Below are 143,464 nucleotides of genomic sequence, written 5' to 3' on the forward strand. Positions count from 1 at the left end.
TGTTTTATTGGTTGGTTTTTAAGGATTGCTTACTCCATCTATATGGCTGAGATTTTGTTACATCCAGCAATTTATGGAATTCAATGTTACGATACCCACTGCAGCTATAATTTTCTTCCACATGCGTATTTTCTTTGATTGTATAATGACTCTTCAGCTTTAAGAGAGAGGGTTTTATCAGGTAAGTCTAAGGTTGTGCAAGAAATGTTGGGAGTTGATAGGTTTTAGTCTTCCTTCCGGCACATCACTGAGGCACACTGAAGTATGTCTAGACCAAAGTCCGGTATACTTGCAGCAGTACCTAACTTCTGCAGCAAAGTCTCTGAGTATCATAAAGATGGTCAACTCCCTGCCTGTGTGGCTTGTGGGTTGTTCAAGGGTGCTTCCTGTGCTGAAGCTATGCCACATGACTGGTGGGGAGACTGTTGGTACCTGGCCTAGTGAAGCAGAACCAGGAGGGGCTGCTGAAGCTATTTGCTGGAACTTAGATTGACTGTCAACATACCCAGATGAATCCTGGATCTGACAGCTGGGATTCATAGAATACTGTTACCTCCTGCTTGTAAAATGCCCTGGATCACCTGCACCCTTCTGTTCTCTGGTGTGTACCTTGCGGCTTCGACCATAGGAATGTTTTGGTACTCAGCTTTTGCAGCTGGGTATGTTGGCCACTTGGTGCTAGTATTCTGTCACTGTTCATATAATTTCAAAGGCAGCTTCAACATGAAACATTGAAGGTTTTAAAGATTAAGAGCTAAAAATAAAGCATGGGAGAGACACCTTGATGCGATTGATACATATTCTGCTATTCTCATTCTTTTACTATCATGTCTCCTGTAGGATGTTGTCCTGTTAATTTGTAACTGCGTCACACGTTACAGAGAGGCAAACTTTTCCCAGGTTTGGCATCCAGAAAAATGTGAGGTCTTTAGCAAGACGGTTCATGAAATAATGAACAATGACAAGATTGTAATGGTCATCTTTTTATTTTGCATTTAAAATGATCCACACCTTTCCCAGGTACTGGGTTTTAGACTTTTTTCCTTTTGTGGTTGTGTATTTTGAATGCACACTCCAGTTCTGTTCCTGGTAAGTCATACTCATTTGAAACCTTTTGGTGCTTTTAACTGTGATAAAGCCTTTTTAGTTTGCTTTTGGGAAGTTTCCCAAATCGCTGCTACAGCTTTTGCTGGATACAATGCACATTTTCTTCTCTATCTAGGTAGCTAAGTAGTACTGCTGATTGTGTTTGTTGCAGAACTTGTCACTACCCCATTCTAGGTATCATTTTGTTTCAGTACTTTCTGCACGTATAGGATGAAAGTATAATAAAAAATAATGTTTGACTACTTTTCAACCATTTATAAAGCCAAGTAAAATTATGGAAAGGTTTTTTCCTCTCAGTAGAGTAGATTATATTCTAGTCTGTTAAAAGGCACGTCCTTTTCACTCCTTTGTGTCAGCTACCGGTGTTGGAAGGAGAGGAGATGAAGAGCTATCTCTGTCAGACTTAACTTCAGTGTTTGAGAACCAGCATTTGGAATATGGGTTCTGCCGTTGTAACGTGGAGCGGCCCTTGCAGAAATAGCCAAGTTTCCTCTGCACAGGGAAATCTGTTCCATGCAGACACTGTACCATCCCTAGCTTTGGTTTCTAGGTATTTATTTTGTAGTCTTCTGAACTGGCATGACTTGTTCCCTGTGCTAACTTTGATATTCTGCCTATGGATGCAGGAATTTTCCCCAGCTTTATCAAATATGTCTGGAATAAGACTGATACCTCAAAAGTATCTGGGCTTGACCTGAAAACAGCAGGTCATGCCCTATCACTACTTTTCTGAATCCCCAACTGGGAAATACTTTTAGTATTACCAATTGTAAGCTGAGGTGGTTGCACTAGAATGCACTTTGTAGTGGATCCCATAAAGTGAGTCAATTTTTTGAAAATGTAACTGCAGCACCAGTGAAGTTTTGAAGCCTTTATCTAAGCTCACTCTCTCAAGGTACTGCTCAATCATTTAGCGATTCTCAGCCGAACTAGTGAAATTTCCTCTTCAGATGAGCAGAACAGAGCAACCTCAAATGGCTGGACAGCAGACGGCCTGGCAAGGGGGCCGGCACCGCGCCCCTCCTTCCCGCCTCAGGGGGTGGCTGAGGGGGACGGGGGAACGCGGCCGCGCCCGGGGCCCGAGGGGACAGTGGCAGCAGCCTCGAACCAGCCCCGGGGGAGGTGGAGGGATGGGGGCGAGGAGCCCTGAACAGTCCCGGCCCGGCTTCCCCCGCTGAGGGCGGCAGGACACGGCAGAGCCCCCGGGCGGGCGACCGGCCGCGGGCTGAGGGGCGACCGCGCCTCCAGCCGCCGCCCCGGCCCGTCCGGCCCCGCGCGCCAGTAGGTGGCCGGGGCGGGGGGGATCACGTGACCCCGCCCCTTCCCGGTTACGGCAGAAGCAGAAGTGGGAGCCCCGGAGAGGCGCGGCGGGGCGCGGGGAGCTCGGGCACCGGCACCAGCAGCTGCCGGCACGGCGTCGCCGCGGGAGGTAGCTCCCCTCCGCCGCTGCGCAGGTGAGGGCGTCCCCGGGGGCGCGGGGTGGCCCGGCGGCGAGGGGCAGCCCCGGCCCAGCGGCTCGGCTCGGGCCCCAGCGGGCAGCAGGTGCCGCAGCACTGGGGTGGGGCATCCGTGTGTCCTGCGCGGTTTGGGCCTGGCGGGGAGCGTGGGCGTGAGGGAGGGTCTTGTGAGGGGAGGCGAGGGCTGTCGGCGTGAGCGGGTTCCGTGAGAGGGCTGGGCAGCAGGCGAGGGCTGCGGGGTGCGAGGGAGGGCTGTGGAGGGTGCCGGGCCCGGAGGGGGCCAGGGAGGCTGGGGGTTCCCTGCGGGGACCCTGCCATCCCGCACCTTGTGGCTGCCCGCTCGCCGCCGTAGGCCAGCCTGCCGAAGAAGAAGGAAGGAAACCTTCAGAGTGTTGGCGTGTGCCTGACAGCAGCCCCGCACGGCTCTGCCCAGGGGTGAGGGCCCCAGCCTGGGGCCAGGGCTTCGGTCCCCGCCAGGCTGCCGCAGGTGGGCAGCTGTCTTGCTGTGGTTCCCCTCCCCGGCGTTTTGCCAGACCGCAGGACTCTGAGGGCAGCAGCTGTGCCTCAAAGAGCGTTGGTTGTTATTAATTATTAGCGCTGTGGTACTGAACTGGTGTTGCTGGTGAATACCCATACTGGTGGTGCTGTGCTGAGGCAGTGCCTGCTGGGGTGAGGTGACGTCTTAAATGCACCCAAAGGCAGAGCTAGGGGCAGAGGGTGCAACAACCCTTTTCCAGGGCACAGAGCACATGGGAAAACTTAGAAATTGACAAGTCAGACTTTGGATTGCACTTCTTGGTTGACCTTGTGTGCCTGGAAAGCACCTGCTGTGTCATAGGGGTGAATTATAACAGTACGGATTCATCAGTGCTTATCTGAGATGTTCTTTGCTAACCCGTTCTTTTATAGTTTGCCTCTACTACAGTTTTTCCTCTCTGTTTTATCACAAAGAGAGTTAAGAGTTGTAGACTGATCTTCAGATAAGAAGGGTTTGTTTCTGAAACTCTCAAGCACTGTAATGAAGTAAAACTAAATATACAGGTTTTTGGGTAGCTTAAGTAGGGTTTTTTTTCCGTGTCCATGTTCACTTGGTTACTTGCAGTGAGTCTTTATGACTTTTTAGTCCAAATCAGTCAGGCTTTTCAAAAAACAACAGTATCAAAACTACTCTCACACAAACAGTAACAAATGGTCCCAATTCTGCATGTGGTACAGGACACCATCAAGGTTTTACTCCTGTAGTGCCTACAAACAAAGGGAAAGAGTCGTGTATTGGTGTCTGTCTAAACTAGAGCTTATGTTTCTGTGATTATTAGTTCACTTGTTGAATCGTGTAAGTGATGCTGGACCTTTGTACTTCAGGCTTCAATAACTCTTCAGTAGAAGAGCAGTCATGCTTCTATTGTGCATAAGGGTGTCTTGTAGCTCATACCCCGCTGGTTTAGATGTATCCAGATCATGGGGTGATGAGGGTCATTGCGGAGTTCTGCTGTGTGAACGGGTAGAAATATTGTTGATTCAAATAGTTGTGCAGTAATGGGTGTAAGAAGGCTGAGGGGCACCTGCGGGTGAGTGTAAGAAGAGTCAATATTTAAAAGGTTAGAACTAATATCAAGGGCTGCCATTAGTTCTTTTGGGAGGTCTAATGTGTTTTACTGTTAGGAAGCTCTCTGTGACGTTATACTTAAACTGGAGCCGGTAGCCGAAACAGTATAGAAGTGGTCAGTTAGATTGATCAAATATTATGATATTCCTTCCACCTTTTCTGAAGAAGTAGATATCCTCAGCTACAGTATTGTTTCATAGTAAGTTAAAAACTTGGCTTATGACTTATTATTTAAGTTAGACTAAAAACACCGTTCGCTCTGGTTTTGGAAGAAAGAGCTACTTTAAAAGGGGAAGTCCAGTATATTATATTCAGCGGAAACTGTTTAAGAAGCTACCTCTGAGAGGCAGTTCCTTTGTACTAAGGGACTAATCTCTCAAAAAACCTGCTGCATTGCCTTTTATTAAATAGCTATGTTTAGAAACTCCTTTTCTTGTTGTTCTAAGTCATGTTTCGTTTTATAGCTACACCTTGTACTGTAAAAGGCAGAGCAGCTGTATTTAGGTTATCGTCTCCTGAAAAACTATACTCATTTAAAAGTGGAGGTTTTTATTATTGCAGTGAAATGTTACTAAAATGGTTAAACCTTGTTCCAAATCATGGCATATTCATTTTATTACAATTCTTAATGAAAAGAGCAAAGTGAGAAGGCAGGGTTTGGTTTTTTTCTTCTTTTTTTTTTTTTTTTTTGGTCAGAAAACCAGCCACTGTACAAAGATTTTAATTTAATTTTTTATTTTCCCCTCCTTTCATTTCTGTTATTACAAGTCATTGTAGCAAGACGACTATGGCTGTCTTGTTAAATGCAAGCCTGTGATAATTTAAGTGATTATCTGATTAGTTCCAGGGAGTCAAAAGGGATTGGTTACATTCTGGCTAAAATCTGTCGTTGCTTACTACCCGTAGAAGTTGTCTGCTCCCTCCCAGTTGTAGGATTGGAGTATATATATTTTTTTCAGTATTATAAGGAAAGGGTACTCCATTTTCTTATCACAATAACAAGCTTGTAGATATTAAACACCAAATAACCTGTATAATGTTTTGCAAAACATGGAGTGAGACATGGTTCCTGCTGTAGAGCACTTCAGGTTCACTGGGCAATGCAGAAGAGGCCACCCTGCAGGTAAGAAGGGACTATTGTTTGCTTCTCTGTTAGCTTACAAAAAAAAAAGTGTTTATTGAAGTGGTAGAATTTAAAAAGGGATTGGAAAGATCGCACTGGACAGCTTCAAGGTCAGTCAGATTGCTCTGAAAGCAGCTAGTGATGTGATGTTGAAAGACAGTTTTGTGATATTAATGAGAGGGAGCAGAAAAGAGCGCTCTTTAGTGAAGAGCAGGTCAGGAGATAGTGACATGGGGTGAGGGGGAGGAGGGTTGGAAGAAGTTATGAAGGGGAAGCGAGAAGTGGTCGAATTAGCTATCAACACAGAAACTGAAACTGCCTGTGATGAAGAGTAGTGGACTGAGGAGAGAGGAAGAGAACCAGAGGAGATGCTGTGGCTGCTGATCGCGTGTGTACAGAATTCTTCAAACGTGTCCTACTCAGGGATGTGGTTAAGGGGGATGGTTGGGAACTGTGTTGGCAGCAGCTTCTGCTACTTGTGTGAAAATGATACGGTTCCTTCTTTGTGCATGGATGAAAGAGCAGGTTCTGGAGCATCATGTTTGTAAATAATCTCGCTGAGGAGTAATCAGGTTTGTGATTAGCTGTTTAGTGCAATGGTGTGTGGGAGACCAAGGCACAGAAACTTGCTAATATTTATGAGAGCTACTGCGTACACATCTCTCCTTTGGCTGTTTTGTGCCAAGATGTGTTCCAAGTGTATGCCCACAAATACCTGCCACCTGACATGTGAGTAAGGAAAAGCAGGCTTTGTAGGAGAAACACAGCCATGAAGTTTTAAAAGTGCATAAACTGAGGCTTTTTAGACATAGCCAACATTTGTTTCAGTATTTGTATTTACTCATATTTTCCCCTCATTTTCTCTACAGCTCTCAAAAAGACAGCTGGTTTAAATTCTCATATAGGTCTCATAGGTTTAAACTCTCACATAGTGCAAGAGTTTATGCAAGCTGATGTTATTATTTCTTGTGTTATCTTGTCGTTGGATTGCTAGACTTCATTTATCAGCACTTCTTCGCTCCTCCTGATGTAGTATCGAGAAGACAGCAACACTGTCTGCAGAGCCTGTGAGGCTTCTCAGATTTGAGGTGTCTTCAGGCAGCAAACTGACGCTTCTTCACTAATACAGGGCAAGAAGAAGAACAAACCTGCTGCAGTTCACCATGGAGACAGCATTTTGGGTATCTGAAGATAGCATTGGGAATATAAAAAAAAAAATTAATCCCAGGAGAGTAGAAAGATTTTGACTATGATTCGAATCTGTTACAAATATCTGTTTTCTCATGTTGGTATCTAGATTGTCAATACTTAGGACAAAATGGTTTTCCAGATATTTGTTACAGTAGTGGAAATTAAATTATCCTCAGTTTCAAGAATTAAAAGTTTGACTTCCAGCTCGCATAGAACTCATGAGGTTTTTTATGGAACATGATTCTACACATACCTTAAAACAAAGAAATTCTTGTAGGAATGGTGATTTCTGATAAGAGCTACTTCTGTCTTTATGTCAGTTAGAGAAAATCTCCATGAGCAAAGGTATCTCACTCTGTATAAAATAAATAAAAGCAGATCTGATGCTTGAAAGGAATTTGGTGGGGTCGAAGTGCATGTTTTTTGATGTCTTAGGAGACTCTTGAAGTCATCAAATAGAAATAAATATAGTCAGGGTTGGAACTTTGTTTGAGGAAGTCTTTCTTACTTTGGATCTACGCGTAACAGTTGCTATTTTCTGAGGAAAAAACAGTATTGCTATTAGAAGGCTCCAGAGGTGCATTCTTACTTCCTAGTGCTATGAGGTGCTGTTCTGGTAAAAGTGCATCTGGACAGAATATGTGGTGTGTTATGCTTATATTTTACATTTCACATTTCATGTACATATATAATTTGTGATATACTTACTACAGAAAACCTGCTAGATATTACAGAAGAGGATTCTATTCATAATTGCACTAGGTACCATTTTTGGCTATCTAATCAAGAGTTGCTTGTGTAACCATCCCAGGAAATAATCCTTCCTTGGCTGCCGGTTATATGGGCAAAAAAGTTGGAGGCTTGGTAAGGGAGATAAACTGCCAGGGTCAAAGCAATTTGTGTAGTATAATTGCCTTTAATAATCCCGAGACTTTAGAGATGCAAATCTGTATTTGTAGTGATGGGGGTGTACATGCAGTTGAAGGTGTGCATGCATAAAAGCGTACAGGGAGTTACTCTTTTTAATGTGATTTTTATGTATTTGGGCTGAACAGATGTTGGTTTACTTTATTTTGGTCTGGAACACTGGGTACTTCTCTGTTAGAAGACTGAGGAAGCAGTGGTATGGTGCAGCTGGAAGAGAGGCATTGGTCTTGCTGAGGTATTTAGATCACAATTCATTGCGTGCAGTAGCTGCTCCACCCAGCTCTGTGTTTTTAATAGGTTTAGCAGCAGCGCATCTACTGAAGTGTCACTGGAACTGACCTATGTGAAGACTGTACTTTCTTCCAGGATAAAACAGCAAGGATGCTGTTTATGTTAGCCATGTATCTGCCTTGTATTTGAATGGGCAGGAGTCTCTTTAGGTAGCTTTAACTTACACAAATGTGATTTTTTTAAAGAAATAAAAATGCTGATTTAAATATTGAATTTTCTCCCTTTTCTTTCTTTTTTTCTTTTCAGGACACTGAAAACCGTAAAAGTTTGATTTTTTTAAAAAAAGAAAATGCCCAGAAAGAGTATAGACTATGGAGTGCTGCCAGAGTATGAGAAAAGCCAGATCAAAAGGACCTTGGAGTTGGGAACTGTTATGACAGTATTCAGTCTGAAGAAGAGTAGTCCAGAGAGGAGGACTATTCAAGTCATAATGGAAACCAGGCAGGTAGCATGGAGCAAGACAGCTGACAAGATTGAAGGTTTCTGTGAGTATTTGCAAAGTGTACCTGAACTTAGAGTTGCTAATAAATTGATGTAATTGTCAAATATTAATTTAATGAGCATTTGTTAACATAATGAAGTTTTTGGCTGAAAAGAGTTTGGTAATTTACTGAGAATATTCTAAATTGTTTCAGTGTAGGTGAATCTTCTGTGGCTCATTATATAGGTATCTAACACTGCTTAAATATGATTAACATGTTTTTACCCAAAGCCCTGTTCTCAAAATTTTAATCTTTGAATATGATCGTTGGAGAGCTGGGAAGGCTGAGCAGGTGTATATGGTACTGTTTCAGTGCTACCCTATACACGGAGTGACTGTGACTGGCACGAGTTGCTCCAGTAGTGCAACAGACAGGAGCCATGCTCCTGGTGTTCTCCCGGGGTGTGAATGCACGCTAATGTGAGAGAAACCACGAAGGAGGAGAATGGAGTTTGTCTGAGTTGTGGATTTTTAGAAGGGTTTTTTGGTAAATACACAGTAAGTTACAAATGCATCAATCTGTAAGGTTGCAAAGACAGGCACTGAGAAATTGCATGGTTTTTGGATTGTGCAGCTTCCCTTCGTGCTTCTTACTTACAGGTATTAAATCTGTTTGCTACTGTTTCCATTGGTTCCTCTCTTATTCCTTGTGGAGACTGACTTACAACTGGAAATACAATGTAATGGAATGAAAGACTGTTTGTCTGGAGGATGTTTTTATCATTGGTGGTGAAAATGTGGTCATATGCAGTGTTCTGGGAAAAAGCAAACAAGTCTGGACACCTTAATTAACAGGTACTCTGGATCATAATCTTGCAGTGCCCCAGTTTCTCATTTGGAAAATGAGGGTAATTATCCCTTCCTATAATGATGTGTGTGAATGCAAGTACATTACTCGTTCTGATACGCTCAGATCCCAATGTAAGGTGTGCCAAAAAAAGTCCCCAGAGGAGATGAATAATTCAGATATGAGAGCATGGCTTGAATATGCTTAGAAATAAAGCCTGGGGTTACACACAGAGCAATAAGATTAAAACAAAGTAGAAAATGACCACTTAGTGGGTGAACAAGGCATTAGAGTCCTCTGGCAAAAACAATACGTGATCATGTAGTTGAAGACTTACTGTAGCCCTTTGCACAGAGGGGCCAAATTTGAGGCTGTACAGACTGTGCATTCCAGATTTTGGGGTGAACTTTTTCAGTGCTTGACTTGTAATCTTCTTTTATCAAAGCTTCCTGGGGGTGGCATTTGTTTGTGGTAACACATCCTGATAATTAAATAGTTTGCTCTATGCATAGATTTTAACACTTTTAAAAGAAGGTGAGCATTGTAATTTGACTCTCATACCTGGATAACCCAGCAGGGTAATGACTTGCTTCCAGTTACACAGTCATTACGAGAACAGGGAATATAGCTACAGATCTGTGATTTACCCGAAGGCCATCTGCCTCTCTTCCCAAAAAATTGTGGTACTGCAGCAGTTTTTTTAATTGAGCAATACTTAAGTGACCTTTATAATGATGAAGACTTTAGGTCTGAGAATGTCATGCTCTAAAGCACAAATATGCAAAATATTGTTTTGTTGTCTTAAAAAGGAACAAATCTGCCCAAAACCGACACGTATTTTGCAGGCATTGTTTCAGAAGATGATGTGAACAGTTGTTAGAATTTACCATGAACTGTATCTGATCTACTTGAAATGAAAGTCACTGCAGCTTTAACTTGCTGACAGTGTTTTTGCTGAAGAGGAAGGAAATATTTTATTTATTTATTTATTTATTTACATTTGCTATTGCTTCTTTTGACTGAGGCTTAGGCTTCCTTTTTGCTTGAAAAGTGGGAATATTATGGATTTGAAGCTTTCATATTTGATAATGAAATGGATGAGCTTCTTGAATACCGGTGATGGGAATTAAAATCTTTATTTCTCTGGAGCTATACTGAGGAGATGGTACCAACTTTGTGATAGGAGAAAAGTTGTTTTGGCTTGTGTATATAAATATATATATATGAATGTCTCCAAGTATTAACTGGTGAATTGCATTGACTTTGTGAAAAATAAGCCCCACTTTTTTTTTAGTGGCCAAGGACATAGAATTCTAATCTCAAGTATTGTATTGTTTAATATGCTTGTGCTGTACAAGGAATAATATTCATGATGAGATCTTAATGGTTGCTATTTGCATGTGCTACAGTCCAATAAGAATTAATATTAAGTATGGGTGGGAAAGTTAAGATGGCTTCCTGTTGTGTGTGTGCCTTTTAACTCAAGTTTGGCAACTGCTCTTTACAGAAGGCAGAAAACTGAATGTTTGCATCTGCTATGGGGTTTGTGTTTCTAAATCAGCTAGTGAGGAGAGTTCTTAAGCTTTGGGACATAAAAATAGGCTGCTAATAGATAGAGACCAACTTTTATACTTTATTTTGATACTCTTCCTTTGGAAATTAAGAAAAAAAGGTGTGTTTTTTTTTCTCTCTCTAACTGCCCTGTATAACGTTGGGAATTTTGGATGTCATAGTGCTGACTTTCTTCCTGGTGATCTGTAGATGTGTGAAGGACACTCAAATTCCTCTAAGCCAGAGTTGCTCATCATTATTACAAGGGCCCTTTTCAAGTTTGGATAATAGTGGAAGTGATTTAAGATAAGCCTCACAATAACAAAAAGGCAGCTACTCTTATTCTGGAATAAATTGACCTGTGAGAGGGAGATGTAGGATTAGCTATACTGATACAATGTTTAGACAACCCCATGGCCCCAAGCGTGGCAGCACTGTGTATTTCAAATTGCATTGCTCTTGAAAGGGTCCCTTTTGTTAAAAACCTGTCAGCATTTCTGTTTAGAATAGAGCAAAAGAGTTGCTGCAATTATGGCTGTTTCCTGCTCAGTGCAGATGTGTTTTTCTGGATGAGTAAGTAAAATGGAGATACCTTTCTTTAGAAAACTCTTTCTAGACCCAGACCTTTGGTGTGGTAACAAGTGAGGATATACAAAGGCTAGGAAATCTGTTTTAAACAGTCTCTGTCTTCATTGTGCGGCTCAGACCACACAATGTCTAAGTACTGGAGATTTTACATTGACCTTCTGAAAGACTTGAGTCACCATATACAAAAGGAATTTTCTAACAGAAATGAACTGGGGAGAAACCTCTGTCTTTTCCTCTAAATGAGAGAATACAGGTTGTTTGTGTCCTTTAGGGAAGGATATGCTATTTCAACAGTAGATGAAAAGGCCGAATTTTAAGCTGATACATATCAAGTAAGTCCCTTCACTTTAATAGAGCAAATGAGGTTTTTGATCACTTTTCTTTAGCTTGGGAGTTACTGCAGTGCTGAGGGTGGTGCTACACAATTTCTTAATTCTTCAAGCACAGGGTTTTATTTTAGCTTCTGGTAAGTTCTAGCTTTACAAATCAGAGAGGGAGCACTATGTACCAGGTCTTCTACTAGTACTAGTCCTTCCTGCCCACCTGCAAGAGAGGGGAAGGAACAACCCATCAGTGTCTGCTCATACCCTTCGTGAGTTGCCCTGATGGTGCAGGTAACCTGTGCATGAACAGTCTTTCTTTCCTGTAGAGCTGTGCAGCCAAGAGTTGTTCAAGTCAAGTGAGTTCTTGGATGGTATTTCAGTTTTCATGAGGTCAAGCTGGCTGTTGAGCTTGTCCAAGCTAGTTAGAGTTGCTGATGACAGTAGATTTTGCTGTTTGCAAGGAAACTCTGATCCTCTTGTACAATCTGTGTTTCTTGGGTTTACTGTGATTCTGGTGTTGAAAAATGTAATGCTTTGTGCACCCAAACAGATTACATTGAGTGACTGTGAGGTGTATTTCCTTTCTTTTTAGCCTGTAAAGTTAGGAGAAACTAGTAAATGAGCACTTTTCAATAAAAAGTTAAATAAAATTTGTCCATGTTTTCCATTTTGTGGGAGCTTCAAGTTTCTAGATCAAAAGGGAAAGATTAGCAATGGAAAGAGAGAGTCTGCCCATCCTGGAGTGTTTTTCAGGTTTAGTGGAGGCCGGGAAGGTTTTTTAGTGCTGCTGCTCTTTTAGTCACCTGCTAAGACTGCAGAGTACCTTATGCTTGCCTTTCCTACATCAGCTGGGTCCAACACAACCCATTGTCAAAATCAAAATGGATAGAAGGGAGCAATGCACCTTTGAGAAATGGTTTTATCATGGATGTTTGGCATGCAGGGTTTCATTAGTATAGTAAAATGAATGCCAGCAACACGTGCTTCCTTATGTGAGCCTGCAGAGAGCTATGCAGATAGCTGAGGGAAGCAGGTCTGAGCTAGATGTGACTGTGTTCACCCATGCTTGGGCTTCTTTTAGTCATCTTGCTATTCTTCTATACATAGAGACATTTTAGATGCCCTAATAGCTCTAAGATCATCTGAGGGAAATACTTGTAGGCACTGGCTAAAAAAATGTTGGAGCTTTTTCTTCTGCCCCTTACTTATTAATGGCATTTCTTTGTATTCTGCATTGTCCTCATATTAAACTGTCAAAGATAACCTGAAGTTTGCTAGGTGGGCTATGGGACTCCTCATGGGACTCAGAATCTCAGTGCTGTTGATCCAAAGTTACCTAGGTCATCAGTGCCAGAAGAATGGTTTCACTTCTGATACAGATGTTTTTCCCTTGAGGAGTTGTGTGGGTTTTGTTTGGTTGTTTTGTTTTCTTTATTTGTTTTTTTTCCCTCCCCTGTTGTGCTTTGTATGTTGCAATGTGGTATTAATACTTCATCAGGTCACCCATGCTTTGAAGCCACTGTGTGGGTTTTTTTTTTTCTCCCATTTATATTTCTTGGTGTGCACACTAACTCTGGTTTCAGTGGAGCCTCTGTCATTGATTTCAGTAGGAGAAATTTGCTCCGTTTCTTGGATGAGAAGTAAGTTTTGGTGAGCATTGCAATAGCCCTGCCCCACGGATAGACTGACCTGGTGAAAGGTTAGCGACTCTGATGCAGAATGCACGGGGTCTTGGGGAGTGAGGGTTATAAATAGGAATGGTATTTCTGACTGTGTGTGAAATACCTTTGAGGTGGTATTTTCACAGCCTAATATTAAGCAGATAACTTACAAGGCTAGTCTCACCTCTCTGCCCAGATAGTCAGTTGAGAGACTGAAAGGCTCCTCCAGAGCAAAGTTTAGTTCCTGCTCTGAATTACTCTCTGCTGGAGTCTCTTGCTCTGGCCATTGAATGTATAATAACACCAGCTTCCTAACTCTGAGGCAGCATGCTTTTTTTGTGCTTTGTTTCTTTCATCTGTACAGTTGGTTTAAGTATGGGAGTTCTGTTGCAAAGCATTGTAAATGTAAGAGTGTAATTTGAACTTTGAGAGGAATTTTGAGTGTAAAAGGCAGCACAGAAATAAAGGAGCACTTTTTGCAGGGCCATGGGTCTGAAACCCATGGCACTAGATCTGCAGCTGGTATCAGATACCATTGCCAGGAAAAATAAGCAAATCTCTTAGAAGTCTAGGGTGGACCACAGTCTTCCCCCACCACTTCTCCTTGCTGTAGCACAGCCTGATTTAGAAGCTGCCTGGTGCTAGGGAAGGCATTTGGCAACTTTTGTTGGGTGGCAGGGGAAAGCGTGTGTGGGGGGGAATGTGTTTTTCATTGAGTGATACCCTAGTGCAGGTGGGACCCAGTATGACTTGGCTATGGATCGTGTACCCATAGGTTTTATTGACCGTTGTACGTTCATGGGTTTGCAATTTAAGAACTACAGATCTTGGTGACTATAGTAGAGCTAAACTAACTTTTGCTTTACCAACGCAGGAGAGAAGGAAGCTTCAGTTTCCTTGTACGGAGGGAACTGATTTGCTTGTTTAATTTGTAATGGTCCCTTTTCTTGCAGAAACTAATTTATGCATACTAGTTACATGACTGTGAGCTGTGACTTACCAGCATGATTTGTTGCAGTGTGTTGCTCAGCGTGTCACTTCCTTATGGTTCTGCTGTGTATTTTTATTGTGCGTTTACCCTTTACAACTGTGCGTCGGTCTGCGTGGTGGCCCTTGGGTCACACACACCCTGTGTTGTTCCTCCCCACTTCAAACTGTCACGGGGGGCTGCACAGTGGGTGTGTGTTGTACATCCCCGTGGTATCTGGGGGTCACTTCTGCCTCCACACCAGCTACTCTGCTGTGCTGTTTCTTTGCTAGGATACCAAATGGCCCACAAACAAGTGTACTGTCATAGCTGAGACAGCGGTGGAGAGAAATACTGAAGAGCAGTGAAAGGCAGAGGGGAAGGAAGGGTTTGCCAAGAGTGAGAAGTGCTTGTCAGTGCTCTGCTGAGACGCGTCTGTGCGACTGGCACCTGGGATTTGCTGCCTGAGAGTACATTTCAGTACCACCAAACAAGGCCTCCCAAATTTCCTCGTGTTGTGATATACACATTTATATGCACATGAATAAATTCGGGCCCAAAGAGATTATGGTATTTAAGCTTGCAGAGCAAGTAGGTGGCAAGGTATAAATCTCCAGGAAGCTGATCCATAATGGATATTTCGTTCTTTATCAGATGCAAAATGCTTTAAGGACAATTATTAAGGGAAAGTTTGTGGTGACTAGAGTTTGATTAGTCACTGGAAAATCTGTGAGTTTCTGCATACTCTTCCATGAATCCTTGTGTTATGCGATGATTCACAGCCAGGAGAATTTATGCTTGGAGAAATCTGTGGTGCCTTCCTTGAATGTGCAAGTGTGTGTTGCTCTGTAATACAAGCATGCACATTTCAAGGAGGATTCTGTTGAGGACATAAGATGACTTATTTTTTTTTTGATTACCTAGGAATTTTCTTTTTCATGTGAAGAGGTGACCTGCTTTTGTAAAATGATTTAAACCATCTTTCAATCCCTTAATCTTTGGAAAAGAAAGATCACCTATCTTTTTTGATGTTCTTGCTTTATTGCAAAATACTCAAGAAAAAAAATCTAGTGACCATTGAGTTGTGCAAGCGCACAACAAGAGGTAGGTTTAAAGCATTGGAGGGCCATGTTTAGGAAAAGGTCATGTAATCTATCAGCTGTTAAAGTGCTCTTTCTGTATGTAGACCAAGAGGTTAGGGTATAGGTGAGGTTGAAAGAGAAAAGGGAATAGATGTGTTAGTATTAATTTATTCTGAAAACTTTCTGTTTCTCAGAGGGTGAAATACCTGTGTTTGGAATGGCAGAGATTGAGACCTCTTGTCCATGTAATTGCAAAATTATGAAGCAGAGGAATAAAGGCTACTTAAATTGAGGCTTTTGATGTTAATGATATGCCTCAGTACAACACATAGTAACCATTTTTTTCTTCAGTCCGGACATTTATTAATGCAGTAGGACTATCTTACACCTTTTTTCATTTTTAATAGGAAGGTATGACCAACAATGTGTAACATTTTATTTTATGATTAACATGAACTGCGAATTTCACGTTGTCTCTCTTCTCCTGTTTTTTTTGTCTAATATTTTTCCAGTTTGTAGAACAAAATGGCTATGACCCACTTTTAAAATACATTTGCCATCTCAAATTCATTTAGTGTTACTGATCTTTCATCTAACCTATGAAAAAGAATTAATGATTGTGAAGTTCACTTAAGATTTTCTTCCTGCTGAAAAGAGGAGATTTTACAGAATTTGTCCTCTAGAATATGATTTTTAAAAAACCTCATAAAACCAAGTTGAATTTTCCTGTTTCACACGTATATTAAGAAAGGGAGTGAATGGAGACAAAGAAGTAACTTAGTAAATTCATGTTATATGTAGAATTAGAACCTGTGGGAGCTGCTTTGTTTTTTCTCGATCTGCAAGATTGCACTGTGTGTTTTCAGATTGTGTTACATTGCCAAGCAGAAATCACTAGTTCCTGCAAAATGTTGCACCTGGATATGTAATGATCAAAGCTCACTGGAGAAGGAGTGCATCTGTAATGTAGTCATGTAGATAACAGGACCAGATCAGGCCACATACAATTTACAGGATGAGGTGAAATGCAGGGATGTATAATTTAATGTAATGCCAATCTTCTGTATGTTGCCAGGTGGTACTGCTCTAGCTAACAAGTTTGGTTTTGTTTTTTTTTTTTCAGTGTCTTCATTGTTGTATTTTGTGAATTTTATCCTGCAGCATGCTTTCCCTGAAATTAAATTTTGCTAATTTTGCTTTTAAAATCTTTGCTAAAATAACGTGACAAAGAGAGCAGATTTTGTTTCCGTGCATCCTTTTGGCCGTCAGATATATTGGGAAACTTAAAAAACTAACACCTAGGAGACTATTTGTACAAGTGGCTTACATTCTTAACTGTAGATGAAAGATTTTTTTTTTTTTCCCGCCCCATAGGTTAAAGAGCTAAGTCATTTAATTAGTAGAATTATTAATGCCAATGTGAACTTCCTCTGTGGTGGAAAACGTATTCCTTTCCCTTTAGAGAAGATGGTATAAACATTTACAGCATCTGTACCTTTCTGGGAGAAGTGATGAGTGTCCACATATTCTATTGAGGAGTGTGAAGTGAGTGCTGCTTTTGGCTTGAATGTTAGACTTGACCTTCCTAGTTTCTAGTGGTCACTCTTTTTTTTTTTTTTAATGCTATTAGAATTTCTTTCTGTCTGAATTTCCTTACTGTTTCAGACATAAAGTAATAAATAAACTTAGCTCACATTGAAAACCCCAAATCCATATTCTGTCATTTTCTTTGTTTTGTATTCTGAGTACTGTTAAAAACCAGTATGTCATTGCAAAAGTGAATCCACTTCTTGCTCTTTGTGGAGTATCTTTTGAAAGGAACATGAAAATTCACCTTTTTTCCGTTCTGAAATTGCTGTGTTTCAGTTGTTACCCAGGGGATCTTTGTGTAAGTCTTCAGCTGAGTATTTAGAGCTTGGATTCTGTGGTCAAATGAAAAAATGAAGGTGTGTAGCCTTTAGCTGTTTTCAGATAATTTCTTCCCTTTAGCAGCTCACTTCTGCAATGTTTAATGCTAACTTACAACGACCAGACATCCTGTCATCGCTAGCCAGTGAAATGGGGATGGAATGAACTTCATAGACCTGAGCATTCCTAATGTGATTGATCGAAGTGAATGTGAAGTGTAGGTACTCCAGTACACTTTCCCCAAAGTCAAAGTTTTACATGGCAACATTTTTGTTTTATTTTGTTGCATGGAGTAGAGTGTAAACTTTTATGGGCACATATGTAAATTTTACCCTACTCTTATATCATTTTGTGAAGGTGCCTTTTAATTTTTAATATGAAACCAATAGCCATTTGAGATGTATGGCCCCTTGAATTCAGAGCTCAAACTGTGAAGGGCTGTAATATGTTGTTGCTCTGCTGAGCAGTCCAGTGAGAAGCTATTAATTTAATGGTAACTTGTAGTTACTGTACGTGACAGCTCTGTGTGACCTGATTACTTAAAAACCTGTGGGTTTAAAAGGTGCACTTCTCTAAAGCTTATGTCAGTCACACAGCTAAATCCCCAGAGGAGCCCTTGGAAAGGTAGTCATGTGTGCTTTCTCAAGATGCACCACGCTGTTTCTCATGTTCCATCCTTGTAACTGTGTTTTCAGATGATTTTGTGACTTATCTGTAACGACTTCCTTGGGCCACTGAATGTCTCATTAAATTTCACAGTTTGTATAAGCTGAATTATTTTCCATGCCACATCTGTGCTGTCATGCTGCAGGAGATTTCTGCTTTCATGTGACTTTGTCCTCTGAGAGAAGCCTCACCTTGTTCCCTTTAGAGTTGCATCAGATCTGTGTTTCATTGCTGCTCTGAATAAAACAGGCTGTTAAGACACACCTTGTATAGTTAATCTTTAATTCTGCAAAGTGAGAACAAAGCAATCGTCCTCACTAACCACTGTGAAGTACATTTGCAAAAGGATACTAAAACCTTTCTTCATTCGCTGGGCACTCATTTGCACATAGCCTGTGTTGCAGGGGGCAGTTTCTGCCTTTCTGAAATGAAACCTTCTTTGGAATATTTTGTAATGCAAATTGTTGGGGGGAAAAAAAGGTGGATTCTAAAAACTGTTTCTTAAGTGCAGAATGTTGCTATACATACATACACGTGAAAATGCAAATATATTTGTATAGAGAATGCCCACCCTGTGTCTCGGTCCACAGCACTTGGGTGATAACAGTCCCCTCTCTGAAACTTTGCCAGTAGTTCCCTTTAGCTTTCTTGAGACTGATTGAAAATACTGAATAAATGCTGAAGTAAATATGCTCATGGCCTGATGTCTGACTCTATAAGCCTCCTTTGAATCTCTCTGTAGGGTTTTTCTTCTCCTCTGTTAAGTACGTAACTCTGAGCTCTGATCCAAGCATCGTTTGTGGCCACAAGCACCGAAAGACTCCCGCGTACTTTGAATCAGGAGCCTTATCTTACAAGACTCTCTAGTCCATAATGCCAGTCTCAGGTGAACTTTTACACTGTTTATCAAGACTTTTCTGTCAAGGATACCTTGCTACGTTGACAGCCTCTAAGGTTTTCTGACATATCCCATTTACAGACAATCTGCCTGACTTCCCAGCCTAAAATTACCTGACTTGACTGAGGCTGATCTATGCAAATGTGCCTTCCTACAGTGAACTTACATGGGCACTTCCAGCAAGCGTAAGGTGTTCTGCTGTTGGTGTTGGCTGGTTTTAAGCAGGGTCCGTTCCCTAACCCCGTTGTCTGGGTGCTGAACAGTTGCACTCCCAGCCAGAGGTGGGTGTTGCATGAGCACAAGGGCGGACAGAGGCAGAACTGCTCCCTCTGAACAGCAGTGCTGGCTCTCTGCTTCTGGAATGAGGAGCACAGCGTTGTTGTGTGCAACAATGTCATGTTTTTTGCAGTTCACCTGTTCACATTCTCTACCTGTGCTTACCTTATGTCTTGTCTTCTGCTCAGCTTGCACAGCACCTACTGTAGTGGAATCCAAGTTCTGTTTTACCATCTGCCTCTGTGAGTGTAACTGAAGAAAAGGTAACAGCAATTCATACCTGTGAATGTGTGACTAAATGTGATCGCTGCTGCCAGGTTATTTGAATGGAGATCAGTGGAGATGTGGAGGATCAAAAGTTTATTGTTAAGTTTATGGCAGTAAAGAGCTTTAGCAGGTGCTCTGGAAGGCACTGAGCAATTAATCTGTGCAGTCTTTGGAAAGCAGCTATGTAGTAGTGTAATGATCCATTGAATTAACTGATTTGCTGAACAACGCACAACAGCAGGAGCTGAAGTTCAGCAGCTTCAGGCTCTGAACTGCCACGAATACTGTGCCTCCAGATCAGAGCATGAAACAGGATGGTGATTGAAGGCGCCTTGGAGTCCGGTCTTGTTAAAGAGCCACTTGAGGGAGTTGTCAGAATCAATAGGTGACTGATGAGGCTGCCAAGGAGATCCTTTTAACCCATGGAAATAACCACATGAAAGAGTGGAAGAAATGTGAACTAGTATTGTAGGGTTTTTAGAGTGGCACTAGACTTCAAAACTGTTTGGCTGGGGACTGAACATGTTGGGAGTGTCCTCTTTGTCTTGCTGGGTGTGAGTCAACTTCTCTACAGGGCCTACATTGATTTATGTTTCCTTGGGAAATGCATTAACCTTCTTGCACTGTTTTATGGAAATCTGGCTTGCAAGCATATTGGATTTGATCTGACACTGCAAGCTGTGTATGTCCAGGTCTGGGGTTTTTTCAGGTGTATCAGGCCCCAGGAGTATCTGCCTGAAGCCAGGTCAGGATACGGCTCTGCAATTTGCCCGTGGGATTGAGAAGGAGGAAGGCTCCAGTACTTCAAGGCAGTAAGAAGATAGTGTCTGAGGTGCTGTGCTTGTAGTTCTGGTACAGGCATGAGGTTACATTTTAATTGTTCAGTGACAGATTGTGCTATAAAAAAATTCACAGTAACTGCATAACAGCTAAGTTGGTACAGTTGATTTACTAATCTGAGTCTGAAATGTGTTGCAGCTTTTCCTGGCCTGTTCCTTTCTCGATTCAGTTGGGATCAGCCGTTCTGGACTTAATGGGCATCGTGTGGAGGGTGCCAGGTGACTCCAGCCTACCTGGGGAGACAGCAGAGCTTAGCACGAGACCAGAATTTATGCTTGCTGTGCATGTCTCTCTTTTCCCACTCTGATTTTCTGCCTTGGCTTTTCTTTCAATAATATAGAATAATACATCCTAAACCACACTATAAAATGTCATTAAAATATATGCAGATAGTTTCTATTCATTTTCTGAAACTATAACATGTATCTTTCTGTAAAAATCTAAAGACTGTTTAATAAAACTTGTGCTTTGTTACATCTGTTTCGTATTATTTAAGTAAACATAATGATATCTTGCCAGAATTTTGTAGGATTTATATAATATGTTGCCTGAGAAGTACAGGAATGTAAAATTCAGAATTTGAGGGGGTTTTATATAAATATTCCCCCCTTCCCATTTTGTTCTCTTACTGAACCATTCCTCTGTTTACTGAATGTTTAGCAATTAGGGTATAGTAATCTCTTTTTCAAAGACCAGTTAGAGGAACAATAATGTGGTTACCGGTGTGTAACCTGTGCATACAAAATTCCTTGTGCCTATACGTATATACGTATACGTTCAGGCAGGAGAATGGGATGGTAGGATTGAAAGGTTGTAATGCAGGGAAAAGAGCGTAGTGAGTATATGTAACTGACAGGAGACATTGAGTAAGTTTGTGTGTTTGTTTCAGAGGTCAGTGTGAGGTAAGAGCCACTTGAAATGACAACAGCAATGCAGATTGTGAAATCTTTTATCGCTGCTTATAGCTTATACTTTGAGGGGATCTTCGTGGTGTAGTGTTTCATATGTGCGGATTTCTGGGAGTCTGAAATGAAAGGTATGCCTCACTTTGAAGTTAAAACTCTGTTTTTCATCAGGGATTTGTTGGGTGAAGGGAAAGCAGAAGGGGGGTGACTGGGGTTGCTCTTGCCCATGATTAGAATGAGCCAGCGTGGTGCATAATCCCACACCATTTATTTCAGCCATGCAACCTCCTTCCCTTTCCATTTGGGTACTTTCTATCACTGCATCCTGATTCTTTTCTGCTGATATTAATGTGAATTGGTGGGCTTAGATCGTCTTTCTCAGATGGTGGCGTTTTGGGATGGATATCTGGGTACACCACTAGGGATCTAAGTGAAACCCTGGATGGTGAGGGCATCAGAGTCATCATGAATTTATTTTAGAAGTTTGCATGTAAATTTAGGGGCCTTGGCCAATCAGATATGCAGATCTTAGGAGACGTTTCATGCTTTGAGAGGGTAGCTGGGACACGGAAAAGCTCTATCTTGAAGATAATTATGCTTGGAAAAGTAAGTTTAAGAAAGATGCTTGTGTGCTTTGATTAGTTTAAGTTAACTTTTGAGGTGCCGTTTTCCCAAGGTAAGTTTTGTAATGACTTGGAGAAAGGACTGAGATGCTTTGCAAAGAATAAGAAATTCCCAGGTGAATGAATGTTTCATTTTTAGGGTTTTATTGATGAGCTTCCTTGCTTGTCTCATTCCTTTCTGTGTTGGCATCATAGAAACCCAGCATTACACAGGCTGAAGCTTTAACCAGTGTTCAACTCCCCCTCCGCTGGCAGCAGAGTTGCTTATTCATAGTGTTCTTAACTGTCGTCCTTTACTGATGAGGTGCTCATTTAGAACAGGGGGTTCATATTGCAGCGTTCTTAAATGCATGGACAGAAACCCTCAGCTATTTTCCTTGGATCTTGCTAGGTCTGATAAACACATTTCAAGAGCAGCCATGAAATGTTTTTCTTCACTCTTCGTCCTGTAGCTCATAACTCAAGACTGTCCAGAGTAGGAAGAGCTGTTTATTTGTCTGGTCCACAGGCAGAACAAAACCACTTCCTCAGTTTTCTAATATGTATCTTATCTTGAGAGTGCACATATTTCTATTTCAGTGCTGTCTCACTACTGTTATGCAGGCCGTGTAGCAGGGGTTTGATAAAAAGGGAGCTGACTTGAGAAAGTATGTGCTTGTGCAGCGTTCCCGTTCTGTGCTCTAATACGTACCTGTGTTCTGTAGAAAGCGGCAAGTTGAAAGTGATACAACAGGTTATGTTAAATGACAGAGATCTCTTTGGAGTTGACCAGGAAGAAGCTCACAAACGTTTTAATTATTAGGCTGGATTTTCTCTTTATATTCCTACTTGAATATTTTTCTTACAAGTGCTAGTGACTCTACCAGCTGACTAGCTGACAAGGTTAGCTGACTATCTAAGATCTGATGCATAATTTTTTAGGTGGATAACTTAGAAGTTGTATCTTTTCTTTTTTGTCTCTGAACAGTTGTCATGGCAATTGGAAATTTCTTGCTTGGAGTAAATGCCATTTGTAAAGTAGTGTCTTCTGTAACCCAAAGGAGCTATGTGTATACACTTTGTCCATGGATAGTCAGTGATAGTGAAAGGATAAAAATATGACAAAGTTATTTTTCTTCTTTTGGTCCTTCTCTGCTGTTGTCTGTTAGTCAGTAATATATTTAGTTTTGGATTCGTGGATTGCAAGCTGGTGCAATTTGCATTTCTTGCCAAATACATGTAAATTTATATAGATAGATATTTTATGTATGTATGCATGCTTTGAGTTGTTCATGTTATTGTTTCAGGCTCTGCTGGAACGTAAGTGCAGTTGTACTGACTGAATGTTGTTTCCTTTCAGTGGATCTGATGGAAATAAAAGAAATTCGCCCAGGAAAGAATTCAAAGGACTTTGAGCGTTGCAAAGCAAAGCAAAGAGAAGAACACTGCTTTACTATTTTTTATGGTACCCAGTTTGTCCTCAACACCTTAAGCTTAGCAGGTACTTTTTTCTTCTTTGTTTCTTCTTTAAACCTACTGATCGAACAAGTCAAATACATTGATGGAACAGTAGCGCAAAGAATACTGCGGTTTTGACTTCTGCATTTCAGGAGTGCACCAGATCTTTAAAATCTGGAGATAAACGTTTTACTCAGCCCTTTGTGTCTGTGAACTGCTGCATTTGTAATGTTTTGCTTTCAAATAGTGTATTGTGTGAGTGTAGTTTCTGATTTGCTCAATCATTTCTAGCAAGGTAGACTTTTGCTCGTTAAATATCTCTAGTAAGGTTTTCAACACTGAAGAGCAGAGATCACATTGTCCTCTTTAAAGGCAGCAAAAGATTTGCTATTGTCTTCAGTGTGGCCAGAGTATTGCCCTGGCATTTTTAGTCTGGCCAAAATGATTCTGGAAAAAGTAGCCATAAAGAATTAGACTACAGCTGTATCACAGAAACTTTCTTATCACCTATGAGCAATTACAGACTAATTTGGAAAAATGGAGTTCCAGTTTGGCTATGTGTGTGCACATCACCTGGTAATACTAAACCTTTTCTAAAGAAGTACTAGGGGACCATAGATCAATTGGAGGGTGATAAATTGAAAAGAGATCTGTGTGAAACAAGGAAGTTGTATCCTTTATCCGTGGAAAGGTTTGGAGCACTTCTTATTTCAGGTGAGATTATCCAGGGTTGCAGAACCAAAGATTTTGAAATGAAAAGGGATATACATTCTTACAGAGCAGGCTGAATGCCATTTCTAACTAGTGTGGTTCACAAAGAGATTTCTCTTCTAAAAGTTTGTGATGGATCCTTGGTTTAGAATAATACAGACTATTTATTTGCAGTGGTAGTTCCCTCTGTCCTGTGCAGTAACACACTTGTCCATTTAAATAATTGAATTCACTGCAAAATCTTAATGGGAGAAAAGAGGAGTGCTTTGTAAGCATTTTAACGCTAACAGTAGCTTTCTTTTTTTTTAAAAAGCAATTAATTGCTTATAGATTGCAGTACTAGAAGACACTTTTCTTTTGCAGTCTGATGCACTGGAAATTAAAGACTGCTTGTGACTAATCCATTGTTACAGGCTTTAACTTTAAATAACTGTTACTGTTGTTGGATGAAGTCTGTGAAAATATTGAGTAAGTGGCTGTGCTTAAGGGCAGCTGTGCCAGGTACTTCAGATTGATTTCCTCTGACAACCCCCCTGTCCCACCTCCACAGCAGTTCTCAAAACCAGGTCTCTGCCAATACTTTGAAAACACTCAGTACCATGAGATATGTTGTTGCAATTCTGACCTGCAGAACAACATGATACAACTTTCAGTTAAGGGGGAAATCCTTTTCCTTGTTAAAGTGCTTTGTTGTGGTTTCTTAAAACAACATAAAATAATTGTTACTTAAAGGCAATGGTAGCTATCATAAAGGGCAGAATTGTCTTGGGAGAAGAATTGGTTTGGCAGTGGTAGTGGGTGTTCTTTCTGAAATTGTAACTAATTGAAAAACATTTCCATGTGGAGCTGGGGCTGGGCTCTAGCTTCATCCTTGAGGGGTGAAGTATTATTTGAAAGTATGTTTAAATAAAATGTAATCTTCTTCTTTTGAGAAGCTGTTTTGCTTTGAAGGCAGTTAAAAGAATTTGCATAGATTAGAGCTCCTGTGTGAAAATAATTTTTCAGAACTGGTTTAACTGAAGAATGCCTTCATGAAATTTCAGAACCAGCATGCTAAAGTAAATGGAGTTTGCCCAACTGAAGGCTGCAATGATAGCATCTCATCCAAGGCCCAAAAAATTAGTTTCAGCTTAACCTGTATTCCCCAGCGAAGGCTGTAGTCAGCACACAGTTCATCATCTTTCTTCTATTGGGTTGAAGCATTACCAAATGCAATCATGTTAAATGATGTGGAGGACTCTTCTGGTTTGGGAAACTGAAGGGCAAACTACATTTAAAACAAAACAAGACAGTGATAAACCAATTTGTAAGGTTGGGAGGAAGATGTACCTGGCTTCTAGTGTTAGGGGAGTTTAGACCTTTTTTTAAGTTAATTTGTATTAAAATATGTTCTATATAAGCTACACCGGTTTTGTCCATTGCTCCCTTCCTGTTCCTCTTGCCTAAGTCTAGTCTGGAACATTCTGTTTAGAGGCATGATTAGGACAGACAGGAGGTGGTTATGTCCATCAAAAGCCAGTGCTTTACAATTTTTTTGTAGGTTGCTTGGAATATAATGAACTAGCTTTATGCTATAACACAGAGTTCTGTTGTCTGTGCATTTCAAGTTGCTCTGGATCTAGGTCCCTGGGCTTTTGCCACTTTGGAGATCGAAGGTAAGAAAATGAGTTTTGATTGTGTTACTACAGGAGCTCAGCAGTAGTTTCATAGTCTTTCTGCTGAGATATTGGAACTTGCCAACCCTGATAAGCAGACTTCTAAAAGGAGGTATTTTTTGACAGAGCTTCCAGAATTAACCCTCTGACCCCCACATTTATGCTCTTTTTTATTAGGCAACATGAAGCTATGCAATGAGATTTAGCAAACAGAAAGGTTAATCAGTAGCTTTGTACACTAGGGTTTATCTAAACATTACAAGTTATATCTTGGTTTTGTGTTGATTTTGTTCTGACATTTCTCATAGCATATTGTTTTTTTCAGCTGACTCTAAAGATGATGCTGATAAATGGTTGTGTGGCTTGAATATCTTGTATCAAGAGGTCATGAGTGCACCCACACCCGCAATCACAGAGAGGTATGTGGATGTATTTTGACTTTGTGAGACTTCACGTTTCCTTGGAATTGAAAGTGGAAAATCTGAAAGAATTTTTAAGGTGCATCAAGTGGTGCCTGCCAGTTACCTTAAGAACAACTACTCTTCAGTTAATGTATGATACAGAAAGCTCATGTGGATATTCTCTGTGTCTATTTTGCTCTATACATGTTCTAGAATTGCACTCTGCTGTGTCCACCACTGTGGACTTGCAATTTACCTTGTTCTGTATACCAAAAAAACGAAGAAATATCTTCATGACATCACAAGAACATCTGGTGTAAGTGTGTGTTGACTTGTTGGAAAAATGTCTTATGTAATCATGGTAGGCTTGCTATAGTAGATGCCCATGTGTCCTGTGTTCCAGCAATTCCGAGGTGTGCTTTTGCGGTTTCTCCTCTTTGCATTGTATGGCAATGTCATCAGCTGACTCAGAGAGTCAGGCTGAAAATTAAGTTTTAAGGATTACTTTTTAGCAGCCAGCCGTATGATGGTGAAACTGCACCCTTAATGCTTTTGAGGATGTTGCACGTGAAACTACTCATGCTCAGAATGCCAGTTTTGTTGACAAGCTTTTAACACTGTCTCTGTACCCGATTGCTTTTCATCACTGCTGACATTTTTGTTTGTGGTCACTGCTGTTACCTGTTGTGAGGATGTACCCTGTCCTTGCTTGCCACCTGACCAAACTGTGGCTGTGACATTGATGTTGTCTTCACCTACTTGCTGTTCCAGCTGGGGAGAAAGTATTCTTATCTGTTGTATGGTGTATGGTATTGTGGCGACCTGTTGTACAAAGTGCTGCTGGGTTCCAGGCTATTTTGTGCAGCAGAGTGATTTCTGTGGAGACTGAGGATAAGCTTAATAATACATGCTGTGTTCATCCGTTCGATCAAAATTTTGTGTGTGTGTATATTTACTATTAATGCTGCTAATAGTGTTTTGCTGTGCACCTAAAACTGACATGCACTCTAATGAGGATTTTCTTTAGAATTCTCTAAGCCCCTCTCCCTCACACCTAATTTTTAACTTTTATGTGTCTAACAGATCTTTGAGCCAGCAGCCTCAGCTGGCATAAATCATTGACTTGATGGAGTTGCTCTAGTTTCAATTAGCTTAAGTTTTGGCTCGCTTTATCCACTTATATTTTTACAGCTTCTGTTTGCTTATTCTTTTCTGTCCTGCCCGCCCTTCCCCTTCCTGTGTTGTTTATGTGGCTTTAAAATGCAGTATTAGGCAGCAGAAAAGTATATAGTTACAAATATTGTTATAAAACTGGCTGAATCCTTAGATGCTGCACTGGAAATGGTTTTGCTTTATTAAGAGAGAAGTATCTTATGACTTTTAAATACTTCTGTTTAATTTCATCTATGGATTTTGATATTTCATTGGCTGTGTTTTCTTTATAATTCTTAGATGAAACCTTTTTTTTCTTCTTTTTTCCCCTCTTTCCCCAAGCTGGCTGAGAAAGCAGATCTATTCTGTTGATCAAACGAGAAGAAATAGGTAAGAACTCTCTCTTTGTTCTGTTTGTTTTTAGTGAACTTTTGTTGCAGATTCTAACACGGAATGAAAAGAAATAAATGCTTCTCTGTCAAAGATGTGAAGTATGAGACCCCTGAAAATAACACGTCCTCCTGCTTTAACGACTTGAGTTTTGCCTTTTGTTAAACACAGCATGTTCATAGCACTCACTCATGTTCGTGTATGTGGTATAATGAGGAAGCAAATGATGAAAAAAAAATAATTTTGCTTTTAGCCTAGAATTACCCTGCCAGAATGAGGAAAGGGAGTTGTCTTCTCCCAGTCTTACTGTAGAGATTCAGCTCAGCTGTGCAGGTATGTCAGGTTACTTGCTTTATAGAGTTTTTTGCCCTTTCATAGCCAAGTTGGAGCCCAGCAGCTTGGGCTGTATAACCTGCTGTGAGCTTTCCTATGCAGCTATGCCACCAGTTCTTCCTTCATTGCTGAAGTGTGTTTGCATTGGAGTGACTACACTCTAATATAGACAGTCTAGAACCAGTTTTAAAAGCTTGTTTGGGCATTTGTAACAATGAAGCTGCATAAGCAAAGTTCAACATGGACTGCTAAAGATCCACGGCAGATGTTTAAGTGATTAGCCTTCCCTTGTTCTGTCCTGATGGGGCCTGAACATGGCTAGTATGTGTGGTATCTAGTTTGAAACAAGTCATAGCAGCAGTGTCAGATCTATCCAGAGATAGGGTTGTCCCAGCAATAACATGAATTCTTTCCTGCAGGAGACAGAGCCTTGAGGAGAACAGAACAGTAAGAGGAAGAGGAGATAACAGATACCTGAGGATATTAGGGGAGAGGAGGAGGAGGACTACTGGTATATCAGGGTAGTACTGTGTGAAAGAGCTACTTAAACAGTGGGAAACAGAAGGTACTCTTGAGGACAGATATAGAAGGAAACCAAGTTAGTGGTTGGGAATAAGGGCAAAAATTTTTTTTTTTTTTGGCCTGGCTACCTGCGTTTGTCCCTTTGCCACATAATCGAATAGACCAAAGCTGAAGAATCACCTCTGACCTGGTGCTTCTCATGTGAAAGAACTCCCATGGGTTGTAGCTCCCAGTGTGCTGTGTAGCTTTGTATGTTTGAGTTTCAGTAGCTCATTTCAAGTCCGTGTGTGATGTGGGTTTGTAGCTTCTGCACAACAAAGGAGACTTTTTTTTTTTAATGAATTCAGCTGCATACCTCTCCTTAGAGTTGCCAGAAATCATGCGACACTGAGGAGAATGTTAACCCCTCCTCCCCCATGTCTGTTACTTTACCACGATTTTGCTCTTTGTCTGGAACATTCATTTTGTTCTGAGGTGTAATTCAGTGTAGAAAAATACATGCGTTTCCTCTCATTTAGGCCTTTTCCTAAAAGCAAAATAAAGCGTGGTGTTTCATTGTGTGAATGAGACTGTGTTATTGCAGGAAATAACACCGTTCTGCAGACAGCCTGTGGCATTGTGCAGCTGGCTTCAGTGTGAGCTGAGATGCCATCTCAAAATGGTGTTTCCTAAGCTGGCCAGAGCGGTGAAGGGGAAAGTACCATCCTTTACTGGATATTGGCTTACACCTCCTGATGTATTTTGAAAAGTTAGCCCTACAATGGGGATATGTTGTGGGGATCATGAAACAAAAGCAAATGTTAGGGTAGAGAAGCTGTGGCTGACAGTATATGTCTGCTGAAAAGGTATCGTTTGTTGCTTTAGGGTTGTTTCATCGCTACAAGGAATCACTGCAAGTCTGGTTGGGATCAAGGGGACTTGCACTGTGGAGAGGGCAGTTTTTTGTTCTCTTAATAGATGATTCATGCTTTTAGAAAAATTCAGGAAAGGAGTCTGGACTGAGTTTCATTGTGTTTAGTGTTGCAGTTCCTAGGGAGGTTAATTGTAAAGGTTAGGCTTCCAGGCAAGTCCTGTTTCACAGGTTGAGTTTTTCCCAGTGGTAATGAAGTCCCAGCTCTTTGTTTTGGCTTGCACTTGTCTGGCCAGAGGAAATTGCTTTTGCTTGGTGTTTAGGGTACAAACGGAGTGCTCGTTCTTGCTCCTAAAAGAAGTGTTTTTTTCCAGAGGTCTGGCGACAGGGCGGAAAGCCAGGAATTTCCTGAGTTCTAATCTGGCTTTGGCACGGATTTTGGATAAGTTCTTTCTTGCTTTGCCTCTTTCCCTCTCTATACAATGGAGATGAGAATATCTCACAGGGCAGCTGCTTGTATGGACGCTGCAGAATAGAAGTGTTACTTTGGTCTAGGTGCTAATTATTTTTGTTGCTTTCAAGTGACTCTGTTCTGACCCTGTGTTTGCAGAGAGTTAATGGCGTATGAATTGCACTGTAGGTCGTGACAGAGTACCTTAGCCTTGTTTTCTTGGGTACTGTTGGTATTGCATTAATGTTTTGTGGGCATTGGCAGTAGGACCCATGGGTGTTGTACCTGTGTTCTCTTGACTCTTCCACGCTTCCTTTTGCTGCCATGGGTTCCTCTTATCTTCCACTGTAGGACTTGTCCCTGTGCCCTTCACATGTCCTGCTGTAACGCTGTGTCTTTCTCATTGACACCTCACATCAGTGCCTACCCAGAGTACCCACCCAGAGTTTGAGGCTCTGTCCTAGAACATGGGACCTAGTTTCTGTTCTTTGCTACGCAAAGACAAGTTGAATAGCAGGTGGCTGAAATTGAGCTACAGCAGATGGCTGAGTTGGTGTACCAGCTTGGTGTTGCTGAATGGATGAAGTCTCACTCTTTCCTTTTCCTCTACCATCTCTACATGCTGCTAATCAGGCACTCCAGCCCCTTTTCTTATTCTGGCTATGATGCTGATCTGGACATGGGGTGAACTGGGTGAGCTCATGAAGCTAGTGGAAAACTTTTCTATCTCACACTTGGCCCCACATCATTTTCTGCTGGCCTAGGAAGTTGAATCAGGTTAGCAGAAGGTTTGATGAGCATCACAGCTGGCCTATGGAAGCATGTAACAACAGGAGAATGGAGTGGGGCACAAAGAGAGGAGTTGGGGTTGCTTCTTGTAACAGCAGTAAGCTGTTAGATTGGCTCACCTGTACCTATGGCACATTTAAAGCATTTGGACACCAAGCTCCTTGAGAAATCACACCTCTCTGCTCATACAGGAGTTATAGTAGCATTCACCTACCTTCTATTTCCGTTTTGATGATAAGCATAGTAAATATTGTGAGCTGCTCTGAGCTTGCAGTGAAGGATGCTGTGGCAGTGGCAGCTAGGAGATGGATAAAAGCTGAGGCTGATGAGAAGACTGGAAGATATGAAGGTAATTGAGGTTTTTGGAATAAGCTATTCACAGGTTTGTTTTGAAATAAGCTATTCACAAAGTCTTCCTTCAGCAAAAGTAGTTTGATGTATACATCATACATGATTTGATGTATGGCCAGAAAGTATGTGTGGCCAGAAAGTGTTGCAGCAATTAATAAATTTAGCTTTGTACATAGGTGTTGCTTAAATACATGGTGTATGTAAGCACTGTGTTGCTTAAAATCTGAAATACATATGTCTTATTTGAAAGGTCTTGCTGTTATCTAGTAAACTTTGTTTTTTGAAGTGTTGCTGGTGTATCGCTGGACATTCTGAAACTCTGTAAAAAGGGTCAGAGGTCTGTGTAAATGGATGTGGAAGGCAGTCCTCTCTGGGGAGACCTGGTTGTGAGAAGAGGACGAGGTCATATTCAGATGTTGCAGAAGGGGAGAGTCTTGCTGCTGTGAATCAATTTTACCATCCAAGTGAATAACAGCTGGAGAAAAAGGTTATAATCATAATGAAAAATGGAGTTTTTTATTTTCTGTTTCTGCTCATCTGTTTGGTATATCCTTTGTATAATATTTTCTATGTCTATATTCCAGTTTCAGTGGGACTGGAACAACAGAAGAAAGGCTGTAGTTCATCTGACCATGTGTAAACATTTACATTTGAGCTGATCATCTAGATCTGATTAATTGTTGATGGAGAGAAATGGGTGTCTCAGCAGCATGGTTCTTTTCATCCTAATATGGATGCCCAGATTAGTTGAAGTGCCTATTTCTCCCCACTAACTAGAAAAGGTATCTAGCTTGCTCACATGTAGGTGTTACGTTTATAGAAGTTTACAGTTATGTGAGAAGAGCCCTACCCAAAATGTTTCAATAGTCACGTTTTTGTGTTGATAGAAAATATATTAGTAGTTGACTAGATACAGCAGAACTGTGGGGTTTTTGCTATCTTTTTTCTTTCTTCTCTTTTTTCCAGTATCAGTCTTAGAGAGATGAAAACTGTCCTTCCCCAAGTAAACTTCAAAGTGAACAGCATGAAGTTCTTGAAGGATAAGTTTGCGGTAATTACCTGATAACTTATATCTGTTTGGTGTTGTTATTTCTTCTCAGGATACTGCCTATATTTTTGCTTCTTACTGTGTACAGTTAAATAAATTATATCGGTTAATTTCTCGGTTTGGCTTTGCCTTTATCTAAGGCTATGAGAAAATAGAGGCATAAGTGTTCCTTCTTTTCATTGTACGGTTGACCAAAGCCAACATTGGGTTTTGAGCTCTGGTGCTGATACTGTGCAAGTGCATTGGAAGCTGTTTTAAGATAAAATGAATATATAAGAAAAAGACTTTTTTTGCAATATGATCAAGTGATAACCTCTTCATCCAACTTGTGCTAATATTAATAACTTCTGAAGGTCTTTTCTATTCCTACAGGAATTTTAAATGTCCCCACCTTTTCCTGCTTTCCAACTCTCCATCCTTAAAGCATACGTTCTTGGGTCTGTTGCTCCAGCTAACAATGACTGAATGAGGCACTACTTCACTCCCAGTAACGTAGTGGAAATGGAGTCAGGGTACAAAATGCAAGGCCAAAGATGTGGGCTAGGAGCACTATGTCACAAACCAAGAATCTGTTTACTTTTTTGTATTCTTAAAAGAATAAATGAATTTTAAAAAAATCCCAAGTGGTTAAAACAAATGGAGTAGAACAGAACGTATGAGAGGGTGGCAGCTGGAGTAAGAGTAATCTGCTGTGCGAATACAGTTCAGGGAATTCTAAATTTACTGCATGCTACTTTCTATTGTAGGAAATAGGTGCTTACAAGGAAGAGCTTAGTTTTGAACAATTTCATTTGTTCTACAAGAAAATCATGTTTGAACAACAGAAATCGGTAAGCTTTTTCGTAAGTAGTCTTTGTACTGTTAAACTGCTTGATCAGAATAGAGTGAATGCTGATCTTTTTGTTTGTTACTAATTTTCTTTTTTTCCCCATTCTGGTAACAGAAAAAGGATATAGTGGTGTACTGGATGTGTAGCTAACAGTCACCATCAGCAATCGGCTTAAGATGATGGTTAAGTCATTCATGTTGCTTCTTGTGTGTTGGTAGTAGAGATATGCACAGATATAATGGGGTCTCTAGGAAGAACTTTTCTTGTGAGTTTGTTCAGGATGTGGAATGTGTTTTCATTAGGCTTGGTTGATCTCTGTACTGATAGGAGCAAGGTTTCTCCATACTTGTATTTATCTTTTATCGCCAAGAACATTCTGTAAATCATGGGATGTATCCTGAGCATCAAATAGCAGCTATTATTCTCATCGTCTCTCATGCTTGGAGATTACCAGTGGTGAGTCTATTACAAGAGGGGCATCAGACAGTCCTTGGGAGACATGAATGCAGTGGAATTACATTTTAACTAATTTATATGGGCAACTGCCTGACTACTGTTTCCATGTATTTATTGCATAGATTCATGAAGTTGGTGGAAACTTCATACATTTAGTGACTCTGAAAGTTAGGAACCCTTTAAAACTGTGTGAAAACACATAATTTGAAGTTACTTGCATAAACGGCTTTGTTGATGATGTGCTTATTGTTGATTGAACTTGCAGTTGCTAAAATAGAAACTTGAATACTGAAAGTCAGTGCTGTTTCATATGGCCATAGAGCTTTCTTGTGCTCTTTAAAAGTGATGCTGAAATTATTGTGAAGTAATAAAGAATCTCCATTTACTGACAGGGTTTTAATTTTGGCCATGGAAGTCTAGTTAATTAGCTTGAGCAGAAAGTCAAAGCGTAAAACACAGGGTAAGGAGGCGATCTGACTTCCTTAAACCCTTGTTATCGCCCCTTGTGGATCATTTCAGAGAAACTCCTCAGTTTGCTCAACAACTGCTTTGGGTCAGTTGATAAGTTTCCTGTGATCTGTAACTATGCTGTGCCAAGCTGGAAGCAATTTAGGTTTTATATTCACATGAATAAATGTGATGGATGATATGTAATTTCAGTTTTTCTGGGATAGCAAACAATAAAAGCTCCCCAGAAACCTGACTGATTGTGTGTATAAGGTGCCTTATCAATAGCAAGTGTTTTGCCTGAGAATTGCATGTGTTCATACTGAAAGGCCTGAAGTGCACTTGCCAGCCTTGGCAGTATGTTTTTTCTTATGTGTTTAATTCAAAATGTGTCTTGCCAACTTGTGTGCAGCTGCTCTAGAGCAGAAATGCATATATTTCCCCTTCCCAAACCAGTGGATGTTATTAGATGGAATTAGATAGAAAATTCCATATTCTTTTATTATTTATCTTTTCCTTCTTTTTATTTTCAAGATTCTTGATGAATTCAAAAAGGATTCCTCTGTGTTCATTCTTGGGTGAGACTCTTCATTTTTATTATTTTTCCATATTTCCATGTGATTGTAGTGCTGCAGGATTGTTTTTTAATTACATCACTGTTATTTTGTTCTGATGCTTTAGTAAGTGAGAAGAAATGATACACCTTTTTGCATTCACAAAGGTGAATTTATCCTGGAAATAAGTTGTGAATATAATTTGGTAAATGTTTTTTACCTTCTGACTACAAAAATGGTAGGGACTTGAACAAGCAAATTTGCCTATCCTCTGATTTTACTAAGAGCTGAACAGGACTATTGAAGGCTAATTTGATGGAGAAATTTTAACTTCAGTCTGGAGAGTGGTGTGGTGCACAGGCTTTACCTAGACTTAAGCAGAAGGCTGATAGCAGCAGTTTCTGGATCTTTCACTTGAGGGACTTGAAAATTTAGGAAAGAAGTGTACAGCATGAGAAGGGAGGTCACAGGCATTGCTTACATTTTGACTGTGGATTAAACTGGTTTATCTTGGTTTGACTATTACACTAACAGATTAAGGAAGTTACTTTAAAAGTTTGCTCTGAGTGTACTGTGTATTTCCTTAGTCCTTGGTTATGTCATATGAATTAAACTTTGTGAGACTGCTTAAAAGCACAAATTTGTCAAGGATGGGTAGGTTATAAATACCTTATTGGTACCAGATGATGCGACATTTGTGTCCTTCAAAAGAGAATGCAGTTGTACTTCTTTTTCTTGGTGCAGCTGCATCTTGCCTCCTTTTTCAGGAGGTTTTGATCTAGCACAGTAGATCACCTGAATAATACATGGAAGGAGTTATTTGTGGAAGGGTGGCTCTATGATAATTTAAAAGAATAGTGTCTGTTGCCTCAACTAAACTTAACACCCCTGTCAAGTGAATGCTGCTCACTTGCTACAAAACAATGAGCAGAGATTTGGTACTTTTCACAAACACTGCGAAAAAATACATCAGGAATCCAGGAGGCTTTATTTAAAGGCTGAAAAGTAGTTAGATAATACAGTATTACAAGCCTAATCTAAATTCCATGGAAATTATAAAAAGTTTCTTGGTGGTGGCAGCACTTCTATACTGTAAATCCAAGATACAAATCCATGTCATTTTCTGCCAGAACATCTGATGACACTTGCTCTGTTATTTCTTTAGCTTCACTTTCTCCTTCTTTTTTTTTTTTTAAGAAATACTGACCGTCCAGATGCTTCAGCAGTTCATCTTCATGACTTTCAGAGATTCCTGCTACATGAGCAGCAGGTAGGAAGGTTGCAGAAATTTTGAGTTCTTTTTCTTGAGATTGTCTCACAGAATTCTATGCTCATTAAAAAAAAGGTGATAGAATATGATTGATGTCAGCTGTGTTATTAGGCCTTGGAAAGATTTCTCCTTATTAGTTGCCATTGAAGTTCACAAGAACTATTATTTTTCATCTACGTGCACCAGAGGAAGAGAGGGAGGACAAAGTAAATAAGGTTTTAACAGGTCTCCATTTAGTCATGTAGATAAAGAGACAAGATTAGAAATAAACACTGGATGTATGTCAAAGATGATAGCCTAGCCTAGTTACAGCTGTCATCATAGGTACATCTGGGGTAATGCCTTGGCCATGGCCCCGTTTTAGTAGCTCTTACATAAAAAGCTGAGCTGACTGCCTGCATTTGAGTCAAAGGTAATTTTTTACTGAATGGAGCCAGTTTGATGTCCCATACCAGCAAGCAGATAAGGATGGGGGCAGGAGTTGGAACTGTGTCGTCATGGTCTTCTATAATGTTATTTAGCACAGACACCATGGGGAAAAAATTGTATGCTATTTGCTAGGCGCTGCTAAGCTCCAGGTTTGCAAATACAATTGAGACCTACACTTCTTGTAGAAGTGTGCTACTTTTTTTTCTCCCTATTTCACTGTGTTAAAAAGATGTTCAGGTTGCACTTAGAAATGAGAGAGATTATAGTTATGGCATATCATTCAAGGAGGCCAGCTTTTTTCTGTGTGTGTGCATGCACGTGCATATGTATGTAGTATGTATCTTGTGGACCTCCAATCTATGTAAAGGTACTTAGATGGAGATCTTTTTTCCCTCTTAGACGTCATAGAGGAAACTCTTTTAAGATTTGTGGGTGCAATAAAATATATTGGCAGTAAAGTAGCCAGATGAGAGAGAAGTAAATCACATCAGTAGGTCTCGGTGTTACTTATTTGATTTTATATAGCATAACACCACTTCTAAAGCTTTTTTTTCTACTGTATTATTATTATCTGAAGGAATCATGGGCACAAGATCTCAGTAAAGTCCGAGAACGAATGACGAAGTTTATTGATGACACTATGAGAGAAACTGCTGAACCCTTCCTCTTCGTTGATGAGGTAAGATAATGATACTTTCTGATAGTTCCTTGTGGACTTTTTTTCTTTTATTGCTAGCTCCTAGTTTGTTAATTGGATGGCAGATCCTCTAGGCTTCTCTTGCTACATTGCTGGGTTTCTTTTAGTCTTGTATGGTAAAAAGATTTAAATTCAGTCTCTCTCTTTGTATTATAGTTCCTTACTTACCTTTTTGCAAAAGAAAACAGTATTTGGGATGAGAAATATGATTCAATAGATGCGCAGGACATGAATAATCCTTTGTCCCACTACTGGATTTCTTCCTCTCATAACACGTAAGTTACCAAAAGTTCCATTGTCTATCCCTGTTCAAACAGACCTAGCACATGTTAGGAGAAAGTAATACTTCTGAATTATGCCAGAAATATACTGTGAGGATGCGTGAAGCCTTCCTAAAGCGTGATGTAAATGTGGCAAATACAGTTAGTGGGACTCCTTTTTCTCCTTAAGATCTTAGAGATCTTAAGAGAAGGGGAAAACCCTGAATCATGTTCCAAAAAACTGTGAATCCTGTTACAAAAATAAAAAGAAGTCTTGAGTTGAAACTGTTCCAGCCTCTCTGCTTTCAGAAATTAAAGTTATTGAAGGAGTTCCATTTTTTCCAAGCACCAACAGCCTCATTGAGCTAATGTCAGCATTAATTGTACCTGAGCATAAGAATGCTGTAAGGACCCCACTTGGACAAGTGGGAAAAATCCCGTACTGTCAGTGTGATCTGAAGGGCAGTGGATTTGTTGCCTTGGGAAAGGAGACAGTGATGAGCACTATTGATAGATACTCTGGCGGTTTACAGTGTCACAAAGTGGAAAAGATTTGGTCCTGAGCAGGAAAGGTATATGGAGACCTTAAATTAGCACATCTGATCAGGACTTGGCTATTCATGGTCTTTGCCTGGATGCCAAGGATTAGAGCAGACAGAGGTGCTTGAGGCAGAGGAAGAGTGCAGTTTGCTATCCAAACTCTTCTTTGTTATTTTGAGTTTGTTTTACGTACAGCACTTTGAAGGCCTGGGGACTGTATTTTTGTTGTTACTGTTTTTAGAATTTTATGCTTAGTTAACTTAGCTGCTGATTTCTGTAGCTTGTGTCTAAGGTATCCAGCCCTTTCCCTTGACAATCTGTGGTATGCAAGCTCCTTAGCCCAAGTACAAGCCTATGTGGTGATGAGTTTGAACTGTCTTCAGATGAAGGGGATTTGTTCATCTAGCATTGTAATGAAAAGAAAGAAGGTTTAAAGAGAGGGAGGAGAGATGAACAAATAAAATATTGCAGGGGATGAAATAAAGTGGATATGGATATAGCTTATAGGTATATTTTGAAGTATATGTGGCATTCCATACATTCTTCAAATGCTCCACATTCTTCCAACATGATTATGCCTCAGCATGATGAGGTTTAAGTATGTTTCAAAGCTCATGATTTGCTCTCCAGAAATGTGTCAGTTAGAGTTGGTTGATGTTTAGATTGAGCCTTTAACCTCCTGTAATTTGGTCCTTTCGAAAATCTGATTGCATCAGGTTCAACAGAGTCCAGTTCTTCCATAGCAAGTGAAAAAGAAAAAAGATAAAAAATCAACATACATTCTCCATGACAGGAAAAAAATGTCACCCAGTAAGTGGGAAACGGTTGAAATTACCTGTCTTTTACAATTTCCTTTTTATCCTTAGATATCTGACAGGAGACCAGCTTCGAAGTGAATCCTCCACAGAAGCTTACGCCAGGTGCCTTAGAATGGGATGTCGATGTATTGAGTGTGAGTAAAGAGTTTGTGGAGTGGTTTGTAATATGCTGTCCATATAAGTAGAGTTTCCCTTGTTTACCAAGGAAGAAAAAAGAACTGAAATCAAGAACTAGTTTGTTTTCTGAACAATATAGTCATATAAAAACAGCTGATTCCCTAAATTGTTTTTCTTATGCCTCACTATTGTCTCGTTCCCTTGGAATTTTGAGAATGTCTTTCTAAACCTCATCTCACTGTACACCAAAAATTCAGTCTTGGATCTACTATATGAAAGCATAGGATTTAAACTGGAATTACTTGTGTACTGTAGATAGAGAGTGAGTTTATTTGCCTTCATTGTAATACAGACAATCCTAAGGCACAGAGATTTTTACAATTTGGTGCCATTTGTCATCCTGTTTAACTTGCTTGTAAATCAGTTGATGTCTTTGTGCATTTTTTCTCCACTGTGTACCCGTCTTCATCCCTGTGCGTGTGTACCTCATTGAAAAGTTTGACTTTAATTTCATGTTATTTCACCAGTTACTTCATAAAACTAGTTGCTACTGCCTGTTCATCTTGGCTAATGCAAAATTGTCGGGGTTTAACCCCAGCCAGCAACTAAGCACCACACAGCCGCCAGCTTGCTCGCTCCCCCCTCAGCAGGATGAGAGGAAGAGAACTGGAAGGGTAAAAGTGAGAAAACTTGTGGGTTGAGATAAGAACACTTTAATAATTGAAATAAAAGAAAATAAAAATAATAAATTGTAGTGAAAAGGAAAATAACAAAGAGAAATAAAACCCAAGAAAGATAAGTGATGCAAATAAAAACAATTGCTCACCACCAACTGACTGATGCCCAGCCAGTCACCAAGCAGCGTCTCCCCGGCCAACCTTCCCCCTAGTTTATTGCTGAGTGTGACATCATATGGTATGTAATATCCCTTTAGTCACTTGGGGTCAGCTGTCCCGACTGTGTCTCCTCCCAACTTTTTGTGCACCCCCAACTGGTGGGATGGTATGAGGAGCAGAAAAAGCCTTGACTCTGTGTAACCACTGCTCAGCAATAACTAAAACATCCCTGTATTATCAACACTGTTTTCAGCACAAATCCAAAACATAGCCTCATACTAGCTCCTATGAAGAAAATTAACTCTATGCCAGCCAAAACCAGCACAAAAATGTATCTTGAATTAGAAGTTCAGGGTTAAAATCAACAAAATAGATGAGCTGTCAACTTGCCACTTGTTGGAGTGTATTTATCCCTGGAAAATTATTGTAAACTAGTAGACTGACAATACAGCTGCCTGAATTCCTTATTTCCAGATTCCCACATGATAAGACTTTGGCAAAATATTATATTGTATTTTATTTGTATTGCTCTTACTTAAGTGAGCTTGATTTCCTCTGTGAGAGATATAAATTCATCTAGTAGAATATTTTATTAGAACATTAAAGTCTATGACTCAATATGTGGAACACTGAATATTTGGATGTATTTTTTCTGTTGGAGTTATTTAAGTAACTGCTTGGCCTCTTCCTTTTTCCACTGCCTGTCTTTCCTAGTGGACTGCTGGGATGGTCCTGATGGGAAGCCCATCATTTACCACGGATGGACACGGACAACAAAGATCAAGTTTGATGACGTAGTACAGGCAATCAAAGATCATGCCTTTGTTGCATCTGAGTAAGCTTTATTTTCTTTAAGCCAGTATTCATATGCTTAGATCTTCCTGGACTTCTTTTCTCTGTAATCTAGAGCAAAAAGTAATAAGGGAATAATGACATTCTGGTAGTCTTCATTACTGCTGAATGTGGGTCTTTAATAGATTCAGTTTTGAGGAAAAGTCCCATTACATAAGTTTGCTGCTAAGGGAGATAGCGAGTACCCTGCAGTGGTTCGCATCTTCTTTTATTAAATTGAAGCGAGATACTTCAAATGCTGAATGCTATACCCTAAATTTAAAAAGAAAATAAATAAAATACAAGTGACAAGCAACATACCTATCAGGTGATGTTCGTGTTGTAGGGGTGGTCTTGACTGAGCAGATGGAGAATTCATAGCATGCCTCCTGAACTGATAACATGGGTTTAAATCTGCATCTCTGCTCTGCCCTTCTATAACTTGTGCTGAGATGTCCTTAACATGAAAAATATTGCTCCAAAACTGGGAAAGAGATACGGCTGTCAGTGTCCTATTTTTCCAGTTTACCATCTGGATATAGAGGAGAAGCGTTATTTTCTCATGTGGGACAGCGTCTGCACAGGCATATTGTGTTAATAACAACCATAATATATGATGCATTATGGTTTCAGACCATCAGTACTGTGAATGCAGCGTGATGCTTTCCCTACTTGCATTAGGGGATAGGCTACCCAGAAGGAATATTGAAGTATTTCCTGGATATGCAGGGACAAAATTAGAAAAGCCAGAGCTCATCTGGAGGTGAAATTGCTGAAGGATGTGAAGGACAGCAAGAAAGACATCTACAGGTACAATTGCAACAAAAGGAAGATGAAGAAAAATGTGAGCCTCAAGTACTCAATGCTTTCTCTGCCTCAGTTTTCAATATTGTGACTGGAGCACGTGATGTTCAAGGAAGCTCACAGAACTAAGTTTGTTTAGCTTCGAGAAGAGGTTGATGAGGGAGTCTGGTTGCTGTTTTCTGCTACCTAGTGGATGATTGTAGAGAAGATGGAACCAGACTCTTAGAGTGCATGTGAAGGAAAACAGACACAATTTTCAGGAGAGGAGAAACAAATTTTCCCATAATGGTGCTTTAGCACTGAAACGGCCTTAAGAGCTTGGAAGGAATCTTTGTTCTTGCAGATATTCAGATCTTGGCTGGACAAAGCTCTGAGCAAGCTGATCTAACCTAGGAACTGGGCCTTCCCAAATAAAGGGTTTGGACTAGGTGGTCTCCAGAGGTCCCTTCTGACCGTAACAATTCTATGATTGCACATCTGTTATTATCTGTTGTGTGTCTATCGCTATTCCTTTTGTCTTCTTGTTTACTTTAAATATTTTCTTTGATCTGGGAGGTGAGGGAGGATGCTGTTTCCCTTGCCTTGCCAGTTGTAGCACAAAGAAATTGTCTTCATTCACCTTTGTTTTCTCCATCAAAGATACCCAGTCATTCTGTCAATTGAAGAGCACTGTAGTGTGGAGCAGCAGCGACATATGGCCAAAGTGTTCAAGGAAGTATTTGGGGACCAGCTTTTAATGAAGCCTATTGAAGCCAGTGCAGATCAGCTACCATCACCAACCCAGCTGAAAGAAAAAATCATCATCAAGGTAGGCTTGCTGTGTGTGCTGGTAGATAAAATAGAAAAACAAGAGCAGGAGCCAGAAATACTACTTCTGGCTTCACAGCTTAGCTTTTTTTTTCTGTTAAGAGACAAGGAACCCCATGCTTGAAGTGTGTACTAGTAACATTTTACAATATTCTATGGAGTTCTGTAAAACTATGTATTAAAGTGCTTGCTATTGGTTTTCGTTGCCATAACTGTTGCTAGTTCAAGTGCCAGATCGAATGTCAGTTCTTTTCTAAAGGTCTTCCACCTCTTGAAATGTCACTCTAAATTTCAACAAGGTTTCGCTGCTGCAGATGCTCATCATAGACTTCTTACACAATGTGGCCTGTTTAAAAATAATAAAAGTATGTTCTTGAATAGAAATTTAGGTTAGTGTTATTAACTTTTTTTCCAAAGAATGCCTCTCATTCAAGTGAAAACCAAAGCACTTGCAAGCTGCACACTTAAGTTGTCAGGACTGCTTGCAAACTGCAAAAATTGAAACTCGGTCTGATTTAAATATGCAGTTTAGTGAGCCACTTGGAAACATGGAGGTGCTCCTATTAGAAGGCAGTCACTGTTAGAGTGTCTTACCTTCTGGACAATACAGATGCTTTACTTCGTACTGTTGTGCAACTACATGAGGCAGATAACTGAAAGAAGACTTCTCAGACTGAAACTTCAGTAGAACTTTTCGAAAGGCAAAATTAAGTGGAGAATCTGAGGGCTGCTCATGATCTCTTTAGTAAATTAATAATTACTTTTGTCCATACTTCAGTTTTCCAGCTTTTGTGACAGTACTGTATCCTATGTATTAAACTTCTGAACAGAAGAAATAAAGGTAGATAGATATAAGCATACAGCACTTGAAAGTAAGACTGGAAATAATAGCACTCTGCTATAAGGTGCAAAAGTTCTGTGCTTAGGTGTTTTGTTTCTTTTCCTCCCCAAACTGTCTGTTGTTACCTTGCAGAGCATAGAGGGGAGTTGCGTAGCCACATGAATAAATAACGTGACAGATCTGATTTAAAGGGACTACAGACTACTGTGAGTCTGCACAAGAGAACATCTGTATAATTCCATCCTGTCTAAAAGAGCATTAAAGAGTCTTTAAATAGATCAGCACCTGCCAGTGAGCTAGCTGTGTTATTTGGCTTCTGTTTGGAAAATGTTGTCAATAAACAGTAAGAGGCAACTCCTACTTTAGGGGCCTGTGGGATTTTTCAGATAAGCCTGTCAAATTGAAGTCTACCTACAGTAGGCTATGCAGAACTGAATGTGGTTGGGAACTACTAGATATGAGACAATGAATCTTGTCACTAACTGTCATTAAGTATTTGATGTTACGTTAGCCCCTTGAGCCACTGTTTTTCGTAAGCACTCTCAAGAAAGTAGAACTTTTCCCCTCTTTTCATAAAAGATTTCGCTTCTGCTCATTTTTCTTGTAGAAGAGTGAACTCCTTTTCACTTCAGTTCCTTAACTTTTTGTTTTATTTTGGTTTTTGTTCCTTATGTCCTGCTCTCTGCAGAGGGATTCTTGCTTTATCCTTATTTCTTGGTATGTGTCACTTCATGTTTTCTGTCTTCTAAGGAATGGTGAGCTCTTATCAACCTGGTTGTTTCTTCATTGCTTGAATGATACCTCTACTAAAATTTTAACCTTTATTATGAGATTTAAATTTTAAAGAAAGAAATTCCAGCCCTCTTGCATAAAGCCTTGTGGAACAGCTGTTGTTATGGTAATGACAGAAGAGGGCTGGGCAATGGAGGGAAATACTTCCAGTAATACTGAGTATGCTGAAATATTGTGACCCATTTTATATATGATTCAATATGAGTGTATGAATGTGGTGGTTTTTTTGGGTTGTTTTTTTTTTTTTAAGCACAAGAAACTGGGGCCAAAGGGAGACATTGATGTAAACTTGGAAGACAAGAAAGAAGAAAAAAAGCAACAAGGAGAACTTTACATGTGGGACACAATAGAACAGGTATCATTTATGTGACATTTGCTGCAGTTTGTTACTAGGTTGTGTAATACTGGAAATTTACATGGATTTTCTCAATATTTATGTAAATAACATTGTCAGCTGAACAGATGTGAATGAGGGGAAGAAGTATTTTGTTTATTGTTATACCTTGTTTGGAAATTCTGGTTAGTGAGTTTCACTCTGTCTTGTTAATGATTTTAATATCTCTCAACTTTTAGAAATGGACTCGGCACTACTGTGCTATTGCTGATGAAAAGCTTTCATTCAGCGATGATATAGAACAGAATGCTGATGAAGATTCATCAAAGGTAATGGTTATGTTTTCTTGTTTAAACGTTGTTTTTATTCTCTCAGATTATTTCAGTGTCTACAGATGCGTATTTTTTATGCTGATGTTGAAATTGTAGAGGATCTATGTCAGATAACAAGTATACCTGGAGATAAAAATTTTAAGCGTCTTTGCCAAGGTACTCCATTTAACCCTATTTTTAATAAAAGAATTTTTTCACTTGGCTAATTGAGGACTTGCAGAGAGGAGTACATAGACAATGAAATATAATTTTGGTACTTAAATGCTGATGTGTGCACTGACAATCAAAGTGTTTATATGCCTTTGGCTAAGTAATATTGCTATTCCCAAACTAGACAGTATGATGAACTAAAGTTTATTGTGTTAGTAATACAGCACACCTCTTACACAGTGTGGTGTTCATTTTGTATTTGCAAAGTATTTGTCACAGGTGAGCATGTATTACTTGGCTGTTGTGCATGGTAAAGCAGAAACACGAAGCTTGGTAAGGGTTGCAGTTATGTTCAGCGTGGTTTCTTGTTCTGACCTTTCGGGTTTCCATGCACGCTCTTTCATTGCCCACATGTATGTGCGCGGTTCAGAGATCTCTCTGCATATGCAGAACATTTTACCCATTCACCTAGATGTTAGTGTCAGTAAAATAATTAGTGTGTAAGGAAGACACAGATGAATCCTGGAAAAAAATATTAGAAACATTATGAATTAGCGGTAGGGTGTTTTTGCCTTGAAAATATAAATTGGTATTTGCATTGCTGCATTCTTTCCCTTTCTGTTGATTGCATATTTGAATAAGGCTGAAGTTGATCACTGCTCCAAAGAAATGGCTTGACTGGGGAAGAGAGTCTAGGGTTTCTATAAAGGTGATGGGCTTGTTTGTGGAAAGAGAGTTCAGGGCTAGGAAGAGCTGAAATTCTGAAATAATAGATTGTTACAATCTATTGTCAATAACAAGTACTTTGTTTCAATATCATAAAATTAGAAATGCACTATAAAAATTCTTATTTTCTGTTCTAGGAGGTGAAACGTACTGAACTGCACTTAAAAGAGAAATGGTTCCATGGGAAAATGAAAGGGGGGAGAACAACTGCTGAGAAACTGCTCCAGGAATATTGTGCTGAAATGGGTGGCAAGGATGGGACATTCCTAGTTAGGGAAAGTGAGGCTTTCCCTAATGATTACACCTTGTCATTCTGGTATGGTGATTGTCGTAAAAACTTTATGTGGGTTTTGTTTGGTTTATGGTATTGCACAAAAATGTGTGTATTTTTCAAGTATGCATTTATAGCTGAGAGGAAATAGGAATAAGGACTTGCTGTAACTACTAGAAAGTTATTGATGGGATTGTGAAAGACTACTTTCTAAATTAAACTTCAGTGTAGCATAGTGCATTTTGGCAGAGTAAGCTTTATCTGAAGTGTTACAGTTGTCAAGAGAGGACTGAATGGTTTGATTCCCTGCCCCCCCGCAACTTTTCTGGTGTTTTGGCAGGATATAGGGATTGTTATTTCCACAATGAGTGGGCTAAAATGTCATCTTCTAATTTTGGGATAAATTACTGGTTTCTACACTGAAAAGGTAGTCTCATTAGTTTACCTTTGTTAGCAGAGATGGAACTTTTCAATGAAAGGATCCTCTAGAGGGAAAATAAAGAATTTTCAGGGTGTGGTGTTTGGTGTTTTGTTTTTTTTTTTTTCTTCTGGTTGGGACATTATGAGGAAGAGTGTATCAGATGGATTTCTGACTGAGAGAGCTGTCAGAGCAAATTTTGCAGGGAGTGTGTGCCAGATTTTAAACCATTGTGGGCTGAAAATTATTATTTTCAGTCCTGTAATCTTATCTGTCAGGATTTTTGTTGCTGTTCTTATTTTGGTTGTTTTAAGAGCTGATACAGATTTCTTGCCTCTTTGCAAGCTCACCAAGTAGTTAACTAGGAACAGGTGAGGAAACGCTTCAAAAGAAGAAAGCCTGTTATAAAATCTTTCTTTTCCTTCTGCCCCCCTTCATTTCTTCAGGAGGTCGGGCAGAGTCCAGCACTGCCGTATCCGTTCTTCAAGTGATGGGGACACTGTAAAATACTACCTGACGGACAACCTCACTTTTGATAGCATCTATGATCTCATTCAACACTACAAGGAGGCCCACTTGCGATGTGCTGAATTTGAGCTGCGTCTGACTGATGCTGTACCTAATCCCAGCCCTCATGAGACTAAAGAGTACGTACAGGAGAAGGCAAGCACCAGGGTTGTTATGTTAGTGTCCTTGTTTTAGATGGCCTTGGATTCAGGAGCACACCTGAGTGTTGCTTGTCCACGGATGTCATAAGAATAGGCTTCCCTGAAAGAGGCTGAGTAAGATCACTGACTTTGTGAGAACCTGGTACAACAGAGAGCAGTCACTGGAAAAGCAATTTACTAGCAGCAACTAGGAAAACCAGTGAGAACTGTAATGCTGTGGAAGTATGCCAATTGCTTCTTTCTCTGCTCAGTGTTTTACAACACCCAGCGGGTTGGATTAGATATTTAGTAGTTGGCTGTGGTCTGACAGCTAAGTGGTCATGGTCTGTGCCATCTGGAAACTCTGTTATGGGAGCAGTGAGCCCAAACAGTTACGTTTTCCTAATCCTGCCCTCCATCTCACCTCTGTCAGAGCTGGTTAGGCTGACTTTGTGCCATGCTGATAGGAAGTAGTATAGCTTGGTGTTTATTTCCAGCTGGTATTTGCCTGATGTAGATCCTGGGCAGAGCTTGCCCTTGTTTCCTGGCAGAACACTGTAATCACTGCCCTTTGTTCTCTTTTCTTTACAGTGAGAAAAAGTAGATCTCCTTTGCATGTGAAATATTGATCTGTGACTAAACTTCTTTTTTCACCCTCCTGGCATCTGAGAGTCACTGACCACCCATAGATAACTTTGGAAGGCAGTGAGAGGGGAGGGTAGAGTTTAAGGGTTAGGCTTTCCTGTCTTTCTGTATAAGGTGGAGAAGTACTGCCAGTATAAATGGCCACAGCTTCACTGAAGGCACATCAGATCTGAGATAGGTCCATCCCTACAGTGCAAGATAAAATCAAGCTCTGAAAAGAATTCAAATGCCTGGTGTTCTTCTTTTGTCTGTGTTTGGGCTTTTCCTTAAATCTGCTATGTCAAAACTGAATAAACTACTGAAAACTGAATGGCAGACTAAAAGCAGGATCCATTGCCTTTGTTTCAGGAAGAAATGCAGATTTATGTTGTATCATTTCAGACAGACAAGGTGTTCTGATATATTCTTTATGCTTTCATGCAAAATAACCTGCTGTGTTACAATGTTTTGTAATAAGCTGCTGTCGTAGGTGGCAAGATGGAGAAAATCTAATGCATAATTTTTCTTGTAATGTTTGAAACTCTGTTGTTAATAAACGCTGCATGTTAGTCCTACTGAATGACATTTGACAAGCTTGGTAATCCTTTGTCCGTTTTTATTTTTAACTGTTATAGTTGGTACTATAGCAACTTGAGTCGGGGAGAGGCAGAAGACATGCTGATGCGAATTCCTCGAGATGGAGCCTTTCTGATTAGAAAGAGAGATGAGCCTGATTCGTTTGCCATGACTTTCAGGTAAGACTACATTACCTAGTAGCCCAACACTGTTCTGTTTTTTCTTATTCAAAAAATACTGTGTTCTTTTTAGAGTCATAAAATTCTTGCTTTCAAAGTTTGAGTAATTAGCATGGTTGACTTGTGCAGCAGGTCCATGTATGAGAATGTGTTCGAGAGTTAATTTGTAACTGGAATAAACCTTTATGCTTTAAAAAGAATATTTGGGCACCAGCTGTCCCTTTCTTCCCATACAGAACTGCACATGGCCCTTCTTCACTTGCTTGACACTCCTTACTACAGAATGTTATTTTTAAGTTTTCTTTGATGCTGGTTCAGCGGTGATTCTAAGTCCTTATTCCCTAGACATTCTGCCCTGTTATATAAATGACCAAAATGAAATGTCAAAATGAAATTGTTGTCTTTTCTTGCCAGGGAAGATATTTTTGAAACTGTGGTTCTTGCAACAGCACTAATAAAATGTATGGAATTGTGTTGTTCTCTGTTGTGCCTTCAAATCAAATTGCATTCTTTGAAAATGCGCCTTTCTGCAACATATAAAATTGCTTTGGAAAAACAAATACTTGTTTTCATCTTATTTACATGCCTTACTGTGTGAAGATGTCCAGAATTCCCCTATCCCCTGTGTACTTTGGTTTTAACCTTTCTGCTGTTACCAAGGTGAATATTGAAGTAACTTGAACTGCAGCATCTCAAAAAAAACCATTTCGCAGTGAGAAAAACAAGAAGTACCAAAACTTCAGCAGCTTGAAAAGGATCCAGGGGTCTTCTGTGGGTGGGATGGTTGTCAGTGGATGGTTTTACTGTTATCAGTGCAAGCACAAACCTTGTGCTCAAGCGCAAGAGATTTTTTTTTTCGTTGTTTCAAAATTTATTCCTGTAGTTATGCAAATGAGTATAGGGAAGAGACAGCTACTCATTTTGAGGGGAGTGTGTCTGTCGCTTAGGTACAGTGGCAGATCATCATCAGCAGATTCCAGAGGGAGTCTCAGTCTGATCAGAGACGTTTGTGTTAATATGAAGATGACACCTATCTGTAGAGGAAAAAAATAGGGAAATTTAATCTAAGCAAAAACTTGGATTTGTCCCAAGGCCCTGTACATCATAGAAAAGTGAGAATGTCTTTTTTGTGAATTTAATCAGGGAACTGGAATTCAATTTGAATAAAAGAGGCTTTGGAAGAGGGAGAAATTACTTCACGTGATTAAGATGCAAAAAGCGGTTTTGGTCCAGTTTGCAGCACTGATGCTCTCACTGCAAGTACCAATACCTTTTACAGCACCTGCACTTGTTTCACAGAGCGGAGGGGAAGGTGAAGCACTTCCGAATTCAGCAAGAAGGTCGACATTTTGTGCTTGGAACCTCAGCCTATTTTGAGAGTTTAGTGGAGCTGGTAACGTACTATGAGAAGCATCCACTGTACAGAAAAATGAAATTGCGTTACCCGGTGACTGAGGAGCTGTTGGAGCGCTACAGCACGGTAAGGGATGGTCTTTGTACGAGTGCCAGTTGCTCTAGTGGATGGAGTCCCAGATCTAGACCTGGGGTAGCTGGGTTCAGTCTGGCTGTGGTAGATGACCTTTGGGGTAGGTTAAGCAGACAGTTTTCTTATCTGTGAAATTGAGATGGTTATACTGACTTCCCTCACAAAGGTTTTGAGATATGTGAAGGAAAGAGCTTCATCTTTGATTACAGGTCAACTCTTGCCTTCCTCGTGATTTGATTAGAAAAGCTGCTCTGTGAAGCGGGGGATTGCTGCTGCTAACATGGGTTTTTCATAGTAGCCTTGCCTGTAGTTGGCCCTCTCTTCTGTTGTTGAAGTGGGCAGAGATCTTAAAATCATCATGCAGATGCCAATTGCTAAGCATTTCAGAAAAAATGAAATATTCTGCTGTGCCTCTTGCTCTGGACAGGCAGTGGCATTCACTTCACCACACTGGAGCCATCTCAGGGGTGGCGTCCAACTGCCTTCTGTGGTAAAAAGTGAGAGGTACCTCAGAAGGCTCACTCTTTGAGATAAACATGAGGAAATCTCCCCAAGAGATACTTGTGTCTGTCCATTGACTAAACTAGGAGCCTGGATAATTAGCTTAGGATAGCAGCCTGCTTTCTGGGTGGATGTGTTTCATGACAAGAGAGCGTTGCCGAGGTAGCTGGCTTTTGAAAGCCCGAGATGCTGTCTTATGTTTTCAAATATATGTCTGTTAGAAGCTGCAGGAAAAACAGGTCTGGCATGTTTGAGGAAATCGAAGTCTGTGTTTTTTGTTTCTTCTGGGGAGACTAAAAGGGACTGAAAAGATTTTAGACCTCAGGATTTTTGATAATGTTGCCTATAGCTACAGTTCTGTATCCTAGGACTAGGTCCAAATGGGAACACAAGGAGATAATAAAACGAAAAATATGACTGTGTATATTGTTTTGGAATTTTTATTTAACAGTGAAACCAATACTGGAACTAAAATCCTGTAACACAGAAATGATAAGTGTAGGTATTGTCTTCCCAGGTTGCGCATAGATGGGTACTCACTATCTCAAAGGTATTTGACTAATTAACAGATACCTTTGTGAGGTAATGCTGTTTCATTGTGTTTTACTGTTCATTAAATTGAGGCATAGACAGGTTAAATAACAAACAACAAACTCATATTCAGCTATGCTCAACTATAGAAATGAGCATAACATAAGTGTCTGGCTTTCCTCCTCTTCTGTTTGCCTGTGTATTGTCAGGAAGGTGGTTTCAGCAATGAATGTTCTAGTAACATTAAGTATTTTTATAATTTTTGATTCCTGTAACTTCATTATTTTTTTTCCTTCTTCCTGTTTTTAGGAAAAAGATATTAACTCCCTCTATGATGTCAAGATGTATGTGGAACCCAGTGAAATCACCCCTACAGTGGTATGCTTAAAGAGAGATATTCACACTTACTGTAGACTTCTGAAAATTATGAGACTTGTTTTTTGATATCCTACTAGCAGTAATGAAAAGGATAATTGAAAGCGCTAGGCTGCTTGATTTATGGGGGACTGGACAGCAGAACTTTAACAGGTGTGACTTTTTTTCTAGCATGTCTTTAAAACTTGTACCCACACGTTTTCTTGGTCCAAATCCTGCATTGATTCATCCATACTGGGGATTTGGGCACTTTTTGCTGTTGAGTCTGTGGAGGCGATTTGATTTGGCGTGCATGCTTATGCAGGTATGCCCCCAAGTTAGATAACCTATGAGAACATTCATTCTGAGAAGGCCAAATCTTCGTGAAAGGAAGTACAACATGTACAGACCCCCAAGTTAGATAACCTATGAGAAGATTCATTCTGAGAAGGCCAAATCTTCATGAAAGGAAGTATAACATGTACATGCCAAGTGTGTGTGTCTGTGTGTGTTTGCGTGTGTGTGTCTGTGTGTTTACGAGCACTGTTATTTGTGCACAAAATTATCACAGTTCCATTAGCAAACATGGCCTGCATGCACAAATAAGTGCAGAGTTTATGTGCTTTCTGTATAAAAATGGTCTTTGGTTTATTAATGAGTTATTGACGTTTGTCTTCTTTAAAGATACATAGAATGTTTTAAAGACAAGTGGCACCGCAAACATCTACTTAATCTCTAATTCTTGTTAGGGCCTGCCTACTTGTAAATTCTCATAAAAGTTCACCTGCTTGTAAATTTTGTGGCTGTAATTCTTTTTAGTTTTTTGGCCAAGGAATTTGCATTGCTGCTGAAGAATTTGGGCAGTAGTAAATTCAAGATAAAGAAATGCTCGGCCTGCTAAAACTGAGTGTCTTCCTAAAGGAAATGTGACCAGCAGGATGGCTGATGTGAAGTGGAGGCTTTGTAGGCATCTAAGCCTACAAACTCCAACTGCATATGAATACATGTAATGAAGATAGAGGATTGATATTTCACTGTGTGGTTTTCTTCCCCCTGCTAATTATGCTGCACCAAGCCAAAAAAAGATTCCTTTTCTCTTTTTCTATTTTGCAAGCTAATACTTGAAGAGTAGCAGTTCAGTAGCATCACTTGCTTCCACCAATAGATGTCACTCTGGAACTTTAGTATTATGTTTTCTAAGCTTCCTAACAAAAAAAGCGATCCAATCCCCTCTCTCTTTTTTTTTTTTTTTTTTAAATTGCATTATTGATCATTTTATGACCCATCCCCCTAGATGACCCTTTTGCTCTGTTTCTCTTTAAAGCCTCAGAGAACAGTGAAAGCCTTGTATGACTACAGAGCCAAAAGAAGTGATGAATTGAGCTTCTCCCGAGGAGCTTTAATTCATAATGTCACAAAAGAAACTGGAGGCTGGTAAGGACAAAGATTCCTCATAGCAGAACTTCTGGTGACTTACTAGATGGAGGAAAAAACAGAGCTTTGGATAGTAGTTTTTAAAAACTTTGCCTATGGTCTGATTGCTGCTTATTAATTGTGGTCTTACAAATCTTCATGCCAGTGTATTTAAAAAAAAAAAACCAAAACCAAACCCCCTCATCCTCAAGTCTCCTTTCATGTCTTTTCCATTTTTCTATCCTACAGCAATAACCTCAGCATGCAGAACCTCTACAGCCCAGTGTATCCAGTATTTTTCCTTTACTACATTCATCCTTCCCGAACACTTGTCTATTCTGGGAAGTCACGCATCTATTATCATTGTCGTCATTGCTGTCTTTCTTTCCTTGCTCTGCTAAGCACTTCTCGGGAATCAAACTGACCTTTTTTAGTTATCTGTACAGTCTCCTTTCATAAGAGATTTTCTTTCTTAGCTTGCTTGTAAATTGCTTGGAAAGCTTGGGAATCTAATGGTTCCCTGTAGTTTCTGCAGGGTAATCAACCACATAATAGTATTTTTAGTACTGAAGGGGGAAAAAGCCTCCTAAGTCATTAATTGCAGTTTACAGTAACTGTAATCCCTCTGAAATCATCTGTTACTACAGTTAATGATCACTTTGTTAGAGCTTTTAGCTACTTCATTACTTATATTTTGGTGATAGCCAGCTAGACAAGCTAGTATGGGGTATTAATGACCAATTTCTTGAGGATTATTGCTTCATTAATGGCCTATTGAAGCTCTTTTACTGTTTTTTTTTCTCTATATATACTTTTCTTTTTAAATTCAGGTGGAAGGGGGATTATGGAGAAAAGGTCCAACACTATTTTCCATCTAATTATGTTGAAGACCTGTCATCTGGTAACTCTGCTGAGCTTGAAAGCCAGGTGAGGGTTAAGGTTTGTCCACTATGTTTCCTTAGAAGATGCTGCCTACTGGAAGTGGAAGTCTGGTTTGTAGAATTATGACTCTGCATGCTGTGTTTGAGAGAACAGAACAGAGAAATGAATGCATTCTTCACTGTTCTCTGCTGCTGAATGTTTTTGTCAGGACATCCCTCATAGAAAGCTGCTTAAGGAGACAGCTGATTTGGTGGGGTTTTAGGAGATTATAATGATTTCCTGCTAATGAAATTCATTCCAGTTTAGATTTTTCACATAGTTTGGCTAAACAATAATGTGTCTGAAACCTTTTAACTAGTTTGCTTGTATAATTACTGCCTTAATATTTGCAAGTAAGAAAACTATGTGTCCAAACACATCTTACTAGCCATTTCACGCTCCATTATTAAGTTTTTATGCATAACTAACCCTATACTGTTTCTCAAAATGTCTAAAAATCTAGTCCAGAGTATTGGGCAAAGATCTCTTCAACAAAAGAAAACAAAACTCAGTAGTAAGAAGTTTTGACATTTTGGAGTTTTAAAAATAAAATGTTGAATTCTTTTGTTGTTCTAAAGTGCTTCCAATGATTTGCCAGTCTTTTGAGGAAAACACATGTATTAGATTACACACACACCCCCCGCCCCCAAGTCATTGCAGCTTTAGGCAGTTTTGGAAAAAGAGCAGTTGTCTCAGAACAGAAGCTGCACTCCTCATTTTGACTACTCTTACTGTAGAGATTCTCATGTGTGTCTCAAAATGAGAAATTCTTGATATGGAAACAGGCTTTTAAACATTATAGTGGGCATGCTTTCAGTGAAACTGAGGTTAGATTTAATGGTGCGTGATTATATTTGTTAATGTCCTGTGCACAGTCACTTGAGAAGATTTAAGGTGAGATTTAACTCATGTTTTTCAGATTATCGAGGACAATCCATTAGGCTCTCTGTGTCGGGGCATACTGGTACTCAATACGTACAATGTTGGTATGTATTTTCTGATGCTTACATGTGGACTCCTGAGCTTTCTGTGTTGAGTAGGCTCTTTTATGTTTAGCAGGAAAGATTTTTTTTTTTTAAAAAAAGAAAAACAAAAAAAACCAAACAAAACACCTACTTGTATTAATATAGCTAATACAATTAATATGATGAAACTTTATGATACTAACTGCTGCAATAAATCAACAGTGACAGCATAGAAGAACTACTGTTGGATTTTAGTGTAAATTTCTTGCTACTGTGTTGCCTAACAGTGAAAATGCCCCAAGGGAAACACAAGAAGCCTTTTGTCTTCATTCTGGAACCTAAGAATCCAGAAGATCCATGTGTTGAGTTTGCAACTGATAAAGTAGAAGAACTCTTTGAATGGTACCAAAGTATCCGTGAAATCACTTGGAAAACTACAGAAGAGGTATTGATAAAAATCTGTCTGTTGTTGGTTTTTATAATGTACTGCTATAAATTTACAATAGGATTTGTCTTTAGCTGCCATACACTGCTAAACCTTGCTGAGACCTGATCCTTCACTCTCTTGCACATTGCTCTTTGTCTGTTCATTTTATTGATGCTGTGAATCTTGTTCCCTAAACTCTTTTGGGAATGCTATGTAAATTAGTATTTTATGTAAATTTATGGTAACCGTAGTTTTTAGCAGAGTACTGTTTGTGTTGCACCCTGCACCTCAGTGGAGAAGCATGCTTAGCAGTACAAAGTAGGTACCATTACAATTTTACATCTGGTTACACTGGTTCAATCGTAGTGTTAAGCAGAAGAAATTCAGATACCAGACTGTTCTGTTCAGAGTTGTGAATCCACGAGTGAGTATATGTGAAATCTGAGCTGCCTTTGCCTAAACTCTTCTTAATCCTGTTTACTAACTTCTTAGTCTTGTTTACTAACTGTGCTTTCCGGTGAATGCAGTGGCACTGATTTGGAATTGTTCGGCTAATACTTTATTTATTTGTAACTAATAGGCACATTCTGGATTTACCAGATCTTCAATAGTTGTATTTCCAAATCCTTGCCTAAAGATTAAAGGATTCTGCCTAAGTTTAGCTTTTACATCCCTCTGTGAGTACTGCTGCTTAAAGACATTCTTCAGGACTTGCTTTTCCTGTTCTGATGTATTAATTTACCTCCCTGTCATCTTTTCTAGTATTTAAGAAGTCTTTGACATGACCAAAAAGCCCTTAAAGTGACTATGCTTAAGTATACTCTTTCCTTTGTTGCTTTTATTCACTTTTATTGTTAAGTGGGTGATACGAGTGATGAAAAATGTGTTTCAGTATCATGTTGGCTCATGCTGTTTATCTGTACTCTGGAGTGGTAATGCTCTGAGGGTCATCATAATCCTATTTATAGCAGGCAAGTTGGTGTCTCAAGCAGAGGACTGCAAATTCAGCAAGGAAAGAAGCACTAGGAGCTGTTGACCTATTGTTGGGGGAGGAGAGATGCAGTTCTTATGCCAGGCTTTCATTTAGAAATAAAAATGAGAAAAAGAGAAACATGACCTAGACGAAGTGTCTCTAAATGGAATGTTTTTCATGGTACATCAATGGCTCTTCAGGAGCTTGGCAGCTTTTTCTCACTCTGTACAGTTAGGGAAGTATTAAACAGTCTGTGTTCAAAGATGCTTTAAAACTAATTGCTTATGTCTGAAAAGCCTCCAGCCCAAATGTCTCCACTCAGGACAAGTCTTGCTGATTTCAGTAGTTCCCATTCTCTGGTTGTAGGGACCGTTGCTCAGCTTCCACAGAGCAGGTACTTGCAAACATGGAAGACGATAGTGTGTTTATTACTGATGATGACAACAGGATTGCACGTGATTTTCCATACATAACATTATTGGTTTGGTGCACAAATAGAAAACTACAGGAATGATGCTCATGGGGTTTGAATTTAGCTGTTTGGGAGTTATTAACAAGACTTAAGTCCTCTGGATTGCTCAGGATTGTAAATAAATAGAGAGACACTTCACTACCCTTTGCATTTTTTCTGCATTTATTTGCAGTTATATGAGATATAGAGTTGAGAACGTAACTAAAATTGAGTAGAGCCACATTAAAAGAAAAAAAAATTGTTGCCAGGATTCCTGCTAGGACTGATCAGGGAAGCACTGAAACACTTGCTTAAAAAAAAAAAAACAACAACAAAAACCAAAACCAATACAACAACCCCTCCCAAAAAACCCACCCCCAACTAAAACCCAAAACCACTTGGTTAGCCTGTTCTCTGCATTGGGTCTTAAAGTACATTACATCTATGCAAGTGTCTAAAGTATCAGATAGGAATCTGGGCAACAAATAATGCATCAACTTTGTCATTTCATTAGAGTATACCCTGGAGCTACTGTACCATAATACTCAGTGTATCTGTAATCTAAAACTTTGTTACATTTTACAGGAGAACAGGAGGAAATACTGGGAAAAGAATCAATTGATTGCTATTGAATTATCTGATCTGGTAATTTACTGCAAGCCAACAAGCAAAACCAAGGACAATTTAGGTATTTCCTTTAATATTTCATCTGAGTTTTACCCTTTCTACTATCTCTACAGATGTTAGTTTAAATTTTAGAACTGAAGGTAAAATCTGTCCTTTCTGTACTGGAAAACAAAGTTCTGCCTCACCCATGCAGTTTTCAGTGGTGCTTTGAAATTGTACACTAGGGAACTTGGTGCTGTTCAACTGTCACAGATTTCTAACTAGTTAACTAGAGAGACCCTCTCGTAGGTATCTTTAATTGGTAAGCTCACTCGTTATGTGTCAATTGACTTTTTTCAGATGAAAAACTCCGGCTGAACACTTGTGATTTGTTTGTAAAAACCTTCAAAATGGATTTGTTGTGCATGATATAATTTTACTGTAAGAACCTGTTTGCCATTTATGTAAGCTATTGGAATGGTACATGGTTTCATAATATAAATGAGAACTGGGGTCTGTGTAAGTGTGGGTATGGAATCTGACACTGAAATATGTGCTTCTTATTCCAATTTTTTGTTATTGCTGCTGGAGAAGCCAGAAAATGTGCCCTTCTTCCTTAAGTTTCTTTGCAAACGTTTTAATAAGCTGTCAGTGTGGTTAAGACATTATAATTATAGTCATTGTTTGAGGCATTGGCTAACCCTGGCTCACCCTTTCTTTTCCCCATTTTCCCCATTTAAATATGTGTTATAGTGGTCAGAAGTGCATTATTAGCAACGATGAGATGAGAACATGACTGTAGACTCTTATCTGCCCTGCTGCAAAGCATGTGGCAGGCAGGCAATTTTAACTTTCAGGCTTGATGCTCAACCAATTTGCCGTGTCTGCATGAAAACTGTGCCAATTATTGCATTAAAGGACAAAGCAAAACAAAGTAAAACAAAGTGTTAGGAGAAACGCAGTATAAACGTCGACTTCTTTCTTCCCTTAGTAACCTCTCTTTTTCCTCCCTCCCCTGTGTAGAAAATCCTGATTTCAAAGAAATCCGTTCTTTTGTGGAAACGAAGGCAGAGAGCATTGTTAAGCAAAAGCCAGTTGAGTTGTTGAAATACAACCTGAAGGGACTGACACGTGTCTATCCTAAAGGACAGAGGGTCGACTCGTCCAACTACGACCCATTTCGCCTCTGGCTTTGTGGCTCCCAGATGGTGGCTCTTAACTTCCAAACTCCAGGTAATATTCTCTTTAAAAAAGGGTCTAATCCACCTTCCGTTTCACCATAAACGAGCCCCTTTCTTGCCCCTCTGCCATTCTAGTCACTGTGGCTGTCCTATTTATTTGTACTTCCCAGCAAGAAGGGATGTGCAAGAACTAAAGTTTGGTTTTGAATGTGTAGATCATCTGATAGAGCTGGTCCCCAAAAATCAGTCTCCAGAAGCCCTGTCTCTGATCCTAACTAGCCCCAAACTCTAAAAGGTTTATTTCACCTTGGTCTCCATGTGGTAAGCAAGCAGAGATACTTACAGTAAGTTTCAGGTGCATGAACAGTTGTTGAGCCACAGGGAAGGCTGTACTCAACTTTCTGGTAAGGGCCCAGCTAGCTTATGACACATTGATAGGAAACTAATTGTGAATGGAAATGGGTTTATCAGGATTAAAATTGGTGAGAAATGGCCTGCCAGGTTCAGTTACTGAAGGGAACTGAGTCTTCCAGCTTCCATTTCCAGCTCTTTCTGGTTAAGAGGTCACCAGAAAGAATTGCAGAGAGGAGCCATTAGTCTGGTACTCCTGTAGCTTTATTCAAATGGTGATCTTCTGTTATGACTGTTTAACTCTCTCCCTAGATAAATACATGCAATTGAACCATGCCTTGTTTTCACTTAACGGACGCACTGGCTATGTTCTGCAGCCAGAAAGCATGCGAAATGAAGAATATGACCCAATGCCAAATGACTCGAAGAGGAAATTGCAAATGATTATGACAGTGAGGGTAAATCTTTTTTGTAAATTATGTTTTTTACAAGACATAAATATATATAAAACTAAAAATAAAGCTATTATGTTTCAGAGCAAGATCTGACAGATTGTCAAAATACTTTTTAAAAATGTCAGTGTGTTTGAGAATAAAACTAATTCCACTGGTTCCTGAAAAGAAATATATATCTTTATCATGCTAATGAAGCACATGCTATAGGACTGAAAACACAGTCCTGGGATAATTTTATATAATTGCTAATAAAGATTCCAAATGAATTAACTTGCGTTTCCAATCTAATGACTTCTCAATAGAAGGGTCCTGTTGGAGATTGGTTAGCAGCATACTAACTAGTTCAGAGATTTCCGGTGTGGAAGAAAGATATTTATAATGAAATATAGAAACTAAGCAGAAAAAATAATAAGCTGATCCCCCCCTTCATCATATTTGGTACACTGTGACTTAATCAGTATGTCATTCTCATTTTGCATGAAGAGATGGGTTTATCATGTGAAAATTATGCCATGTTGTCTTCTGGTGCCAAGCAGAAATTCAACTTGTTTCTGTTCTCAGTTGCTATACAGTAAGAGATGTCCTTTAACAATATGTTTTCTGAGCAGGAAGAAACACATTAACTGCTTTACACTACAGTTTAGAGAAGAGGTCAAGAGGGGCTGTGAATGTAAAGCAGGAATGTCTTAAAACAGATATGTAATAAAGGCTGAGGAAAGATCACAAAACTTATGTTACAGGCCTGGTCTGGAACTTCATGCTGTGTGTCATGAATGTCAGCAACAGTATCTTGCAATAAAAATCATTGGATTACCCAAACAATGAAAGATACTATATTGGTGGCATAGATAGTATGTTTAATACATGCAAACATATTCAAGAGGAGGAGTGTGTATTTTTGCATCTTCTCTGGATTCTCCCACACCCCCAGTCCTGTAGGCGGCCTTCTGTACAGAAATAATGGTGCCAAGTTTCCCGTGGAGGTGGTTATAATTTACAGTTGCTTTTGCAGGTTTTAGGTGCTCGTCATCTCCCTAAACCTGGTAGAAGCATCGCTTGTCCCTTTGTAGAGGTAGAAATTTGTGGGGCTGAATATGATAACAACAAATTCAAGACAACAGTTGTGAGTGAGTATCTGCAGTTTTCTGTTTTGTGGGGATATGGTTACACTTCTAGTGCACTTAAATAACATGAGTAGAGGATAACCATGAATTTATGTTGTTTTTAATTGGCCAGCAACCTGTAGAGGGAGAAATAAGTTAACTGTTGCTTTGGACTGATGAGTCATGCAATATTATTCTCTTCCTTCAATGTATATCAAATTTAGGAAAAAAAAAAGTACTGTTGCAGTTTGTTCAAAAAAAAAAACCAAAACAGTCACAATTCTGTTCTGTTTTTGCCTATGCATAAGCTTGTGTATTTGCATATTTTAAAAACTGGTGTCTTGAAAGTGCCTCCAGCAGTGCTAGTCGGTTCCCAAAAGTCTGGCCCAAATGGGGAGTTACTACTGTGAGATCCAGTCTGTGTTTATTTAAACTTGAATTCTAAGACTGGCATCCCCTTGGAGACAGCTTGGGTGTATATGACTGTAAAGTCATATCACTTGCAACACAATAGAAGTTTGATCAAAGCTCACTCCTGGTGAGTTCTGGATAAGGGATGTATGTGTGTGTTTGTGTGTATGCGAGCTTCATTTAAGTGCACTGAAATGGGACAATAACTCAGCCACTTAATATTTCACCATTTAATGTTTCTGGATGTAGCCATGTTCCTCCAGTAGACAAGAGGCTTTGGTTCTAATTATCCAAACCACTGATACCAGTGGAAGATAAACACAGGATCAGGAGCAAAATGTGCATGGTGGCTCTTCAGTACTTCAGAGAAGAGGATTATGATATTAACTTTTTGTGGGGAGTGACCAAGACTGTAGAGAGCAAACTTCCTGGCTGTGTTACACATACCATATTACTTGGTGTTCCATAAATGACTCTAAGAATTGGGCCATTGTGCATTAGTCTTCCCAGTGCTTTTCGTGCTTTTACTCTGATATGGAGCATGAGGCTCATGAATATGAGCAATGAATTAGCTTTTTTTTTTTTACAAATACATGTCTAAGGAGGTTTTATATGTTTAAATACAAATAATAGCTTTTCTTAATAGATTTCCATCCCTGCCAAGTTTCCTTCTATCTCCCCCCCCCCCCCCCAATAAACAAATACAAACCTTCTGAAGCAAGGTTACAACAGGAGACAGATGGTAAATAGGATTTTGGGGCCTTTGTATCCTGAGAAAACGTCCTGGGATACATACCCATATGTGAATGAAGTGAAATTATTGCTTCATACTGCTAACGTTACCTTTTCATTACAGATGACAATGGCCTTAATCCAGTTTGGGCACCCTGTCCAGAGCAAGTGAAATTTGAAATTTATGATCCAAATCTAGCATTTCTGCGCTTTGTTGTTTATGAGGAGGATATGTTCAGTGATGCCAATTTCTTAGCACACGCCACTTTTCCCATCAAAGGAATCAAATCAGGTAAGATCAGTGGGTATAATAAAAGGCTAAGTCAGAAAGATGCTGTTCAGCATTGTTGTATTGTGACTTTGCTCCCAGTAGCCGCTACAACGTGCCAAAGGACAAGTGCTCTGTTGATCCGAGTTCCTTTAATCCATTGTTTATTATGATACTGGGCGTGTGGCGTATAAGTATTTAAAATAATCCTCTCACCCTCTTGAAATTCCTTTTTTTAAAAATTGAGATAGGAAAGCATTATGTAGAATCATTTGCACTGTCTTTACCACATACTCCATTTCAGCAACAGGGTTATGTGCTCTGAGTAAAATCTGGGAAGATTGTTTTTCTGGTTTGGTGTCAGTGCATTTTTTTTGTTAATTACCTTAGATGTGCATGTATATAGAGTAAGTTTTCCGCTTTCCTCTGCTTCTGGCTTTAGTTTTCAAGAGCATGTGAAATCGTGTGTTTTTCAGTTTTGTCATTCTTGCCCTTTGCTTCCCTGTAATTGTCATAGCAAAGCGTGCTCTCAGCAGTGGAGCATTTCAGCAATGAAGGATCTGTTAGCCCTCAGGACTATATGCACCATTTTTTGTGACTGCAGATAACCCTTTGTCATGACTCTAATTGTCCTTCGTATATGTTCCCTCCTGCCCCCAGGCTTTAGATCAGTTCCTCTCAAGAACGGCTATAGTGAAGATATAGAGCTGGCCTCACTTCTGGTTCACTGTGAAATGCAACAAGTTCTGGTGAGAAGCACTGGGGTTTTTTGTGCTCTTAGAGTGTATGTTATTAGTTCTTTGTGGAAACCAGGAAATTAGGATTTAGTTTTCTGTTCTGTGTCTGATGTGCTATTGCCAGGCATTTCTTCTGTAGGTACTGAGGAACACCAATAACGCAAATTGAGTTACTCTCCCTCTGGGTGGACAGGTTACACAGTTGTTAAAAGAAATAATGCACTAACAAAGCCTCATTACCTCCACTAGTTTTTTCTGTAACAGCATGGTCATTGTCTTCCCCTGTTAACTGACTGATGCCATGCAAAGCTAGCTAAATTCAGCTTTGACTTTGTAGAATAATCTTTTCTTAAAGGTCCTACATAAAAAGAAATCACTTTAGGAAGAGAAGAGAGTAATTTCTCCCAGAATTTCATTAAAATAAACAGCCCATCAGGTGGAAGACATATTCTGGTTCCTACAGAAGTGCTAATAGGCTTCTTTTAAGCCTCTCTAAAACACCTGATTGAGGTTCTAGTATTTGTAAACATACAGGGGAAAAAATAATGATGCATCCTTGCTCATGAGGCCAGGCATTAAAGTGGCTGATCTGTGAACAGCATTTGTTGGTGTTCTGAAGGTGCTGCTATATATGTTGATTTGAAGCAGGATTATTCTCAGACTCTATCTCAATAATATTTTATGTAATTTAAATACACTGGTATAGAGGCCATGTGATGAAAGTTTAAAGATGCTTCTGGAAAGTGGGTATTCCAGGATGCTTTCCAGTACCCTTCAGATTCAGAGAAAAAAGAAGTCCAGTTTCTTATTTGTAGTCTTTTACAACCATTCTGGCTTACGCTGCAGTTCACACGAGTGTACGTTATTTTTCCTGATTGAAACACCAACTTCTGCTAACTGTTAAGTCATTATCTGGAGGGATTTGTGCCTGCAGTTGCATACACTGAAATGTAAATGACTGAATTTAGTCACGTTGTTCCTCACAAAGGAGTGGCAGCCTTTTTCAAATGTCCTTTGTCATGATTTTTACAAAGCCACCTTATAACACATGATGTAACATGATTGTTTAATGACAGGGTTTGGCAGCCATGGTATGTTCCTTCTGTTGGCTAGCAGAGTCATGAGAGCAGGAGAGGGCTAGAAGCTGAGACCGAGAGTGTGTGCGTAAACAAGAGAGACCTATGTCCTCTGAAGATAACGTTTAAAATGTTTGTATTTCATGGACACAAGTCTGATGGAGGAGGCCTGATAAACTGCTATTTTTTGGCTTGCTGCCTTTGAGAAAACTGGCAGCAACTCACCGTTGCCTAATACGTTGAGCATGGACATCGCTTGTAGATATATTGTGAATTTCTCCTGCTGTGGTTTCTCTTCAGAAATTCAGATGATTATTTGCCTGGAGCAGGAGTAGCTCTTAAAGCGTTGTTCATAGCAGCAGTATGTCTCCCAATCTGTCAGCACTGACTCCTTTGACAGTAGCACATTTCGCACTCTTGAAGCCCCTTCTGCTTGTTAAGCCAAATGAAGATGCAGCACAGCTCTGTGTTTTAACAATGTCTGATGTCTCTGGGTGGTAATGCAGAGGCAGGAGAACTTTCAAAAATTTTTCCTTTTGTTTGGCAGTCTGCAGCAAACCAAGACTTGCCATGGTTAATAAACTTCTAGCACTTTTGCCAGAGCATTCAAGAAACATCAGAAAAGATCAAGGCTGTCTCCATCTGTTCTTCTGCCCTTTTTTTTTTTTTTTAAATGATGACCCTCCATAAAATGATATAATTTAATAACAGGCCTGTTCATATAAAGAGCCATTCTACATACTGTTGGAGATAAAATACAGAATTATGAAGGGGAATTACAGATGGCTGTGGAATATCTCAGGAATAGAGAAGCAAGAATATTGTAGACATAAGCATGCACATTTGTGAATTATTATGTGGGGCCTTATGCAGTTTCTGTTGAAGTTAACCAGTTTTCTTGATATTGTAGAAATTGTACTATACTGAGGTTGATGTTACATTTAGAAGCATGTCTTATTTGCTTGAAAATTGGTTTACTTGCTTCAGAAAGTGTGTGTATCTTTTCAGCATTTTCTGATTACCGTCAGCCTCGATGGTGTACATGTTTTTAACATAAAGATTGAAGTGGACATTCTTAAATGGGGTTTTAAAGTCTAGCTTTGTGGATACATTTATTTACAAGAACAAATAGTAGTACATATGCATCTTGATGATTACACCTGCAAATTGGGAATTGGCAATCTGCTTTTCCCTTTGCAATTTGGGAATGCAAAGTTTGCTTCCCCTTTAAAAAAATAAATAAAATAAAAGAAAAAAATACTTTTTAAATCTTAATCAGTAGCATAGTGCTGAGGCTGTTTCAGTTGCTTTAACTCATACCTGGTTGCTGTAAGAATGTGTTTCAGGAGGGAAAAGAAGGTTTAGGAAAGGATCCTGTTGCTCTGAAACCCCTTGAGGGTGTTGCTAACCTGTCAATTTTCCTCGATCTGGGCTGAGTACAGAAAGAGGCATTCATATTAGTATGCTGCCTCTGAACATGTTTGGATTTATTGCATTTATTGATTGCATGTCATTTCTTGTAGGATGAGTATCTTGTTTTACTGCTGATGTGAAAATTAAGACTTCAGTGCTATTCCCCACTAGTAACTCTATAAAGGAGACAGCTTTTGCATCCAAAGCTTTGAAGTATTAAAATAATTTGAAGCCATAAAGGGAATCATGATGATTATTTTATGCTTGTGGAGTATTTTGAGAGTTTCTACTGTGTGCCGCGTATAACAACAGAAATTCAGACTGCTGCAAATTATACTTCAAATACTTAGTCAGTTCCTCTGCAAGTATTGAATTGCCATCTCTCCACAGAAACACAGGATCTGTCCTTCTTTCTTGATCACCTGAGTACTTGCTGCTGTTAGGGGTCCTATTTACTAGTCAGTATTTCCACCTTCAGTCTCGATTCCAATAGGAAAGCACCAGGACTGGTAGTATGTTCCATAATACACAAATACCATGGAACAGTCAAAAATTAAACTTTTTTAAAAAATATGTTTAAAACTGTTATAATCTGATATCCCACTATGACAAACCATTTGCTGTCCTTTCCTCAACAGACTGACATGCTTTATTAAGGAAAAATATTCCAATAGAAGTTTTTAGATACACACATTTCCTGACTTGTGGTGGAACGTCCCTGATGCACCCGTTAGAGGTTATGACTGTTACTGCTGTGGGGCTGAGGGGCTTTTTTTAGTGCTTTCTTAATTTGTTTCTGTAAACATTCCAGAAACATCTTATAAAACAAATTTTATAAAACCTTCTTTATAAAGATTATGGAATGTGTGTAGGAAAACAAAATAATCCCTCAAACTATGTTGATTCTGTGTCATTTTGGGTATGTGTCTTAGAAGTTACATTGATTTTTCCAATATTGTTTTGAAGGAAAGTGAAGAAGAGCTTTATTCATCATGTCGGCAACTTCGGAAGCGCCAGGAGGAGCTTAATAACCAGCTGTTCCTTTATGACACCCATACGAATTTAAGGAATCCTAACAGAGATGCTATATTAAAAGAATTCAATGTGAATGAGCACAAACTACAGATATATCAAGAGACGTGCAACCGCAGGTAGGTTGATAATCATTCTCCTTTCCAAGGCAGCTTTATCTAGGCATGATTTATGGTAAGGAAATCTTGGATTTATCAAAATGAGTGAGCATATCTGAAGCAAGGAAGGGCTTCAGTGAAGCAAGGCTGGGCTGCAAGCCGCTAGAGGCCAGCAGATGCTGTGAAATGTCTGCTCAGTGAAATCTCAGTGTCACTGATCACAGTGAAACATGTAATCCTGTGAGTTTATACTCCTCCTGCTTTCCAGGAGGAAAGCCTGGAAGTATATACAGCCAAATAAATAAGCTGCCTCGCTCCTACACTATCAAAGTTATGTCCCTGGAAATGTCTTTAGCATATTAGATGTGTGGGAACAGAACATGCTTCCAGATAGATACACAAACAAACCACAGAAGATAACAGCATGGAGTTGTAACAGCATAGAATTGTCAGTTAAGTGTCAGTACATTATCCAAAGCTTAGGGGAAGGATCTTTCTTTGCTGCCACCTTCGGGCTGGGTGTGAGGGAGACAGGCAGAGGCTTCATGTACCAGGAGGAAGTCTGGAATAGATCTCAAGATGGGATGGGAGGAAGATTTTTCTTTAAATATTTTTACCCTTTTTTATGTGTGCTGAACAGCTGCAGGAATCACTGTTTTACTCCTTTTTATTGAGGAAAAAAATTGCAGTGCATGTTGCTGATACATTACTTGCAGTTCAAATCTAAGTAAATTGAACTTGGTAGACTGTTTGAGAAGTTCCTAGTAGACTTGACTTTTTCCTTTTCTTTTCCCTTAAGATTAAAGGAGAAGAAAGTCAGTAACAGCAAATTCTACTCTTAAAGCAATCGCTCTTTGATGCGTGCTTTATGGTGCAATTCAAGAAGAGATATTAATTTATCCTGGCCATCCTGCTCAATGACGGTCTCATCAGACTGAATGACTGGAAGAAGAGGAGGAGGAGGAAAGATCGGTTTCCTTAATAATTTCTTGCTATAAGAAAAACTCTTTTAATTCCTAATAATTTATATTCTGTACGAAGCATACCCTTTATGCAGGCCAGACCTTCTGTGTATTCAAGATTTTTAAAATTTGAGGGCATGTAGTTGGATAGACCTCACTTCTCATTATCAATACCTGAAGAACAAGTATAAATCACCTACTATATTTGTGTATGCAGGCTATAGATAAGACATTCACAATAATTTGCATGCATGGAATCACACCACTTTGACAACCTGGCTCCTTAAGATTAACTGGTAGTGAGTTTTTAATTTATTATGTGCTGTAAAAGCACATCTACACCAGCATTGTCACGTCATGTATGTTACAGTGCCCAAGGCAGCAGATTGTACTTCTGATACTGTGTAAAATATTTTGGGCAGCTGATAGCTCATACCTTGTTGTCTCTTGTTAAAAGTTTTCTGTTACATTTTTGAGAATGAGATGTTAATTTTGTTGAAACCAAATATCTTCTGTGACTGTAGTTGTGTTTTTTGTGTTGAACTCTTTGTAAAGGTTTAAGAAAGAAACAATGTGTGAACCTGTGTTCATAGCCACTGTGAATCTATGTTCACAACCTCAAGGCACTGGAAGGAAAAGTTTTAAGATATGCAGTAGGAAATACCTGTTTGTTTGCGGAAAGGAAGGGTATTTCAAATTCTGAAAAGCATGTACTTTGGTGTAGTATCATTTTGCGAATCCTTTCAGCTGCTAATGTGCTTAGAAATTAATTTTTAAATGAAGTATCCATTTTTAATCTTGCAATCCTACTTGGATGATAGCGTCAAATGATAGTGTTCTGTAAATTTAGACTGTTTTCCCAAAATGTGTCTAATCCAAGAATGATAGTATGCACAAATATAGAGGTACATCATTGTTATAGCTTTAATCAAATGAAGAACATGGAGTTACAGATGAAAAAACTTGTTAGATTAGCAAGTGTGTTTTCCTGCCAGAGCAGAACCAAAGTCCTTTGATGGCGTATTTAACACCAGTTGTTGTAATTTGTGTATGTGTTCGTTCTTTGTGCTAGCACTATGTTATTACTAACAAATTCCTAGTTGCTTTATCTCTACGTGGGTAGAGCTTTGCTATCTGTATGCTTGACTTTAACTTTCAAATGTGTGCAGAGGAGTTAAGTTTTTCTGTCTAAGTGACTGCCTGAGGCAGAAGATGCTGCATACATAGTGCTGTATTTCTGATCACAGAAAACTAGCATGGATTTGGGATTTGTGGCCTGATAAAGCTGCTTCAGCAATTTTCACTTTCTCTTGCTCCCCACGCGATGACTTCTGTTGTTTCAAGAGGCACTTAATTGATGCCATTGTGCATTCACAGATGATGGTTTGAGGAACCCCCTTGAGGTTTTAGTTATTCTGTAAAGACAGTCTTGTCTCAAAGATGAAAGTGCTCTAATAGTGTGTCCCACAATGGGGTAGCTTCTGTAAATTTTTTATTATAAAGAAATTAATTACTAATCACCCAACTGAAAAAGAGAAGAGAGCAAAGTTAAAGGCAGTTCTCTGCTCTTCTTTCTCCTGCCTGAAATCTCTCAGTACCCAGTTGTGATTGACTTGTTCAAGGATTAGATGGGTGCAAACCCCCCTCAAACAAAGAAAAAATCACATCAACTGTGGATTTGGGAGGTGGAGCTGTAACCTAGACTGCTGTATAAAGCTGGGCTTATCTGCAGTCTCCAGCTGTAATGGGGTGATCCAGTTGCTGTTCCTCGACAGAGAGGACCTTTGGTGTGCGTGCATTCTGTAGTATGTTCCAGGATGTGGTTAGTTTGTCATATGATCAGTCCAGTCCCTGTGCTATATATTTCATTCAGCAGCCTCCATGATTCCCACCTGATGTTGTGAGAACACTGTGGTGTCAGTGTTGATCAGACAAGGTGGCCCGAAGCCTTGTCTAGAAGGTCCTGAGGTTGTTGCTAGAGATGGGACAGGATTTATAGGCAGCTGAGTACCAGCTAGGTTTGGACTGATCACAAAGAACAGGAGACTACAAGATGCTAGGGCTTACAGAGATCAAACCCTAGAGCTCCAGGCTGTTGCTGTGGTTGCTTTTTTTGTTTTGTTTTGTGGGGATGTTTGTTTTTTTTTTAAGCTCAGTTCCAGAGCAGACATAACCAAATTGTCCATTTGTCCCAGCTTCTTTTGTTGGTGTGTATATTCCTGACACAGGACAGCCATTGTGTGGTGAACACAGGAGTTCCTTGTGCTGCTGCTGTGCAAATATTTAAGAATTAGCACATTTTATAGTCCTTTGAAAAGTCTTGTGCGTATTGTTCACACATGATGTCAAAAGTTATGAGACACACTCCTCAGTATTTATGAAAATCCATTTAATTTCACAGTAAGACTTTTCCCCAGAGTATAATGTTACACTGTATTCAGAAGGAAAATGCTGCATTGGCTGTTTTGTTGACTTGCAAGTGATGGGCAAGGCTACGTACTAACTCTTCTCTTGTTTCTTGCATTCTTTTAACTCCAAAACTTCACCTCTCAATTCTTTGTCATGGTTTCACAGTTGCAACTGTTTTAATATGAAAGCAGGCTTGAATGTGTGTGCTAGTTTTATAATCTAGGAGGAAAAACATTTATAAATTTTTTGAAGTTAACAATATCTGTTAAATTGTTATATTCATGTAGAAACTGTTTTAAATCCTTAAAATAACTTATTTTTAATAAATAATTTTTGATATGTCAGCAGTGATGTGAATGATGACAGATGCTTCTTTGTTTAAGTATTGCTCATTGAATTTCATGAATTTTGCCAGTCATTTGAGGCAGTATGAGTGAGTTCTTATTGAAAAGTGATCTGCTGGTGTGTTATGGTGTGTTCTGCTAGAGGTTGGAGGAAGGGTATTTCTGTGTTTTTAAGATGAACTGACTTATTGATTGTTTCCATAGACATGGTGGTTGTTGCCCTTCATCTGGCTGCAAACAAGCAGGGCAGAAGGAAAAGGTCAAAGATCATGTTTAACTTGTAACTCCTAACTGACCTTTTTCAGTGATAGGTAGATGTAAGCTTCAGCCCTAATGAGCATCAGATTTGGGTCAACTCAAACAGTAAAGTCTGGACAAGGCAAAGATGAGTTTGTAGTAATCTGGAAGGACAGTAATCTTGATGTTCACCATAAAATTATGTCAGCACACTTTCTGCCCGTAAGGTTACACGGGCAGAATGTACGCTGTCTTTATGTTGTGATTTTTTTTTTTTTTTTTTTCATTGTTGGGAGTATTGGGAACAAAATTTTTCACAGTCTCTTGATAAAAACTATATGCATATTGAGCAGGACTCAATGTGAGGTATCTGCAGCCTAGGTCTTCCAGGTTATTAGATGAGCCAAATGGTCTTTATCACTTTTTAATTCATCATTATTGCTATGCACGTGTTCTGAAGTCCAAAAAATTGCTTCATTCATGTGTTTTGTTGCCTCTGTTCTCACCTTTTTTCCTGCCCCAATGCATCTATAAGTTTGTGTTGCAAACATTTTTTTAGTTTCAGAGTTCTCAAACTAACCTTCTAGATGGTGAGATGGCATTAGCTATGTATCAGTGATTATCTTGGAATTCTCCCAACTAGTTGTAAAAAAAGAATGCGCGTGGTGCAGTTCTTGAATTCTGCCATAATCGTGTGTCAGCATTTCCAAGTGCAGTCCAACTAGTTGACTTTGTTCTAGACTGGAATTAAATTTATATAATTAGAAATAGAAGTTAAATGTAATGAAAGTTAACCTTCAGAATCAGTTTGGATTGGCTGTCTTAGGAGAAGGCACTATAAAAATCTGGTCTATTTTAAGGATTATTGACATTTAAATTTCTAAAATAAATATATTTAAATATACATTAGAAGTACAAGTTGTTCATGTATATCTGTCAAAGGTTTACCTTGATGTGCTGTGTATGTAAGGTTAAGTAGCTGACCGAGGATTCTTAAACTATTCTCTTAAAACATCGGTGCCATTCTGTATAGTGAGGCACCTATCAATTGTTAAATAACTTTGAGGTCTAGGAAAAATTGAAGCTGTGCTGTATTTTCAGTTCTGCTTTTTCAGTTTTTAGATGCATTTCTGGTAATTCCCTTTCAGGAAAACAGGTAATAGATTAAAATTTGAAACAGACACACTTCAATTAATTACCTTAATTTAGTCAGCTACTCATAATAACAAATAAAAAACATAAGGAGAGAGAATTCTCATTGTAAAATACTTAAAATGGAGCAGCTGTGAGTGGCTTTATACATATGTAATTTTCAAGCAATTTTGAAGTGTCTCCATAAGCCACAGATTTCCTGTTTTCATTTTGGAAAGAGGAAAAGTATCCTTCACCTCTTCTGTAGTCAGGACTTGGCTTTTTTTACTAGATGGAGCTGAGTGACAGGGAATTAATATACCAACCCACTGTTGATAGGGTCTGGGGTAGTCGTGGCCAAGCCGCTGCCTGTTTCTCCTAACAAATACCTGATTTAGTACCCTGTGCTCAAGCAGAAGTCATGGGCTGTTAGGACAAACAATGCCTCCTGTTCTGTTATCAGTGAAAAGTTCTGTCCTTGACTCCAGACAAATGAAAGGGTTCATGTGTTGAGCTCAGCTTCTGCAGGAGTTTTGGTATTGGTGGTTTTTCTTGTCTTCTCAGGAGCTTCCTTTTCTGTTGCACCTAAAAAGCTGTCCAGGGCTTTAGCCTCAGCCAGCATTAACAGCGTGGGTTTAGGCTTCATGAGTTTAGGACCCTTTCATGGATTTTTTCCACCAGCCCCACCACTGAGATAATTATGAATGGCAGTAGCTGAGTTTTGCTAATAAAAAGATCACAAAGAGCAGAAGAAATTCCTCTGGGGCACAGGAGTTATGTCCCATATCTTAAAAAGATCTTTTTACAAGACTTAGCATGAAATACCGACGCCACGGTTCTGTGCAACAGGCTTGTGCAATTGCTTGTACATTTTGGTTTTGTCTATTGCTTCTGCTGGCATTAAAATGTCTTCATCTATTTCTCATAAGGTTGTGTCAAAACCAGAGGACTTAAAGGGAAAATAACCAAGTGGTTTTCACTTGAAAAACAGGGCCTGTTGGAAAGAGAACAGTGGTCCAGTGCTTTCATGAGGTCATGACTGTCTTTTTTTCTGTTTTATTAAAAAAGAAAGTTTTGTCTTTCTGCAGACCTTGATGATTTATATTAATGACTTCTGGAAAGTGGCTCTTCTGCCATCAGCGCTCTGTTGGAGGCACATAAGCTGTTTATAAAGGAGTGCAACACTCCTGCTACACACACACCGCTGCCCCAGGCCCCCTCAATTTATTTGCTATTATAAGAAAAAAAAAAAAGTTGAGTTCTCTCTTGAGCTGTTCCTCAAGCTAAGTGTTAAATTTAGTTTCTTTCATGGTGTACACACTGGTAGGGGAATGAAGGAGGAGAAAAGTCAGATTTCAAGCAAAACAAAACATCTAGTTATCAATAGTAATTTTTTTTTTTTAAAGGTAAACTTCTCAGGAAAAGAACTCAACATTCAAAAAATAATGCTGTTTTCAGCCAGCATTAACTACAGAAACCTTCATCTTCTAAACACGGGTGGCAGTGGACTTTTAGCTTGGTTTCTCTATTCAGGCATCTTTGTTTTCTGAGAATCCTTTAACAATGCAGTAGAACTACTGTCTGTCTGTTCCTCTTCACTTCCCCATCTAAATCGCAGTAGAGTTTAACAGAACTGAAGTGGAACTTACTTACACAAAATTACATCAGTGTAGTTTCAGCTATTAAAATGGAAAGACAATGTGAAGTTTCTCAGTATCTCTTCCTATATTAAACTGACAGAGATGAGGGAGTTGCTAGAGACAGCAGTGACCTGTACTTAACAAGGTCTTATTTTCTATTCTTAAAACTCCACAAAATCATGAGTTTCACTGTATCAAGTGTTTATCATCCTACTGCAAAGGTGAAGTTCTATTCAAATGATGTCAGGTGTTAAAGAAATATTATTAAACGCTAAAAATGTTTTATAAACAGTAGAACACGAATGTAATCACTTACCAAATGTCTTTGATGGATTATTTGTTTAACCATTCAATAATGCTGGGGAAAATTATAGGTCTTATTTATGAATGTACTTTAGCTAGCTCATTCATTTTAAACAGGCATATTTTACTGTTAGAAAAATCTACAAATCTCTGCCGCTTCAAGCACTTTGCTATATCTTAGATTAACCATTGTGCATTTTCCAGCAATGTCATTAGATATCACAGAGTTAACTCAGAAAAGCAAACCAGAATGTATTACTTTAAAAAAAAAAAGCATTTATTTATTGTCTAGCAGTTTATCAGTTAATCTTGGTTAGGCATATATACATCCAAGCTGGAAAGCAGAATTTGGTTTTGGAATGTCATCAAAGAATAAGCTTATTCTCCTCTGGATCATGTAGCACAAACTCTTTCGGAATACAGGGCAGGGATCGAGAGTACAATCCCATCAGGGAGGAAGACAGGTCAGTCTAAGGACATTTCTTCCATTCACTGTAGTGTGCTGTGGTACCTGAAAATAAAGTGCTGTTTGCAGTAATACTAAGCTTCATCTTTTTAGTGATCTGATCAATTTTATTCTGAAGAGGAAATACGTCTAAAAATTACAGCTTTTTACTTAGCATTTCTGTTCCTCAGGGATAAAACTGTTGAAGATATTTACCTGAATGACACAAATGTGTATTTTCTTGGTGTTTTTTTTTGTTGTTGTTGTTACTTGTCTGTCAAAACCAAAAGTACTCAAGAGAACGTAACTAGATTCTGTCCTCCATACTCAGTGTTTCATCTTTCAGAATGAAAATGTAACTGCAGATGGAAACCATGAGACCATCACAGCAATCAGCAGCAAGAGCAATCCTCCATCCCTCACAAGATGCATAATGGTATACTTTCTTGGCTTTGGTCCACATCCCTGAGATCTAAACCACTCAACCACTTCATTCAGGCTGTATTGCTGAGGCTCATACCCCAGCTCCTTTCTGGCCTTCTCCATACTAAAATAATGTGTGACACCAGTTTTGTAAACCTCTGTGCGAGTGAGGAGAGGCTGAAAATTATAAACGTGACCTACAAGGAAATGAACTACTTCAGTAAGGAATGCAAAAAAATAGACAACGGAGAGAGGAAGACGACAAGTTGGGAACTTGTAACCCAAACCTTCCACTAACGGTCGGAAAAATTCAAAGTTATTTACAGGCCTGCCATCTGAAATAAAATAGGCTTGGCCTGCAGCTATGTGCTTTTTGTTGGCTTTGAGGGCCTCGGAGGCAAGGATATGAGCCTGAACTAGGTTGTCAACATGTACAAATTCTACTAAACTAAGAGGATCTCCATATACAAATTTAAAGAGTCCCCTTTCAATGTAACTGACTATTCTTGGAAGATGTCTTTGTTCTCCAGGCCCATAGATGCCTGCTGGCCGGAGAGCACAAGTCCTTAATACACCTTTCCCATTGCTAAGCTCAGCACCATTTGCCTCCAGCACCTTCATTTCAGCTAAAGATTTGGTCCGGGAATAGTGATCTGGATGAAGGTGAAGAGGTAGATAAGGCAGAGATTCGTCCCCATTTTCTATAATCTGGCCTCCAAATATCACGTTATATGTACTTGTATAAACCAGACTCGACACTCCCGTGCTCTTGCAGGCTTGGATGACATTTTCTGTTCCTTTCACATTAACATCTTCTATAAGTTTTCGGTTCAGCTGCTCCCTGCCAGACATTCCATAGGAAGCGATATGGAATACACAGATTACATCTCTGAGAGCCTCTTCCACTTCAGACAGGCAACAGACATCCCCTTGCATGAACTTTATTCCTTCTGGCATGGTTTGAAGTGGCTTCACGACATCAAAGAGAATCACATCAACTCCCTTTTGGTATATGGCACAACCTAACCTAAAACATGATAGAAACCGTATGTTAGGACACATAGCATAATGATATAGGGAACATGTCACCTGGAGGTAAGAGAAGCCTATTAACTATTTCAATACTGATATTTTTTTTCCTTTTTTTTCCCCCAATGGAAGTCTTTTAAATATTCAGCCATCTACTATGGGGAAGATTGAACTGTGATACTTTAGGTACTGAACTAATTTCTTACGCTCCATTAATACTTTCTATGAGGAAAAAAAAAAGGGGGGAAAAAAGAGGTAGAACTGCTGTGAAGGAAAATTCAGAAATAATTGAAGTGCTTTCAGCAGCCTTTTGGAAGAACCCAGCTATTTCTCTGCTTCTGTCTCCTAGAGATCAGCAATAGCAAACCTTTCAGATGCAAACCTGTAGCCAAATATTTAAAAAAAAAAAAAAAATCTTACTGGTTTTATCTTACTGCTTTTGTGTCATCCCAATTCTGTCAGGACAATAGGTTGGTCTTTGTTGTGTTTGAAATTCACAGAGAAGAGGAATGAGCGAGATGCTTCTAAGCTGGTATGAATACTTTGCCACAAGTCTACATATTACTCCAAATCACAGGTATAAACACAGGTATGACACAAAGTATAGATCTGGTATTCCTCTCCCCCTTTTCTACAACTGTTGTGTTTCTATAGTGCTTAAAGGGCGAGACAGTGGAGGGAAAAAAACAAGCAGAAATCAGATAGGTGTCTTCTGAGATTCTGCCCCCCCCCCCCCCCCCGCATTGAAATTTACTTTTTGGTCATGACTGTAATCTCTCTTGCCTATGAAAGCAGTTACAACTCTGAAGGTACTCTAGAAGATAGTCTAGGGCTCAAAATAGGATTTTTTATTTATATGATTTAGCCTGCAGAGCCATCTACAGTAAGGGGAAATGGATTTCACTGAAATATGTACCTTATTAACAACTCTAATCCTAAAACATCACTGTCCATAAAAATAAATATATCCTTGAGAGTAGAAAGCAGCTGGAGTATTTAATCTATATAGCTAAGCACGTGTGTAGCTATTTGCAGGCCATGGCTTACTGTCAAAAGAAAGATCTGCATACAAGCGTAGGCTTGCCCTTGAGTAGGCTGAAAGATGATGATCTAAATCCTCAATACAGAGGTGACCAGACAGGTAAATGTCTGCAAGCCAGCTGCTACCTGACATTTGGAAACACAATAACAGATTTGTTTAAAACAGGTAGAAACAGAGTAACATGTTTGTTCAAAACAGAGACCCAAGATGAATCAGAAGATGGGGTGAACTGGATCAGGCATCTCAAGCACACAGTTCTCTATTTAGAGATGGATTTTGTTGCTTCACCAGTAGCAATCTATTACATTTATTCTTGTACATAGTAACTTTTTAATGCACTAACCGGAAGCCAAAATAACCAGCTCCTCCAGTAATGAGGACTGTTTCCTTGGTGGTGTTTTCTGGTTCCATCCTCTTTCCTTTGGCGCTGGTTAAGGAAATTAACCTATAAAACACATTGTAAGTATACACATTAAAATCAATCGGAGTTTTACTGTCACTATACATTCAGTTATTCACAGATCTATTTCATGTTTTAATTGAAGCCCTTCATTTCACCACCTGCTAGGCGAGGCAGAAATACATTCTGCCCTGCTTTTACTCAGAAGAGAGGTTACACTCGGAGGAAGGATGACTGGTGTGAAAAAAGCAAACACAGCTGCCCTCGTGAAAAGTTACTTAAGCCTCCACTTCCCTCCCCGGGCCTTGTTCCGCGGCCGTTCCATGTACACCGGCTGCCGGCGGAGCAGTACGGGCGGGATGGGGCCTCTCGGCACGGCCACCCCGCCCGGGACACAGCCCAGGGCCGCCGGGGCCGCCTCAGAAATGACCCGCAGGGCGCTCAGGCCGCGGGGAGGGAGCTCGGGGGAGCCGGGGCCCGGCGGGCTGCGGGCCGTACCTGCTCCGCCGGCCACCGCCCGCCCGCAGCGCCGCTGGGCTTCACGGGAAACAGAGTTCCGGCGCGGGCGGGGCCGAGCGCAAGATGGCGGCGGGGCGGGGGGGGAAGCGGCTCGGGAGGTGCTGAGTATTCGTCCGGGCGAACGTCGGTGTGTTGGAGTTCGCTGTGTTGTGTCAAAATCGAGCACTGGAACAGGCTGCCCAGGGCAGTGGTGGAGTCACTGTCCCTGGAGGGATTGAAAAGCCGTGTAGATGCGGTGCTGAGGGACATGGGTTAGTGGTGGGCTTGGCAGGGCTGGGTTAACGGTTGGACTTGGTGATCTTAAAGGTCCTTTCCAACCAAAAACGATTCTGTGATTCTATAATTTGTGCGCCCGGAAGATGCTGCTTTGCCCCTTCCCTTCCCCAGCGACACTTGACCAGAGCTTGGCTCATTAAAAACGGTGATTCTCCTGTTGTCTTTGAGCCCTTTCCAGCTGTGTCTCATCCCAACATTTGTTCTGTTCTCTCCGTGTGTGCCTGCAAGTATCCGCCCAGGGGCGTGAGGCTCTGCAGCGATCTGGGATGTCCGAGAGAGGGTCCTTGTGCCTAAAGAGCCCTTCAGTCTCGGGTGTGTTGGGTGGCCAGGGCAGTTCCTGGCCTCGCTGCTGAACACGGCGGTATGAAGATACTCAGCCGCCTTCGAATAACCCACCATGTGCGGGAGAGCTGTGCCCTCGCAGCGTCTCAGGGCCATGAACGTGGCTGTCCCCCATCCCAGTGCATCCATCGCAAGCCCGTACCTCATAACACGCTGACAGAAGTCGGCTGTGCCTCGTGCCGAGGCTGAAATGGTTTTGGCAGTGGGAAAACAACGCACAGTGCTGACTGACCACAGCAGAACTGCTCCCAATCCACTGCAAGCTGTCTGCGAAAGGGAGCCGTAATAGGAAAACAACACGGACTTACACTATCAAAGTCTGTTTTGTGGTATTTTCCCTTTTGCGGAAGTGTGAGTCACTTGGGGAATGTTAGAAAGAACTCAAAAAGTGTATTTGGTGTCAAAACTACTTAAAACACGCACATTTCTGTTGTGCAAACCCTTGACAGAAGTAGACTCAGTATACTGTGTTTTTATTTGATTGATGGCTGGCAAGAATTAAAAATAAGCAGATTCTAAAAAGAATTCTGTGAGCATTAAAGAATTTTTTTAGCAATTATTTCTTGCTGGTGAACGTCTGTGACTTAAATAGCAATCTCAAGCGTTGAGCTTGTGCTGTACAAGCAGACTATGCAGAGCTGCTGCACCTAGGTAGACATGCGGCGTGTCTGGTTTGGAGGGCATCCTTCAATCGCAGCTGATTTCCCTGTCTGTGTGGGCAGAAGAGTGCGTTTGAGGCAGCCTTGAAGCATCCCTTCAAATGTTGTACAGACATACAATCAGTAGTGTGTTCACAGAGGTATGAGAATTCTAGCTCAGAAGCAGAAAAATCACATATATATCCCTAAATACTAAATATAAGAATTCTGTACCTGTACATATACTTTCTGGATTTATGTATAATACCTCAATCTACTTCATGAAGATTTTTAGAAAATTTTCCCAAGTGTTTAATCACCTGGAAAGTACAAGAGTCGTGAATTTTCCCTGAGCTCTGCTAACACAAAGTGTTTTATCTTTGAGGAGTATCACAGTAGGTTATGACAGTTGATGTCTGTCTCCTGATCAAACAGATTGCGTTTGAATGGGATATCGCAGAACTGCAGAATAGTTGAGGTTGGAAGGAAATGCTGGAGATTGCCCAGCTGAACTCCCTGCACAAAGCAGGTTCAGCCAGAGAGGTTACTCAGCGTTGGTATTGAGTATCACCAAGAATGGAAACCTCAGATGTGCAGCCACTTTCTCCTCATAGCTTATAGAGCTTTGTACTATCTGAATGGTGTCTCTGACCGTGCACTCCGCGTTGTGTGGGTGAATCCTTGTATTTGAATAGGCAGCTCTTAACCTCAGGATGACGTTTTGTCCTCTGGGCGTTGTGATGCGTCCATGCAGGACAGTTTACAGGATTGAGACCTCTGTCTCTTTCTACATTCTGCTTTTTCTTGCTTTCTGCCTGCTATGTTATCTACAGTGAGCGAATTGTGTCAGATTATCTCATAATTAGAGTAAATATTATGAATGTAATAAACCTATAGTTGAGATACTGTAAAGTGTCTGCTCTTAAACCACTATCAGTTTGATTTCTCGTGATAATAAATAGTCCTTTTTGGCTTCAAAGAATAGTAAGGAACATTCATTCCTTCAAAATGGTGACATCTGTGAAAGCTGTGGGTAAATATTGTCCTCATTTTACAATGACAGGTTTGACTTTAACACTTGACACTCTCAAATCTCATCATTTTGCACAATCCATCTGTTCATGCTCTTTCATTTCCTACGAGACCCTGCGTTTCTGAAGACTTTATGGACTTTCCGAATGTGTCATAAATTCTGTATTGCCATTAAATAAATGGACTTCCAGTTTTACGTTATCTATAATGGAACGTTTGTCCTGGGATTGTTTCTTTTTTTAAAAAAAAACATGTAAACCCAGTCTTTACTCCCAATTTTCACTTTAAAGAACCAGGCATTTCAGAGCCTGTGCCATGCTGTAGCACGCCTTGCGTATATCCCAGCGTGCAGAGAATCAGACTATGTTCTAGTCACTTGAAGAGATTGCATTAATACGTGGAATTGCAAGGTGTGTCAGGACAGAACCATTTACAGTGTAAATGGGGTGTTATCTGCCACAACCTGAGTTGAAATGAACCTGAAATAGACTGCAAAGAAACCATTAAATCAGCAACTAAAACAGAATAAGCAGCTGTAGTGAGCAATGCAAGTTAGAAAGAATGAGCAGTGAAATCATTAATTATTCTTTCATAGTGTGTTAGTTCACCTGGTTCCCTTTGCAATTTAAAATACTTAGCTAGTGAAATTATTTTTGTCATAAAAATACAAAGCATGCCAACAGTACTGACTCAGTAAGCAGGGGATATTTCATCTGGAGAAATAAACCTTAGTCTACTGGTTTTGTATTATTTGATTGATTTCTTTTTGGTATTACTTAATTGTGCTTTTTTTTTCATTGAACAATGGGATGAGAGAAGAGAACAAGACTTAAAATTGGTCAGAAGCAACCACATTAATGGTCTTACTAAAACATATAAAAACAATTGGTTAGGATAGTACTAAAAAAGTGAAAACATCATCTGTATTGTGAATGGAAGTAGAGATAATGGTAATATTCAAAATTAGAATCAAGCATTCAATCTAGATTAGACTGGAATATTTTTAAAGGAGGACAGGGTTATGGATATAAAAGCTAGTCTGAGTTTTATTCTTGGCTCTGAGAGAGGTTTCCTGAGTGACCTTCAGAAGATCGATTTCTGTTCTGTGACAAAGGTGGCATTGCACTTCCTCACTGCCTGAGGTTGCGGTGGTGCTTCTTTCATCTGTGTTTCTGAAGTTCAGATCGGAGGTTCTGTGCAAATATTAATAAACCAGGAAATCAGTTGTATGGGGCTTAAAGAGTTTAGGCAAGTGTGCAAGTTAGACTCTCTGAAAATGTTAACACTGACTTCTTCTTAGGACACTTGTTCCCTGTACAGTATTGCTTGTGGGAAGTGTTATAGATTTGGTGATATGGAGACAACAAAAAATACGTATAGTTTCTTTATTCCTGTTAGTTCCAGTAATGGAAAAACTTGGCCTATCTCTTCCACGTGAGAAAGGAAATGGATTTCAAAATTAATTGTATTCATTGTTTGGTGAACACCATTCATTAAGGCTGATTAAAATCATTCATCCGAACAGTTGCTTTATATCATTTTCCTAATCTAATTCTTCTGTGTTCTTTGATTTTAGGAGATAGGACTTAATAAGCACTTCTAGTCCTGAGTAGAAGGAGGTGCGGAGAGTAGTGGGTTCCTTATAAAAACAGGAATTCACAAAATGGAAGATAGTTTCTACTCAACAGAGCTCTTGCAAAGGGTCAGACTGTTTGCAGAGTATTTTGAGATCCCTAGGTGAAGGAAGAGGTTTGGTATGCATTGCACTGAAAATGTGTGGGCTTGAAGCTTCTCGAAGAACACTCTTGATTCTGAGGCGTCTATTCAGCAATATGAAGTGATGCATGCACTCTGTGAAGTCATCGGGAGTGAACTGCTGTTCCATTCTGTAATGCTTCAAAAATGTAGATTATCATATTTTCAAAAGTAATATTTAGTTATTTATCCTAAAAGGAAGGGAAGAAAACAAGTTTACATATTTTAGCATGTTTGCTATTTTGAATACATCTGTGGGGATAAGAGACTGATAGATGAACCAGTTATCAGCAATTAAACATATGGAGGCAAAATTATTCTCCGAAGGACACAAACAGATTCCATGTTTTAGACTCCTGTAATTTTTAAATTTTCATTTGAAATTAACTCATGAAGCTTGCCCAGTATCTGCTGATTTCTGTCAGTACTGCCTGTGGACCAGTTTTCACGACTACTTTGAAAGCCCACCACCTGTCTCTTTTCTAGAGTCATTGAATAGATTTTTCTGGAACAGTCTCTCCTTATTTTGCACAACTCATTTTTGAACTGCATTGTTTATTCTAAAGTAATAATAATCAACTCTTCTCTGTAACCAGTTATAAAGGTAAGAACTTCTAAACTTTTATATGACATTGAAGTTCTAATTTTAACAGCACAAAGATATATTTGACATGAGCTTTTACTTTATTTAAAAATAAAATAAAAACCCAGTTTAAAGGAAGCAAAAATTGCTCCTAGGCTGGTACTTTTAAATCCTAGTTTCAGTCCATAAATTTGATTGTAGAGTTAAATTGAAAAACCAGAATATTTAACAAGTAACATAAAATCCTTAAGAACTGGAGATGCTCTCTGCTTTAAAATGTTAGAACTCAGGAAAAGGGAAATTGAAAACACACATGAGCTCATTATTAATAGTAGTCGAGATCTAAAAGCCACCTTGGATACTTGTGTATATCTTTTTAAAATTAATAGAAATTATATCATATATCTGAGAACTTTCCTAAAAACATGTATCTGGAATAGTTGTTAAGCATGAACTATCTGATTATATTCCAACTTGTTGGAATATAACTCCTGTAACTTGGATCATCTTTAGGTTGATACAAAACACTGTCAATGAGTTTACAAAAATTGTTGGCCTTCAGTTACCAGTAAAAATGTGGTTCAGTAGTGAGTAAAGTAGCTGCCTTCTGGTGGCCATTTGCATCCTGTGCTTCAGTTCAGTTCCCAGAGACATTTGTTCACTGCAGAGGTGATATCCTGACCTGTATCCCCAACAGAGAGAGAAAAAATATACCTTATCATAGAGAATGGGTTCTCCTAACACTGCTGTCATTGTGACGGTTAAGAGCGTGGGCTATACATACCTGTTAATTTTAATAATTGTGTCCTGAATCTACCTGTATATGTATATATATAAATAAATATAAAAATCCCAGAAATCCCAGGGACGAGATGCAGAACCTGTATGCCATCTGACATTTTTGACAAGCTCTCCAGAATTAATCTGTCTAGGAGCTACTATGCTCGGCTTAATTATGGAAAGACTGCATCTGTGCTCAAAGCTGTTGAGAGAGAAAGAAGAAAGTAAAAATGTCCACTAGGTTTGATTAACTGCTTTCAGCCTGATGAATAAAGACAGATGGTTACTAGTTATTTTTCCTTAATGGATTTTGGAGCTCCATTTGGTGGATGAATTAAAGTTATAGGTCCCAAATCTGCCTTTGAAGCTACGCCTGCATAGCCCTTAGTGATTCTAGCAAAGTTTGCGTGCATCCAAGAGAGAGGTTTTCCCTAAGGCTGTTGTATATGTTGTTAAAAAGCAGTTTTGAAATGAAAACTAAAAGTCAAGTGATAGTTTACAGTATTAATAAAACAAGTTACAAACTATGCACAGCTCAGGAAGGAATCCCCTGCAAGGGATGATTAGTGTGAAGTGCTTGTGCAGACTTATCCCCACAGAAACTGAGCCTGTTTGGATATGACCTCCACCTGGGGCTTGACAATATTTTAATACTGACTTTAAAACTTGGAGAAGTTCATTAAAGTTGCACTTGATAGTTTTGTCACCTGGAAAGCGGAATAAACAGTTTTATGGTGTAGGTTCATTTGCATGAATCTATTAGCATGTCTCAAATCCAGGTGGAGGAGGTCTTTAAGACAGGGTGTAATTCTTCAGGTGTGCCCACGTTTAAATACATGGGTATGAATATTTCTGTTCTTTACTTGGGTGCAGATATCTGTGTTTATTTTTAAGAATGTACATAAGTGTCTGTGGGTTTGGGCACTCAGGGAGCATTTAGACCTAATGGGTATTGGGACCATAATTCAGCAACCTATTAAATCATCTGTCTAGTTTTATGTCAGGATAGTCATAGTGATTTTAATGGGATTAGATATGCTTACATCTAAACAATTTTTGAGTCGGGGTTAAGGTTGCTGCACGATATAAAATGTCTAAGATGGACAATATAATAAAGGGAAACAAAACAACAAAAAAATGACACTGCATATACAGATTTTTCCATAGTTTGTGGATTACCTAAAGAGGAAAATACCATTTAACTAAAATGCTACCTGTCACGGAACCATCAAAACCCCCCACAGATCCTGAAAGGGACCTTGAGAGGTCATCTAGTTTGTCCCCTGCTCCACGGGAGGATCATCTATCACTAAGTGATTCCTGACAGAGAGCTGGTCACACTGACAACATTCGAACACAATTGTGGCAGTTCACAAGCAGCACAAACATCGCTGAAAAGGGATGGGAATGCCCTTCAGATCAGCGGCATTAAAGGCGAAATCAGTGACATTTGGTATGTAGCAAACACACACTGAATCAAAATAATAGCGTTAGTCATTGATTACACGCAGAGTGAGGTCACGATTCCTCAACAGGAAAAATACACGGCTTCACCATTCGGAAGCGAGGGACTTGTCCTTCAAGTGACAGAAAGCAGAAAGCGTTTGGGGCAGGTGACACTTTGTCATGGCTGATCACTTAATGCTTTTTGAATCATCGCTCATATTTCATCTCATTTTGCTTCGGCTTTCATTTCAAAGACTAGCTGATGTAACTGTGAGGAAAATCTAAAAATAAGTGAATCCTGTTTGTGAGAGGCAGGGATGTTGTTAAGAGTTTGCAGATGGAAGAGGAGGCATGTCGCAGATGTGCATAGTTAATAACCCAAGTCATGATGAGGAGATGCTACCACTCGTTTTCTGTCATCCCCTTTGCAGAATCCATGCTCGGTGCTCAGAAACGTGTTCTGGGGCTCCACATTTTATGTGATTTATTTTTAATGTTGTCACTATCTACAATGGATGACAAGTTGTGTTGATGATGTAGTAAATCCCCCCACTTTGAAGGGACTCTTTCCTGGGGACAAAAGAGAGAAGTGCAGCTGGACTTGGAGTTGAGGAATTTTTTTGTCAAAATCTTGCTTGTGACAATATTGGTCCATGTCTAGATTGCATTTAATGGTCTGATTAAGGTATGTGCTTATGTTAGCTGCAAGATAGCACTACTTGGTTAAATATTTATAAGGGTGCTATAGGGCCCAGATTTCAACGGGAACTAATAATCTACCACATGTACCTGGAGTCCCTGGTGAGCTGGGACTGCTGAAGCTGGCATCTCCATCACTACTGTTACCTGTCTTAGCTACTCAGTTTGTCTACTCATGCTTTAATCAGACTTTTGATTACCATGTATGCCTAATTTTCTTTGTGCCTCCATATTCACATTGCTATTTATTAATTTAACTATGATAAAAATTATGTAACTTTTGCATGGATAATTCCTAAATATTTTTGTGGTCTACTATTATTAACATGTGTGGAAAAGGTCAGATATAAAACAGATGTTTCTCCCAACCTACCATTTTTTGGAGACATGCAGGAGGAAAAGTTACAGAAGGAAGATGCAGAAGAGTGTTTCTTTCTGATGTAGATACGGTCTGTATGACTTGTGGTTAACAGAAACCACCTAGAAGTAAGGCAGGGAAAGCTGCAGTTGCATTTCAGGAAGCACCTGAAAAGAAACGAGTAGACTCGGGGCTAGGCAAATGCGGAAATCCTTTGTGTTCTGAGCACATAGATGCTACCATTAACTTCAGAGAGGCAAAGCTGTAGGAAAGGGAAGGGAATAGAGAGAGATAATAAAAATCTAGTTGGAAAACCAAACTGATCTTCCAGTCCAGAGTATAGCTTATATCTTTATTTCTCAGTATTGAGGCCGCACTATGCTGTGCTCTGTCCTAGGCAGGGCTGGAATTTTACTCTGAATGTACCAAAGGAAATTTTAGGGAAAAGTCTGTTGCTGCCAGAGAAGTGGACTAAGATAAACTGGTATCTCTTCTTCTCTAACACTGATGGCTCTCTGAAAGCCGTTTCATGTTATCGGATGACAGAAGAATGGCAGGCAAGTGTAATTTTTCATGAGGATAACCTAGAGATGATTCCTGGCTAACTTCCTAAAGAGTACCTAATTGCCTTTGGGGTTTTTGATTCTATCTGCTTTTTGGAAAATAATGACAACTGTGTGGATAAAAAATGACTTATTTTGGAAAGAGTGCAATCCACTTTTAGCTGTTTGAAAGCCTAGAGATCCATAGATGTCTGGAGAGTTAGAAGAAAACCTCCCTTGCAAATACAGAGGAGTGCTCCTGATCTTAATGATTTCTCTGATTTAAGATGTTTTGTCTATTGCAGAAAATTTACGAAGGGTGATTAGAGTTCATGTAAATACCAAGGCAGAACTTACAGCCCATGGCTTCATTTCATATGGCACGTTATTATGAGACCTACTACTTCAAAGCAAATATAGAGCTGCTGCAGGCATTGGATTCACGTGGGAAATGCAGGCTGCAATTATTTCTTTTGAAGATTGTATAATGCTAAGGTGTGTGTTGCACGGATACCTGCCGAAAGGATTTACAGGTCCAGTTTGGCCATCAGTACAGAAGTTCCTCACTCTGAGGTTCTTACACTTGAGAAAGGAACAGGAGTTTTAGCTGAGGAAGTTATTATTGTTGTTGTTGTTATTAGCTTTTTTTTTTAGAGTTGAACATTGATAAATCGTGAGCTACAGCTGTTTCTTCACTGCCAAGCGATCTTCAGGAATTACTATCTGTCTCTGAATTTAGAATCTTTACAATTACTGTTCTAAAAACAAAATCTCCAGTAACTTAGAGCTAAAATATATTTTTTACTTTTCTTTAATGGATACATACTTTATTTGACAGGTATTATTTTCCCTAAGGGTCTATTAAAGAAATAGTTTGAAGACAAAGGAGAGGTTACACAGCCTTATTTTCAGTTGCACATAATCTTTTTTTGCCCTTATTCAGTAAATGCCTGTGAGTTCTTAATTCACAAAGGTACTTGGCTACATTCCTACCTTTAGGCAGACAAATAGTTTTGTTGTCTTTACTGGGACAGTTCATGTGCTTCAAGTTGAGTGCATGAACAGATAACTGGCTGAAGGCAGAGGATTATCTCAACCTTTGTATAGGAATTCAGTAGTATTTGTAAGAGCAAAGTCTGTTTGCCCAAATGAGGTTTGTGTATACAAGTTCAATAGCTTCTGCATCCAGGACTTATAGCCTGACAAGTGCTTGTGCAGCCATTAAGTCCACTAAAATCCAAATGTATGAAGGTGTTTATACGCTCTCAGAAGCTGTAGTCAAAGTAAATAATTTCATTTTTTTTCTGCTTTTCATATATTTATTTACTCATGAGAATAATCTTTTATCTTGGTTAAATGACTCTTTTGGTGACACAGATTCCAACCTATTTTCTGCTGAAATTGTTTTTCAAGAAAAACCTTGTAAGCCAAGAACCTCCCTACAGAACTTGAAATGCAGGTCCCCTACCCAAGCCACAAAAGCACATGAAGCCCACGGAGCAGGGGCTCTCAGGAGCTGCAGTCATTGCGTTGCACACCTGAAACAGCCTGAATCAGCAAACAAAAAAAGAACAAAATGGAAAACTGAAGAGTTCTGTAAGAAATTCTAGCCTGAACTGAAAAACAAATCTGTGACTGGCAGAGGCAGAGGAAGCTGAGATAGAGATTGGACATGTAGAAAAAATGGTTCACGCTTTTAGACAATGTAATTCATATTGCAGCTAGGACAGAAGAATATCAACAGACAGCAACTATTGGATATGACATGTGGTACCTCTGGACGAAGGGAGAGTGCTGAAGACAGAAATTACTGGAAAGTGTAAAGAAAGCACATGAGAAATGTGGCCAAAGTAGTGAAAAAAGATACAGGGAAAGGTAACAGGGACATGCTGAAGGCCTCGTCGTTGAACTGGAAGCTTCTATAATGGAGAGTCACAGAGGCTTTAAAAAAATAAACAGCAGGAAAACACATCTGTGACCATCTAAATCATGAGATAAAGACCAATCAGGGAGAGAAAGCAAAATTCTCCAAGGAAATCTTAAGAAGACGCCTTAACAAAGGGCAGGCTGTAATTAACTTCAAGACCACCATGCTAATAAAAGCAGCAGCAGCAAATGGCGGAGAGAAGTGAAAATAGCTAATGCTTTGTGCGCTGGTGGGAGGATGGATGAAGGAGTGTTCACAACAGTCACGGATGACAAGCAGACCTCGAGGGTAATGTTCCTTTAAGAAAGTGACCTCATCTCTAATGTAAATTACATATAGAGGCATATAAACATTTTCACTGTCTGTAAAAATTTATATTCAATGGATTTGTCATCCTATGAAACCCCAAAGGAATAGTGGAATGGAAATGTGCCTGGATCTCATGTTAGGTTTGCACCCTGCGCTTCAAACTTCCAGCGTCTGTCTAAAATAAAATAGGTCAGCAGTGCATTTTCTTTCAGAAAACCAGCTACATCATCTTAACTGGTTGTGTGATAACTTAGGCTCATCTCTCAAACCAATTAGCAGGGGTTTTTAAACAGGGTTGAATATGCCTACGTTGTATATCAATACTTTTAGCTGGATGGATTTTAAAATATTCTTATTGTTTAAATAACTTTCAGAGTACACCACAGTAGTTGTTACATCTCTCAAATATAGTTAATTGATTAATTTTTTTTTCTCAACTTGCTGTGGGTATTGAACCAGTGATTCCTGTCAAAACTAATGTTGATGTTGTCACTGCAGGTCAACCGAAGACTCATCTCAGGTGTGTTACATGTATTCACTTAACGAAGTGCCCTTAATGGCAAACCAGCAATCACCCCTTCCCAGCCTCTCAGACCCCCTTGAATGTCAGTTAACCATAGGTATTCACTGCATGTGGAGTAGGTAAATATCCAAAGGTGTGCACTAAAGCAGGGAAGGTCATTTTGGGCTTTTTGTTGAAAGAGAAGATTGGCCCATGTGTGATAAAGCCCAACGCTAACCACACAGTTCGCACTAGAGAGAGTAAATCACCCTGTCCTGACTCATTTTTGTCACTGCCCATCAAAAATCACTTTCACTGAAACTACACCTTATGTTTTTAGGCTGGGAATTGTAACTATTTCCTACAAAAGAAACTGTTCTTTTTTCACTATCCAGGAAAATGTACTTTAAACATCTAAAACATAGAACAGTTAATTTTTTCCTGAAGCCAGCGCTTGCTACTTCATGTCCATTCCCAGCGCAGTCAATCGTTATCCAGCCAGCATATAGTTCAGAAGGTGGAGCTATCAGGCAGAAGGAATATAAGGTGAGAAAAGGAAAGCTGCTGTGTCTTGCTGATGCCAAGAGTAAGTGAGATTATGTAAAACCTTTAAAGAGAGTCCCCTTCCTCTGCCCCACCCCCTGCTCCTATATAACACATGCTGCATTTAGCAACACCTGCTTTTCCCCAGCCGGTGGTGGGCTGTGCGTGCCTGCTTCTTGCCCCTGCTGATGGATGCTCTCGCCTTTAGCAGCCCCCTTGGATGGCTCTGCGTGGGTGTCACCGTGCTTTTTGGGGTGACTGTGCTCCACAGGGCCCAGAGGAGCCCAGTGGAGAAAGCAAATGTTCTGATCTGGAGCCTTCTGCCTGCCTTGCTGGGGCTGTTGTGTGGGGCCACGCTGGGCACTGGCGGGGGGCTGGTGGCATTTTGGGTCGTGTGCCTCATCTGCTCTGCGTACCTGGGTGGCAGGACGCTGCTGCCCGTGGGCGACAGAGCCGTGCTCATCACAGGTAAGGTGCTGCAGACACGCTCCGGGAAGCAAAAACTGGCTTTTCTCACAAGTGGGCTGGAAAACTTTGTGTCCTGGGGGTGGGTATCCATGAAATGCATGCTCGTAAGGTTTCCTTTTATTTTTTTTTCTCATTTTATTTGCTTTGCCAGAGATGTTTTTTTCCAGGTAAATAAGTGTTCTGAAATTAAGTAGAAAAGCATCTTAATAGATGCTATTATTTTTTAGTGTCTCATTTAATCTTTACAAGTAGCTTTTTAGACATACTTGTGAAATTAACTGGTGCAAAAAGCATAAGAATACTTACAATGGTCTAATTTTTTAGGAGAGACATTAATTTCTGGAAGCCCTCAGAGCACTACATTACTTGTGTTTACTTGAATTTATCGCACTGGTTGTGGATGTACGGTTATCCTTCGCTGTGCACGTTTACACAGTGCACACTATGTATATCATGCATATATTTCAAGACACTAGTTTGATGCCATCTCTTTGAAACGATGTATGAAATCATTTGGGAGAGAGTAATTTTCTTCACTAGCAGTGAAAGTTCAGAGCTAATGAATTCGGTCTCTATTAGCCCTCTGATCTACTCAAAACCCACTTCTAGTTTGCAGGGATGGCATTTTGGTAGTTTTATGGCTTTTCTGCTGTTTCTTCTAAAACTTTAAATGTTGTTTATTTGTGTTAATCAAACCTTTAAAGCGAAGAGCCTGCCAACTGCTGCTTGCACTGTTAACTTGCTCTTTTTTTGTTTTATTTTCTATTTTTCCCCCTCTGGAAAGCTGAATTAAGTTGCTTTGGTTTCTATAGCTATTTCTTGGAGAATTTCATTTTGTTTTATAGGGACACCTGGAAATAATTTAGATCTGCCTAGCAAGCATTAATATGGGGATTAAGTACAGAAGTTATGAGAGAACAAGCTGAGCAGCAAGTTCTCCCCTCGCAGTTTATCTGCCAGCTGGGTTTCTCCCTGCAGGTGTATAGAATGAGGATGGGGAGCAGGGAGCTCTCCTTTCCCACCCCGGCAGACACAGGGGTTGTGCTTGCACTTGGGAATATCTTTGCTTTTTGTAAGGCTGCAGTTCTTCAGGAAAAAGCACTCTCTCCGAGCTTACCTGCTTTAGGGAATTTGAATTAGAGCAATGCAGGGAGTGAAGAACATTTGGGTCTATTCCAGCAAACGAATGTGCTTTCTTTGTACCTGTGCTGCAACTGTCCTGAAGAAATGCAAGTTTGGACACCTTTGATAGCTGACATGTCTGAGGAGGCTCTTCTTGGTCTTTATTTGAATCCAGACTCGTATGCAATCAATCAAACCTTCCATCAACTGAAAAGAAAGTTTTACTCAATGTGTTTCTGGTTAAATTGCTCTGATTGTAGTACTCATCCCCCTACTAACTGTAGGATGTGTGTGTCTGTGTGCGTGTGCAGGTGTGAGGTGCCTTTAAATCAATTTTGGTGTCATTTTCTCCAATTTAGACAAGACCTGAGGCAAGCACTTCATGGGGAATGGTGACTTTTTTTTTTTTTCCCTTCTCCCTGCTTTCAGTTCTGCAGGGTTGAGTAATGCTGCTGTGCTCTGGACAGCTGCCACACATCACTCGTGAGACAGCTGCCTTTGGCCAGAGGACAGAGTAATCTCTGTGCTTCTCTCCCTGGGTTTTGTCAAATATTGTTCTGGTCCTCTTTGCGTGTCGCTTGTACGGGTGCTGCTCTGCGTTATTTATTTAATCCAGCAGTTCACCAAAGTACCACAAACTGTGCCCAGTTGTCAAAATGCTTTTTCACATGAGTAACTGTGGGCATGTGAGCAGTCTTAAAGTCATTGGTGAAACCTTTCTATTGACCCTCTTGCTGGGAGCAAGTGCTTCAGTGTCCTTAAACAGAAGCTCCTGGGCATGGAAACATTTCTGTGTAGTTTGCTAGACCTAATAGCCAGCTTCCCTAAACATTAAATTACCATGAAGATCCAAAGTAGCAGGAATTGCAAAATTCTTGCCTGGGTTATTCTGTGGGATGAATTTCTCCAGTTAACTTGGTCTTTTCATTCTTGGTGTGTGACTTGGCGTTTCTGATGCTCAGTGTGAGTAGCTGATGAAGTCTCAGTAACGATTCAGTGACAGTCAGTACTGCCTGCCGTTCTTCTAATAAATCTTCTAATCATTCACAAATTGTTATTGTTGACATAGAAGCAAGGGTGGGGGGGGACTCTCTATTTCTTCGCTATAGAAACCTAACTACTGCTTGAATTTCATGAGTTGAAGGGTAGTTTCTCTAGACTTCAATAACAGGTCTGAAAATCGAGTCAGACTTGTTTTGATAAAAACTGGGGACAAACCCAGCAGCAGGCACAGATAAACACTAGTTTTGTTTCCTACTCGGGGTTGCTACACCCATCCCTAGATGTTGAGCACTCTGCCCCTTCCCAAGTTAAAGCTGTGTTGTAAAACTTCAGTAATATGCAGCTCTGTGGCTGTGTACTTGCTGCAAAGGATGAAAGGGGAAGGATTTGATAAAGAAAAAGGGTCTTTCACTAAAAGAGAAAGAAGGGAAGACACCCCACCCCCAAACCCAGAAATCTGTCATGTCTTTGGGGTATTTGCAGGCCTCTTCATGTCTCTGTTGGAATTCCAGGAATGCAGGTTTGTTCTTCTCTTCTCTGTCAGGTCAGGGTGTGAGAAGCTAAGTGTGGTATATAGGGAAGAAATAGAGAGTCCCCCCCCCGCCCTTGCTTCTCCCAGGCAACTAGCGATAGGACAAGAGGACACAGCCTCAAGCTTTGCCAGGGGAGGTTCAGGTTAGACATTAGGAAGCATTTCTTCTCAGAAAGGGTCATTAGACATTGGAAGGGGCTGCCCAGGGAGGTGGTGGAGTCACCATCTCTGGAGGTGTTTAAGAAAAGCCTGGACATGGCACTTAGTGCCATGGTCTAGTTGACAGGGTGGTCTCAGGGCAATGGTTGGACTCGATGATCCCAGAGGTCTCTTCTAACCTGATTGATTCTGTGATTCTGTGATTCTTTATATCTGCTTTACAGTAACTGCATTAGTTTCTTAAACTCCTCATTTTCCTCATGATACTGTCCTTTGCAGAACTCCTGCAGCACGGTCCCTATGAACTCCTTCACTGTCTCTAGCAGAGCCCTGTGTTGCTTCATTGGAAGTCCTGGTGGGCAGATGGGTGAGATGTTTCCTCCCTTGCTAAGATGGGAAGAATGGAAACTGGAATTAATTAAGACACTGGGAGAGAAAGCACTTAAAATATCTTAAGATAGTGGTAGCAAAATACTCTATCAAAGGGAGAGACTTGTGAATCAATTGAATTATTTGTTAAATATTCATCATTGTTACCTGGTGGGAGGAATTGCACAATTGTGATCACAAAGATCATTGTTGTGTGTCTGCTTTAATGGTGCTGCCTGCATTTTATAGCTCATTGCTTTATATGGACAAAATTTGGGAATAAATTTAGAGGAGAATAGAGAGGATAAAGGAAATTCTGATGCAACTATGCATTAATTAAATAACTGGTGCTATTTGGCTTAGCCTAATGCCTTTCTGAAGCTTTCTTAGGGTTTGAAAGCGCTGAACTCCTTTTGCAGGTAAAGAAATAGTTGCTTAGCTTTGGCTTGGTAGCAGCCTGTGACCAAAAAGTATTTATCAGAAGGATCTGGGTGGTAGATGTTTGAATAAAATAACACAACTTCTTTGAAATAAGAAATAGAACCCAACAATTTCTTTGAATTCCAATGCCCTATAATTGTTTTGTCCATCTGAGATTTCAAATTAAAATATTTCTGTGGTTTTTCTTGCTTATTTTGTGTTTGTGTTTTTGGTTTTTTTTCCTAGATATTTTTGTTATCAGGTTTCAGTCCAAATATTTGTATAAACGCAATCTGGGGTTTTATTTCCTCTGTATGTCTGAAGTAAGTCTTAGAATCTGTCAGTGGTAGAGCACAAACTGATGCCATCAGCTCTGAGCCAAGAGGACGTGGTCTATGAATCTTTGTGGAACATGCAAAGGTCCAGGTCCTCAAACCTTCAGATCTGAACCTTTCTTCCCACTGTCATGTGTATTTCAGTGGCTTTATTTAATCATCTTTTTGGTTACCTTTGCATGTATTTCCAATGTATGCCCTTTTTTCTATTTAGATGATGGTTTAGGACAGACCCACTTTTCAAGTGTCTGTTTGATGCTTTCAGGAAGCGACACTGGGATTGGACATGCGCTGGCTAAATACCTGGATAGCTTGGGTTTTGTTGTGTTTGCTGGGGTTTTGAATAAGGATGGACCTGGAGCTGAGGAACTGAGACGTACCTGTTCTCGGAGACTCTCTCTTCTGCAGCTGGATATAACCAATGCCACCCAAGTCAAGGAAGCCTATATAAAAGTCTCAGAGAAGGTGCAAAATACAGGTATGACTCCATTCCATTATAATGGGTGTACTAATGTAGCTGTTTACAAGGTGCATCTCTTACCTGTTGGCTGCATTGTGGCTTATGTGTGTAGGTCACTTCCATGCTGCAGCCTGTGGGCAGTCAGGGTATTTATATAGGTGACTTCTGCTTTCTGGGACACACAAAAAATGGTGATGACTGTTCATGGAGTGGGTACTGAGTATCTGTAGCTGCAGATCATTTCTGCTTTGATCTGTAGGCACCATCCACCTCATCAGTTTAATCTTTAGGGAGTTGATTTCCTGCTGTATAGCAGCCCTGTGCTTTCTTCTCTTCCCAGGACTCTGGGGAGTCGTGAACAATGCTGGTGTCCTGGGCTTCCCCGCTGACGGTGAACTGCTCCCCATGAGCACATACAGGCAGTGCATGGAGGTGAATTTCTTCGGTGCTGTAGAGGTGTCCAAGACCTTCTTACCATTACTTCGGAAATGCCAGGGGAGGCTGGTTAACATGTCCAGCATGGCAGGTGAGCTGAACTAAAGCACCAAATAAATTTCTGGTGCAACAGAAAAAACAACTAACTTTGATGGCAAAAACGCTGAGGAAGGTGTCAGTTGGTCTTGCTTGTCGATACACCTAGGGAATTAATATCTAGGTAATAAACGCAGGTTTTTCTTTTGTTTGGGAGACTATTTCCAGAAAACAGCCCTTAAAGAAGAAGAGTTTAATATGGCTAAAAAGATGCTGTTATATCAAAGACAGTCAAATTCAGATCTGGTGTTAGAGATGTTATGAGTGATAGCTTTGTGAGCTTCCAGAAAGATGGGTGGTAAATCACAGATGTTTCTATAACATGTTCCAGCAGAAGTCTGTGACCGCCTCAGTTTGTGTGTCGTAGAACCACACTGTGGAGATGCCCAAAAGCTGTCTGCCTTTTGCAGAGGCAGGCTGTCTTCCGTTTGGGCTGGTTACACCTTAAAGTTTCAACCTTTGGGTTAAAGTTTCAATACTTTGGGTTAAAATTGGAGCATAAATAACTTTTGGATAAGTTCATGACATTTGCCATTTGTAAAAGTCCATAACAAATGTTAGATATTTTACTTGTGCAGCTCAACCTCTCCGGCCTTGTAGGGCCCAAGTACTATAGTTAGAGTGAGAAAGCACAATGATAAAACACCTGCTGAAGAGTAGCATTTAATGCTTCAAGAGCAGAAGCCAGTTTTATTTTTTGTGGCATCCTACAGTTCTTTCCAGAGTGCACAGTCCTAGAGCATGGGCTGCTAATAACCTAGGACCTGAAAAGGGTGTGTGTTTATATTTCTTTAAAAATATTTTGGATTTCTTCTTAAAAATACTTTAGCCTAACTTATTAGCAAAGTGGTATTTTTCATGAATGAAATAACTTTTAAAAAATTAACAGCATATAATATGCTTTCCAGTTTTGTCCCATGAATTGGATCCTGTGCTTACTATATATATAAATGCCTTTATAACATAACCTCCTATTCTAGGAGGACAACTGAGAAACTAAGATGTAGGAACCAAAGTAATACAGTATCTGCTAGCCAACAGCTGAGGAGCAAGAATGCTCCTTTGAAAATGAGACCTTCTAGAAGCAGGATGTCATGATGCTGGAAAGTACTTTGGTTTAAGACCTCTTAAGGATTTACCGTATCATCTGCTTCCCAAATTTTCCTTTGCCCTGTCTTCTTGGACCCTTACTTCTGCGCAGCTTGTGTCCACCCCGAATCCTGCTGTATTGTGGGGGTGGCTTGTGAAGGTGTTACCTTGTGTTCACAGCTTAACGTTGAGGATGTGGCCTCAGCCTAGCTCTGATGCTGTCATCTTCTGTTTTCTTTTTATGATCCCAAGTATGTTTTGTATCTGCACGCCTGTGTTTATAGGTCATTGCTAATACTTGGAGAAATCAGGACTGAATTATCAGAAGGACCTTTCTGGTGCTGCTCTGCCCACCAGCTCTTGCAACCACAGAGACAGGACAGACCTCTGTTCTCCCTGAGCACCCAAGTGAAGTTTGTGCTTTCCTTGTTTTGGGGCAGATGTCTTAATTCTTGGCATGAATCCCCGAGCTGCCTTGCAGGGATAAAGAGAGCTTCCCTGTGCTGAATAATTTGCCCTTACAGGAGCTGATAATGACCCTGCTTAAACTATAGCTGTTTGCACAGATGTTCTTGCACTCAGACTGGTTTGGGTAAATAGCTTCCTATTAACACAGGGTCTGAGGGTCCTTTGGTAAAACATTAGCAGAAAAGTTAGCAAGGTTTCATTGTACCGAATCTATTCCTGTCTGTGTAGAGCTAATTTACCTGGACTGGAGGTTAGCCTGACCTCAGAGGGAAAAAGTATGTGATTCAATTGGCTCAAACCAATTGAAACTCAAACTTATTCAGATGCATACAGAAGAATAATTAACATATAATTGGCCTGACTTCTTCAAAGGAATGACTCTGTGTAAGAAGCTCCCATGATAACTTGGTTGTTGCAGTACAAAACCCAATAAATGGCACTGGTGGCTTACTTTGATACAGGAGAATTTTCAGGTATCTTCTTTTAAAAGATTCAAATACATTGAGATAAATGTGTAATGTTTGAAATGGAGGCTGCACTGGAGGATGTGTCCACCTGCCCATGCAGGCAGGAGGAGTGATGTCCCTCAAGGAGAAGGGCTGCCCATTCTGTTCCCTCCTTCTCGCTGTGCCAAGGCAGCCCATGGTGGCTGTGATGACCCCTAAATCTGGCAGTGATGCTCTGTGTGGTGGTAACACCAACTTTGTGGAGAAAGTGGGGGAGCTGAAGAAGGGGAAGATGCTCAAATCCAAGTGTCTTTGGATTTTTCTAAAGCTGAAGAAGTGACAGTCTGCCAGTTTTTGGAACAGAAGAAATATCTGTATTTGGAAGATATTATTTTCTGGAAGCTTTTGTTTTGTAAACATATGGACTTATTTTAAATTCACCTAGAATACCAGCTCTTTTCTATCTTTTGCATCTGAACAAATGCTGCTGGGGTTGGAGAAGATGGGATATAACTATAGGCAGGGAATCTGCTTCTATGATGGGTTTCCGGGAGTCCTATTGCCCAGGGGGTGTGACTCCAGCTTTGATTTGTTCACAGAGGCTTTCCCCACTCTTGCACTGTTGTTTCTGGTCTTTCTGAAACTAGTTGGAAAGAACTGGAACATAAGTGGGCTTTATAAAGCTAGAATTGAGATTACTTACCCTGTTGTAACTGTGGTTTATAGTAGGAACTTGAAATTCATGTTACAGTGACAACAAGAACACCAGCATTAAACTATCGCTTCACTATTTATACGGACTAAAACATTATCTGTGTTTCTGAAATGAAAAATCATAGTTTTCAACAGTTTTTACCCTTAAATTCATACAGTGTATTTTTTCTGCCATACAAGGTGTGTCTTACCAGGTGTTACTGAGCATAACTGCTATAAGCAACTGCTAATTTACAACTTTTTTTTTTTTTAACTTCTAGAAAGAAATGATACCCTCACTGACTTGTCTTTAACCTCAGTGAGAGCTGCATAATTTTGTTTGTGCTATAATCTTCCTTCTAAATCACGAAAATAAAGGCTGGAAGGAGCCACCGTCGAGCTTTATCATGTTTATATTGCTCCTGCAGGAGGCATTCCACTACCGAGGTATGCTGCGTACGGCGCATCAAAAGCAGCTCTGTCCATGTTTTCTGGAGTAATGAGGCAAGAGCTTTCCAAATGGGGAATTAAAGTTGCTGCAGTTCATCCGTCAGGCTTCCGAACAGGTTGGTATTTGACATTTCGGGTAGTTCTTTCTGCTTCGCCTCTTTCCCTGTAGTCCAGCATCCTCAAACAGAGCCCTGAGTGTTTCTCAGCAGTCAGACTTTTTTCACATGCTTCATGTTGGTTATGGAAATTAAGATCCACATTTTTTGAGAGAGATGTTCCCTCTGGTTCTGCACGCTGCCTGCCTCTGCCTCTGTACCCTTTCTGCACAGAGCGCTCTCTGCTTTGCGATGGGGCAGGGCTCAGGCAATTGGCGCCGTCCCTTTGCTCTGGCTTTGCTGAAGTGAACAAACTGAACATCACGGTGTGTTTGATTGGAGTGTCACGGCTTGCTCGTCCTGCATGAGAGCTTCAGGACTCGCTGTCAGTCCTGCCTTTCTCAATATCAGAGCTGTCTTTATTGAGCTGCTCAGTTTTGCATCGAAGTACCTGTAGCAATACCTGTCACCCTGCGTACTTTCTGTCAGTATCACTCTATATAGTCTCTGATATCTCCTTCCCTCTGCTGCGCTCCTGCTGCTTTCTGTTCCAAATCCTCCTCCTCCTTCCACCGCTCTGAGCACTTTCTGCAGAGCCCGTCCGGGTTACAGACTCATCTCCTGCTCCACGCGCCCACTGGGGAGCTGGGTGGGTGTCACACAGGTCCCTGCTCTGTCAACACACCTGGCAGCTACCTGAGGACAACACCAAATCCCACTGCTGCCTACTCCGCAACTCCTGGTGACTTCATGGAGACAATTTTTATGCTGATGAAAAGCAAAATGGTCTTTTTCAGAAAACCTTGCTCCCTTGAATGCCTCCCCTCCCGGGGAGGGGCAGTGTGGGGCATGGGGCTCCAACAGCACCTGTGTGGTCAGCGGTGCCCACCTGAGGTTTTACCTTCAGGGCCCTGCTTAGCTGTTGTCAGACTTCTGGATGAAAACTTCATGCATCAAAACAAGTCCCAGGATTTGAGACTTATATATTTATTTAAAGATTTTTCTTCATTTGCAATGCTTAATTCATGATAGTTAGGAAACAAATGCCTTGGGAAAGCCACTGCTTTCATTCCTACATGATGCAGACGGGGGGAAAAATAGAATTTTTTTTTAAACCATCTAGCTTAATACAAGCCTTATCCTTCATGCAATAAGGTATTGAAATACCAATGTCACTGGTGAAAGAGAAGCTTAGCACTTGGCCAACCCAACTGAATCCTGTTCATCTTAGTTTACCTGTCTTTCCTCAGTCACTCCCATCTGTAATAAGTACTGATTAGAAATACCCACTAAATGAATAAGGACAGAATGGCAAGGGGGAGAAAAAAGGCAAATGTGCTGTCTTGGCTATGAGAGCGCCTTTTTAGGTGGAGCTGGAAACCAAATGGTGCATGAACCCCACGCTTTTTGTGTAGGCTGTGCTTCGTGCTTTCCCTTCTCTTCCACGTAAAACCACTCCCAGCTAACCAGCTGTTTGGCCTGTTCTTCACTGATCCAGTTTAGAACAACTGTGAATCAGGGTGGTGGTGGAGAACAACTTATTGACTATTAATTATAGATGATTTTTTTTTAATGCAGCCCCAAACCCACTTGCTATCCTGTGATGTTGCTACTGCAGGTATACAAGGCACATCCGACCTGTGGGATAAGCAAGAAAAGGAGCTGATGGAGAACCTCCCAGCAGACACAAGGCAAGACTATGGTGAGGACTACCTCCTGTCACTGAAAAGCTACCTCCTGCACATGCCTGCGTACTGCGATGCCGACCTCTCCCCCGTGCTGGGCGCTATCCTGCACGCTTTGCTGGCCAAGAGACCACGTGGCTTATACACTCCTGGCAAAGGGGCTTACGTACCCCTCTGCGTCTTCTGCTACTTTCCTCTCTGGTTCTATGACTTTTTCATTAGTAAGATGGTGAGTACTGAGTCTGTCCCAAGGGTGCCGAGAACAGCTGAAGCTGAAAGCAAGAATCTCTAAGATATCCATCAGCGTTTGTCTTACTTGACGAGATAACTGGGAAAAAACTCTGTTTTAAGACACTGCTATTTATTGTACTGTCTTTGTTAAATTGCATTTATACTGCCTTGCAAACAGAGGTAAATCTTTGTGTTAAGAGTAATGTTTGGGAAAAGCAGTGGATAAGCAGAAATAGAAAGCTATCCCCAGATGGGGCATTTTTGGAGAACTTTAAATGTTTTCCTGATGTCTTTGTACCCTGCCTTCTGTGTAAGGTATCTCATGAGGTTATATAGTTTCTGTCTGCTTCAAAAGGCACCACCAACACACAGACAGATGTATAACCTGTTTTTTGAAACAAAACAAAAAAAATCCTTGAGAGTCAACAACCTTCTTAAACATTATAAGGAGCTGCATATATTCCTGTCATTGGAGAGCTTTAGAAATGTCTAATGCAAATCTTTCTCACTGCAGCTTCAGCCTAATATGGTGGGGTTTTTTTTTTTTGGTTCTGCTGCTGTTGGACCTGAGAAATGGTTGACCTTTTTCCCCCTAAGTTTTGTGAAGTATATGTGATATTTATAAAGTGTGCTCTTTACTAGACTAAGCAACATAAATTAGCTGAGGGAAAAATGAACAAAGACAGATCAAGACCATCATGAAGAAGCAAACAATCTCCTTCCTGCAGTATTAGAAAAAGTAATAGTAAGTATATCAGTTGCTAATTTGATGTGGCTGTCAGGGTCATTCTGTGCATTCCCTGTGTATGCCTGTGCTTCTTTAATTATTAGTAAACTCTGATCTCACTTCTGCTTTTTGTACAATTCCGTACTCGGTTCTGGGTTTATGAAGAACTTGGTTTTGCCCATTTCTCCTGACACCTTCCTATGTCTCCCTCTGCTTTGGGGAGAGTTTGTGCTCACTCCTTTAAGATCAGTCAGTCTTCACGCTGGCTTTACTGGAGTCCAGTGTCCATCTCCTGATAGATTTTGGTTGCTACTCTTCCCTAAATTCATTCTAGGAACATCAGGTGTGCTCCCTGCTGCTGGTTGTCACTGCGCCCTGTGCCATAAACCCCTCACCAATGCCAAGAGGTTGGGCAGCTTGCCTATATTTTTCCTACCCCACTCCCTTTTTGCATTGCCCGTCACGTCCTCAGGCTTTGAGAGGCTGTGATATTTTGAAAGCAAGCCTCTTACCCCCCAGGTTCCCTGGTTTGGTCATCTGGCCTGTGCCTTTCTTTGACAAGATGCATTTCTTTTCCAATGATAAAAAATTAAGTCATTACATTCTGGGCTTTAAATGTAGATGCACTTTTTTTCTTTCCTTTCTGAGTAACTTCAGTCTTCTGTCATAATCCTACTCGTGTGATGTACTCTTGCAGTCAACTGAACAAAATCACTATTTAATTTGCATCTGTAGTATTTCTTCCATCTCCTTCCTGCATCTTTTACACCAATGCAAGACTCTGGTAAATGCGCAGAGGATGCTCGGCAGACCTGACCCACCGTTTTAGTTTGTGCCCCAGTGTGGAAATCCTCCTGTCCTGTACATTTTGTCATGATTACTGTTTTTGCTACTGAGGCTTATCCCATTGTGGGTTTATATCAGTCCCCTGATTACAGACTTTTGCTTTCCTTTGAGAAAGTGTGAACAAAAATGTTTTTCACTCAGAAAATCTGGGACTATTTCTCTCTCTCTACCCATTTCTTCCTTTATCTATTTCTGAAATCTTTTATTTCTCAGCAAAAGTGCTTAATAAAGTAATATTTAGTAACTGAGTTCTTGTGACTCTTTTTCTGTCTCATCTGACCCTTTGTGCTTTTAGGGACTGGTGCTACAGCCCCTCCTTTTGCAGGCTGGCCTTGTTCATATAGTAGGACAGCACCAAGGAGGAAGGTGGCGGGTACCTTCTCCAGGGAAAAGGGACAAAATGTCTGTTGGTGCCTTGTTTTGGGCAGGACACAATCCCAAGAGACTCAAAGGCCTTTTAGCTTGAGAGCTGAAGGGAAAGGTGGGTGCAATGGGGTGCAGAGCCAGGGACACGCTGGCGGCAGCCTCTGAATTTTGGATACCTTCAGGGTGAGGGAGCTTGCTGGCTGTCAGCCTATCTCCATCTTGGATGGAGGTACTTGTTTTTCACTTAACACCCAATTTAGGTGTAACTTATGTGGGCTGGAATTTTGCCCTTAGGTGCATTATGCATTATACAACCAAAATTCCTCTTAGCAGCCAGTTAGCTGCTTTGCGTAGCAATCTTCATAACAATCTTGAATTGTTGCTTTGTTACTTGGCTATGGTTATAAAGTGTAATTTTTTTTTCTCACCTTCACTTTCTTAATAGGAATATTATCTTGCACATTGCAGGCATTAAGGTAGGCATCTACATGGAAGATTCGATTTCATTTTTTTTTTTACTTTTATTTCCCAGGAAATTTGTGTTCTATATAGTTATTTCACATCTCTTCACCTAACTACAAAGATACCTTAACAAGTCTCAAATAATTGCGGTATCAAAGATTGTTATTGTTGTGTTCCTACAGGGATCTTACTCTGTGTTTTAAAGATAATTCTGTTGTAACACATTGTTGAATAATTGTGTCATTTAATGGGCTGTAGTATTAGAGGTAAATTTCTTTTTTCTAATAGCTAATTGCAAATAATCTAAACTGTGAGGCTGGGAGAACTGCAGAATAAATTGTGGGTGTTTGTGGCCAACACGCCCATGTGGATGTTAACACTGATGTTAGATCGTACTCTGAAGGACCAGTGCCTAGGTGTTGTGCTCCTTTGGTTATTAAAAAGGCTGATCTAATGCAAAGCTATTTTAGGGGTGGGAAGAGAGGATGTTTAGTTCTAGCAGTGGAGACTGGTGTATTAAAAAACCCAAACTAACCACCATGATTTGGACCTATTTTCAAACACAACATTTCTAACAAAAAGCATACGGCGTGAGGAAAAGCATCTGAGAAATTGAAGAAATTTGCTGTAGCCCTAGAAAAAGGCTAGTAAATAATACTCTAAAATGTCACTTAACGCCCCACACCAATCAAGTGTGTATATATTAAAAACACACACGTATATAGTTTAAAGGGGGTTATATGGTGCAGAAATCATGATTAAAGAGTAGGTTTTATACATATCCCTCTGATCCAGCCTCTGGAATGCAGGTTGTGACCAAGAAGTAAATGCTGTCAGATGCTTTTTACCAAGCAAATCCCTGGCTGGTGTCCTGGGGCTCCCACTCTCCCGCTCTGCATTTATTACTCTGGCTGACATCTGTTCTTACTTCATGTGAACAACTGATTTCAAGATATGTAGCTTTGGTGAGACAAAAGGTGAGTTATAAAAAGTCATTTGTTTTTATAACTTTTATATAATCCTTTTGCCCTCTTTATGGGGCCCCTGATGATAACAGTATCTAATGCATGCTTTAGTACTGCAAGCTGGGGAAGAGAGGTAAAATATCAGGCAGTTTTGTAGTTACGTTACTGGCTGGCCTTGGCAGAAAGCCATGGTGGGGAAGTTTTGGTGGTCACCTGCCAAAGGACCATCTCTGCATTTCAAGAAGCATTAATGCGTGGGACTGCCATGTGGCTGGAGGTAAGGAAAAGGGCTGTGAAAGTTTAAAGTGTCTAATGAGAGCTCTGACAGTGAGTTCTGGGTTGGCTAAAACTGATGGTGTAGTAGAGTGGGGAGTCCTGGGTCACTGAGGGTTACGGACTCATGTGGGGACAGGGATTAATCCCCAAACTGCTTTCAAGGTCTGTAGGAGGTTGAGCAGCCCCTCCTGCATCAGGCCATTTTATGCTGGCAGCCTTGGTAATGTTCATGCACAACTTTGTGCTTCGAGCCAAAGCCATCAATATAGCATGAAATACATACAGTAATCTTAAAGCCCATTTTTCAGGGCCAGAAACAGGGATGGGGAGAAAGCGAATAGTCACTTTTTTCTGATTTGATGAGCATGTACAGAAGCTTAGTTATTTCTAAAGTATTTAAAATTTGACTATGTGACTGTTAAAATGACTTCTTACTGTTAAGATATACATGAATATTAGACAATCTCCAGATTTTGCCAGTTTGAGTCCCCGCTGTCCCGAGAAGAGAGGGAATAATTTCCGTGTTCCTATGAGTGTGTGTCCTGGCGTGTATGAGGGTGGTGGGGTTTTTTTGTTTATAGTTGCATAAGAAAAGTTGTTAAAATTTTTGTATATATTCTTTGTATCAAGAGGATGTTTTGAGGGAACTTTGAGATCTCAGTGATGTCAAAACACATTAGTTTTGCTGTAAGTTAACTAGTCTGGGCACAGCATTGCACAGATACAACTAAAATGGGTCACATTTTATTCGCATGAATCAGAGTTCACATCTGGTCATCAGCACCCATCTCTGCACCAATAATATTTACAGCAAATTTGGGGAAAAATACATGAGTTTAGTGGGTTTTCCTAAAGAGATTGGTTCTGGGATCTCTTCTGGGACAAAATGTTTCCTGGTTTAGCCTTTTTATGGCTGTGTTTTGGAAGCTAGCTGGATTCCTGAAATGATGTAACACCGAAATGTATTGTGCATGGTGGAGTCATCATATTTCTAGGAACGCTCAACGAAAATTCCTTTGAAATAAAATTAATGCAGGCTTCAAAGGAAAAGCGTTCAAACAAAACATCTTGGCTCTTGCAAGGAAATTAAAAGGACGGTGTTTTATTTTTTTTTCGTTTCTTAGAAGTGTTCGGATACATAAATGGAAAGTATTGCCACTGCCAGGAAACACCCAGCACATCGGGGCCTGAGGTGCCTGCGGTGCAATAGTTCCTGCTGAAACTTGTCAGCAGATGCAGTGCTCCCTGGGATGCAGACGCCATCGTAGGCAGTATTTCAATAGCCAACGCTTTTCTCATCCAAGCTGAATATTGGAGCTGTTGCTGTTCAATTATAGATGCATTGTGGCAACCTTGAGGCAGTGGGTTTTACCGTAGTAAGAGAGGTAATTGCTTTTATTTTTAAAGCATGACCAAATCATAAATCAAGAATCGCTGACATCTCATGAAAGGAGGTGAGTTTTAAATCTCTTTAACAGGATAAATGGGTTTTAAGTGTGTTGTATAGGTCATTGTAACCTAAGCTAATGAATCTGGCTTTAACAACCTGTATGAAAGTAATTACGGTGATATAAACAGTCTCCACAGGTTTAATGCCTGGAATATGTAGGTTAAACAATCCAAGTTTATATCCCTGTTCATCTTGTTGCCTTTAACTTTGGCAAGAGCATGAACAAGCTGGAAACTAATCCTGTGAGCTAAGAATCCAGAGCTTGCCAACTGCTGTGAGTGAGAAAAGTAAGGAAGGCTCAGTGGTCAAAGGAAGGCTCTCAAATCCTAGTGGAGCCAGCACAGCCTTTGCTACTAATCTGATAAATCAGGAGAGCTCTGGGAGGTGCAGAGTGTGTAGCTCTTTCTATAGAGCCTTTCAGAAAGTGACCTCTTAATTAGACTGTTTTTCTTCCGAGAGTTTTGCATTCTGGCCATGTTTCTATCCAGCCCATCTGGATTTGGGACTTTGCCCTTGTCGTATAAAAGGACATGTTTCAGACTTCAAAATGAGAGCTGAAAGATGAAGCTAAGATCAAGGGGTGTGAGAATGAAAGATCTAAAGAAAACAAAATGACACAATTGGTATAAATGGCAGACAGCGAAGGAGGCGAAGGAAGGAAGGCAGCACGGTGATGCTCAGGAAATGGGTTTGAGCAGGTTCAGCTCTGTTGGCATGTCATGCTCTTGATCACGTTAACCTACACGCTGTCTTCCACACCTCCTCCACCACCTCCTTCAACATCTGACTTTAAATAGTGCTTTTTAAGAGACTGTGAATGGTGATAAAATTACTCACTTTGAAGCCTTACTTGTGTTACTTGGTTTTGTAGCATCACATCCTACAAAACCCTGGGACAGGGGTGACCTGTTCTGACATGGGGTGTTGTGAGGACAGGGGTGAATACTCCAAGCTTGACCCACTCTCAGTGCCTTTGGGTGGTAATGGGAGAAGCAGGTCTTTTATTTCCACATCCCTGGGAATGAGAAGATGTTGGTGGCAGGACAATGCACATCAGCACTCCCACACTAAGCCTGCACAAGTCTGGCGGTGCTGACTTCTTTGCTCTCTTTCTTTGAGTGAAAGAATATCACACTGTACTTTGTTTCATAATGGGGAAAAAAAAATATTGCCCTTTAGCCATAGTAATTTCCATAGCAGCAATCTGTGAGAGTAGGCGTTGTTGTCTGTCCCGCGTTTCCTGCGGACATGCACTGTCAGCAACAAGCGCTGACACCGATCCACCAGCGTATGTGGAAATCTCTGATGTATATGTGACACAGCGAACAAAAACAGGATGAAGAAGAAGATGTGCATCTGAGAACAGCCCGAGGGTGATTTATTCCCCTGCTGTGTGGGTGAATCCTGCCTTTTCAGAAAAAGGGTTAGAAATCACTGTTATGGCTTCTGCATATCTCAGAAAGCATCTTAATGTCTTTAATTTCTCAGACAAACTCAATTCACTGCCTGAAGGACAAAATCCTAAAGGGGTAATTTAATTAAAAAGATGAATGGGGGAAAACAGAGCAAACATGATACAATTATTGTGTTTTAATGTATATACAGCAATGTAATCATGTTGCATGCTTGGCATAGATGCATTAAGGGAATAAGAGGCTTAAAAACTTAGCATTTTTGAAAATGTTTCATCATGCAGAATTGTGTTAGAAGTTCATGTTGGGACCTGCCTGTTTCATAGTCTCATTTGAATTACATGTTCATGCAATAATGTAGTGCTGTTTATATCCCTTCACCCCAAATGCTGCCACTATGATTGCAAGATGTGTTGCCTTAGATGTTAGAGTGGGAAGCACTGTTCTTAAAAGAAAAAAACCACCACAAAAACATCCCCAAAATGGCACCCACTCACCAGCAGTGACCCAAAAACATGACTTTGGGCCATGCCATTTCTCCATCCGTGTTTTTCAAGTGTTCTTAAGGATAGAAAAAGGCTAATAGTAATAATGAAAAAGGACAGATGTTAAAAACAAGACAACAAATGATTCTGCTCAGCCTACTGGGTTAACATATGGTGTGGAGGAGCAAATGGGCTGTGGTGACAGACCCGCATGTGCCATAACGGGTGGCTGTGTCCAAGGGCAGCAGCACAGCAGCCCAGCTCCAGTGGTGTCAGCTGAATTTGAGCGTCAGGCAGCAAAAGGTGCCTAAGTGTGAACTAGGGCAGCGTGATGGGTGTGCCACGTACCAGGTAGAGCTTAAAGCTAAGATCTAGCAAACTGGCTTTGTGCAATGGAGACAAAGGGAGCTCCTGGTCAGGGAGAGGTTGTGTCCTTGCTGGTGCCGAGGTGCAACAACAGGGAGGGCTGCGTCGAGGGGCAGGGAGCTGCCTGACGTGGATTTTGTGGGTTGGTTGGTTTCTTGGTTTTGTAGTCCTTGAAAGCATTGCGAAGCATCAGAGGTTTCTTCTGCGAGGAAGGGAGGAAATGTGGGCTTTCACCCTAAAGTTATCTGAGACTTTTTAGTTGCAATATGCAGTGTCTGCACCCCGCTGTCTGTCTTTTAGGGGATTAATGACTTAAGAGGTGAGTTTTTCTGTTTATAAGGAAAATATGATGGGGATGTTTACTGACTGTGTGAGGTGAGAGGCAGCTCTTGTGACCTTTTGTGTATCTTACTGCAATGAAAATACCCAGTGCCTGCAGAAAATATTCAGTCCCAACCATTTTGAGGGATTTGGTTTAGAAGCGCAAGGTGCCTCTGAAAGAGTTGATCTTCCATGTAAACATTTACACAACCTCCTGCTATCCACTGAAAGTAGGCATTGCTTTTGGCTTTCTCTTCTTACTGCATTGTGCTTGATCAGCTCAAGAGGACACCCTGTTCTGGTGGTGTTTGTATCTAGGTAAGGAGGGAAAATACGGCTGATGAAATAGGGTTTGCCTGTGGTTGCCACTCTTTTGAGGTGTGATGGTCTCATATTCCTGGGGTTACACATGCCACCATGGAAACTGGTTCCCCAGAGCCTCTGCTTGGTCTTGATTTGGGCTGGTCTTGAAAAGTCCTTGCTCCTTTGCTGTTTGTCGTGCAGCAATGCATCTAGTGGAAGCGGTATTGCTATGGCTAACACGAAGGGACATCCACTGTAACACTGATCCTGGCTCTGCTACAGCTTGTGGCAGCTGTGAGGTACCTGGCAGGGTCCTACCTGAATGTGTGATGTACATACACAGGCCTTTTTCTTTCCAGAGTGACATTACTGCTGTTTGCTCAGGCAGGATAACACTTGCACATCAGAGCGGTGTTACAGCTGCCTCCATCTGACAGCTCCTGTGTGTATTTATCTCTAGGAGTGGAGTCACTGGGAGTGAAGATAAATGTTGGCTCTCCTACGGGGAATGGGCAGTTAAATTACATCCGTCAGTGTGCCACTGGCACATGTGCAGCTTGGCAGGAACGCTGCCAGAGCACCAGCAATGCCTGCGGGGTCCCTGGGCATCCGCACAAGGACGGCCGAGGGCAGCATCCAACGCGCGCCGCTCTTGCTGGAGCCCCTGGAGAGAAAGCAAATACTTCAGTAGAGAAATTAAAGCTCTTCAGTCTTGGTTTCTTTAAGCTTTTGAAGCCCTGTTGTGACCTGGGTTGTTCTTGGTTCTTAATGGATGTTTCTACATGTAACAAATTCCTGGTGCAGTAATTAGGTTTTCAATACTGAAGCATTTAAGTCGAGTGTCTTTAATTTTTACACTAATGAACTGGGATTCCCCATGGGTTGTCACACAAGCTGTTTCAGCATCACAGAAATCTCTCTGTGCCAAATACCGCTGGTATCTTTGGGAAGTGGTAGTGACAGTGGTTTGTTTCTCCTGTGACCCCATCGAGCTGTTTGTTCTCCGCTTGCATCAGGGTGGCTGACAGTCCAATTCCCTTTAGGCAGGGGAGCTGGTTGCTAATTTTCCCTACGAGCAGCTTTCTAACTACTCCCAACCTAAACCAGCTGAAGCTCCTATTTCTTCCCGATCTGATTTATTCAGAGACTGCAGTATGACTTGGGACCAGGGGTAAAAATTGAAAAGCAGGTGTTGATGGGGCACAACAACAGGTTTCTGGTGCTCACGGGGACCTGGGGGTAGGACCTTGCTGGTCAACACACATCTGTAAAAGTCCCCCTTCAGACAGCAAAACATGCTGCTGCCTGCTTGGCTGTGGCTGCTCAGATAACTCTGTTTAGACAGCAATCAGAGCCGGCAGCTCTTTGTCAGCATATTAACTAGACAATTTGCTACACTTTGCTAAATATTTACAGCGTATTTACACCTGAATTTTAGCAACAAATTCTCTCCCATACAGAGATGCTTTGGGCTGTGAGGAAAGATGAAACATACTGGAAAAAAAAATCCCAGAATGCCTGAAAGTCATGAGTTTTACCCAACATAAGCACCTCCTCTGCATTTGAGCTATGGTCTCTTTAACTCTAATAATCTAATTGTAAGATTTAACAGGGAGACAAGCAGGCAGTTTAGCTATTTTTCTATCGTAGTGGTAGATGAAGAGGAAAATCAGGCTGGAGTTGAGTGGAGTTAACCACTTGGAGAATATGAGGAAGAGCAGGGATTTCCATGACTGAGCTGCATCTGGAGAGACCAGTGTTCTGGGGACATGTCACCCCAATGTGCAGTGCCAAGAGCGACAGGCGAAAGTGACTTTCTGACTGTTTTGGTGTCAGAAAGCAGAGGAAGGTGTCTGTCTTGGCAGGTTCTAGGTCATGAATTTTGTAGAAAGATTTTGCTGGTTTTATAAAAACAGCATCATTGCCCTCATGCATTTTTGGCACTGGGTTTGTGTCCAGTTGCTGATAGTTGCAGACCTGCAGCAGGTAATTCTTACTGTCTGCATGGACCTATAGGTAGCTGTTTGCAATGAGCAAGTCTGGACCTCTGTTTCTTTTTAAAAAAAAAAAATGTTTGTGCAATCCATGAATGTAACCTACTGATAAAACCAGCAGGAGACAATCTGAGTGAACCACAGAGGTGGCTTGCAATCAGATGCGCAGTACACACTGTCCCAACTTAAAGCTTTAATTCATTTGAACAGAAATTACCTCTGCAAATTTTCTTTCTGGGCTAAGGAAAGAGAGAAGCACCAACCGTTCAACCTCCTTGCAGGCACACAGCCTCCTCTCCTTTAGCTCACTGAGCTGAGGCAACCCGTACTCTCATCCTGAGTAAATGCTTACTGCCAGCAATACTTAAAATGGATTCACAGGGTGTTCTGATTAAAATCTGGATCCTTGCAAACAACAAAAGCCCAGGGAAAAAAAATACAGGGCTTGAATTTGCAAATGAAATCATATTTCATGCACAATTCAGGAGAAATTGTGAAATCTTCCCAGGCATGAGAATCACTGCAGTTTCATGCACATGCAGCTGGCTGGCCAGAGCCTTGCCAGGGCTGCCTGTTTGTTTATTCTAAGCAAAAAGCATTTTAAGGGGAGGAAGCCAAGTCCCAGCACCAGGACCCCCTTTTCTTGTGGTCATCTAATGTTCGCCTGGGAAGCACAAAAGGTTTGAAGCCCATCAGGCCCTCAGTAGGACTTAACTCTTTCTGCATAATGTCTGAATAGATAACATAGGTAGGAATTAAATAAAACCAAAGCAAAACATGAAGAAATGAGAAAAACAGTCTCAGCTTACTAACACTAAGGTTAAACTGGAGAGAGCACTCTCTTCCTTGTCACCTAATCCTTTCCTGACAGTGGGGTCTTGGTTTCTTTCTCTGTGCCGATCATACCCCTCAGGCTGTATGTGGGTAGACGTCTCCATCAGACAGTGTTAATTAAAGTGCATCTCTCTCTCTGGAGCCCTTAGAGCCCTCTCTTAACTCCATCTAGGCAGATTCAATTTGTCACCTTGAAACTTCTTTTGCTTCTTCTTTATCTAAGTGACTGCCTGGCCATGCTTCTTAATTACATGACTGAATTTTATTCTTTCAAATGTTATCCAGAAATACAATTTTTATCAATTCCGCAGAGATTCAGAGAAATATGAATGACAGTCTCTTAATATTCCATGATTTTGCAGCAGCTGCCACAGAGGGCTTGTACGATGATGGATTTTATGCAGCCAGAAGGGCAAGTTGTTCTGCAGTTAAGCGGGAGATGCTATAGTTGTGTCGCAATCTGCCATCTGTCATGAAAATAGAGCTGAAAAGGCAGAAAGGGTGGAATCTGGAGCATGATCGCATCCTTGCAGCGCCTGGTGTCCTCTTCGTCCTGCAGAAATACTGCTCAGCTTCAACAAGGTAAAATTGTGGTGAGCCAAAAGTGATGGATGTCTGTGAAGATGGCCATATGGTGGTCAGTGATGGATGGTTGGCCATCTGCGTGCTAATGAATGATACGGGCTCTTCCTGAAGTGACTCCCCAGATGGCAGCGGGAGAGGCTCAGCCTTTCTGTGTCTGGATGTACGCGATCATGTTGATCCTGTTGTGGATCAAATAGGCAAGGGTGTGAAGGGAGGGGAGAACTGAAGATGGTTCCAAGATAATCTCATCAGACACAGTAATTCCTGCAAAGCCAGCCTAGCCATTAGTTTGTGGGAGCGTTTTCGATTTCAAAGCAAAGTAATCTTTGCTTTATCTCATGCAGTGACCCTCAGCTGGATCAGGAGAGTGAATTAGGTATAAATTTTGGGTGCCAATAGACACCACTGAAACACCTGCTTAGAAAAGCCAGAAATAGGAAAGCTCCTGGAAGTCCTGGCAGAGCTAAGCTATGTCCCCTGTCCTGGCTGTGAGATTCAGGGAAGTGAATAGCAGTTCCAGTGTTTCCTCTGCAATGAGTGGGATTTATTTTCTTTCTGGGTCTTCGAATCCCAAGCAGCTGAAGGGATGATCTGACCATGCCATAGACATTAAGGCTTCGTGATGTGCACTGTTTGCACTGGCGCACACTGGGCTCTTTCTACCTGATCTTCTAAAATGGTCTAATTAAATTTAAGATCCAATTAATTTAAAGGTCTGTGCATGCCAAAATTTTGAAATACATTAATGTGACTTGGGAACCTGCAATTCAGCACCTTCGAGTGGTAAATGCCTGGTTCCTGCCCACGGGGTGCTGATCGGCATCGTCAGGTGTGTGACTGCTTTTAAACGTTTGGCTGCACGAGATGTACCTGAGCTCACGTAACACGCCTGCCATGTGAGCTGGAACTGGGTGCACTTCCTCAAAGTCCCACTCTAATGTCTCTACCACCAGACTGTTCTCACCTCCAGCATAGCAACAACACTGTTCTTTTAGCAGTTGGGCTTTCTGGCGTTTTCCAGCATGAAGGCAGAGGAAAACTGGATAATATAGTCAATTTAAATGGACTGGCTCACTTAAAAAACCCTCTGCTGATTCTTACTGTTTTCCAAGCTGCTAAAAAATTAAAAAGAGAGTAATGTATGCTGTTGTAGACAAGTAAAATAGCAAAATTAATTGCATTTTACATTTTTTTAACCTCTTTAGTCTTGCAAAAATTGCAAGGATATTTAAAACTAGAGGAAAGGATGTGAAAGAATAATTAATAAGAGGTAGGATTTGCCTCGGAACACACTTATTGTTTCAGTGGGACGTATCAGACATCTCCGTGTAGGAACATATATACCACTTTCCTTTTGCTTTTCCTGGTTCTGTAGAAAGGGAAGGCCACTCGACAAAGAGGGGGCAAGAAAACAGTTATTCTCAGCTGTTCAATTCATTCTGCTCAGGGCTGTTATAGCTTTTAGCAGCTGGGAATTGAACTTACCATCTCAGGAAGGTATGAGAGGTATGAGAGGTTCCTCATGCTCCTGCAAACCATGGCGTGAGCTCCAGGAGATGAGACGGCACCTTCTCAAATGAGCATGCTTGCCATCCCCATCCCTTCGATAAGGTCTTCTTCAAATGAGTAGCATTGCCTGCTTTTGGCCATGCAGGCTGCAGCTCCAGCAGAAAGCAGCTGGAGGGCAGGGTTGTAACCCGTTTCCTGCGTTCACGCTCTTTTCTACCTCCAGCTGTACAGTTGTTTGTACAAAATCCAAATGATCCTAACTCAGAAGGACAGGGGTGCTTGCAGGGAGTGAGCCAGCCTTGCACAGATGCATTTTGCTGCTGGGCTCGGGATCCCTGTGAGGTAGGGGAGCTGGGTCTTTGGGGCTGGGTTTGTACAAGAGTGCGTTCAGCCAAATATCACTCTGGTGCTGCATTTATACCAGACATGAATGAGTCAATTTCTGTCACTTTTTGTACTTTTCTATAAATCCATCCATACTTAAGCTTGCTACAGATCTAATGTGTAATGTGTCTGGCTGGCAGCAGCATCCATCAGTTCCTTTTTGTTGAGCCAAACGATTTGTGCGTGACTAACACATATTCACGGCTCCAGATGTGAAGACGTCCAGCGACGGAGCCTACTCAGCTCAAGCTGCAGCCCGAGCTGTCCCCCAGCCTGTGTCCCCCCACCAAGCCTTCGCCTCCAGGTACAGCACTGGGGTAGTACCTGTGTTTGGTGCAAGACAGCTCCAGCCGTGCTGTGCAGGGAAAAGGAAAATGTTGTTTCATCTGGCCATGGCTGCCCCAGTAAGTCTGTCTACGGGATGTAACTGAAAATCTAATGATGCACTTTTTAATTATTCAGCTAATTGGGAGTTGAGTTAATTTTGTGTCAAGCTGTGCAAACTAGTCAATGGGTTTAGAATGATCCAAGCCCGATACGTGTTTGACATGCCTCTGATAGCCTTTTCCTTTTCATTTTTTCCTCTACACTAACAGAGAGGTTAATGTTATTTATTCTTTCCAGAAAGAAAAAATAATATCAAGTGTTCTAAAAGCTGTGACCTGAAGGCTTTCGTTGTGTTGTACAGTCAAGGGCAAGGCTTGTATTCAGAATTGCAAAGAGGTAGATGACAATGTGGATCAACATAATAAAAATTATTCAACTGAAAGAAAAAAAAAAAAAAACACCTCGCACCAAAAACCTGGAGACCAAATATTTGCTGGTAAATGCAGTGAAACGAGTATAAAGAGATGGTTGTGTTCAGAGTTGTAAAGATCAAATTACCTTCCCAGCAAAAGGGCTGCTAAGTGAGGTTTCCATCCTGCCAGCAGTTGCTTCTTGCTGATGGCGGTGGCTTTTCTGTGAAATAATGGGGCAATTATGCCTTGTTGACCTCAGGAGTGTTTGTAGGGAACAAGAGGAGAAGCACAAGTCGGTCAGGGCACACTGCCATGGTGGCAGAGCATCAACCCCCGGCAGGAGCTCCAAGGGTGTCTCTAGGACAGGAAATCTGAATTTTATTTATTTTCTTTCCTTGCAAATAACGCCCCTGGCTGCTATGACTCTGGCTGTCGAAATATGCTCAGTCCCACACAATAGCTTGGACCTGCGTAAAATGTGTGAGCAAGTCCTCAGGCTGAGCTGGGGGGGATGGCGGCAGTTGTCCTCTCCCTCGCTGTGGAGCTGGGCACTGCCAGGTCTCCCTTTCCCGGCCACGAAGGGCAGCGTAACGCGGGAGCGCCGCAGCAGCGCAGATGGGCTGAGCTGCAGAAGGTAGCAGAGCACTTCCCCACGTTTTCTCTCCAGTGCCTTAGCTTCTGAGGCTAATGAAGCTTTGAGGGATAATGTGAGTTGCTGCATAAATTGATATCCTTTGTTAATTGCATCAGCATTTTGCTTTGATGAAAGCCTAGTATGAGGTGCCAAGAAACTAATAACATACAACATCAATAGCTACTTTACAAAAAACAAATGTCGATGACTGATTAAACGTCTGATGATTCATGGAGCCATGAGTCAGCTCACCAGGAGATGTTCTTTAAGGGTTCAGTAGAAGACTATTTCAAGATGGTAAAGGATCATCCCTTGAAAAAAAAACAACCCCAAACATTGTCAGAACATCACTCAGGGTACTAAGATGAAGGTCACCTTGTTCTGCTCGCTGAGATGAGACATCGCCACCCACAAGTAGCTTCAATCCTCTTTAGCTTTTCCCTCTCCTTGACTGCCAGCCAGTCATCCCAGTTGCAGAAAATCAGGTGGCCAGAAATACTACCGAAGGTCTTCAGAGCCAAATTGCTCACAGGCCAGGGCTGCTGTGAATGCCTCACAAGCATTTTTGTGGCCAAGTTGGATCGAAGGAGAATGTCTCATTTTAGCTGGGGTCTGACAGAAGGAAAAGCCCTGGTATTCTTGTACGGTGCTGCCAAGCACCTCTCTGTCAGATGGTTGGTAGTAAACAAATTGTTATTACTTGGCAGCTGGTTGGAAATGGAAACTCATTCACTCACGTTTTCTAAGGACAGAAAAGAGCCCTGTGAAGCAGTGGCATTCACAGAGAGCCGGGGGCTGTGTCCTGCGTGGCCACAACCATTCCTGACGGCTGCAGCGGCCCCGCTTGCTGTTACATCTATTTTGGACACTTTTATCTTGACCTTGTGGCAACCTCCTGTTACTGCTGTGGTGTTGACAAATGTATTTCATATCTACAACTTCTCTGCTCCAGCGAGACCCCTCTCCATCACCGGCTATGTGAACCAGAAGTGTTTGCACGGGCAGCAGGGTCACACAGTATTGCAATGGAGACTTGGAAGTTGCGAGCTGGTTTTTCTTCTCCACCGAGGGAAAGCCCAATGAAGATTCAATATTCTCATTTTCTTAGGTGTAATTTCTTATAAAGACTGTTTGTGATGGCTGTGAGGGAATGGTTCGTTCTCCACCGGCGCGGGAGGCAGTGTGGGTGCTCACTCAGCCAGCAGCGCAGGAACAGAAACAAAGACCCTGACAGACGCTGCAAATGCGTAACTCCCTGTCAACCACAGCCAACATCACTGATGCCTTGTGTAAATATTTAGTGACACCAATGAAGCATGAGAAAGTTTGAACAGAGAGTGGAAAGTGGCCCAAAGGTGGAGTGCCTAACACAACCCCAAACGGCATTCGGGGATGTGCATGCACCCATCTGCCTCTTGGTGCCGAAGGGTAAAACACGTCTGTGCTCTGGAAAAATACACCCAAGGTGCATAAAAGCATCGCTCATGTCTGAATGGAGCAAGAATTGAAGAACACCACTGAAACCACATAGGGAACCATGGAGGGTTGTCCACTGTGTTTCCTCACCCTTCAACTCCTGTCTCCGCTGGTTCACCTCATGACTTTTATTCCCAGGTATTCCTTCTTTCTCCCGCATCAGTATAAGTATGTTACTGGAAAGCATTATTGAGCAATACATAAATGTCTGCAGGAAAATACATTGCTAAACAGATTTCTGAGAAGAAATAATTTCAAGCCAATCTAATTTATATCTTAGACGGCCCCGCAGTATGTGTTGACCTGTCTTTATCTTCACAGGACTTTGGACGCTGTGCCTGTGACATTCCTTTAAACCAGTAGACGAAATACAGGCTAAAAAAAATTTGCAGCATGGTGGATGTATTAAAACTGAAAGACTGTTTACAAAGAGCAGCAAGTAATGGTCCAAGCACTACAGTGATTTAGAGGCAAGGATGTGTCCAGTTCAGTTACACATCACGAAGGAGGCGGTGCACTGAGGGGAAGAAAGGACCCCAGATGGAAAAAATATAATTCAAGCTTTCTAAAAAGAAACCCCTTATCAGAAACTGTGACTAGAACAGGGTTTGTTTAGTCCATGAGGGAGACAACTGAGGAGGGATAACAGCCTTTTTTGTCTGAGATGACTGGAGGCAAGCAGTGAGTGGATGGGGGAGCAGGAGGGAGCTGGTGTGGCAGCAGCTGGGGCTGATGGGGTGGGGGGTACGGGGGGGAGACAGCTTGTCAGCTGCTTGTGCCAAGCCTGGGATTTGCCATTGTAAAGCGAAGGATTTCTGTAAGTCTCTGCAGGGTGAGAATCTGCCCTAGTGCAGGAGGTGGGACCCCAGCAGCTCTTGCTGTCGCTTCACATCCCACATCCCTGGGACTCTCATGATCTTAGATCTGAATCTCTGAAAACCACCCGAGGTAAACCTCTGGATGTTTTGTCCAGGTGCTCAGGCCATAATTGTGCTGGAAGAAGTCGGTTCTCCCCTGCATAAAGTACAAGCTGATTAAACCAAGTTTATTTGAAGTTTCTGTGATCCTGGGCAGTAGTGCCTAAATCATGACGAGAATCGCCTTTAAGTCCCGACATGAAGAATCTGCACTTGCTTAACCTGACTCCACTTTTCACATTAATTTCGTTAAAGCAATGCAAGTCACAGTGTATTGAGACACTAGGAACAAGTCACCAAAACGGATATAAGTGTGTCTGAATAGGGATTTCCCTGTTTAACTACATGGGTTTTACCCATGCTTTTATTTAAAATGGTGCAAATTTTACATCCAAGAGAATTGGATCATTTAAGCAATTTTTAAAAATTGATTTTAAAACCTTACAAATAAAAAAAAAAAATCATAGAAGTCAGCAGAAAAAACATATGAGAGAGATCCAGGATGTTATTTTCATTATTCAGTTGGTTTAGTCATTGGGTTTCTCTGTCCCTCTCAGCCCTGCAAGCTGGGGCACTGTAGAGTTGTGCAAGGGAGATGCAGAGGAGCTTAAATCTGGTCTTCAGCTTCTCTTTTCCTCCATGTGTCTGAAACATAATGAGTTTCTTCTTGCTTTTTAAAACAGCGTGATGAAAGCAATGGCATTGCATGCACTTGCACGGTCTGAATTTGGTCCAACTGAGGGGATGATACTGATGTAAGTATGTAATATTGAGGTACCATTTACTGATACAGCATGGGTGGCTTTGTGCTGCAAGAGTGCAATTCCCTGATGTGTGGATCCCAACCCTTGTTCCCTGCCCCCAGCTAATTATACAGCTCTTATCGATTTTATGTGTTTTTTTAAAAAATTCAACCCAAAGGAAGTGTATATGTATGGATGATAATTGATAAAATCATCATTTATAACTCTTCTACAGCTTCCTTAGTCTTCCAGTTTATTCTTCAACACTTGATGTTACCCATTATGCAGAGACCAATGTGTCAAAATGAGGTAGATTTATAGTGAAGACAATTCTGCTTCTGAGTTTGAAAGAAAAGTGTGATATTTTCCCTGAGTTAATCAAAGGAATTCAAAGGGAGTTTAAATCTTTCCATTTTCTTTGGCTCACGGAGAAGATGAAAAGTGCTTGACCTCCAGTAAGCCAACTGAATTCATAGGGTGGCTCTGAAGATAAATAAAATGTCCACCCAGACAGAATATTGATTACTTAGGTACTATTTACTGAATCACAAACAGGACCATCAAAAGCAACAGCAAGAAAGTATCAGAAAAATACATCAGGGCATCCAAAGTGTTGGACTTAATGCAAATAGACAAGTTAAATAAGCTGGTATTAAGCTAACAAGGCTGAGAAATAGCAAGATGCCATTGCTCCATTCATGGCAGTGGTAGTTCCTCTACACCAGCTACTTCCCCAGCATCCATCGCTCACTTTGGCACTTGCTTTAGGGGGAAGACAAACTGTTAAAGGGACTGGGGCTGTCAGGGAAAGTTTGGCCCTCAAATGCTTTTATCATCTACCTGGCACTGAGACTTTTGACCAGATGATTTACTAGAGAAGGAATTGCCCATCTGTGGCCATTGCAGTTGCATTTTTTTGAAGTGTTAGTTGTGAATTAGAGTTCATAGCAGAGTGCTGAAGTGGCCATCTCCTGGGGCTTCTGGTGATGCTGGCAGCATCATTGCTTGAGGCAGCGGTTGCCACAATGGTGGCCACTCTCACTCGATGGTGTGATCAACATACAGGGATGATCCATCACCTCTTGTTAGCGATAAGGAATAAAATGGCAGGGTTTTTCCACCTCTTCAGAAACCACAGCCCTGGAAGAATATATCTGCGTGGTCAAAAAAAATAAAGGCAAATCTGGGGATTTTGAGCAATGTCTGATTTCTGAGCAGAGACCTTGTGACTCTGTGAGATGTTATCACAGGTGGGAGCTGTGTGTCTGGGTGGGCAGGCATAGGTATAGGATAACCTTCCCTGCCTGCCAGGTGGTTCTTTTATATGTTGAGCAGGGTGGTGTGGGAAGCAAGGGAAGAGAAGAGAGGATTATGGGAAATGAGGCATGAAAGACTTTGACCTACATAGATCTGCACTTCTTTGTGTCTTTCTTACAGAAGCGAGATCTGGCCAGTCCCACTGGGTATTATACACGTTTTACTATCAGAGCAAACTGAAGATATTTTGTCAAAAAATGTAATTTGAAATTTAAATGAATTTCTTAATCCTAAAAGAGGGACACTTACTTCCTAAGGAAAACTGTGAAATGAAAGATAACCTGCATCAACTTCGTAACCAGTAGCAGCCTACAAAGTGACAAAGCTACAGATATACTTGCATGAAAGAAATTAAAATAAGCAATCTGTGCTCTTTTATATTTGTGCAAGAAGTAGTGATAAAATGCATAATCTCTTTCACCTTTTTCTCTACAGAAAGTACACAAGCTGCAATTAATTCCAAGTGTAGCAGTGCTGCTGGAAGAAGTGATCATAAACCAAACTAATAATCTGGGTAGTAATATTTCTAAGTTGAGATAATTTTGGACTTGTCATCTTTGGCTTAAATTCTGAGCCAGGCATATTTTCTTTTGTATTAAGTATATGATGTGTCATGAAGCAAAAATGAAAATAACCCCAGACGTAAGTTAAAAATCTGCCTTCAGACAGAACTGTAGAGTGTGTTTTCTTTGACTTTTCTTGGAAGACAGCAGACTTCAGATTGAAAAAATATGTCCTGTAGGAGACCCAGAATGCTCCTTTAAGCAACCATGGGCACCTCCAGTAGTTATTGCTGTGGGGTATATACCTTTAGATCTGAAAGGAGAAATGGGATGTAACCAGGGCAGATGGGGGGATGAACGCTTTCATTCCTGCTAAGGGTTGACTGTGGAAATCCTTAAGGAAATGTATTCAGAAAGGGACCCCTGTTTACAGTAATTTATGCCATTCAAGGTTTATCTAAAGCCAAACAGTCTCACAGGGCTCTGCTGAATTACTGCATGATTTAGGAAATGAGGTATTGACCTCAGTTCCCTCTGAAGGACTTTTTTATGTTGCTGGGCTTCTGGGTAAGTGAGGAGGATAGACTTGCTCAAACATCTCCTTGAACCCAAAGAAGCAGAACAGGACAAGGATGGTCTGTTTAAAGAGATGAGCTGGATGGAGAATTTAACAGGCAAAGAGGAACAGGCAGGCATTAGGGCTTGTGCTAGTTTTAGGCCAGTGAGGTAAGACTATGAAAATATCTGTGTTAAAAAACCCAACAGTTGGAGACGAGGGATTTTAAGAAAAAGCAAATAATTCTGCTCTATTCAGTATCTAATATCTTAAAAGCCAGACCTTAAGTTCAATGTCTAATGGACAGATACATACCCAGGGAAGTAGTGGAGTCACTGTCCCTGGAGGTATTTAAAAGACATGTAAATGTGGTGCTTAGGGACATGGTTTAGTGGGGGGCTTGGCAGTGCTGGGTTAACGGTTGGATTTGATGATCTTAAAGGTCTTTTCCAACCTAAATGATTCTATGATTTTATGAACTGACACCAGTTCCTTAGTGTTAGAGAGAGAGAGAATCACCAAAAGATTGAGGTCAACTAGATGTAGCTGTGGCGTGGGCTGTGCTGGTACCACAGGAGGCTTCAGCACGTACCTGGTAGGATTTGCACATCCAACTTGCTTTGTGCATCACATGTTTCAGCACATCTCTGGGGAGGTTTCCTGCATTTTATGCTGGTACAGGTGTAGAAGTTGGGACACTGTGATCGGGCTTCAGCACTCGCCAAGCCTGCGGTGGGCTGCCAAAATCCCACCGCTGCCTGGGGCTGCGTTTACGTGACTTTGTGCCTGCGAGGTGAGAGATAAAGTGGGAACCTCGTGTGATTATGAACATAATTTCTAATCTTTATCCTCCAGATTATGAATGGCATGGTTACAGCTTAATAATTAACCAGTGAAGGTTAATGAAAATGAATGTGTCAGCTGCACTGATCACCGGAGCCCTTTGTTTTCCTGTGGCTTCACGTGTTTTGGAGAGAGGTATTCTCAGAAATGGCTTTGCTGATTTGTTTGCCTGTGGAGCCATTTGGTTCATCTCATCCCCAAATCTTTCCTTGTCCACTTTACTGCCCGGTTGATGCTGCTCTCCGTTATCTGCTCCTCTCTCACAGGATTGCCAAGTGGGGGGGATAATTTTAAAGCTAGCAAGGTTGGAGAATTAAATAGGGCTCTGATAAATGCATTAACAAAAACAAGTTTTAGCCTGATGCCTAGCTGGAGAAACTCAGTTGTGAAGACATCAAACTAACCTCCTGCCATCAAGAGACAAACTAAAAACTGCATCCACGCATACAGGTGCTCTGTCTAAATACTCCCAGAGATGGCATGCGCAAGAGCAGGGGTCTGGGTCACTTTGTCGCCTTCTCTAAGCTCTGCTCTGTATTTGTTGTAATAGGTGAATATTTTTTTCATTATTAATGATTAATTATTTTCCTGTGTTCTTAACGTCTCGGATGGGGAAAGACTAGCGAGGCGGTAAAATCCTGGTGACATCTAGTGGCTGCTGGGAGCTGGCAGCAGGGTACGGGGTGAGGAGCCCTTCACTCTGGAACCTGGAGCATGCTGTGCACAAACCAGAGCTGGGGATATGGGGCCTTTCAGGGCCAACAGACCGACACAGCTGGAATTTAGAGACCTCCCCATCTTGCTCCAGGACAATATTGCTGCAATTCCTTTGAACAGCTGTCCAGGCAGTCCCATCATGCTCCCCTGTGTCCTCTTGTTCCTAGTCATACCCAGCACCTGGGATGCTTTACAGAGACCAAAAATAGCTAACGTCACCAAAGCGGCCTTTCATCCCCCAAATCCTGCTCTCCTTTAGGACAGCCCTCCGTGTCCCACCATCCTGCTCTCTGTGGGCAATGCACCGATGCACGGCCTGGCTGCTTGCTGACAGGTAACACAGCAAGGTGAGTCTGCTGATGTCTAGCGAGAGAAATTTAGGCCAATCACAGAGATACTTTGAAATGCCAATTGCAAGGAAAGTAATATGGCATTACGTGTTAATTAGCAAATACAGAAAGAAATATTCTGTGAAGGTGGAAGGTTTGGGGTGGGGTGCTGGGATATAGACCGATTTTGCGCCAAGTAGAACTGGTGCTTAGACAAGAAACATTGATGTGATTTGAGTTGAAATGCACAGGTTGTGCAGCCTGCCACAACAGGCTGCTGCCAATATATATCAGAGGTGCGTGGCTTAGTATGGGTGAGGAAGTGTTTGGAAAAAAAAATAAATGCAGAAAAGAAGCAACATTGGTGTATCGGAGGGCTCTTGGCAGCTGTTTCCCCCAGGCAGGCTCAGGGAATAGTTACCCACAGTGTAAGGGCTGAGCACAGATGCCAGGTTGGTCTTTTCCTGTTGCTTTCTGCCTCGAATAGGGAAACACACTTTGATTTTTGTAGTGATGAATGAATGAAATTGTGTTTGGGTTCTGCTCAAACAAATCAGCAATCATTTCAGAGTGACTAATTTGAGGACAAGCCTGGCACGCGTGGCAGCACTGTATTTCTGATGGCGTGCTCTCCATCCTTCAGCATGCAACCGTAGCCTTTCATCAGCTGGGCACTGCCTCACGCAGCCAGCGTTTCTCAGATTAAAACACAGAATAAGCACACACAAAAAAAAGAGCTAGCATGAATCCAATGTGGTGAAATAAACAGATACCAGAGGTGTATGTACAGGCAGGTTGTTCTACCCCACGCACCATCTGCCTCTGCGATCGTGTATCTCCACGTGGCCATCCAGCCGCCTTGGCCGCGGGTCGCTGGCAGCTGGTCAGCAGCTCGCATGCATCCTGCGCTCACGATGTGCTGGGGCAGTTTGAAAGTGAGAACATTTGGGAAATTATAAGGGAAACTGAGGCTTGTGGTGATGCGGTTGGCAGGTTTCAGCACAGCCAGTCAATGCAACATGTGGTCCAGCTAGTCATGTGGGTGGTCCATTATGCATAATTCAGGAGGAAATGAGAATTGCATTTATTATGTGTTTGCACAGCAATATGCCTGTAATTACTGGATATATTTACACCCGTTATTGCTCAGTACAGAGAGAAGTGAACCCCTTCCCCCTTTCTGGCTGGGGCATAGCACTTGGAGCTGCTGCACCATCCTCCGGCAAGTCAGGACTCAGACCACCAGCACCTTTCTAGGAGAAAAAAAGCAAACCTTGATCATTTTAACAAGAAGCCATGTTAAAAGTGATGATTAAGTACCGTCCAGGTAGCAGCTACGCTGCATGGGAGTACAAGAAGCCTGCAAATCAAGAGAAGGAAAGAAAACCCCCGACGGGAGCAGGCTGCCGAGGTGGGAACGCAGCACACCCAAGGCAGCGGCAGAAGATGCGGCTGGAGAAGGTTGTCGCCTGCTGTCCCCAGGCTCCACGCTGCGTGGCAGGGATGGCACCTCTGGATGGGACCTTGTCTCCTTCGTCTGCTGCAAAGCATGTGAGAATTGAAACAGCTGGAGGTGAGTGATACGCCCTCCCACGCCAAGCATTAGCCTGTGTGAAACGCTTTGATAAGTGAGATGCTGTTTATGGGTAGTATCATTTCATTCAGGGCCGCTTGCATAAAGTGCTAGTCAGAGTGAATTAAGGAAGCAAGAGCTGACCATGAATAAAGGTTTTAAGACTGGGGATTCACTTTCATTTATAAGCACCTAATGTTATTTTTGCATTTAAGTCCCATTTTCAAACTAGAGTTGCGAGCAAGGAAGCCAGCAGCTCCCTGAAAGCCCTAACCTCAGGGCTTGTCTGCATGAGGAACTTCACCAGCATTTCTCCTGTAGTCGAAGTATAAGTGAATTAAAATAAATCCAATTATGGCCACATTTTCTCTGACGGAGCGCATCCACACAGGCTTGCCATCTGCTTTAACTAATCTGTGCTATGAATTCATAGCCCTGTATTGTTCAAGTGAGTCTTCTGGGGTTTTTCTGGGTAAACAAAAATTAAACCTCTTTAAAAACATGATTTACAGTAATGTGCATGTAAGGGTGTTCCGCATAACTTTAGTCTTGTTTTGAACTGTTTTCCATGTAACATTAATCTGTTTTTCAGCTGATAAAATGAAAAGTGTGCTTACTCTTAATACGCAATCCCTCACTTTGGATTGACAATGGTTTATGTTGGGTTTTGTTGAAAAGGCTTCTGATTGAGTCGAATTACGTTGAAATAGTCAATGACCTGGAGAGGGATTCTATGTATAGGGAGTTGCCCATGTTTAAATGGGACTTAAAGTTGTCACACCTGTAACTGAACTGTTTCAACACTTTTTATGCATGCACAATCAGGCTTCTAGGTAATTTATAACCCTTCAAAACAAATAAGAAAATTCATGCAATTCCTTAAGATGAGTCTGCTTATATATATAAAAATAGATCCAGGATGTAATTTTCATTAGTTAGTTGCTGTAGTCCTTTGGTTTCTCTGTCCCTCCTTACCTTTTTTAGAAGTTATCCTGATGAAAGACCTTTCAGTGCTGTTCCTGGAAGAGTAACCCAACGGGAGAGCTGGCGTGATTGCAAGTGCCCATCATGGGCAGAGGTCCTGGGGCCCTGAGCTGGACAAGTGGGTGCATGCAAAGCCGGGGTGCTGCACCCAACACACCCCAAACCCACTCCTCTTGCCCCAGGCGAAGCACTGGTGACTCTGTATTAGCTTTAACCCAGGACTAATTGGTCTCCAATTAGCAAGGAGATACTTCTGTCTACCAGCCACTAGTCTAACATAGATGTGGTTGTACTAACAAGGTTCCCAGTAATTTTTTAGGATTAGCAACACAGCCCTAACATTTGTCTAAATTCAGTGGCAAAACTTTTAAAAGCCTCTTTATCTTCTGGTTTGTGTGTTGCTATTACTCATTAGGCAAAATGCGGTGCATCCTGTTGGGCGAGATGTGGAGGAGGGTTTCTAAAGAGAGGACTGTCTCCCTTCAACTAATCAACAGGATTCAAAGGAAATTTTGGACATTTTAGGCCGTGGCTGGCGCAGAAGATGAAAGGCATTTGACCTCATGGGAGCCAACAAAACTCCTCTGGTGGCTCCACAGCAAAGCACAGTGCTTGTCCAGAGGCATTATTGCTCATTTAGGCTCTTTTTAATGAATCCTGAGCAGAAAGGCTCATCAAAGGCGAGATGGTGTCAATACCAGTATGTAATGTATTAGAGCAGCCGAGATGTTGGGATTAACAGAGGTGGACAGGCTGTATGATTTGGGTGAAAGTAGCGAGCCAGAAGGTGCCTTTCATTTGTGGCGTTACCCCCTGCCCAGACAGCACACCTCTTGCTGCTGCTTGCAGGAGAGGCAGGCACCTGTGAGCATTTAAAAACCTCCTGCCGCCAGACTAGGCGGCTACAAAGTCAGTGTGGACCAGTTCGAAGGGAAATACATTGCTGCAGATGTTGCAATTAGCTTCTACCCGGTGCACATCACCCCGGCATCCCTCGTACCGCCATGGCTCCATGTAACCACTTCACAGCAGATCTTACTTTCCCCAAAGCTCCCTTGGACATGGCCAGGTTCTGCCACCCATCCCTTGCCACTGCAGGGACACAGAGACAGCCGTGGCCCTCAGTCCTTTCTCCCTGCTCACCAAAAGATGCCAGCAAAGAGCTTTGGTTCCTCAGGCTCAGCTGCCAGCGCTGTGTTAGGACTGTGCTGCACGCCCAATAACTGATTTTTCTTGAGAGACCGGCTTTTGGCATATTCCCCAGCGGGATCTAGAGGACAGAGTGAAGACATATTCTGCTGGGATAATACCATCAGATGCAGACAAATGATTTTTAAGCAGGTGATTCCACTAAATTCAGTAGTGTCTATGCAGGAGTTTGGTCTGTAATATTTAAATTGTCACATCCCAAGGGCTCAGTCCAATGGAGAAATCAACGATTCAGGAAATAGGGAGTGTGGATTTGAGTTGGCCTTGAAGAAATATATTCTGTAAAATCTTCTAAAGCAAGTGAAACAGGCAAGATGCTTCTGTAGAGATTTCTGGAGTCCTCAAACCGGTGTGGTTAACCGAGGTTACAGTAGGAATGGGATGATGAGACTAAAACGAAGGAGATGGGAGAGCTCAGATGACAGTGAAGGAATTTGGGCTGTGTGTTTGGGAGAGAAACAGGGGCATTATTAAAGAATAACAATAAAATTTTAAGGGCATTTGGTCATTAAAGCTACAGGGGAATCTGCAGTTGATCAGTGGCCTTATAGATGTGCCAGCCCCGTGAACCGCACACAGCCCAGGGCAGTACATGTCTGGACACACACGTTTTGCTGCATGCACTGGAGGGATTTAATAACTCAGCATAAAATTAACAGGACTTTCACGTGTTGAGAAGAAACCCATGTGTGCAGCCACATGTGATCTGGGTGTGTACACACACACGTGGGAGCACTTGGCTCCACAGTCGCATGGTTTTGCAACGTTCACACCACCACAGCCGAACAACTGCCCGTAAAACCTCAGCCAAAGCCCGGAGCGAGGCCAGCGCTCCCTTCCCACCCTGAGAAACCTTCCATCAGGATGGCAGCTGGGTGTTTTTCTGATCACTAATAAATACTTCAAAAGGATTTTAAAGCAAGCTGACTAGAGCCCAGGAATCACGTTGGCTCAGTAGGGCTGGAGAGAGCAAAATTAGTGACCTCTAGTGATCATAAATATTTCACACAGGTGCTACCAGCGAAAAAATAAAACATTTATTGTTAGACAGCATTTTAAACACATAACACACAAAACCAGATCATTAACCGAGGCCAGGGAATGAGGTGGGTTACAAATGAGGGTAGATTATGTGAACTGAATTGCTGCAGGGATGACCCAGAGCTAAGCGCTGGTGCTGGGGAAGGGCTGTGGGTGGGTTCCCGCAGGGATCTTTGCTAGGTCTGTATTTCTCACTGTTTCAGCGGAGTTTGCTGATGGCACTGAATTGCAGCACATTCATATAAAAGCAGCTCAACGTTTTGGAGACTGGGAATAGAGCTAATAAAATGATGTGCAGCCTTGAAAAGTACGTGCTAGTCCTCAGGGAGAGAAAAGCAAAATGAGCCTTATTCAGTGGCAGGAATATGCGGGGCTGCAGCAGCTCTGCCTGAGCACCCGACCAACACTGAAGGAAAAACCAAATAGAGAATATCGACTGGGCATCACAGCTACAACTGGGGTTTGCATCTCAAATCAAGGCGGGATTTGGGTTTGCATTTGGCAGCAGTAGGAACTCACTGGTTTTATGATATTTAGACTAAGTGTTTTCTACTCCAGGTTACTGATTGATTGATGTCTCATAGTTTTAAAAAAAAAAAGGATTTTTTTTTCTTCTGAATATCAGATGGGCAGTCTGACCACAGTCATGCCCACCTGGTCAGGCTGGGCTTATATTCTGCTGCCCTGCTGAAGTGTCCTGCTGTGGCTGAAGCTTTAGGTAGGTAAAGCATTACTGAGCAAATGATTGAGAGAAACACTTTCCTGACGAGGACGGGGCAAGGCATTGCCTATTCATATGTCTTCATTGCGCAAAGCGATGAAAACCAAGTCAGCCGGGTTAGCTGGAGCAACAACAGAGAGCAATAACTGATGCAGCTGGTGAACTGATTTTGCAATTTTAAACCAGGTATCTTTGTGGCGATATAAATATGCAGTCAAATTTTCTTATGATGAAACATTCAGGAGCTGCTTCAATAGAAGTTGAGAAGGAAGCTCCCAGCCAATTTCCGAGCCCTTCCCTTGAGCTTCTAGCAGCCAGGCAGGTTTAGTCTCTCAATTATTAGCTGAAAGCAGAATATACATTCACACCATCTGATTTCAGATGCCGCTGGAGAATATGCCTCAGATATACATGCATAAGGGAGAGACAGATTCAAGCACATGGGATGCTATGGCTGCCTCTGACTGCTGTGAGCAATAACAACAGCACGGGAGTTTATTAAAAAGGGTAGCCCAAATTAACTGCTGGGTTTCTATGATTAGGTGAGTGATTTTCTAGAAGGAAGAAATGTGTAGTGGGACTTCGGGTTCTGTATTTCGGTAAAGCTTTTGATACAACACTGGAAAATTATTAGCTACACTGGCATAGGCAGGAATTAGAAGAGTAATTGCAAAGTGGGTAAGGACCTGGCAGAAGACAGCTGAGAGGGGACCAGCGAGTGCTTCTGCTGAGGCTGCTCAGTGCTTTCATGGCTGGTGGAGGGGATGGAGTTCGCTCGCTGAAGGGTTTACAGACCTGCTCACCCTGTCTTCCCTGCAAGGCTGGGGAGCACCTGGAGCCTCTCACAAAAGCTGGAAATCAGAGGAAAAAGGTCACTGCAGCAGCTTCACTTGCCTGGATGGCTGCTGAGTCCTGCTACGTCTCAGAAATTTCCCAAAGGGTTTGCACAGCTCTGGTATTTTAGCAGAAGGATATCCTGGGTTGAAGGCACCTTCCTCCATCGCCTGCCTGGGTTTGGGGTCCCAGTCTCCAGCCCCAGTGACAACACTAGATTTGTCAACATTATATTTGTCTCTGTTTGCTGTGGCCTTGGGGAATCGCAGGCTGTGCTGGGCAGGAGCTGCGATGAAATGCCACGCACAGTGCCTGGCGCTGGGCAGGCTCCGAGCACAACTGCCGAGAAAGCAATTAATAAAAACATTAGTGTGAATCGACAAATTTAGCGTTGGGTTTGGTCTCAGTGAGACTTCATGGTGTGTGGCTGAACCGTAGGCTTTTCTCCATGATAGGTCTATTTATTTTTAAATGGGGGAGCAGCAGAGATGTGCCTCCAGCCCCTTAAAAAGCAGGTGGTTACTTTTCAATGACTGTTTCACCAGGATTTCATACCACAGCTCCTATTAAATAAAGGTTTGGAAAGGCGGATGACAATCTTCCAGCATGATGGCATCCTCAGCATCCACTTGAGAGGAAACACTGACCTGGATGTGTCATTAATTTGCAATGATGTGATGAAGAAAAGAAAATACCATTTCTGCTGCATGGAAATTAGCTGCCTTTTACCTTATGGGATGAAAATGTACAGGGTCAATGTCACTTTAATCAGGTTCATCATCCCACAGCAGAAGCCATTCACCAGCTCAGATGATCAAGGATCAAACTGGTTCTTGCTGAAAAAAAAAAACCTAATATTGTGGGTATCGGCGCTGGGGCAGCACAGAGGCACGGAGCTGGTTTCTGGGAAAGGGCTGCTTCTCGGCACAGCTTGAGTCCTGGAAGACAATTAGATTCAGTGACTTGAATTTTCTTTTCCACAAGATTCACTCTGTTCCCAGCCGAGCAATGCAGAAGTGGATGTGATTTTAGATCCCACCAGCTACGACAATTTACCTTGTCAATAGTGATTTTCTTCCCCCACTCTGCTTTCCAGAATATGACTCCCTGCGCTCACTGTATCTAAAATCTGCGTCCCAGCTTTCAGTCATCCCAAATCCTTGGAGAGCTGTGTTCCTCCTTCCATCCCTCCTTGGACATGGCAGCACCCAGGGTGCCAGCCTGCAAACCCACGGGCGGTTTCTACCAGCTCCACTTGCCTCCCTCCTGCTCCAGGTGTAATCCTTTTCCATATACCTACATGTGGTGCACATTGCTCTGTGCTGTATATGCCAGCTGTGGGTGCATGGGGAGGTGGAAAAAACACGTGAAAAGAGTCACACCAGTGTCCCCCACAAGTGCGTAGCAGGGAGGAAAGCCAAGAGCTCCAGAGCCCGGGTTGCCACAGTAACCCTTGCTCTACCGCCTTTGGCTTTTACACCGGGAAAACCCTTTCGCTCTGCAAACACCCAGCTCCATGGACATGCCTGGCACTGGTAATATTTGTGGTGGGGCTATTTATTGCCAAGAACCAACCAAGAGCCCCGCAGGACCCTCTTCTTGCTTCTGAATCTTCCCACAACTTCCAGCCTCTCCTCCACACAGGCCAAAAACCCCAATAAAGGTAAGTCTGGGGGAGCATTTTGAAACCAGAGCATCTCTCCTTTCTTTTCTCCAATTGCAATCCTGATTCAGCAGTGGGGTGGAGGGAATACGTTGTCATTGCAAACATACATACATTATTTCTGTGATGCCTGTTAGTGTGCTGTAATGAATCTGTGTTTTCTGAAGGGGCGGTTGTTTTTTTTCCTTTGCTGTCACTGCGCTCTGTTTCTGTTTCTTCACTGAGATAAAAGGTTTCCCTCCCACGTACCTCCAAAAAAAAAGAATCTGAGTAATGAGAATTGCAGAACTTGTGTAATTGTTCCCACTTTGCATGTTTCCAGGCTTATTGCCTGAATTAAGGCTGATCCAAATTCCCACTGAAGTCAATGAGAGCCTTTGCACTGAAACAGCAGCTTTGTTTTGGAGAAACTTTTTGGAGGAGCAGGCTCAAAGCCAGGCGAGTGAGTGCAAGTAGCATTGCTCCATGGCTTAGGGGTATAAGGGCAATTTAACCCGGCTGAGGATGGGGCTTGGTAGGTTCATTGCAGGAGTAACTGCGTACAAACGGTGACTGCTGCTGTGTTTAGGCACATGTACAAAGGTTGTTTTTTTTCAGAGCTAATATATATATGTATATATAAATTGTCTGGTAACATAAATTAGATCCCTATATGGAGAATATATGAATTACACAGCCAAGATATTTTCCATTTAGGAAAATTAAGGAATATTTTCCTTTGAGATGTTCTTTCTGTTGCTTCATATCCCAGTCGCAGAAATACCGCAAGTGTTTCCTCAGCACCTCTCTGCTCTCCCACATGTGAGCTCACCAAAGGAATTTCAGAGGGCTGAGTGAACTTTCCTTTTTCCCCACTGTATTCATACACATATATAGCTCTCCTTTAGTCAGTGCACCTGTTGATTAGCTGGGAATATTTTCCTCTTAAAATACCTCCCACAATATTCTTTGCATATGGTGTATGTTTGAATACCCAGGCATTTATGTACCCGATAATGATAGAGGCTGTTGACTTGTGAATCCTCTTTGCGCAGGCAGGTCATACCTAAATGGGTGGAATTGCGTGTGCCCAGGTCACAGGCTATTTGATGTATTTGTTTAGCAACTGTATAGAATTTTTGCAGATGATCAGCTGATTAATTTTAATGGGATGTCTTACATTCACTTTTGGACTAGACGAACATAACATCTTTATTTTTGAACAAGGCCTTTCTGTCCCTGCACAGGAAAATGTGTTGCCCTGCAATTACCGAGCAACTACTGATAATGGTGAAAATGTGATGAAATTAAAGAGAATTATAAACTGGTCTTTAGCAACTATTTCCCCACAGACCATCTGCTTTGTCTGCGGGCTCTGCCGTGGATGCTCACTTTGCCCGGCTGCACCTCTGTAACATTCATCACCAAATTTTTCCAGATTTCCAAATTTTCCCATTTGGAAAATGTCCAAAGTGGGCTTTTGCCAGCATGACCCTGTCTCCGGGTCCAGGCAGCAATGCCAGTGCCCCATTACATATTACACTGTCAGACTTCCCTTCGGCAAAGGCAGCGTAACATGATGGCAATTATTAACTGGTTAACCAGGGGAGCATTTATCTGCACAAAAAGCCAGTAAAACGGACTATATCCAATTTCTAGACAAGACGTTGAAATGAAGAGAGAAAGATTAATGTCCTGGGTCTCCAAAGGTGCTCTGGGCACATATTACATACTGATTTGGGAAGCACTGGAGCATTTTTGTGGCAGTGCGTGCAATGGTCAGAGGCAGAGAGAGGGAGGGAGGTCGTGCGGTTCTTGCGAAGTTAAGTAGCAAAAGTAAAATCTCAGGCACAAGCGAGTGCTGGGTGTCCGAGCTGCCTGGGAGGCTGCTGAGAGGCAACCCCTGCCTCCGTGATAGTCCTGGGAGGGAGGCGAGGCCCCGAGCCCCACGCAGGACGGATCCGCTCTGCCGAGCGGTGCAGGAAGCGTGGTTTGAACTTTCAGGAGGGGGGGAAAAAAGAACCCCACCATCTGCTGACATTCACAGTGGGGATGAATCTCGCAGCCACCTCCTGCTGCCCTGAGCAGGGGCAGCCCCACGGCTGCCGGGGGTGGCTGCACCCAGAGGTGGCCCAGGCTGGGGAGGGAGCTGCTGGCTCTGCCCCCGTGCCCCGGGGAGGAGAGTTGGCTTCTGATCCTGTTCCTACTGAGCTGAATTTCTTGTTTGAAACCACTTACATGTGACCCTACTGGTGCTGTCTTAGCTCCGGTCTGGTAAGGAGCATTTTTGGGCAGTGCTTGTGGGAGCTGGGGAGGAGGAAAATCAGATGGGGAAGCAAGGAGCGCAAACTGCAGCTGCCTCTTGCAGGTGTGCGTTGGTCAGCGTGGAAAGGGCTGGGGTCTGCCCACCCTTTGCATGAGCTCCCTTCCCTGCCTGGGATGGGGGGACACCTCTCCTCACCCACCCACACAAGATGACCTCCTGGTGCTGCCTTATCGGTGCATGCGAGTGCTGCAGGGGGAAAATGTGTCCGAGTGTGGCAGAGTGAGTTTTGGTTTATTTTGCTTCCAGGATCAGTACCTGCACACCCCAGACCCTGGAAGAGACTGGCGCTAAATGCTGATCAGCTCGTCTTGAACCGGATCCTTCAGAAGGAAAAACCAGAGGAGTCTGTGGCCAAGGGGATTGTGGACATACCAGGTGAGCAATGGGAAAAGTATGTGAGGCCAGGTAGGACAGCACCTCTCTCATGAAGGAGCTAGTGGGGATGGGGCAAAGCTGGCCAAAGAGCTGCTGTGAAAGCCTGAGTTACCCAAAATGTCTGTTAAAGAGTTCACTGACCGCAGCAGCCCTGGGCAAGGCAGGCAATTGGATGCAGAAATCTCCAGGCTGTTAACCAGGCTGCTGGCTTCTCCTTCAAGCCCCTTCTCCAGCTACCTGGACAAGCAGCATTCGTGCATACCGTACCATCTCGCTCTTCTTGTCTTCTTCACCCTCCTCTTCAGTGCTCTCCACCACTCCTCAACTCCAGATGCCAGCAAAGCCACTGCTACCGTGGCTTGGAGCCTCCCCAGCTGCTCGCCAGCCCTCACAGACCCAACTACCGCCAAGTTCAGAGAAACCAGCATGACTCTCTGCTTTCCAATCTGCAGGACTTTCTGCTCAACATTTTCATAATTTGACAACGCTGCTGGCATCTCCAGGAGAGGTGGCCCACCAGATGGAGACGGTAACAGCACGTCAAGGGTGTGATTATTGCTTGTGAAATGGAAGACAACTTCTCCTACCTAATATGCACCCTGGAGCCGTGCGCTGGGGTGGCCGAAGCAGCTGTAGGGTGTCCCCATGGTGCTGTGACCACGCTTCAATGAGGATCCTGCCCCGACGTGTCCTACCGCAGCTGTCATGATTCATGGGAAAATAACAGCCAGATATATGGGCATGTTTTTCATCAAAGCAGTTACTTAAAATGTTTTTTTTGCTTCAAATCCTCTATGAGATAAAGCCATTCATGCAGAAAAGCCACTTGCTCCCCTTGTAATGGAATTTAACTGAATTACAACCACTTACATATAAGAGATTTATGCTGAAACCCTCAGGACTGGAAAGCCCTACAGACCAATGTGATCTCCTTGGGCTGCATTAACACCCTTGGTGTTGGCTTGTGTGAAAAACCTCATACTGGCAGGGTAAAGATAAGCAGAGAAGATAATTTTTGACACTCACCAGCCCTCAGAAGGATGCCTCAGATAGTGGAAAGTCACCGAGAGAAAGCCAAGCAAAGTCCAGCACAGCTGCTCCCTTCTGTAATCTCACAAGCAAAAGTTGCTGCCATAGTCATTGGCTCATCCTTTGGCCAGTGGGGTGGACGCCACCCAAACTGCATGTGACGGATGCTGCGGACACAAATCGGAAAGATATGTAGCCATAGCTATGTGATATCTATAATTACATAAGGAAGGCAACGAATATTTCTAGACACATTCCTGTGTCTAGAGCACAGGTCTTATTAGGAGTGGCTGAGGGAACTGGAGTGTTTAGTCTGGAAAAAGGAGGCTGAGAGGAGACCTTATCGTTCCCTACAAGTACCTGAAAGGAGGTTGTAGTGAGGTGGGTGTTGATCTCTTCTCCCAAGTAACAAGCAATAGGATGAGAGCAAACGGCCTCAAGTTGTGCCAGGGGAGGTTTAGACTGGATATCAGGAAAAATTTCTTCACCAAAAGGGTTATCGAGCATTGGAACAGACTGCCCAGGAAAGTGGTGGAGTCACCAGCCCTGGAGGTATTTAAAAGATGAGTAGATGTGGTGCTTAGGGACATGGTTTAGTGGTGGACTTGGTAGTGTTAGGTTAACGGTTGGACTCGATGATCTTAAAGGTCCTTTCCAACCAAAACGATTCTATTCTATGAATCTATGAATATAAAGCATGAGAGAGTTCTGCCATTATGAATATGTTTATAGGCCGTGAATATTATTTACCACTTTTGTATTAGAGCTGCCTATGCCTGTTAAAACCCCTTTGGAAACGATAGGCTAGAGCCAGCCACTCTGCTCAGGCTGTGCGGCGTTTCCTTTTCCAGCAACTCAGAGCTCAGCAGGATGGGAGAATCTGACCTTGCGTGAGAATTTAAGATTTTATACTAATTCCATTTAAAACACCTCAATTATTACTTTAAAAGTCTCTCTTCTCTCTTCCCCACCAAAACCAGACAGTTAAGTAGAATACCATATAGTTTGTATAGTATTCAGATAATAATATAATATAATATAATATAATATAATATACCTTGCTTTGTTATACAGCCCATCACAGAGGTCATTTTGGAGGGGAGCTGCTTAACAGTGAGCAGACACTTGACTATTACCCCAAACAGGGCACCCTATATGCTTTTATTTCCCCACGGCAATATTGCAGCGTATAATGCTCTGTTAAAGTGAAGAGGGAGGGATGCTTGATGCAGCCTCTTGGGAGACTTAGGATGAGAAGGATTTCAGTAATAAATTAAACGCTGTCGGTAGTTTAAATTTATAAATAAATAAAAGCAAGTGCAATTACATTGAGGGTCTTCTGGAAAAAGCTCAACCAGCTTCAGCTCCTGCCAAGGCTGGGAAACTGAGCTACAGTGTCCAGGTGGAAAGCAATATCCTTTCCAAGGACATTTCCCTTTGCACCTTCACCCCGTGGTCCCGCTCCCCACAACCCAGCCAGCCCAGGCTGGACTTAGCCCTTTGCTGCTTTTGGGGCTGAGTGCGGGCACGTCGTGGCCACATTACCCAGCAGCCGTGATTGCAGTTTATTGTCCCTCGAAGCCTGAAATTACCCCAATGATCTGGCACAGAGGTGAAATGCAAACGGACTCTGGCAAGGCTCCTGGGTCATGATCAGCCTTTTCTTACCTTTAGCACTCATTGAGTGAGCTTTGCCCTCTGATGGCCCTGGGCGCGCCTGGGGAGAATGAGGGCTCGTGGTTTTAATGGCTTGAGGAGCAAAATGTGCAGGATGGGAAGAAAAAGGAGAGTGATGCAGGAACGATGGCATGGGATAGTGAGTTGGGATGAGAATTTGAAAGACACGGTAAGAAAATGCTTGATATCAGAGCTACATTATAGGGAGAGGAGCTGAGAAAAGCTGAGTATCAAAGTACCAGGAGAAATGCTCCTCCTTGGTTAGAAAACACTTGTGTCTTAACGAGACGCAAAGTTAGTTGGAACAGATTCCCCAACCACTTCACACCTTTGCCCAAGGGAACATGGCAAGTGTCCAGTTCTGGAACCTCTGTGGTCCCAAGTGACTCTGAGCAAGGAGCATGGCCAGGTCTTCTCGCACATCGCACAGCGACAGGTCCATGGGCTTCTTTTGGGTACAGTTCCCACCAGGACTGTGGGTCTGCCCGCTCGGCTTTTGGCTTCTCTTTGTCAAAATCAAGGGCTCTTAGTCTGTGGGAAGAGAAGGGATTATTCCATGTACAGCAAGATCCTCCTAGAAATGTGAACTTTCTCTTTGTCCCAAACTGGGTCTGCCCAGAGGAGCCTGATGAGGGCAGGTGATCCACTCCCTTCAGCGCCTCTCGGCTTGGGCATCAGTTCTTGCTTGTGGGGTCAAACACCGGCCACTGATGGGATGATAAAGAGCCAAATTTTGATATGGGAGTGAAGCTGTGTAATGGGTTACCACAGACATCTCCGTTTGGTCTGATTTATTATGTCTGCTAATTATTCCAATAAATCAGTGTTTGAACGAAACTTGCTGCTGATACTAAATGTGAAGGACTGGAACTACTGTTGGAGAGCTAACAGGAAAGAATCCAGCTGTATATATGAGAGAATTAATAACACTTAGCTTGGCAAAATTCAAGCAGAATTTGTAGATACAAAAGCAGTATGAAACACACTGAAAGGATAGAGCTCCCTGTGTGTTAGCACTCCATGGCCATCACTTTGCCCATAGCACCTTCACCACCATGACATCCTCAGGTGCTACTTGTAGGCAAAGACCAAAGAAGACACACTGCTGTCCCAGTGCTTTCTTGTATTCTATGAAATTTACTGTAATAAAAAAATGGATATAAATCATAGAGAGCAAATTAAGCAAAGGCAGCGCTGAAGTTCTTGTGTGTGCTGAGTGGGGCGAGGGGGGTTGCAGGTGCAAATTACTGTGCCGAAATCTTGCTGCTTTTCAGAAACAGTGCAAAAACCTTCTCAGACTGAATGCACGCAAGACTTCTTCACCACATTTCCAAACAAATAGTAACCTAGCACCTGCGGGGAAAAAAACCCCAGATATTACCCAAGTGCATTCAGGTAGCTACTGAGACAAACAAAATACTCTTTTTGTCACAGCCCCTGCAGAAAGCATGAAAGGAGTGAAAACGCGAAGCAGCCTCTGCTCTAATAACCCCCAGGTTTGCATGCGTGTCGAGTCAGTGCTGTTGGTTTTACTTGCTCACTACTGCTCTCATGCTCCACCCTTCTTTTTTTTTGTTGTGTTTTTTTTTTTTTTCAGCTTTTGCAATCTGACAGAAGAGAGTGAAAGCAAGTTGAGGGAAAAGACATTCCCCTGAAGAGGAGCTGGAACACAGTCCTCAAGCCCTGTCTGCGCTAGGTCAAGGAGAGCCAGCAGACCGCTTGCTTTAGCCTTAAAACCATCTCCCCCAAAGCCCGGAGATACACTGGTGGTTGAACTGATTTTCCAGGTAAGACTTTTTTTTTTTAAACCTTGACTCTTGGTAGCTGAGCGCTCCCTAACCAGGAAGTTCAATCTGTTTGAAGACAGAACACAGTAGAAAATGGTGTAACAGCAGAGCGGGGACAGCTCAGCCCCTCGGTGTAACAGATATGCTGGTTTATTTACTCAGTTATCAGCCTCAAGCAGATCGGGCATCCGTGCCATCTGAGTTATTTCAGGTACCACTGTTGAGAGGACCTTATAAACACCCGCAAGAGATGGACAAACAGGCAGAAAAACCCCACACCAACGTTTGACCTATAAGTAAAAGTTACTATACGTGTTTCGCCTGCTGTGGCCAAGTGAAAGAAAGGCAGAAAGAAAGGGAAAACCAGCTCATTGCTGGTGATGCTGGTTTAAAGTTCACACGTCAAGAACAAAGTTTCTGCCAAGTTCTCAAAATTGAATAGACTTGTAGTTCGTGGGCTCTGGGGAAAAGCTTGGGAATGAGCCAAAAGCTGAACAAAGAGAATCCCCCGAATAAGAACCTGATGTGGGCTCATTCAGGCCTGCTTGTTGGGTGTCAGAGATGTGGAAGTGGCCATGATGCAATAGTTACAGATTTCTGTAAAGTTTCTATCCTAAAGGCTAGGAAATGTGGTAAGCCAAGCAGGGACACTTTCTGTTTCTGACAGGATATTACACAAAATAGAAATTTTTAATTTTTTGTTTATATACTGAAAGTATCTTTCCAAAATTCCCATGCAATTTAATGTGTGCTGTTTTTAATCAGATTTAATCAGAGAATTTAATCCTGTTGGAACAGTTGGACTTTTTATTATGATTTTTCCTCAAGAATAGTACAGAGGAACTTGAGAACATTTTGGAACCTCTCGGGTCAATAATCTGAACAACATTGCTCTGGACGCAGAGATGTCTGAAATTTAGCGGTGCCTGGGGAGGAATAACGAAAGTATTTGGCTACATCAAAATTCCTTTCTTCTTTCCTTACCATCAAGGGCTGGGAGGGCTCGAGCTGCTTTCCCCCTCCCCCGTGCTTGTGGGACACAGCCTCCTGCTGAGCCCTTCTGCTGCGGCTGGGATGGGGAGGGCGATGCCTGGGCCCTTACCCATGGGCAGCCACCTGCTGCTGGGGACACTATGAGTTGAAGGAGCAAACGCATCCCAAAAGTTATGTAAGAAATGTGAGGCCCCCTGAAAACTTGTAGTTTTGGCCCAGATCTTGGTTTCCTCCTGCTGCTGGCGTACGGCTGTGATTAGCAGAGTCAAGGAGCTAAGCCGTGCTGCGGGAGTTGGATCACAACAGACGCAGCAAAAAAACCCTCCCACAGCCTTTTCTGCCCTAAAAAAAGCTTTCTGTGCTGCAGGTCATGTCTGCTACCAACAGCATGGAGAGCAGGAGCAGGTGAGACCAGCTCATGCCAGGCTGCCCAAATAACGAAGGCAATACCGCGGCAGGGCAGATGCATTTCAGATTTGGTTGCAGAGGAGGCTCTGGATTGCTCTGCAAGAGTGGGAGGGTTTGTTTTCTGCATCTGCTTCGCTGAGTCAAACCACAAGCAAAGCAGTTCAGATCTTGAGAGTCTCAGTTCCTGTAATTTCTAGCGGGAAACAGTGCTGCTGCTGTTTTTGTTCCTTCCTACGGAGATTTGTAGCTTTGCTGGGCAGGAACTCTCTGCTGAAATGTGCTTAGCACAGCTGGAGCCTCTCATCACAGCTGTAAAAGAAACAATTAAAAATAACATTTGTGCTCATCAGCAGTGTCCCATTGGCTTCCCTCAGTGCTAACACTCACACTCAGCTGCCTTTGATAGGGCCATTAGTCAAATCCCCCTCCTCTTCTGAGCAGGCTGCCCATACCGACGAGTGCTCCATTATAAGGCATGGGGAAGATCCTTCCGTCACTTCTGACACAACCTATTTTTTTTTCACCCTTCTCTCAGAGGCAGCATGGACATCAAGGAGTATTTTGCCAGAATTTCTTACCGGGGCTCCTACGATAAGCCAGACCTGGCTACCTTGACGGATGTATTCCAGCACCACATCCGAGCAGTCCCTTTTGAAGACCTCAGCATCCACTGTGGAGAACGCATTGAGCTGGACCTGGAAGCGACTTACAACAAGATAGTGAGGAAGAATCGCGGGGGCTGGTGCATGGAAAACAACCACCTTTTATCTTGGGTCCTGAGAACCCTCGGCTACGACATCACTCTTCTGGGAGCAAAAGTGTATTTCCCGGAGCTCAACGCATATGCAGATGAAATCGATCATCTGCTGATAAAAGTGGTGCTTGATGACAAATCGTACATTGTGGACGGTGGGTTTGGGATGGCCTACCAGATATGGCAGCCAATGGAGCTGATTTCGGGGACAGACCAGCCACAGACTCCTGGGGTCTTCCGCTTCCCTGGAGGAGAGTGGGGTCTGGTACCTCGAGAAGGTGAAAAGGAAGCAGTGGGTTCCAACCTGAGCGACTCCACTTCCCATAACGGGGACAAGAAGTTTGTCGGCGGATTTTATCTCTTCACCCTTCAGCCACGAGACATCGAAGAATTCAGAGGCCTGCAACGCCGACCTGCAGACAGCGCCGGACTCACTCTTCGTGACAAAGTCCTTCTGCAGCCTGCAGACCGCCGATGGTGTCCGGCTCTGGTGGGGTGGAAAACTCACCGAGATAAAGTACAATTATAAGGATAATATGGATCTGGTGGAAATCAGAATCCTCGCAGATGAAGAAATAGAGAAAACATTGAAAGAGAAAATTCAATATAACACTAGACAAGAAATTTGTACCCATCAATACAAGCAGGCTGTCTATGTTTTAACTCACTGTCTGAATTATAATTCAATCCAGTGGCATTACATGCAATCCTTCCCCTTATTTCTGACAAGCATCTAAAGGTTATGCTTTCTCTTTCCATCTACACCAGTGTAAGGTAGAACACATTAGCGCGAATCTGGAAAAGAAATTGATTTTCACAACTGCTCCTGCACCTCTTTTTGGTTTGAGTACAAATAATTTCTTCCTAGCTCAATCAAATCACTCCCCTTCTGTTGGTGCTTAGCTGGAAGCAGACTCTGCCCATTCCCTACTCCTTTCATCTCTTAAAAGCTTTTCCAAATACATCCAGAGTAGCAGGGCAGAGCGATGGAGCTCTATGTCTCTTTCTTTATTACTCTGCACTGCCACTTGGGGAAAATCATACCCACCTCTTAAACGAATACCACATTATTTTGGGAATTTAATAGCCAGAAAAACAAAGACATCCACTGCCGAGTTTGCTGCAGGAAGCCATAAGCCCTGTCCTTTTTGCTCGTGAATCCACAACACCCTCTTACGCGGCAGCAGGGCAGCCCCATGCCTGTGCTGCACTGTGCGAATGCTTACGGACTGGCTATTTATGGCCTAAAACTGATGATAAGAAATGTCAGTGGACAATTCTGTCTTGTTTCAGACTTTACACAGCCCCCACTCTCTCAGTGACATAACCAAACAGCAGTATTTCTTTGAAGTGAAAGCATCTCCCTTCCATTTCGTTTGCTCCCACCCAGCAGCGGACTGCTGGGAACACAGGCTCCTCTTGCAAGATTCAACTCCAAGTGTTACTGCACATTAATCATCATGGCTGAACACAATTATTTTTTTCTGAATTATTCTTCTGAAACATATCTGTTCTACTGAGGATGTGTTTGCAGTGATAATAATTATATTGATATAAGGACAAACGATGAATCTTAATCAAGATATCTAAGGGCTAAGATTTTTAGTATGAGAAATTACTCAAATGTAATCACTTTGCCCTTTGAGATGATGCTTGATGGTCCTTTATGTACAAATCATGGAAGCATTACAACTATGCACTTATAATTAAGTAAATTATATAAGTGAATTACAATTAAATAAAAAAATTCAAGAATTGTGAAGTCGAAGTATTCAGCTGTTTTTCCCCGAATTACAATGTGTATTTCCAAAGTAAAAAAATCTCATTAATCACCGCAGTTGTCCTGATTATTTGTATGTGCTAATATTTTGCAGCTTAGGCTTTTAAAAATACAACTCACTGACCCTTTTCTATTTGCTACGCAATATGAGCAGCTTTCTATAACTGGCAATTTATAGTTAATAAAAGCTGCTGCGATTCTGCATGTTCAAAATGTATTTCACAGAGCCATGGTGAGTTCCTCAAATCCTTGTCTTCGCAGAGCCAAACACATCTATATGTGCTGTATGAGGCTCCCCCATCCTACAGGGAAATGAAATCTTAACGACTGACCCTGTAGTGGATTGCAGAAGCAAAAGGGGTGGGGACCAGCAGCTTGCAACACAGATGGTCAGAAGAACCTGTCCCAGGATCTGGCTTGGCTTGTTCTTTGGCCCCCACGTTAGTGGAAGAGCTAAAGGAGCTAAGGTCGGTGGGTTTGTCCTTGCAGAAGCCTGGCAGCTTAGGGCAGAGCATCGGGATGGAGGTAAAAGCCCAGTCAGGTCTCGCAGAGGTGTGGGGTAGGAGAAGGTCCCTGCAGAGCTAAGAAGCTCCATCATCTGTGGGAACAGACATGGGAAACACCTAGAAAGGGCTGCACCTGTTCCTCTCCCCATGACTGGGATAGGCTTAGGGGAAGAAGTAGGTCATTATGTCCACAGCCCGAGGGATGCAGCATGTGAAGGGCAAACAAGAACAGGACAAACCGCTTTCCTTTCAGCTGACTTATCTCCTCGAGCGTGTGCCCCATCCTCTGCTCTGGCTGCTGCCTGCTTCGGGGCACAGCTCAGCGCTTCTGGACCCCCTGCTCAGCACACCCACGGAAGCACATTTTATTGCTGAGCAATCGAATGAAGCTCTCTGTTGGAAGGGGGAAAAAAAAGAGGCTTGTCATCTCAGATTGCACTAGTTTGCTTTTTCCTTATCACTAACTTTGGAAGCAAATCCTTAAAGGCACAGCAGGCTCGGGAGCGCGGTGCTCTCCGGGAGCAGCGTTCTCGCTGCAGACAGACAAGGCTTCTCTTTGAAGCCAAGGGGATTCAGACAGCTAAATGGCTTGGCAATCTGACCTTGTTGCTTTGGGGGTCTGGTATTAGCCACAAAGAATACATCAGTGAGGTGTGATCAGTTCAACAGGTGCCATCCCCCATGAATAAACCAGTGACTTCTTGGCTTGGATTATTCTCTCTCTATCGTAAGTCACTTCCTACAGGGATCCAGGCCACATGAGCGTCAGCAATGTAAAATCTGTACCAGAATTTGCACTATTGCTTTGCTGCTTCAGCATGGGGGCAGCCATCAAGGTGCCCCAGAGACTGAAGCACCTGCGTGACCTGTGGGTTGAGGATGGGGTTATAACCCCTTACAGTTGTTACCCATACTGTATTTCTCCTTTGCACTCCTGGAGGGCTTCTGTTCTCAATCAGTAATGTGGGAGGCTAAAATCTACTCAATATTGTAAGTAATTTGGGGACTGGATCATTTTTGGGCTCTTCGTACAGTGCCTAACACAATGAATTGCATGACAGGGCTTTCTATGCATATACCAATACAAATAAACCAGTAAAACCATCAGAATATAAATTATTATAAAAGCAGAAAGTCTCTCCCCTCTTTTCCTGCTCTGGAGGATAATGCTGTCCCTGCCAGGTGGTAAAGGCAGCCTGGACCTTTAAGAGCAGCAGTTCCCAGCACCACCCTTCCAGAGAACTTCGGAGCAAGCCAGGGTGGAAAGCCTGAGCTCTCTGGCTGAGAGGTAAGTGCCCGAGTGGCTGATCTTTAACTTCATCCTGCAGCTGTGGGTCAGCCTGTTTGGAAAAACCCACCCCTGTGCGTCTGCATACCTTGTGCTTAGCACTGTAGGCATTATTAGCAATGTATAAATTACAGCAACCCCAGGGGCGACAACAAGGACGTAGTCCAAGTACAAAGATCAAGTACTTGAGACTTAAACTATCCCCTTTATGCTGAGCCAGAGTGTATGAAAAATCCAGCTGCTGACTTGCAGCATAGCTTAAAAAACAAACAAATGGTTTACGCATGTGCAAGAGGATCCACCCTCGGAAACCTCTCATGAATTTTAGCAGAAAACTATTCAGGCTAATGATGAAAGGACACAGCGATCCCCGGGGACGCTTGCAGACAGGCAGAACTCACGTCTGAATTTCGCTGCCCTCAAAGTTGCTCCTGCGAACGCGCACGAATGCTGAATGGAGCAACCCGGCTTTGGGACGCGAACTGTCCCCTGGGTTGGCGAGTGCTTGCTTGCTGCCGCAGCCCCATCGCTAGCATGGTGGGCACGGCTGTGCCGAGGTGAAAAGCTGTCTCTGGGAAGGCAAGAGAGTAAACACTGGTTTACATCAAGGCTACCTGTCTGCGTTCCCGAACGCCAGTGAGTCTGTACTGCAGCTTTACTATACCTAAGCCTCCTTAGGTACTCACTGAGACCAGAGCCCATTTTGTCAGCCACCACGAGGCTGTCTCTGCTATAGAGACTTTAAATCAATGAGGCCAGAGATGGGCCAGCTGGGGAAACTGAGGCACAGGCTGTGAATTTCCCAAAACATGTTTTCCCAAAGCCTCACTGCCAGCACCCCATGGCTGCTGAGAAGGTGGCCCTCGATGGGGAGGTTACTCATGGCTGGAAGAGGGGGGCTGCTTATACGCTGCACTCTCACTGGAGTGCTGGGGGCACCCAGACCCAGGGGACAGGTTATAGGGAGGGCACCAGGTCTTCTGCTGCTGGCCCAGAGCAGGGACTGGTTTGAATTTGCTTGAAAGCAAATTCAAGCATATCAGACCCACCAGGCTAACGAACTCGCTTGGGCCCCTCCTAGTCACAGAGGCTCAGCTGCACACCATCACAGTAAAAGATGTTTCTATCTGGCTATGCAGAATGGCTAAAAGTGGGAACAGAATGACAAACGAGGCAGAAGACCACAGGGTGAGCTTGCCAGCGCACACCTGCGCTGTCTGCTGGGGAGGGAATGGCTTTCTACAACCAGCGTTTCCAAGGAGATCCTGCCAGAGATGAGTGCCCTTGTCCTAAAAAAGGGATGGAAAAAACACATAAAATGCAGTATGAAAGACCCATTACTGTTTTTACATGTAGCCTCTTTGGGTCCTTTTGAAGTGAAAATGTTCATTTCTTATTCCCTTATTGAGCTAGTCCTCTATTTTATTACATTTTCCTGTGGTTTTGCATCAGCCAGTCTGAATCCTGGTATCAGTGCAGATCAGGAGCAATACAAGTAAGTCAAGTGAGTGGTGCTGCTGGCATCAAAACTGGGGTTAAAGTCTAGATATTAGGTCATCTGATGTGCTTACCTACTGGGGCCAGGATATTTCCACCTATGTATTTGAGGTGGGATTTTCAAAAGCTCCCAGCATTCGCTTGAGCACTGGCATGGACATCGGGTCAAACTGCTGGTCACTGCCAGGGGAGCAGTTGGACCAAAGCTGGACTAGTCGCTGGAAGGTAATCTCTCCTATCTCATCTACATCAAATGATTTTTGGAAAATCCTCCCAGGGAATGTGCAACCGATTTCAAGGAGCAAGAAATCCTCAGACCTTTCAGAAATTAATATAGTCCTTAGCAGACTGTGAATCGTTCTGGAAAACAAATATCCTTGCGTGGAAAAAAAGCCAAATTAAATCTAAATTAAAGGCAAAAGAAATCCTTGCAGATACCAGATGAGTCAGTGGATTAGAAGTGTTATAAGGAACCTTTTGCATGTTGGCCACACAGCCAGTACCAATGACAGTCTCTTTCTGCTAATGAAAGGGGATTAGAGACATGAAGACAAAAACTATATCCAATAATTTGAGCTGAAACTAAGGCCTTTGGTTTGTAAGAGATGGTAAAAAAAAATACCAAAAGCCGACGAATATGCCTTGAATGTATTCTTAGTAATTATCAATTCCTTTGACCCTTAGGTTAGAAAAATTAACAGTTCCTTCTTTCAACAGCCAGGGTCAAAGCTCTGTCTGAACTCCACAGGGAAACTAAAGAGATTAAGAAAACAACAATCTACTTCACACGGAAGCCTGTCTAAAATGGTGACACACTGAGATGTTAATCCCAGGTAGCTGAAGCCATGAATGTAAAACCTTCCAGTCAAATTACCTGTGGGATAAATAAAGAATTGCTTACCCATTACAGTAAAAGAAACAGTAAGAAATCGCTGTGACTTACATGCTGGTATGGTCAAGCAGCTTTTCTGCAAACCTATTGTTTGCCAGTTTTATACAATTTTGTCATGTGGGACCCTCATCTGGTTCCAAAGATTCTGTTGTGCCTTGTGCCGTGTCTTCCCATAGGAATGACATCCACCTGCCTTGAAGGCAACATCTGAGAGAGAAAGCATTATTGTCAC

The 143,464-nt window shown here is 41.6% G+C and overlaps 4 protein-coding genes across 4 annotated transcripts; 3 read left to right on the forward strand and 1 right to left on the reverse strand.

Moving 5' to 3' along the window:
* Positions 1 to 2,475: 2,475 nt before the first annotated feature.
* On the forward strand, positions 2,476 to 65,586 carry PLCG2 (phospholipase C gamma 2). Its single transcript, XM_068411117.1, has 33 exons — positions 2,476 to 2,561; positions 7,949 to 8,187; positions 22,865 to 23,005; positions 25,654 to 25,747; positions 27,224 to 27,271; positions 31,534 to 31,618; positions 32,362 to 32,445; positions 33,882 to 33,925; positions 35,099 to 35,171; positions 36,178 to 36,279; positions 36,454 to 36,572; positions 37,964 to 38,049; positions 39,583 to 39,703; positions 41,143 to 41,311; positions 43,194 to 43,298; positions 43,517 to 43,606; positions 44,623 to 44,801; positions 45,621 to 45,821; positions 47,081 to 47,200; positions 48,500 to 48,680; positions 50,028 to 50,096; positions 51,397 to 51,506; positions 52,316 to 52,412; positions 53,326 to 53,392; positions 53,659 to 53,816; positions 55,808 to 55,910; positions 56,852 to 57,061; positions 57,673 to 57,818; positions 58,828 to 58,942; positions 60,186 to 60,353; positions 60,990 to 61,078; positions 64,522 to 64,706; positions 65,485 to 65,586. The coding sequence occupies exons 2-33, from the start codon at positions 7,992 to 7,994 to the stop codon at positions 65,525 to 65,527; spliced, it is 3,798 nt and encodes a 1,265-aa protein (XP_068267218.1). The 5' UTR covers positions 2,476 to 2,561; positions 7,949 to 7,991; the 3' UTR covers positions 65,528 to 65,586.
* A 6,912-nt stretch (positions 65,587 to 72,498) lies between these two features.
* Positions 72,499 to 75,073, reverse strand: SDR42E1 (short chain dehydrogenase/reductase family 42E, member 1). Its single transcript, XM_068411607.1, has 2 exons — positions 74,994 to 75,073; positions 72,499 to 73,606 (listed from the first exon to the last, which is right to left on the reverse strand). Exons 1-2 carry the CDS (start codon positions 75,059 to 75,061, stop codon positions 72,499 to 72,501), a joined length of 1,176 nt encoding a protein of 391 aa, XP_068267708.1. The 5' UTR covers positions 75,062 to 75,073.
* A 12,416-nt stretch (positions 75,074 to 87,489) lies between these two features.
* Positions 87,490 to 97,917, forward strand: HSD17B2 (hydroxysteroid 17-beta dehydrogenase 2). Its single transcript, XM_068411563.1, has 5 exons — positions 87,490 to 87,769; positions 91,974 to 92,186; positions 92,509 to 92,694; positions 95,824 to 95,961; positions 97,559 to 97,917. The coding sequence occupies exons 1-5, from the start codon at positions 87,490 to 87,492 to the stop codon at positions 97,915 to 97,917; spliced, it is 1,176 nt and encodes a 391-aa protein (XP_068267664.1).
* Positions 97,918 to 135,035: 37,118 nt separating this feature from the next.
* On the forward strand, positions 135,036 to 137,982 carry LOC137669360 (arylamine N-acetyltransferase, pineal gland isozyme NAT-3-like). The gene is given in 6 exon segments (XM_068411418.1): positions 135,036 to 135,114; positions 137,051 to 137,513; positions 137,515 to 137,571; positions 137,574 to 137,663; positions 137,665 to 137,859; positions 137,861 to 137,982. Coding segments are annotated over 5 exon segments (870 nt in total). The 5' UTR covers positions 135,036 to 135,114; positions 137,051 to 137,057; the 3' UTR covers positions 137,933 to 137,982.
* The last annotated feature ends 5,482 nt before the right edge of the window (positions 137,983 to 143,464 follow it).

This window comes from Nyctibius grandis, chromosome 12, assembly GCF_013368605.1.
Source record: "Nyctibius grandis isolate bNycGra1 chromosome 12, bNycGra1.pri, whole genome shotgun sequence".
NCBI classification, from domain to species: Eukaryota; Metazoa; Chordata; class Aves; order Nyctibiiformes; family Nyctibiidae; genus Nyctibius; species Nyctibius grandis.

Coding starts and splice junctions, on each gene's coding strand:
- HSD17B2 (XM_068411563.1), top strand. CDS start 87,490: ATGGATGCTCTCGCCTTTAGCAGCCCCCTTGGATGGCTCTGCGTGGGT. Junction 92,187..92,508: donor AGAGAAGGTGCAAAATACAG/GTATGACTCCAT, acceptor TTCTCTTCCCAG/GACTCTGGGGAGTCGTGAAC. Junction 95,962..97,558: donor TCCGTCAGGCTTCCGAACAG/GTTGGTATTTGA, acceptor TTGCTACTGCAG/GTATACAAGGCACATCCGAC.
- SDR42E1 (XM_068411607.1), bottom strand. CDS start 75,061: ATGGAACCAGAAAACACCACCAAGGAAACAGTCCTCATTACTGGAGGA. Junction 73,607..74,993: donor GCTGGTTATTTTGGCTTCCG/GTTAGTGCATTA, acceptor ATCATGTTTTAG/GTTAGGTTGTGCCATATACC.
- PLCG2 (XM_068411117.1), top strand. CDS start 7,992: ATGCCCAGAAAGAGTATAGACTATGGAGTGCTGCCAGAGTATGAGAAA. Junction 43,299..43,516: donor TGTGGGACACAATAGAACAG/GTATCATTTATG, acceptor CTCAACTTTTAG/AAATGGACTCGGCACTACTG. Junction 60,354..60,989: donor CATCAAAGGAATCAAATCAG/GTAAGATCAGTG, acceptor TCCTGCCCCCAG/GCTTTAGATCAGTTCCTCTC.